General features: G+C 38.1%; 12 protein-coding genes and 1 pseudogene across 23 annotated transcripts in view; 4 read left to right on the top strand and 9 right to left on the bottom strand.

Annotated features, from left to right (window-relative positions):
* Positions 1-13,971: 13,971 nt before the first annotated feature.
* zetaCOP (COPI coat complex subunit zeta) lies at positions 13,972-15,543 on the bottom strand. The gene is made up of 5 exons (XM_011151494.2): positions 15,462-15,543; positions 14,665-14,910; positions 14,446-14,579; positions 14,290-14,380; positions 13,972-14,192 (listed from the first exon to the last, which is right to left on the bottom strand). Exons 1-5 carry the CDS (start codon positions 15,477-15,479, stop codon positions 14,145-14,147), a joined length of 537 nt encoding a protein of 178 aa, XP_011149796.1. The 5' UTR covers positions 15,480-15,543; the 3' UTR covers positions 13,972-14,144.
* A 500-nt stretch (positions 15,544-16,043) lies between these two features.
* Positions 16,044-18,880, bottom strand: Sqor (Sulfide quinone oxidoreductase). Of its 4 annotated transcripts, none has more exons than XM_011151493.3 (10): positions 18,783-18,880; positions 18,359-18,553; positions 18,038-18,172; positions 17,853-17,961; positions 17,561-17,785; positions 17,273-17,473; positions 16,994-17,200; positions 16,703-16,889; positions 16,340-16,586; positions 16,044-16,244 (listed from the first exon to the last, which is right to left on the bottom strand). In XM_011151493.3, the coding sequence occupies exons 3-10, from the start codon at positions 18,121-18,123 to the stop codon at positions 16,184-16,186; spliced, it is 1,323 nt and encodes a 440-aa protein (XP_011149795.1). In that variant the 5' UTR covers positions 18,124-18,172; positions 18,359-18,553; positions 18,783-18,880; the 3' UTR covers positions 16,044-16,183. The 4 variants fall into 4 exon arrangements, with proteins under 4 accessions (XP_011149795.1, XP_011149794.1, XP_025159549.1 ...); XM_011151492.3 differs by having other exon boundaries at positions 18,038-18,159; positions 18,783-18,879; XM_025303764.1 differs by having other exon boundaries at positions 18,038-18,079; positions 18,783-18,879.
* A 2,352-nt stretch (positions 18,881-21,232) lies between these two features.
* On the top strand, positions 21,233-23,258 carry LOC105189410 (40S ribosomal protein S18). The gene is made up of 4 exons (XM_011151491.3): positions 21,233-21,368; positions 22,234-22,419; positions 22,503-22,604; positions 23,075-23,258. Exons 1-4 carry the CDS (start codon positions 21,366-21,368, stop codon positions 23,240-23,242), a joined length of 459 nt encoding a protein of 152 aa, XP_011149793.1. The 5' UTR covers positions 21,233-21,365; the 3' UTR covers positions 23,243-23,258.
* Positions 23,259-27,713: 4,455 nt separating this feature from the next.
* Positions 27,714-28,877, bottom strand: LOC105189422 (heat stress transcription factor A-1a). Its single transcript, XM_025303775.1, has 3 exons — positions 28,463-28,877; positions 27,950-28,380; positions 27,714-27,863 (listed from the first exon to the last, which is right to left on the bottom strand). Exons 1-3 carry the CDS (start codon positions 28,518-28,520, stop codon positions 27,714-27,716), a joined length of 639 nt encoding a protein of 212 aa, XP_025159560.1. The 5' UTR covers positions 28,521-28,877.
* A 246-nt stretch (positions 28,878-29,123) lies between these two features.
* LOC105189409 (40S ribosomal protein S18) lies at positions 29,124-31,844 on the top strand. The gene is made up of 4 exons (XM_011151490.3): positions 29,124-29,245; positions 30,630-30,815; positions 30,899-31,000; positions 31,469-31,844. Exons 1-4 carry the CDS (start codon positions 29,243-29,245, stop codon positions 31,634-31,636), a joined length of 459 nt encoding a protein of 152 aa, XP_011149792.1. The 5' UTR covers positions 29,124-29,242; the 3' UTR covers positions 31,637-31,844.
* An 8,653-nt stretch (positions 31,845-40,497) lies between these two features.
* Positions 40,498-61,406, bottom strand: LOC105189408 (cyclin-T). Of its 4 annotated transcripts, none has more exons than XM_011151484.3 (9): positions 60,315-61,406; positions 58,237-58,447; positions 57,967-58,108; positions 57,833-57,878; positions 56,552-56,642; positions 54,232-54,426; positions 50,919-54,149; positions 44,995-45,083; positions 40,498-42,352 (listed from the first exon to the last, which is right to left on the bottom strand). In XM_011151484.3, exons 1-9 carry the CDS (start codon positions 60,458-60,460, stop codon positions 42,310-42,312), a joined length of 4,194 nt encoding a protein of 1,397 aa, XP_011149786.2. In that variant the 5' UTR covers positions 60,461-61,406; the 3' UTR covers positions 40,498-42,309. The 4 variants fall into 4 exon arrangements, with proteins under 4 accessions (XP_011149786.2, XP_011149787.2, XP_011149788.2 ...); XM_011151485.3 differs by having other exon boundaries at positions 57,967-58,090; XM_011151486.3 differs by having other exon boundaries at positions 57,967-58,069.
* Positions 61,407-69,454: 8,048 nt separating this feature from the next.
* dgt1 (KAT8 regulatory NSL complex subunit dim gamma-tubulin 1) lies at positions 69,455-93,470 on the top strand. Of its 5 annotated transcripts, none has more exons than XM_025303779.1 (10): positions 69,455-69,866; positions 69,979-70,116; positions 72,299-72,556; positions 74,978-75,159; positions 79,109-79,277; positions 79,643-79,821; positions 79,924-80,060; positions 80,150-80,272; positions 88,639-88,779; positions 92,069-93,470. In XM_025303779.1, the coding sequence occupies exons 3-10, from the start codon at positions 72,306-72,308 to the stop codon at positions 92,312-92,314; spliced, it is 1,428 nt and encodes a 475-aa protein (XP_025159564.1). In that variant the 5' UTR covers positions 69,455-69,866; positions 69,979-70,116; positions 72,299-72,305; the 3' UTR covers positions 92,315-93,470. The 5 variants fall into 5 exon arrangements, with proteins under 5 accessions (XP_025159564.1, XP_011149783.1, XP_011149782.1 ...); XM_011151481.3 differs by having other exon boundaries at positions 69,942-70,116; XM_011151480.3 differs by having other exon boundaries at positions 69,455-70,116.
* On the top strand, positions 85,394-88,632 carry LOC112589661 (uncharacterized; annotated as a pseudogene).
* A 94-nt stretch (positions 93,471-93,564) lies between the features above and the next one.
* Positions 93,565-124,670, bottom strand: LOC105189404 (zinc transporter foi). Of its 2 annotated transcripts, none has more exons than XM_011151473.3 (11): positions 124,537-124,670; positions 107,067-107,779; positions 106,610-106,674; positions 104,465-104,723; positions 103,336-103,505; positions 103,016-103,243; positions 102,807-102,936; positions 98,875-99,168; positions 97,985-98,161; positions 97,697-97,884; positions 93,565-97,603 (listed from the first exon to the last, which is right to left on the bottom strand). In XM_011151473.3, the coding sequence occupies exons 2-11, from the start codon at positions 107,764-107,766 to the stop codon at positions 97,457-97,459; spliced, it is 2,358 nt and encodes a 785-aa protein (XP_011149775.1). In that variant the 5' UTR covers positions 107,767-107,779; positions 124,537-124,670; the 3' UTR covers positions 93,565-97,456. The 2 variants fall into 2 exon arrangements, with proteins under 2 accessions (XP_011149775.1, XP_011149779.1); XM_011151477.3 differs by having other exon boundaries at positions 98,875-99,156.
* Positions 124,671-125,382: 712 nt separating this feature from the next.
* Positions 125,383-127,220, bottom strand: RpL23 (ribosomal protein L23). The gene is made up of 4 exons (XM_011151472.3): positions 127,138-127,220; positions 126,859-126,942; positions 125,727-125,855; positions 125,383-125,641 (listed from the first exon to the last, which is right to left on the bottom strand). Exons 1-4 carry the CDS (start codon positions 127,148-127,150, stop codon positions 125,445-125,447), a joined length of 423 nt encoding a protein of 140 aa, XP_011149774.1. The 5' UTR covers positions 127,151-127,220; the 3' UTR covers positions 125,383-125,444.
* A 3,621-nt stretch (positions 127,221-130,841) lies between these two features.
* On the bottom strand, positions 130,842-132,941 carry LOC105189420 (uncharacterized). Its single transcript, XM_019844310.2, has 3 exons — positions 132,632-132,941; positions 131,738-132,522; positions 130,842-131,531 (listed from the first exon to the last, which is right to left on the bottom strand). The coding sequence occupies exons 1-3, from the start codon at positions 132,633-132,635 to the stop codon at positions 130,944-130,946; spliced, it is 1,377 nt and encodes a 458-aa protein (XP_019699869.2). The 5' UTR covers positions 132,636-132,941; the 3' UTR covers positions 130,842-130,943.
* A 2,533-nt stretch (positions 132,942-135,474) lies between these two features.
* On the bottom strand, positions 135,475-139,086 carry LOC105189419 (uncharacterized). Its single transcript, XM_011151505.3, has 4 exons — positions 138,646-139,086; positions 136,520-138,531; positions 135,711-136,313; positions 135,475-135,480 (listed from the first exon to the last, which is right to left on the bottom strand). Exons 1-4 carry the CDS (start codon positions 138,647-138,649, stop codon positions 135,475-135,477), a joined length of 2,625 nt encoding a protein of 874 aa, XP_011149807.2. The 5' UTR covers positions 138,650-139,086.
* A 3,736-nt stretch (positions 139,087-142,822) lies between these two features.
* LOC105189418 (uncharacterized) overlaps positions 142,823-143,875 on the bottom strand; it is a 2,645-nt gene continuing 1,592 nt past the window's right edge. Inside the window, exons 3-4 of the mRNA XM_019844311.2 lie at positions 143,635-143,875; positions 142,823-143,427 (exon numbers count right to left, since the gene is read on the bottom strand). The exon at positions 143,635-143,875 is cut by the window's right edge and continues 163 nt beyond it. Coding sequence (XP_019699870.1) covers positions 142,936-143,427; positions 143,635-143,875 — 733 coding nt within the window. The 3' untranslated portion in view covers positions 142,823-142,935. The remainder of the gene's footprint in view (positions 143,428-143,634) is intronic.

The raw sequence follows: 143,875 nt of genomic DNA, 5'->3' as shown, positions 1-143,875 counted from the left end.
ATCGACGAGGCACAAGTCAGTCGAGTTTTCATCGTATGGGATGCTCGTTTCCTCATTCGTGGCGATTTCTTCGGAAATTCGGTGTTCCTCTTTGTTTCATTCGCGGTTTTGTCCTGGTAAGACAACATATAGGGTGTAAAAAATATTCGTACATTAGGAATATCAACTATACCTCTCGGAGGAAACCTTACAAAATATTAATTTACTTTTTATTATTTTAAAAGATTAAGGTGCACAAATATTTCTTGGACCTTAGAAATTCGTTTTTTTTCGTTATTTTATTGTTCCAGAATACAAAATGTTATGATTTATAAGTTTTTCATTGGCATTTGGTTAAGGGAGAAAATCATTTATATCATATGCAAAAATGATTATTTGTTTACTACTTATTATCATGCAGAAATAAACTACATTTTCTGAGAAAATATCTGACGCACGAATACTTTTTACACCTGTTTTTATTATACCTATATTATAGAAGACGTAACCTTACTCAATAACAATTTTTTCATTCATTCGTTTGATCCGTATCATTTAAAGTAAAGGATACAGTTAGTCGATATGTTGCTTCTTTTTTTGCTAATGTATTGTATATGGAACAAACATTAAATGTTTGTTTAAAAATATAGAAATTTTTAAAAGTGTAACGTTTCAAATATGTGAATCCAGATGACAAACTTAAACAGAATTCATTTGTTCTCTCTTTATGTGCGTTTCCTCGAAGATTTTTTTTATTTCTATTTTACATTAAAATTAGACAAAACATAAGAAACACTTTGAATATTTATATTTTTCAAATATGAGTATACAAAGAATCTAAAAATATTGAAAGTGTTTTAAATATTTTTTATTTTTATTCTTCTTCCTGTAATAAATTTAGTAGTTGTTATTAAAATAAAAGTCTTTGTATTGTACAATATTTAAAATTCATACAGGTCTTATTCGCTAAAAAAAATATGATTTTTCATATTCTATTTTCATTCTAGACAAAAGAAAACTATATTTGATATAAGAATAGAATTCCTGATTGGTATTATATTGAAATGAGCAAAATTGAGACAAATTTGAGCATTCTGATTCGAATCCACGTTATATTTGAAAAAGACTTGACAAATTTCTTTACAGTTGTATAGAATATATTATGTTGATATCCATCGCTGGTCGATTTTCTTGCGTTATCTCCAATTTGTTAATAAGTACGGTATAATAATATCTTTAAAATTCTATAAAAATAAACTATAAATATAAGCTGTAGAAAAATACAACCAAATCACGTTAAAAGCGATAGTTCTTATTCGATCATGATTAGGTCCAACCCATAGTGAGTGACTTCGGTTTTTTGCTCCAAGTCCCATAATTTCTGGCAAACAATGTTTTACACGCTGCCTTAACAGCTGGAACCTTGCCAACTTGTTTAAAGCTCGAGAATTACGAATTCAGATAGCAGAGGGAAACTGAAAATTACGTTAAAGAAACAAAGAAAAGAGGGAAAAACTTTAGACTTAAAGCATTGTAAATCAGGATTGACACTTTGCAGATCGCTGTCACATGTACACGATTTTATTGCGCTAGCATTTATCGCTGTAAAGAGATATTTTTTTTGCACGATAATAGTCTATAATTTCAACACTAATTGCTGTACGAAAGTAATTTTACAAATTTGTGCATAAAGAAGATATATGTTTCTTCAGATAGAGTCTAATGTCTAATGCCAATTTCTTCACCTGTATATAAGTTCTCAATAATTTTATCTAAAAGATACCTTCCAGACTCGCTTATCTTCACCTTTGTATCCGGCAGATAAACTTATTCTCTACCCGAAGTAGCGGATATCTGACAGATATTGATTTCAGGGCCCCGGCAGAACCTAAAAAGTTACAAGAGTACGTAACTGTTGCTATTTTTATAAAAATACCAACACAACAAATAGATTCGTTGCTCGTGGATATCAATATTTTTTAATCTGACGATGATATATAATGATGATGTATTTATGGAGCTTATACAATAAGAAATAAGCCGAAAAATTTTCAAGTGTGGGGGGTGACACCGAATTTTTCGAACGGTTTCTTTTAAAAAAAGGATTTATATCCTCTCTCTCTTTCTCTCTCTCTCTCTCTCTCTCTCTCTCTCTCTTTTTCTTTTTCTCTCTCTGAAAAAAAATAGAATATGGTAATTTATAGTAAAATTATAATACATTTGATGTCAAAAGTTAGTGCTGTAGTATGAAGTATAGTTATCTGCTAAATATATGGGATGTCTCGAATCGTTTGGTAACAAAAAATCGTAAGGATTAATCAGATCAGACTGAGAAGAAAAATCAAGTATTATTTTGTCAAAATCGCAGTAGTTATTAAGTTTATTAATAAGTTATTAATGATTGCAAATAATCGCATCTGAAGGCTTTTTTAATTTACAACTTGAAAATTTACTTATTTATTTGCAACATGATAAAGGACTTTTTTCTTCAGAATGACCTAACCTACAATTTTTCTGCATTAACCTAATATTTTTCTGCGATTTTTGGAAAATGATATATGACTTTTCTTCTCAGTCTGATCTGATTAATCTTCGCAATTTTTCGTTTCTAAAATGTTACGAACACCCTGTATATACGTAATCAGAGGTTTCAGTAAAGGAAACGAATTTTTAGTTATCTGATGAATATCTTTATTCGAGAGATAACTGTCGAGAGAGGTACGAAGAAATCACGCGTTATTGAAATCTCGCAACCTGCCGACGGCGGACTGCCGCAGCCGCAGCCAGGCGAAAATTCCTCCGCGGCAAGAGTGCGGTCACCAATGCATCAAGAAAGTTCCCAATTGGATTGCAGGTGGTTCCCAGGGGTAACCATAGAGAGCAGTAACGTGTTAAATAAATTTCCGCCGTTGTCTCGAAATTTTTTTAACCAAAGTAACAAAGCCGTAAGACAAATTAAATTACGTGAAAAAGTTTCGTGTTCCTAAATTATCGCGAGAAACCGAACGACTGTACGAGCGTTGATTCAAGCATTAGCACGCTCGGACCATGCCACTCGAAAAATCTGCTCGAATCCGACGATCCGCAATTTCAGAGAGATTCCAAGGGAAGAGTCCTCGTCTCTGGGACAACTCTCACCGGTCGAGGCTCATCACGGTCCCCGCAATGCGCGCCCCGCATGGTCGCCGGTATACTCCCGCGTCGATAACGGAAGATCGATTGCGCGGAAAAATTGTTTATTCCTGCGGCCAAATTTCCCCGGTCTGCGGCATGTCGCAGTGAGCAAAGCGACCTATTCGGGACGTGATAGGGGGAGGAGGAGAAGAAGGGGCGAAAAGCAAGCAGAGTTACCAGCAGCGATGCAGCGGCCGTATCCGTATCGACTTTAGCACCATAAAAGAGAGCGATGCGCCTCGTCGGCCAACGGCACGTGCTGACATATGGGTTTTCAGGGCTTTGCCGCGTCTAACGCTGGACTTTCACTGTGCGGGGGTGGTAAATGGGGTGTCATCGTGTTAAATGGCCCTGATGCCCAAAGGCGGTCCATTGAAAGCGCTCTCGGGGCTCTCTCGCGCGGGTGGAAGGCAATTCTTGCGGCTAATTCCCGCCGTTTATACGTTTAATTGCCCTTGCCAGCCACCTGGACCACCGCCGCTGCCGCTGCCGCTGGCCGGTCGGCCCATCAGGCGAGACGTGCTTTAGAAGCGACCCGATCCGAGCATTCCGCACGATCTCTCAGGCATGTGCCGCGTCGTTGTCGTCGTCGTCGTCGTCGTTGTCGTTGTCGTCGTCGTCGTCACGAGCATGATGAGCACAGCGCGAGTTATTGATTTACGACAGCGCGTCTTTTCCGTGCCGCGGCGCGCGCTAACGCTCCAGGACATGCTCGGGAGACCGTCGGTTTCCAGCGAGCGGCCGTCGGCGCCCAGCGAAGGTAATAATATTGGCTCGTCCTATAAGTGATGTAGCTACTTAAAATAAGTTCTTAGAATAACGCGAAAAAGAAACACATTCAACTTTAATCTAAAATTTATCCTTACCACTATCATTTACAACTTGTTTTCCCATGTTACTTTTAAATACCCGCAATACCCTGACGATGGAAGCTTCAGTCCGAAGAATCGGGCTCTTTTCGGACATGATATTCCGACTCCGCTGGAGCCATCTTTGACTTTGGCTCGCACTCATAATATCTGGAGTATAAATTTTGCATATTTTATTTATTACTGCTGTAGCGCAGTATTGGCGAAACTGTGAAAGCAAAAAAAGTCTTGAATACTCTTTCGATACTTCTGTGATAATGTTTATTTTTTCATTTTTAAATTCACGTCTTAAACATTTAATGCCGATGCGAATTTAACACTTTGCGGATTCTCAAGGCGAGTTCCCATTTTGACAGAAAAGAGAACAGCCAAAAAGCCAAAAAAATGACAGAGAAATAGAGAGAGAGAGAGAGAGAGAGAGGGAGAGAGACAGACTATCAGCGCGACTTCTGACTGGATGTTGCCTTTCTGCTTTTTACTTTTCTGCCAAGGTGTGAATCCGTCCTAATAATACATGGGACGATTACGCAATAACTATAAAATATTATATCGTTCATTTTAACTAATAAGAAAAAACCGCATTTTACTTATGGGATAACCTAATATAAAACGGAGTTACAATAAAAGTCGTAAGTGTTCGTAAGAAAATTGACCAATCGCAATTACTGCTGAGGAATAATCAATTGTATCAATTTTCTTAGGATTTTACGACTTGGGACTTTATGGCTTTTATTGGAAACCCCGTTTAAAAAACTTCTTGCATCTCATCTGCATCTTCATGTCATTGCTGTGATGCGACGGCATTGAACGTGCACTATCCAATCGCTGAATGTCAGTCGGGGTTTTATTAAATAAACAAATTCATTTAAATTCAGCATGTTTTTTCGCGTTGTGATTGGACGAAACAGTCCGTTTCGCTTGTTCCGCACACAAGTTCGACGCATTTTCATTCCAACGGTATCGAAACATGCAGAGACTCGATTCCGTCCCGCTTCTTACGAGGTGCACAAAGGCCATCGCACACAAAATGCATGGAACACAAACATAACATAACATAACATAAGGATAAGAAATATATACAATCTACACAAATGGGCATAGCATAAAGCTTGATCAATGAGAACTGAGGAACAATAAGTATTATTCAAGAATATACTTCTAACCTAGATATTAATGATATATGTCAAGTTTGAAATTTGTGGGTAACCAGAAGAAGTTTCCAAAAGATTTTGCTTAATCTCCTTAATAATAATGGACAATGGACGATTATATGTATATTGCAGTAATATTAGCAGTAATATTGCAGTAATATTAGCAGTAATATTACAGTAATATTAGCAGTAATACTGCAGTAATATTTGCTTAATCTCCTTAATAATAATGGATATGGACGATTATATGTACATTGCAGTAATATTAACATGTTATAAAATTTTAAAACGTAGACATAATAAACGAAATAAAAACCGGTTATGAGTACGACCGATATATATGGCTCGACCACAATTTGGTGATTTCGAACATCTCTTTCAAGAGTTAAAAGAAGATGCAATAATCGTACGCCGTCAGGAATCGAGCCCTTGGTACACCTATTCGCTTTCCGAACGCAACTTAAAATAGGATTGCTATTTTAGGTTGCGTTCGAAAAGTGAATCAGCGTTAATAGTGTTCTTCTCGAACTTTCGGCGAGGCATTACATATGGGCATTTGATTGGATGTGCACAGACTCGATGCATAGAAATTTCGTTCTTATGGAATTTTTTGTTTGCCATGCACATGTTATGCTTATATTTATGCTATGTTATGTAAATCAATATGGCTACTCTATGCTAGATGCTCATTGGTCGAGATGGCTTTATGCTACGTATATGAAGCTATGCTATGCATATGTATTTTGTGTGCGATGGCCTTAATAGACCGAGCACATAAATAGAATCTCGATCGGAAACGGATCGGTCAAATCTCGAAATCTTGTGATTCCCTTCGTGTTCCGAAAAGGTGCATAACTGATCCTGAAATCGAACGGTCGCCCGCATTAAACGGTTCGTGTTAAGCAAATATAAACGTAATTAAACAGCCGGCCAGGTAATCAACCTCGTTTTAATCTCGTGAAATGCTATTCATTCTCACAGATATTTTCGTTACCATAGAAAGAGAAAAAAGTGTCTAATATTTGTAACTGCGATCGCATAGCGAAAGGATTATTAGTCGGGAGAACCGTTTTCACAATAAGTACTACTACAGCTGTATCAGCGATAATAATATACGTGTATTATAATTGCTACTTTTTGCTAGAATAACCAGAAGATACAGTCGGTGAGGGGGGGGGGGGAGCGAAAAATAACTACAACTCCACTAATATCAACTATTTTGGCTCTCATTGCGGCGGTGAAGTCGTCGTAATAAAAATGGATTAAGTAGAACTAATTGGAAATGAAGTTAATACTAATTTTATTCTTAATTTATTTGTCTAGTCGTGTATTCCAAATCATGGCAATAAAATATACATAAAATAAGGTTATGTCCAAACATGCCATGCAAATGGCATCAATCAATTTTAATGTAGTATAAAAATGACAAGCAACTAAATTAATATACCTTTTGAAATTTTCTAAATGCCTTAAAATGAATGAAACTTGTTTCTAAAACTAAAAAAAAACTTTGCCTTTTTCAGCAAGCCGCTTTCCTGCATAAATAAATGCTCCCTTTCCTCTATTAACTTTATGGCGATAGGTGAACCTCGCATAATGTGCAGATGGCGCTAGGCCTTCGGATTCTATGAAATATAAAAATGGTGCAATTTAGGAGTCGATACGATATCGGCGAATTTCCCCCAAGTCTTCTCTCTATATCGTGGGATCCACTTGTCGCCAGAAAGATGGGAAAAGGTTCTCAGGTAGCTGCTCAAAGCTGCTCGAGCGAATTTCGAGCAAAGTTTGCTATCAATTTTTTTATGGCAGATAGCTGACAAATTTGATGCAGGATCTATGTTATCAAATTCTGTGTGCCAAACCGCCGCCGAATATGCGACAGAGCTTGCTATCGGGCAACTCGCAGCAAATTTGCGTGAATTTGCTTGCCGGGTTGTGGCAAGCGGAGGGAAATATTTTTATTGAAATAATTTAGATAATAAATAACAAACAATCCATTCATCGTCAACCCTCAAAAAATTAATTGAAACACCTAATACAATATTTTAAAAATAATACACAGCGCGTGCGAGAGAGAGAGAGAGAGAGAGAGAGAGAGAGAGAGAGAGAGAGAGAGAGGAGGACGAAGGAGCGAGGAAGAGGGAGGAGAGAAAGAGCGAATGCAGGAGCGTACGGAGCTCGCATGCGGAATTAATCCCATAGCTAGTAGGAGGAAACGAGGCGCGCTCCTCGTCAAAGTGTCGTCGTTATCAACGTCCTGCTCGTTCCTCGGTTGACGGGTCGTAAATCGCGTATCGACGGGTCACGCGAGCGCGAGCGCGAAAAAAGGCGATACGAACGAACCGGCAAAAAAAGGGAGAAATTGATGGAGCGGCGGAACAGGGGCTCGCGGTGGACTTGGAAAATGGGTGGATCGGCGGTTCGAGTTTGGGGAGAATCACGCGGAGGAAGCGAGGAGGACCCGCGACACGTTATATTCGCGAGGGGGGAGAGAAACGGCCGAGGACCGCCGGCAAGGAAATAGAATATAGATGTGAGAGGTGAAGAATAATGAGACATGGAAATAAAAGCAGAAGCGCGCGCGCGCGTGCGCGCTCACAGCGCCCCCTCTCGTCCCCGATGCGGTGTCGACGCAGGAATTTTGCGAATTTCCGAAAAGATCGCAGCCTCTCGGCGGCCTCCGATGCGAGGATCGATCGTGTCATCGAGGCGGGAGTTAAAAACAGAATAGCCGGAAAGAGGAAGAGCAGGAGAGAGACAGTAAAAAAGAGAGAGGGGGAGAGAGAGAGAGAGAGAGAGAGAGAGAGAGAGAGGGTGGACGTCGATGGGCTGCACGCCGGCCGCGATCTCTAGGAAAATGAACGCCATAAATAAAGCCGGCCCGGCCAATAATTCCGTCGCGATCGAGCGACGAGAGTTTTTCATCGGGCCGCGCGCGAGAAACGGTGGAGCTTGCGGGCGCTGAGGAGGGGCAAGCGGGGAGGGGGGAGGGGGCGAACGAAGAGGCAAGGAAGACGACGACACGAGAGAAAGCGGGAAACACAACGAAGAACGTGGACAATGTGGCACGGAAAAGGGAGGTGATGGGGGGCGAGCGACGCGCTCGGGCAGTTTGTAATCAAATTTAAAATTCCCAGCGCGGAGGAGGCCGATGAAAGAGTAACCAACGGACACGATCGAAATGGTCCACGGGTCGTCCACGGGCGCGTCACGTGACGCCGAATAAACGGACGGTATCCGTGCGGCGGATTCCTCCGGATTCCACCACCCCTTTTCGCGCGACTTCCTCCTGTGTACCTCCTCGCTCCCCCTCCTCCCTCCCTGCCGCCCGTCCGCCCTTACTAACCGCTCGGTCTCGGATTTCCCTGGGGGACGGTGGGACCCGATGGGGGCTGCCGGTAAAAAAGTCCGTGGAAGTGTTATCCTACGCGGCAAGGGGCTTAGCATGGTCGAAAGACCCCATTAGAGATACGCGCGGGGATTCAAGCCGGTGTAATATCGATAAGTCTAAGACTTCTCGACGCTGCACGCAATAAAGAAAGACCGAGGTCGAATCGAGCATCGGTGATGGCGGCAGGTGGAGGGGAGATAAGTGTGAAAACTTAAGCAGCGTAAGCAAATTGGCTAATTACGCCTGAGAACATAACGCCATGTTGCTGTCCAATGGGAGAATTCTTCCTTTGGGCAAGAATAACCCTTCGTGTAAGTATTATTTACCACTGTTTCCTCTTTCGTTTTTACGATGTTCTGTTTACGGTTTAATGAAAATAAGTATGACTTCAAATTTTTCTGGCATATTAATACTTACTTCACTTATTGCTTCCCATGATTTTTATATACGATTGTGTTTACTTTTATTTATTTAATTAAGTAAATGAAGTTGTAAAAAGAGCAGTTGAAATTTAATTTCTTGGAAAGTATTTAAGATTATTCATACAGCGTAAAAGTTGCAGCAACGTTGCTGCAACTTCTGTACTGTACGGATTGGAGACTGAAAATTTTACTGAATATTCTTCACATGTCAAAATATAATACATATTTTTTCCAGAATTTTTCGCACACTAGATTTGTTTACAAACCAATTATTTAGTGAATTTTATAAATTTGACATAAAATTCGTAATTAATGTTCTGAGAACCCTTTTTATATCGTACATATCTGATTTATATTTATTCAGAGTTACACTAATTTACCCTTATATAGCAGCCCTTATATTGGGTCTGCCATCTTGAGTTCTTGAAATCTGACTTCAGATTTGTAAACGGTGACTCAAAAAATATAGAAAGGCAAAATTTCAGAAACTCGTCAGATAAAAATGTGCCACATAAAGGATTGATGCATTCCGAAAAACACACAAAAATAGCGGACGATCCTTTCTTTAGCGGACGATATTTTATTCTACAATCTCTTCGATTATATATACTAGAATTCAAATACATATCTAATATATAATTTATAATATATTAGATAAATATAATATTTCATATTCATATTCATAAATAAATATTTCATAGTGTATGTATGTGTGTAGCTTTATATGTTAATGTCTAAAAAGAACTCGTATGATTCGTATAATGAAAAAAGAATATTATAGGAACTTTCTACTAATTGTTAACTGTCTGCGTAACAGAGCAACCTCTCCGTCAACTTATACGTAATGGCGGCCAGTTTGGCCGCTTGGTAAAAAAAATTAAGAGCCTCTGAAGAAATTAAGTTTCGACTGTTCAAGAATGTTGGGAAAGCAAATGTTCTCAGGATGAACAAAATACATCGAACCTTATAATTGCTATTCAAGGACAAGAGAACCCCTGGACAAGATTGTCTCGCTCACACAGCCTGGTCGTTCGAAAATAAAGGTGTTAACGTTTCGGCATAGTAGTTTACTGGATTCTCCAGATGTAGCCTTCATAATATTAGACACGACGATTGATAATAGGCATGTCTCATGTATTTAGTACCTGTAGTCATTCTGAAACACGGAATCATGAAAATGTCACATTCCGTCACTCTCTCTTCGGCTCGTGTCCTTTCATTTCGTGTACATTTTTAAGAGACCCTCGGGAACTTTGAAGCCATTTTTTGCTCAGGTTTTTTCAGGTATTTTTTGCCCTGACAAGTTGCCCTGCAAGACGCTTGCGTTTTTTTTTCTACAGACAAGAGCAAAGCCGGGCTGCTGAGAATCCCATTCATTTTCTCAAACTCCAACATTACTGCTCACTGCTTACTGTATTACCGTGGCACACAAAGGACAGGAACAGCAAGCCTTAAGCTGTGAGCAAATTAATCAATTACAGTCGATAATATCAACAAAACATCCTCAAGATTTTCAAAGATGCGCCAACTAGAAATTTATAGCCAATCAGATTGATCTCAATTTGCTATAGTCTATATAAAATAATGTCATCAGGTTCCAAGTCCCATAACGCAGCGCGATAATCAGGATCTCGTAAACCCTTTTAACTAGCTTTTTCGACTGAGCGGATTTTCATCGATCCAAGAGTGATTAATGAAGCCTGTCTCGCCTATATCACAGAGTTTATAACGTCATTAATCGATCACGGATCGCTCAATTCAAGACGCTATTAGATTGCGGGGGCCGCAAATATGCGTGAAACGAAAGCCGTCACCGTGAGCGGACGCCACCTAAACACATCTGACACTTAACGCCCACTATATGCGAAACGCATTTATCTCTAGATGTCCTCATTCGTTAACAGTGTGAAGCACGGAAGTGTAAGGCGTCGTAACGACTAACGTTAGCTGCACAGCCACATAACGATCGTCCTGCTTCCGAGCGGGCCGCGAGCTAAGGATTAAGAATTCATCATGGGAACTTACGGGAAAATGGCATGTGGGAACTATAATATAGCCTGCGTTCCGATATTCACTGCCAGTACTGAAAATCTATAATATGTGACATAAAAGTATATATTTTCCCGTATTAGCAGTGAATATCGGAACGCAGCCCTTATAGTCCGGAATCAAATATAAAACGAACCAACCAACCATTATGAGAACTTCGTCAAGACCCTACACAGAAGGCAAATTATTCAGAATTATTCAGAAATTACAGAAAAATGTGAAATGAAGAAAAATCCCGATTATCCCGTGGGAAACGAAAGAGAAAACCTTGTTTATTCCGTTTAATAATTTTAAAAAATCTGACATTTTGAAAAAAAAAACTCAACCGAAATATATAACTTAATAAAACTTATAAGAGAAATAACACGCCAAGTTACATCCCAATAAGCAACGGATTTAATTATTATACAGGGTGTGTCAAAAGATGAACTAATTAGGAGATGGAAGAGAAGCTTTGAATAGAATACACGGTCTAGGCGGAACAGAAAATCATGATAACATCAAAATGACGTCAAGATTATGGGGAAAACTCTTCTTTTTCGTCATGATTCGATCATTTTCTCACTATTTTGATGTCATCATAATCTTATGTTCTATTGGGTGAGTGCAAAAGTTCGTGCGGAGTTTGTGAGTAAAAGTCACACAGTGATTAGGCAAACAAAAATCTTTATTCAATCAATGATATATTCTCCATCGTTTTCTATAATCTTTTCCCAACGTTCTGGCAGCATACGGATGCCTCGATTATAAAAACTGCGCGGTTTAGATTCGAAGAACGAAGAGACGCCGTTTTTTAAGGCCTCCAAAGAGTCAAAATTTTTTCCATTTAAATAATTTTGCAATAACCGGAACAAGTGATAGTCAGATGGTGCGATATCAGGAGAATACGGTGGATGCGTTAAGACATCCCATTTCAGGCTCTTCAGTTTGCGCAGCGTCTTTTTCGAAACGTGTGGTCTGGCGTTGTCGTGATGAAAGACGACTCCCTTGCCATTTGACAAAATCGGACGTTTCTCTTTTATTTCTCGATTCAGATTGGTTAATTGGCGACAGTACTTGTCCGAATCAATCGTTTCGCCAGCGGGGAGAAGCTCGAAATAGATTATGCCCTTGCAATCCCACCAAACAGAGAGCATCACCTTCATCGGGTGCAAACTGGCCTTTGGCATTGCGTCACCATGCTCACCTGATTGTTTTCATGTCCGTTTGCACTGAACATTGTTGTAGAGGACCCATTTCTCATCGCCCGTCACTAGTCGATCCAAAAACGACTCGTTATTGAGCCGCCCGAGTAAAGAAACGGCTGCAGAAATTCGCTTGATTTTGTTCTTCTCGGTCAGCAAATAAGGCACCCATATATCGAGCTTCAAATCGAATCCCATCTTTTTTAAACGCCGAAAAGCGGTTGGTCGGTCAACGTTTAGTGCTGTAGCAACTTCTTCTGTTGAAATTCGCAGATTATTGAGCACTAAAGTACGCAAAACATCGTCATCAATGTCAGAAGGTCGACCAGAGCGTGGCTCGTCTTCAAGGTTAAATTCTCCGCGCCGAAATTTAGCAAACCATTTTTCCACAGTTCGTTTAGCTGGTGCTTCATCCTGATAAACATCCTGAATGTTTTTTACGGCTGCGGCAACGTTTATTCTCTTCCGAAACTCGTAAAGCATAACATGCCGTAAATGCACCTTATCGATACTCATTTTTAAAGTGATATTTCTCGAAGCAGTTTGTATGAAAACAAATGATTTTTTTTTTAATAACAGCTGAAGACGTCACCTTTCCAACGTTATATAATATGTAGATGGAAGTATTAATGACAACACTTTACGACGCTTATAACTCCATCTATTGAAACTCCGCACGAACTTTTGCACTCACCAATACTTGAGGATGTATATAAACTTTTTTTTATTTGTTATGGTTTTATAAATATAGTTTTATATGAATATATAGAAAGCGTTGAAATATTTCGAAAAATATGCATTTTCGAAAAAACGTTCTATGTAATAAGGTTATAGGATTTTAAGTGGCGCGCCATAGTAAAATTAATATGACTTTAAATAACGTTGTCAAAGTCATGTAAGAATTTAAAATTAAAAAATTTCAATATTTAGGTAACCTTGAAAAGATATATACATATTATTATATTTCTTTATAATATATATTATTATATCATATATATTTTTATTTATTGTATTATATTATCGTTAGAAAAGCGTCATAAAGACTTGCCTGCACGCAGTAGCCTTGCTTTCGAGCAATCCGCAGTCTAAGTTGATATGATTGTATATATTAGAAACTAAATTCATAATTGTATCGTAGTCTTTAAATTTCTACAGCGTCGATAAGCTGACCGGTAAAATCAAAGAAACTCCGATGTTATCCTTAATCTATGTACTTCTCGTTAACGGCTTGCCCACGTGGCGCCATCTCATGGGAGAAAATATCGCTAAGGTAACATCGCTAAACTAGAGATAGTCAATGTCGAAGAAAATAATTGACTTCTCTAAAAAACTAATTTAAAAAATACGTCTATTTTTCATAATCGGTAAAATTTCGAAATTATCGATAATAATCAATTAATTTGAACTGACTAATAATTTTCAGTTCTTCTGCTTCTATGAATATTTTGTTACATGGTATGACTTATTTTGTTCATAGCAATCGTATACTTCTATACGCAGCACATATTGTTTTAGACAGAGAGACAGTTCCAGATGTCACATTTATTAACGTTTTTTTGTTTCCGCGATATAAAATTCTTCCTTCGCGAATTACAATGTGTACCTCAAATATGCAAAAGAATTTATAAATCTGTCTAGCTAAAGCGACGTAATTTGTTATGAATCTTTTGTTATTCGGCGGCACTCCAACATCCTTTTAACCAAAAAGGAAAAGTATTAACGGAAGTCAATATATGACAATTAGCACAAGGATCATCAATTAATTGCATTTTTTATCAAGGCTGATTATAGGAAAATTTACATACATTTATAATATCCCTAATAAAACTTTATATTCTGTACAACGATAATTAATAATAGCTTCCCATGGTATGTATGTATGCTGCGAATGAACATAGAAAATTATGTGCAAACAAATATGTTGTTTATTTTAATAGTGACCATTTAAGTTGTTCCTTGGCCGATTGCAGTACCTGGAGAAGAAATATGGAAGGAAATATTCAAATGATACACACAAATCAAAGTTACAATTAGCAACTTGGAAATGGAAGAGACAAAATAAAGTATTACCTGTGCTACTGTTTGTTCCCCAAGTGGAATGTCATCTGTCCTTAATGCTACTCTTTGCACCACACTTGTTGCATCCGCATCCAGAATTATGCTAGAAATATATCCTGTTAAATCTTTGATAAACCACAGAAATTTAATAAACAATATTACAATTACCCTCCATCACAAATTTCATCCATTGCCAACATTACTATGTCTAAACTGTCCAAGACTGCTCTCTTTTCTACGTTCTTCCTAAGAATTTGACTGACAGAGTCATATAAGCAGTTCAGCACGCTCATTAATATCAACTATAAAAAATACATGATTATAAGATATATTGCATCTGTAACAGTTTTGAAATATTTAACATTTATTATATTTAGTGATACAAACCTCGTTTTCATGTGAGCTACCCATGACATAAAAAAACAAATCTACATTACTTCTGTAAACACACGTCAGACCATCCAGCATGATGATCTCAGCATTAGCTCTGTGCGTCTTGTTGAACAAGTTTTTCTCAAATGTTTTCTGTTCTTTTGATGTGGGAAAGACATTTCGGTCATAATATTTCGCCAGGATTCGATTGCCATCATTATCAAGAATTGCCATTCCTTTTACCGTATATAACGTAGGTTCCTACATTAATTTTTAATGTTAACACAGTATATCACAAATTAAAACCATCATTGCATATATGTATATATACTCAAACACATAGACCCATATTCAGAATATGCTTATAACTATGTTAGTGCGCTGTTAACTAATCAGAAGGCATATTGCATGGCTTTTCATTGGTTAACAGCGCGCTAACATAGATACAAGCGTGTTCTAAGCGTGAATATGGGCCATAATGAATACACATAAAATTATGCAAGATATAAGTTTATAACGTCAACAAGTAATTATGATTCTTTTATTAACGTTATCTAAATAATTGAAAATAATTGAAAAACGAAATAATTCAAGCAAACGAAATATGAAATCAATAATATTGTATAAACTCGCAGAGAGATATATTATGAATAGCTGTCACGCTAGAAATGGGTTATGTCGCAAAACACGTCTGAATATCCACGATGTGTGCGAAGAACGCAAATAAAAATACACCGATTTCAATATGAGTAATTCGAAGCAAGTTTTCCATAGAAATTGCAAAAGATTAATATTTATTTTCAAAGAATTACCAATAATTGCCCATCCATGTTTACGTCAACCTCAACTGATTTTGACGTGTCCAGCAGTGCTACCAGACTAATAAATTTCTCTTCACATGAAGCCACATTCACAATATATAGCCGTTTCCCGAAAAATATATACTGCCATTCTATTGGCTTCATATCATCTTAGGCGATACAATGGCGATAACATGTAGCCAATAAAATAGCTTTGTGTAATATAGTGTCTTAAACTGAACTTATGGTTATATTATAGTTCTTTTTTTAGCTAAATTAGAACTGCGTATTGAAATTCGTTTCTTTTCTTTTCAATGCAAATTTATGCTCATTTCACTTTGACAAAAAGTAAAAAGAGCAATCTAGCTCAAAGAACAGACCTTATGATGAAGTTTCTGAGGGTTTGCCAATGATGCCAAATTTTGGTCCGACTTGTCCAGATAAATTTTTAGAAATTTCTGCCGAACTATAATCATATATCTACAATAATTTTTAAACTTTCATCATTTCATCATATTACAAATATGAACTACTATATATGTATTTCCATTATATATTTAATTATATATAAATTAGAACGATAATTATCTATATATATATACACAAACAATAATTGTCTTCTGATTAAAGCTATTGCGATATCACTTTGTTAGATAAAAAAGCTAGATAAAAAGGCATCGAATATCTCTCTTCATTCCTTCTCTTTCCTTCCTTTTTTCTTTTTACTTGGTATATTAATTCCTTTTGAGTATACTTGTAAATTTGCGAAAGAATTCCGGTCCGTTCCAGTAACCTCTGCAAAGCATCGAATTATTGGCAATAGTTCGAAGTAAAATGTCGCATGTGCATGTATTTGCTTATATTGTTATCACTCGCTTCTATTAACTCACTTCAACATCAGATGCCAGTATATGAATGGGAAGAAATGTTTTTTCAATAGAAACGTGAAGTAATATTCTTTGCCTTGATTCACAGGGAAGGTTTCCAACGGCTGCATATTGTAATCAAACTCGGCTAAGATGCACTTGTTGTAGCCGGTAACTAGCGGGCATGACGCGTAACCGTCATAAATCATGCTTGTTGGTTTGCCAGCCAAATCATCCAGGATATTCTGATACAACACCTTTCCTTGAGCGGCTACACAATCAACGATACATTACATAAATTTCGTTGTTTATTTAATAGCACAAAATCTGTACCTTCAGAAACTTCAGAAAAAGATAGCATAGAAGATTAGAAGACGACGCTCTTACCTATCGCAGCCATAGTCTTTGAATTCGGAGTGTTTGTACAGTCACCTAATCCAAATATATTTGAATATTTGGTATGTCGCAGTGTTTTAGGATCGACGGAAAGAAATCCAGCTTCATTGGTTAACATTGGATGCTCCTTTAAAACTGTAGGAGGTCCCATTGGTGGTGTTACATGAAGCAATGAATACTAACGTGATGAAAATAATGTCAATTTGAAGTATTCTTCAAAACGATCGTTAATATTTGCAGATAAATTTTTTATCACCTCTGGTTTGGAAGGATGAAACGTACCTCCTGTACCAATGTTTCTCCCGAGTTCAGTTTCTCAAACGTGGCCTGCCGCTTATTCGGATCTATTTTCACCAAGTTTGTTTGGAGATTGACAGTGATGTCTCTTTCCTTACAAACAAGCCAAAGGGAATCGGCATATTTCTTAACACCGAAAATAACTGGCAATGCAGTATTGTATATAACATTGATATCACCTCGTAATTTGTGCTGAAACATCATTACTCAAATGAGTATTTTTTTTCTCTCTTGTAAATTGCTAAATAGCTGGTGAGTGCATACTTTACGAAAATAATCCTCAGTGATATATGTGATCTTCTGAGGCGCACCTGGACATTTGACCGGTGAATTTGGAAATGTGAATATTGCAGTGCCTGATTTTGTTTTCTTGATCTTGTTATATACTTCAGTGACCGTGTTAGGTCCATAAATAGAACATACTTGTGTGTTGGGATCGCGTAAGCTCTCTGTCAAACCTGGAATCTGTCAAAAGTATCTTAGTAAAAATACCACTATTCTTGCATAAATACAGTTATATAAACTAGATAAATACTATCTCCTATATCTTACTTTATCCCAGTATAGTTGTAAACCTAGTGCAACAATCATCCTGTCGTACTGTATGATATCTCCATTATGTGTTAAAACTTTGTTGACATTTGGTTGAAAACCAACAACAGAGTCCTTCAGCCATTTGGCATTTTTTGGCAGAACATCCTTCATGTATCTTCTGGATGTCTTAAAGGAACTAATACCACCACCAATTAAAGTAAACAAAGGTTGGTAATAGTGCACCTACAAAGTGGTTTATTAAACAAAAAACAAAAATACATGTACATTGCAGATATATTTATTAACTTACATCACTGGGTTCTACGACGATAACTTGATTTGGATCATTTAGCATCCTGGATAGTTTAGCAGCCATTGTGCAACCAGCTGTACCCCCTCCAACCACAAGAATCTTGCAGCTAAAGCAATAACAAAGCTTAAACATACATCTTGCCCAAATAATACAGCTTTTTCTATATAATATACTGTACTTACGAATGGTGAATTTGTCTGTATTCATTTTTGCTCAGTAGGTTTCTTGAAAGCAACGGAAGATTACGAGATAACAGTAGATAGGACATGATAAAAACTGAGTGTGGCAGCGAATGAATATGTATCTGCGGAAATAAGCTTGCAAAATCAGTAAAATTAATTAAAGCAATTTACAAATATAATTGCAATATTCACAATGTAGCCGCAGCAATCATTCGAATAATTGTTGGAACTTAACAATACCAATAAATACCAAGAATATATGATAAAAATTATCGCCAGTTATGCATTGATATGCTATCAGAGATTATTAAAAATCCGCACCTCACATGTAAGTTGCACTTGAAAATCTTCACTCTAGGGTTAATCCTTCTCTCTTGTTCTCACCCGTCGAATTTGTCACATTTTATCTCGCGATATCGCACACCGGTTTCGAAACTTGTGCGAACTGACAGGAACTTGACCTTGTCCAGCTGTGTTGCGTCGCACACACGTCGGAAATCTAACATCCGGCATATTCTATAATAGACCAAGAATCTCTTTTGTAAACATAAGAGAAAAACAACGTCCGCACAGGGACAAATTAATTATGTTAAATAAATTGGAGCTCCTTTAGTAAGGTGCCTTTTTACAATTAAACAGCCCGAAAACGCAAAGAAATTATATATGTCTTAACTTTTCCCCAATTACCCAAATTATAATAATATCAAATAAATATTATATTATATTATTTCTTTTTTGTTATTACTGTCAGAGATAATTGCTGGTATTTTCGAAATTACGAATAAATATGCGAATTGAGTGTTATTGTATTCAAATTTCAGCTCGGCGCAATTATACAGTCTTTTCCACTCTCTGCACTCGAATGAACATCAGAATTTTTGTCCTTTTTTAACCGACTTTAAGCTGCACTTTTTGCCATTAGAGCGAAACAAGCATATAAATTCGTGTTAAAGAGAAAAGGAACAAAGTTTCAGTGCAGCACTAAAGTTCAGCTAAAAGAAGTGGACTTCAGGTTTGTTCCTTTTAGCTCTTCTTTAATTCGGTGTCCGAATTATTAAAGTATCTAATATTTTGCAGATATATTGCAACGAATATTTTACCATGCTGAAAGATTAATGTGACATGTTTATGATAATGACACGTTTATGTATTCTGTTCCGTTTTATAGAAAATTTTTCTCATGCGAAACTCACTTATGAAACAGAATTATTCTGATTGGTTAACCCCCACCATTTGCCTTTTCCGTTCCTTCCTTATTCCGCTATTTCGAACACCACGTGGTCGTACCCTAAAGCGTGATCTACAATATGCTCCCGCTTCCTGTTTCCTATATTCTTTATCTTTTTTATCTTGAGACAAAACTTAAATCAAAACGAGATAACGAGAAAAAAACAGAAAGCAAAGAGCACATTGTAAATAAGACTTAAGTATCTGTCCTAACGACTAGAGACTCTAGAGAGCCTCATAACAGTGATGACAAATCGTGGGAATTTTTCCCATATGGGAGCCGTTGTGCGCATGCGTGAGCATGACATCAGAGCTCGACGCAAGCGTTTCCAGTGATGGATATAAAGGTGCCAATACATGGGAGCGTCGAGCGTTGAGTGTCAAAGCGTCCAACCAATCAAAGTTCCTTGTTTTATTCCTGAAATAAGAAATGAAAAACTGATTGGTTGGACGCTTTGACGTTCGACGCTCGATGTTCCCATGTATTGGCACCTTAAGCGCAGATAGTAGGCGCAAATAATGCGCGCGAAAGGTTCCGTGCATCTGTCCGTTACAGTTGTTTCGCGTTTTTCCCGCGAGTACTTAGGTTATATATTCATAATGTAAAATGTTATAATAAATAAGTGTAGCGATAAATGTAATGATAAGTGTAGTGATAAGATAAGAAAGCTGTGATAATAAGTACAATAGGAATAATAAATATAATATATTGGCTGCAGATGTAAAAAAATTACAAATTAATAAGTTTTATTATTATCTTTCATTATTCATATATAAACTATAGGTAATTATCCAGTTTAGGGGCTCCGCCTTAGAATTCGATAAAAATAGACTCAATCAACGCGTTTTTTAATAAGGAGCAACTTTTTCCTCTGCGAAAATTGTCGCTCTTCACTGCGAAACGAAATAAAAATAGTTAAAGTTAATTGGTATAATAGGTTAGGAAACCTGTCAAGATTCCGGATGGGTTCGCAACTTTCCACGCGCAACGAGGACGGGGTGGGTGCGGGAGGGGGGGCCGAAGGCCCCCTCTCGCACGCCCGTGTGTGTGTGTGTGTATGTGTGTGTGTGTGTGTGTGTGTGTGTGTGTGTGTGTGTGTGTGTGTGTGTGGTACATATGTTGAGGCATTTTTATTTATTAAACCAACGAATATTGTACACTCATTAATTTAGTAAAGCAGAAAATTTTAGTACAATTTTAATAAGATAAATTTAAAAAATTAAAAATAAATGTGGAATCGATAGTTATGATCTTTAATTGTTAATAATTTTTTTTATGACGAAACTGATAAGTTAATGACATTTGATGAAAGATATTCACCTTATTAAAATTGTACTAAAATTTTCTGCTTTACTAAATTAATGAGTGTACAATATTCGTTGGTTTAATAAATAAAAATGCCTCAACATATGTACCACACACACACACACACACACACACACACACACACACACACACACACACACACACACATACACACACACACACGCGGGCGTGCGAGAGGGGGCCTTCGGCCCCCCCTCCCGCACCCACCCCGTCCTCGTTGCGCGTGGAAAGTTGCGAACCCATCCGGAATCTTGACAGGTTTCCTAACCTATTATACCAATTAACTTTAACTATTTTTATTTCGTTTCGCAGTGAAGAGCGACAATTTTCGCAGAGGAAAAAGTTGCTCCTTATTAAAAAACGCGTTGATTGAGTCTATTTTTATCGAATTCTAAGGCGGAGCCCCTAAACTGGATAATTACCAAACTATATTATATTTATTGAATAGAAGCTTTTTTCCTTCCCTATAATTTCCTTCACATTTCTTTCATGGGGACCTAACGATACCTTCAAATATAGCCGTTTTCCAAAATTCACTGCCAGCGCTGAAAAGTTATAGTTTGCGTGACACAAACTATATAACATATACAATGTTATATACAAACTATATACAAACTATATATTTCAGTACTGGCAGTGAATTTTTGAACACACAGACTATATATGTCCGTGAAGCTACCACAGCGTTTGCTCAGTGCGCATGCGCGCTTCGACTTTCTTTTATGATTATCATCACTGGTGCGGAGTTGAGTAGTCCTCGATTAACGGAGCAAAATGGTAAATTTTATATAAAATTTATTAAAAGTAAGGGTTGCAATAAGACCGATTTTTGGCCCCCTGACCGATCACGTTTATATTATGTAAAATTATTCTTTTATATGTGTCTCATAATATCCTGAAATGATTTGCCCATTGGACTTCTCATTACAGAGAAAAGTGGGCCTTCATGATTGTGTTTCACATGGGATTTTCATCATCCCGTTACATATCCATATATTTAATTATGTTATAATTTTACCCCGTTCACTAAACTTTCCCGAAAATAGCCTGTATATGTGACGCGTAATATATATCAGAATGATGAACTTGACGCTTTGTCCACATCCTGAATTAAATTAAATTAAATTAGATATTATAATAAGAATATGGTATCTACTAGTAAAAGATGCGCTGTATGACGCAGTGAAGTAACAATTCTATCGGTGTAAAATTTATTATTGGAGAGGTATTTTAACGTTTCTTTTAGAAGAAACTGTATACATGATTTGGGGTTAGATTTTCAATCGTACATGTATTTGGATGTTTTAATCAACGACTTTTTATTAAACGACGATCCATTTAAATATTCCTAACATATTTGTTGCTTTTTTATAACTTTTGCTACAAATCTTACAAATTTGTCTGGCATATATCTGTTTATATCAACGTCAATTAAATCTTAACCTGTGTATAAGACAGATTTTAGACAGATAAACACAAGTTAAAGTTTAATTCATATTGAAATAGACTAGAAATAGACAATATTTGCATTAAATTAAAAAGTTTATCATATAATTCACAGAACGTTTCGAATTGCATCAGTATTAAGTCTACTTCAAATATGTACTATATAAACAATTAATAATATACTTGTATTTTTCAGTCTCTCGTCATTCCAGAGAAATTCCAACACATTCTTCGTGTCATGGGCACAAATATTGACGGTAATAGAAAAGTAATGTTCGCTATGACTGCAATTAAAGGTGTTGGTCGGCGTTATGCCAACATTGTTTTGAAGAAAGCTGATATTGATTTAGATAAAAGAGCTGGAGAATGCTCAGAAGAAGAGGTAATTTTAATTTAGCATATTTTATATATAACTTGTATGTTTGCATCGTTTGAATCGTATTTAACGTATTGGAAATATTTCAGGTTGAGAAGATTGTCACAATAATGGCTAATCCCAGACAGTATAAAATTCCTGACTGGTTCTTGAACAGACAGAAGGACATTGTCGATGGAAAATATTCGCAGGTATGAGTATGAGCTATTTATTTTGTGAACAAGAAGAATCAACTCTTAAAAATTGTATATACTTTATCATTGAAAAATATAACATATACATCTAATGAAATGTTTTCAACACTTGTGATAAGAGCTGTATAACAATATTCATTACTTATATATTGGAATTCAGACTGGCATGAAAATACTCTGTAGTATTTATGCTATACATATCTCTTAAATAATAAACCTTGTTTCGCTGTGCCTTGTAAGTCTTATCGCACAATTCACGACTGATCGTGCAAATACCCATTGTATGCTCAGCTGGTAGCTTGTGCAATAGCAATAGCATCGCTGTACATTGAAATTGCTTTGTGTAACGTTTTTATTACGCTAAGTGGCAGGTACGCGTGCAACAAGGGTGTGCACCGTATTATACAAATAATATAGTTTGTAAGACATCACAAGATATCTCTTTGACCTATGTGATTTGTTCGCAGCTCACGAGTGCCAATCTGGACTCCAAACTGCGTGAAGATCTGGAGAGGATGAAAAAGATCCGTGCTCACAGAGGCTTGCGTCACTACTGGGGTCTCCGCGTACGGGGGCAACACACAAAGACCACTGGTCGTCGCGGACGCACGGTCGGTGTGTCGAAGAAAAAATAATTTTGTATATTGTATATAAATAACATTATATATTAATTTATATGTTATAAACATCAGTATAATATTACCTTTAGCTGTATTATACTGATTAATTAATAAAATCTCAAAAACTTTAAGCTTCGTTATGTTTTCTCGATTATATCAAAGGAGAAAATTATCGTGATCGTGAAACAAAGTTATATGCATGTATATACATTACGACGACATTGAAATAGAAGAAAATCGAGAACGTTCATTGCGAGCGAGATCATTGTGAGTATATATAGGAAAGTAATTTATTGAAGTGGAAGTAACAGTTTGGCTGAAAAGTTCGTAGGCTAACATAGTAAGACAAATTTTTTTGGTAAAATTCGATTTTATTATTCAATATAGTTGCCTTCGAGGGCGATACAACGATTATAACGGTCATACAATTTTTCGATACCATTTTTATAGTACGATTTCTCTTTAGCCTCGAAATAGGCCTCAGTTTCGGCGATAACCTCTTCATCAGTGCTAAATTTCTTTCCAGCAAGCATTCTTTTGAGGTCTGCAAACAGAAAAAAGTCACTGGGGGCCAGATCTGGAGAATACGGTGGATGGGGAAGCAATTCGTAGCCTAATTCATGCAATTTTGCCATCGTTTTCATTGATTTGTGACACGGTGCATTGTCTTGATGAAACAGCACTTTTTTTTTCTTCAAATGGGGCCGTTTTTTCGTGATTTCATCCTTTAAACGCTCCAACAAAGTTATGTAATATTCGCTGTTGATGGTCTGGCCCTTTTCGAGGTAATCAATGAATATAATACCACGCACATCCCAGAATACTGATGCCATAACCTTGCCAGCCGACTGTTGCTTCTTTCCACGCTTTGGCTTCGGTTCATCGCGTTCAGTCGGCTGACTGTCGATTAGACTCTGGAGTGTAATGATGGAGCCATGTTTCATCCATTCTAATATATCGACGGAAAAATTCGTCTTTATTACGGTTGAATATCGCTAAACATTGCTCCGAATCATCAAAACGTTGTTGCTTTTGATCGATTGTGAGCACGCGCGGCACCCACTTTGCACACAGCTTTCGCATGTTCAAATATTCACGCACAATATGTCCAACACGTTCCTTTGATATATTTAGAGTCTCAGCTATGTCGATCAACTTCACTCTACGATCATTCAAAATTATTTTGTGGACTTTTTTTGATGTTTTCGTCGGTAACAGCCTCTTTCGGTCGTCCACTGCGTGCATCGTCTTCGATGTTCATTTCACCTCGTTTAAATTTAGCAAACCACTTCTCAACGGTTGATTTTCCTGGTGCAGAGTCCGAATAATGTTTATCAAGCCAAGCCTTGGCTTCAACAGTATTTTTTTTCGCCAAAAAGCAATGCTTCATCAACACACGAAATTCTTTTTTATCCATTTTTTCACAATAACAAAAGTTGCTTCACTCACAATGTTATATCTCACGAACCAATTGTCCGACACCTGTGAAATTTATACACGTTTCTTTAGAAGGTTGGTACTAACTAAACATCTTATGGATTTATTCTAGTAGCGCCATCTATATGTTAGCCTACGAACTTTTCAGCCCAACTGTTAGAAAATGGCTTTTGGTCCTGAAGTGAGCTGAAGTAAGCATTTCTCAAGCGTAAATGCAAGACCGCCGTTGCTTCGACTGATCGAGGAGAGAGAGAGAGAGAGAGAGAGAGAGAGAGAGAGAGAGAGAGAGAGAGAGAGAGAGAGAGGGAGAGGGAGAGGGAGAGGGAGAGGGAGAGGGAGAGGGAGAGGGAGAGGGAGAGGGAGAGGGAGAGGGAGAGGGAGAGGGAGAGGGAGAGGGAGAGGGAGAGGGAGAGAGAGGGAGAGGGAGAGGGAGAGGGAGAGGGAGAGGGAGAGGGAGAGGGAGAGGGAGAGGGAGAGGGAGAGGGAGAGAGAGAGAGAGAGAGAGAGAGAGAGAGAGAGAGAGAGAGAGAGAGAGCAGAAGTAGCGCTAAGTTCGCTCTAAAAATGCAATTGACAGTAGATAACAACAATTCTTCTAAACGTTTCAACGACGTATAATAAGCGTCTCCAAATACGCCTTGGGCACCTTTCCTCGTTGGTTGCCTCTAACGCTCATGAAGTAATCTTCGTCATCGGGAATTTCGTAAATACCGATTATCTAAAAAAAGACATCGCGCGTGAGATATGTTCAGCTTACGTTCGCAGCACGTTGCACGTTCTAATCATAATATACTTTGTATTAATGTCACACATACATCCAAGGCACATATAATAATACACTCGATACCGATCAAGATACACATATGAAGTCAAACGTACAGATAGAGAAAAAGAAACGGCATAGTACACACAGTGGCTGCGCAACGGAACGGTGTGAATAAATAAGAATGCAATTTAACAAAGTAAAACGGCAGATGTTTATTGATAATACATGCACAACTCGAATATACATATACAGTAATTCGCCTCGTGCACAAGTATGCCTGTGACTCGACCCTTCGCGAGTGTGTACATGTTTCGCATAAAATCTAAAGGGAGAGACATCGCCTTTTCTTTCTTCGTGTCACTTTACAAATCGATAAATCTAGAAGTGTACGCAATACCAAGATACGACGTATCAACGACTATGACGTCGAAAGAAGGTTGTTGCAAATAAATTCCTTCGATGTACAACTTGATAATCGACACTATCTCTATCATGCACAATAATACATGGTGTAGATAAACGGGACGAATATAATCGCTAATTTCGCGGAAATCAATCGATCTTTCTTCAGTGGGATTAATCTTATTTCCCGAGCAAATTTCATCGGACACATTTTTTCTCGTGACAAAGGAATGCGTTCCTTCGAAAGATCGCATGTAATATCCGTGAACCTTACTAATATTGCTGTTATTGTTATTACTGTCTCTCTTTCTATTACAGCGTGTCTCTTCAGAAAATATTTCTTCGCTCCTGATTGAAAGCGATTAGTCCGTCTTATCTCTTCGTATAATATAACTAATTGCATTGCACGACTATCACAATCTGCACAATATTTCTCTCGGTGTGTATTCCGCCCCCTCACGATCTATGACTCGCGGGGAGAGGGGTGTAACAAGGCGAATGCAATTTCTTCCTCGAAATAAATATATATTTTCGTCTAGAATACGTATAGTATCTCGAGAGTTAATAATATATTAGCTGCTTGTAGGTATATGCACCAGTACAATATCGTTAGTATCAAGAGAGCAAAAGGTGTGATTAGAGAAGGGGTGGGGGAAGGTATCCTCGAAGACTTACAGATACGAGAACGGTTCAAGATAAGTTTTTAAAGGATACGTCTAACGTATGTCGAGAACTTCAACAAATGACAGTGTATTGTAATTCTCTTTCAACAGGTGGACGAGAGAAATTCGGGCCCTGCATCTTTATAGAGAAAGCGACGAGAACGCAGTCTCGAACGGTGATTTCAAAGCTTCAAACGGGCCTTTATAGGCAGCGAGCTGACGAATACAAGAGAAATGAAAAGTTTTTTCGAGCATACGCTGGCTGCCAAAACGGCTCGAACACTTTCCCTCGGAACAACTCGAATCACTGCTCAACAACTTTATAGGAATAGAATCGAATTTGTTCACTCTTTGTACAAATTTGGTCAAAAGGTCGTCATGTTTGATGGTTTCTTAACATCTAATGAATGAAAGCTGGATGACATTAATATGGAAATTGATACCAGTTCCAAAAAACATACTTTTCAAGGTTAAATCTGATGGGGTAGAGGAAATGATATTTTAAAATATAAACCTCTATAAAGGAATTTGCGAGACGCTTTGGCCAAAATCGCTAAACTGTCGGAGGACAGCACGATGGCTGCTGATGAGGACGCGTGGTTAGTTCATTAAATCGTTAGTGGAGAATCGTCATTCGCTGGACGAATTTCCTTGGTCTCCTTGATTCAAGTCGAAGTCGTTTCGTTGCAAGCGTTCACCAGGAGACGTGGCCTTACATTTGAGATCGTTGGACGTACACATAATCAAAAAAGCGACTGAAGAACTGAAGAAGAGGAAGAACGAGATAGAGAGGGAAAATGAAACTCTGATGAAGACCATCGCGGAAAAATAGATCGAAGATACGCGCGGCGAACAATGTGGCGAAAATTTTGGGTCATGTGCCCGTTGCTTGACAACGGTTGAAGAAAACGAATGAACAATTGGCGACTTGCTTGAGAGCAATTGATAGTGAATGACTTCGGGCACAGGTTCGACGACATAATGTATACATGTGGTAAAACGCATATTTTTATTGAAATCGAAAACTTTTGTCGAGTAGAATTACACGGAAAAGATGTCTGCTTGTTTGTATATTTCGTTATGTATCGCTATGTAGAATTACATGAAGTTAAGTTACGTTGGGTTCTAAATAAAGTTTAATTACAAATACAAATTAAAATATAAATTCTTTAATTTAAATATAAATTCTTTTTTAAATACAAATTAAATACAAATTCTTACTATGTTGTATCATTCGTGATTGTGTTGCTCCTTTCGTCTATCTTCGAGTGTTCCAGAAGAGCATTTATTCGTTTTCGTGTATCTTCCGAGATGAACGCGGTGTTCTCAAACTTTTTCGTCAGTTCTTGTAGCAAAGTTGCGTTCTTTTCCTAAATAAGAAAGACATTGGTTTATACGCAAATGGTATCTCGTCATTGACTCGTTACGAATATAGTGATGTAAACGTTGGAATTACTTCTTGTTCTGTGATCATAGCTTTCACCTGGGCGAGTTTTCTGTCGTTATCGTCAGCGTTTTTTCTCAATTGTATCAATTCCTGCATCAACGTGTTTCTCTGCGTCGTCACGTCGTTGATTATCGCCTGGATCCTCTCGTCGAGATTTTCGTAACCGCCTGTCTTCTCCACGCACGTCTCATGACTCAAATGTATTTTCTCCAAACGCCCCCGCAGAATCTGCTCTTCCATTCGCGTGTTATTCAACTCGAACAACGCTTTGTACCGATGCTGCTGCACGTCGCAAATCTCCATCTTCACATTTTCGTATTTGTCGCGACAGTTTTTCAATTTTGACTTGTAACAGTTAATGTTTCGCTCTATCTGATTAAGTTCGTTGGCGAGATCGATGCTCCCAAAGTCCATCATACCGCTCGTGCTGGGTACTGCTGCTGTGTAAATCATTTCATTCGATTATTTTATTCCACAAGGAAATTGAAAAAAACAGTAATAAAGAATCATGACATCGATTACATTCCGCTCGTCGTTCAACAAACTCGCTGAGAATCTCATTGAATTCTTTACGATCCATGTTTTGAAAGCGACCGTTCCAATTCAAAGTGTATCCAACAATATGGCAGCCGTTGCAGCAGAACGTTTCCTGCGTAAACCATCCGCGTAAGCTAACCTTGCGATTGGCTGAGCTGTGCTAATAGGTTTGTTTTTTATTGCTGAACTGGCTGCACTAACTTGCACTTATTCTCTTCTCTCCCTTTCACTCAACTTCTAGATGTATTGTATATCTATTTCTTTCTATGTTCCCTGAGTGTACACTAGTTCAGTGATAAAAAACAGACCTATTTGGTCTGTTATTTTTAGCTGCACTGCTGAACTAGTGCAATAAGTTAAGCTAGCGGCACACGGTGCTTGTTTTCGTACTGGATTGCTTGTTAGATGAAAATACTGCATTCTGATTGGTATATTTCCGAAAATGAATGGAAATGCATCAATCAGGATGTAGTATTTTCACCCAGCAAGCAATCCAGCACGAAAACAAGGACCGTGTGCCGCTGGCTTTAGAATGAGACAACTATATTTTTTTTCACTTTAACTTATTGCACCAGTTCAGTAGTGCAGCTAAAAAGAACAGACCATTAGACACGTCGCGGGGCTCGCTCATGTTTTGCCACGACGACCGCAAGATAGCGGCAGCGTTTGATCAACGCAGCGGCGCGGTGATTTTCTGATTGCAACGTAGGTGATAGGTAGTGTTTTTTTCTTTTTGCTTGAGTAGCCGTTAGTTAATGTAGAACAATGGTAAGTTTCATATAAAATCCATTAAAATCTACGTTTCCTTAGCGCAATCGTGCACGATATATTTGTAATTTACATGCTTTAGTGAAGTAACAATTCTATCGGTGTAGCATTTATTAGAGAAATATTTTAACGTTTCTCTTAGAGGAAACTATAACAATGGTTTGTAGTTATGCTTTCAATCGTACACATTTATGGATTTTTGGCTTGATATCAACGAATTTTTTCATTAACAACGTCGATTCACTTGATCATTCCTAACGTATTTGTTGATTTTCTATATTTCTTGCTACAAACGTTATGAATTTATCCGGCATATACTTATTTATACCAACGTCAGTAATTACACAGTTTAAGAGCTTCACTTGTAATATTGATAAATTTGCATTCAGTCGATGCGTTTTTTGCATGAAACAAAAGAAGAACTTGGCAGGAAAAATCATCTTGTCCTGCAAAGCGAAATATTGATTATTAAAATTGACAATTATTTAGGTTAAGAAGCATTATCGACGGTGCGCAGCGGCGTGAATCTTCTCTGGCCACACGTGCGTGCGAAAAGAGCGCGAAATTGAAACGCATGCGAAGATCTATAAAATATTCATCTTGTATAAGTCTGAGGACCGGTAGTTCCAACTTCTGGTAAATTAACTGATAGTTAAATCATATGTTTATTTTTGTTTTTTCTTCAGTTTAGATAAAAACAGACATAATTTAATTATCAGTTACCTTACCAAGAGGTAAACAACCATGAGCCCTGAGACTATTAGAATTCAACTGAGTGTAATATATACATTTATTAACTAAACCTAGCCAAATCTATAATCTTTACATTGCATAGGATCTATGCCAAACTTTTCAGGATTTATTTTAGTATATTTTCTGAGTAACATTCAAGAGGTTTTAGTCGTTGCTCATTGTTTATTAAAAAATGACTATCAAAGAAAGATTTATAGATAGACCTCATTTTCCTAACACAATGTACATTAGAAAGAATGTTAAATAGTATAAGCGAAGGAAGGGTTTCGTCCTAACTTAAATAATCGTCAACTTTAATAATTAATATCTCGATTCGCGGGGCAGAGCGACTTTTTTCCTGCCAGATTCTTTCATCTCATGCAAAAACACATCGATTGAATATAAATTTAATAATATTGGAGATGAGGCCCTTAAATAATATAATTACTCCATCAATTAAACCTTAATCTGTGTTTAACTACTCAAATAGATAAACACAAATTAAGGTTCGAGTTATGTTGCTAGGAGCAGGCAATATTTGCATTAAATTAAAGAATTTATGGTATAACAGAACGACCCGAATTGCATCAGGATTAAGTTTACTTACAATATATACTGTATAAACGATTAATAATACACTTGTATTTTTCAGTCTCTCGTCATTCCTGAGAAGTTCCAGCACATTCTTCGTGTCATGGGCACGAACATTGACGGTAATAGAAAAGTCATGTTTGCTATGACCGCAATTAAGGGTGTTGGTCGACGTTACGCCAACATTGTCTTGAAGAAAGCAGATATTGATCTGGATAAACGAGCTGGAGAATGCTCGGAAGAAGAGGTAATTTTAATTTAGCATACTTTATATATAACTCGTATGTTTGCATCGTTTGAATCATGTTTAACATATTGGAAATATTTCAGGTTGAGAAGATTGTGACAATAATGGCTAATCCCAGGCAGTATAAAATTCCCGACTGGTTCTTGAACAGACAGAAAGACATTGTCGATGGAAAATATTCGCAGGTATGAGTATAAGCTATTTATTTTGTGAACAAGAAGAATCAACTCTTAAGAATTGTATATACTTTATCATTGAAAAATATAACATATACATCTAATAAAATGTTTTCAACACTTGTGATAAGAGCTGTATAACAATATTCATTACTTGTATATTGAAATTCAGACTGGCATGAAAATACTATGTAGTATTTGCTATATATATCTTTTAAATGATAAACTTCGTTTCGCCGTACCTTGCGAGTCTTATCGTACAATTCATGACTGATCGTGCAAATACCCATTGTATGCTCAGCTGGTAGCTTGTGCAATAGCAATAGCATCGCTGTACATTGAAATTGCTTTGTGTAACGTTTTTATTACGCTAAATGGCAGGTACGCGTGCAACAAGGGTGTGCATCGTATTATACAAATAATATAGTTCGTAAGACATCACAAAATATCTCTTTGACTTGTGTGATTTGTTCGCAGCTCACGAGTGCCAATCTGGACTCCAAACTGCGTGAAGATCTGGAGAGGATGAAGAAGATCCGTGCTCACAGAGGCTTGCGTCACTACTGGGGTCTCCGCGTACGTGGGCAACACACAAAGACCACTGGTCGTCGCGGACGCACGGTCGGTGTGTCGAAGAAAAAATAATTTTGTATATTGTATAAGTAACATTATACATTAATTTATACATATCTATATTAGATGTGTGAATTAATTCGGTCCATCTGGCGGTCAATTGCTGTATGTAATTATCGTGATCGCGAAATAACGTTATATGCATGTATATACATTACGATGACATTGAAATAGAAGAAAATCGAGAACGTTCATTGCGAGCGAGATCATTGTGAGTATATATTGTAGTAATTTATTGAAGTGGAAGTAGAGAATGGCTTCTTTTCGTCCTGAAGTGAGCTGCAGTAAGCTCACTACTGGTGTCTCCGTGTACACTTAGAGGCAGGTATGGTGTCCCTCGGCGATGTTGTATACGCCTGTAAAACAATCGAAACCGATGACAGGCATATACGCATACGCATATGGGCGTACTGTACAGCGCGAGAAAAGCGAAGAGGGAGAAGTGGTGGGAGACGTTCCGATGTTGCATCCTTATCGCACGTCGCACGAACGAGAGAGAAAGCATTACCAGACGTGATACGGTTAATGGTGTCCCCAATAGCTGTCTCACTCTCTCTACGCTTGAATGCAGGCAATATGAGTGAGACAGCTATAGAGACACCGCGCTGTCTCTATAGGTGTCTCGCTTGCTCTAATAGCCATATATCGCGCTTTCCTCTTTCCTCCTTAGCAGAAATGCCGATCAAGGAGGCAATCCTGTCTATAGGCCAGAAAAATAAGCTATTTTCGCGAATTTTTTTTTTTCGGAAACTAAGCAGACGATTGATTTCAAACTTGATAAAAATAATAATATATATTTTATTGATGAGAATGAATTTTTATGGCGTTATAAAATAGAAAAGCGCGATACATTTTTTATGCCGTAAGATATGTCAAATTGCGAGCATAAATGCCATTGGCTATTACAGCGAATGAGACACCTATAGAGATAGCGCGGTGCATATAAAAAATTAATATTTTTTTTTTCGCTAGTTCACACGATAGACATGTTTCGAATATGTAATTAGATGCTGAAGTCGATTGATCGACTTTTTTATATAAAAAAAGTTTTTTCTCTGATTTCAGGAGATGCTATATAGCGTCTCGTTATTATTATTGTAATTTTTATTATTATTAAATGTCTCCTAATTTTTTTTTTATATTTTTAAGAGCGGAGCCTATATTTTAAGTAGCATTTTAAGGAAGATGTTGCATTTATTCTCCCTCCTCGTAGTCTTTTCAAAAGTAAAGATATGTTGCGTCTAAAAAGAATTGCGCAATTTGACATATCTTACGGCATAAAATAAGTTTTTTCGAAAATTTCATGAAATATCGTTTTCTTGCAAATAAAATATTCTTAACGTAAAATCATCGATATTTATGACGATTTTTCAAATATAATTTTTAAATGCCTTAAAATATTAAAAAAGTAGTTCGTTTTTTATTTCCTTAATTCAAACGAGTTAGCGGCAAGTTCATAGATTAATTATTTTACTTGCCTTTTTGTCCCAGTCTACCGTATTTTGAGATTTTATAGGAACCGTGAAACGGCGCGCGCCTAAACACGTCACGTTATTTTTTGTATATTTGCTACATTATTATTCATATAACGCTATAAAAATTCATTCTCATCAATAAAACATATATTATTATTTTTATCAAGTTTGAAATCAATCGTCTGCTTAGTTTCCGAAAAAAAAAAATTCGCGAAAATAGCTTATTTTTCTGGCCTATAGACAGGATTGCCTCCTTGATCGGCATTTCTGCTAAGGAGGAAAGAGGAAAGCGCGATATATGGCTATTAGAGCGAGCGAGACACCTATAGAGACAGCGCGGTGTCTCTATAGCTGTCTCACTCATATTGCCTGCATTCAAGCGTAGAGAGAGTGAGACAGCTATTGGGGACACCATTAACCGTACCACGTCTGGTAATGCTTTCTCTCTCGTTCGTGCGACGTGCGATAAGGATGCAACATCGGAACGTCTCCCACCACTTCTCCCTCTTCGCTTCTCTCGCGCTGTACAGTACGCTGTACAGTACCCATATGCATATGCGTATATGCCTGTCATGGCTTTCGATTGTTTTACAGGCGTATACGACATCGCCGAGGGACACCATACCTGCCTCTGAATGTACGTGGTCAACACACAAAGACCATCCTGACTGATCCTTGCGCACGGTCGGTGTGTCGAAGAAGTAATTTTATATATTGATAAGTAATTGTAATATATTAAATATCAGTTTAATATGATCTTCAGATATATTATTCTGGTTAATCAATAAAATCCTAAAAACTTTAAGCTGTTGCGTTTCTTGGATTATAACAAAAGAGAAAGTTATTGTGATCGCGAAATGTTATATATATATATATGACGACGACATTAAAATAGAAGAAAATCGAATATGTATATAGGAGAGTAATTTATTGAAATAGTGATCTGTTTTGGTCCTGAAATGATGAATATCGCGGTTTCCAGTTTTGTTTTATTGTACATTTTAATGACTATGTCAGGTCCATAAATAAAATAAACTTACATGTTAAACATAAGAAAAAAAATAAACATCCGCACGGAAACGAGTCAAAACGAAAATGCAAAGAAAGAAATTATACATGTCTCAACTTTTCTATTACCCAAATTATAATAATATTATATTTATTATTAATATTATATAAATTATAATATTATATTAATATTATATTAATATTATATAAATTATAATATTATATTATATTATTTTTTTGTTATTACTGTCAGAGACAATTGCTGATATTTTACGAAATTACAAATAGATATGAGAATTGAGTATTATTGTATTCAAATTTCAGGTCGGCGCAATTGTACATTCTTTCCCATTCTGTGCACTCGAATGAACATTTGAATTTCTGTCCTTTTTTAGTTGACCTATAGACTGCACTTTTCGCCATCAGAGCGAAACAAGCATACAAATTTATGTTCAAGAGAAAAGTTATAGTGCAGCACTAAAAGCTAAAAGGAGTGGATTTTAGGTTTACCTTTCAGTTTGTCTCCTTTAATCCGTCCGTGTCCGAATTAAAGAAAGCGATAATCAAAGATAAAAGACAACGTTCTTGAATAAAAAAAATGTTTACGCATCCAATCATACACACACACACACACGTATATATGTACATGTGGAGTATATATTCCTGAAAAGATGAGATACAGATTACAGATTAGAGAGAACATGAAAATTTCTCACTCGTTCCAACAACAAACTGTTTTTATTTTCCAACTTTCGGCAAATAGCTCTACCGGCTAAATTAGTCGTCCATCGGCTTAATCGGAACTGGGAGTCATCTTCAGAGTGGCTCTCACTTTGAATTGCGCCTGTGAATTCGCATTTACGAATTACTCAGCATCACTCAGCCGTACTGCGCATGCTCGAATGGTCGCAACGGATGACGTTCGCTGTTCAATAGATGCACGAGAAAACGGGAATGGAGGAACTTCACTGACAATTCGTTTTAATGATCGTTTGCTTCTCTTTTTATTGAGGATAATTTTTGAACGCCGCCTTAAACTAGGCAAACTCGATTCGGCTCAGCCGGGATCTCAGTCGCGCCGAACTTTAAGTTGCACTGCGCACGTGCCATGCGCACGACGTCCGAAATTTCAAAACCGTGAATGCACGAAGCGGCGAGTCCATCGCGAGTATCAGACTAATCACAACGAAAGCGCCGGTGCTCGTCGTGTAGTAACACGATTTTATTCCCTCTGTACTTTTCTTTTCCCTATGAGGAGCCTAAAGGAGGACGAACGAAACGTCACGTCGAGCGCGACCGAGATCGGCTGGCGAATCGTAAAGTACGGAATGCACGGCTCACGAGCGGTAAATAATGAGTAACATTCCTTCTGTTCCGTGCACAGTAAGTTGTTCTGCTTTTTTTTTTCTTTTTCCGTTTTCTCAATATTCTTACAGTTAGAGTTATTATTTACAGTATTGTGGACACGATTCCATATCAACTTTCACTTGTCGCGCTCGTAACCTCTCCTCTACAAGCGCGATTACATACACCTGCATTCGCTTCATTCGCGCCTTGCACTAACGACTACATGGCCGATCCCCGACGTTTCTTCGAACGTTACTTCGTGGTTGCAGATACAAGCCATTGGGTAAAACAGAATCTTCAAGTTTATATTAATAATATAATTGTATGTGCATGTGTGTGTGCGTGTGGATGTGAGTATGTGTGTATACATATATACAGGGTGAGTCTCATTAGCGTACCGCCCAAGTTGATAAACATTAACATTTCACGGAAAAGCATTTCTTTGACGAAAATCAGACGATCTTGAAAGACTGGATTTCTGTCGCCTCATTTTCCTCCCGTATAGAAACGCGCCAGGTCGCGCAGAAAAGTCAACTTTACACTCTTAGATGGATTATCCTGTTTTAATCAGCTGCGATATTAGTTGCAATTAATTTGTTTAATTCAATCAGTTGCAATTAAACTGTTGTAACTGTATGGTAATAAAGGAACAAGCCCAACGGTATCATATTTGATCCTCAGATGACCTTGAAACGTCAAAGACGAGAAGAGGGGACAGAGATGAAAGTTGAACAAAGCAGCGATATTGCAGACAAAATACACATTTCAATGTGTAGATAATCTTAAAACTCTTAAACTCTTTGAAAAATGTTGTTGGATATTGAACGTTTAAATAATATGCTCCAACAGTTATTCACCTTATTCAATATTCACCTCTCGACATTTTGGAGTACATTATTTAAAATGTGTACAACGCAGCATAGGCACCCGTACGGTACAAAAGTTGCAGCAATGTTTCCGCAACTTTTGTACTGTATAGGCGGATGCAGTGTATCCTTTGGAACCATCGTGTACAGGATATTTGTAGCGCTTAATTGTATCGCATTGTACTTAAAAGTGTACAGCATAGGTCGACCAGTATGCACAGAAACGTGTCTCCTGAACTTATTAATTTAGAAACTGACGAGAAAATGACCAGCTTGATAATCCGGTAAGACTCGTTAGGGCTGTCACGCTATTAATTGACACGGCCAAACTTGTCATTTAATTTGATAGATAATTATTGAGGAAATTGATTAGGAAGTAAAGCGTACGATGTCAGCGTTGCAAGTGACTCGTGCATCTTTTAAATAGTATGCTCAGAAAAGAGTCCAGAGGTTCGAGCATATTATTTAAATAAAAAGCTGTATTATCTTTTGTTCGCAATATCATCGCTTTATTCATGTTTTCATCACCGTCCCCGCTTCGTCTCTCATGTATCGCTCCACGATTTGTTTATTTCATGATCATCCCTAGGAGAAGTCAAGCGATGCGGATCGTAGGCTCCTTGCCTCTTTCTTGTTTACATCGTCGATACAATTGCGATTAATTAAAACTGAGATATTGTAGTTTAGAAAAACATGAAGTTGACCTCCACGCGCTCTATGTCCTTGGCGCTTTTACATAGGAACAAAATGAGGTGACAAAAATACAATTCGTTAAAAAATCACACATGCGCGCGTACGCGCGCGCACATACACACATAAATTTAACTTTTATCTAAAATATTCTCTGTAAAATCGATCATTTTGTATCAAATTTTTTTTCTTTGTTTTTTTAGGCGGTAAGTTCACGTGTGATTACCCTGTACACAATTATAATACACACATATATCTACGCGCGGCCGCACACACACATACACATACACACACAATATACACATATGTACACGTATTAACTAACTAATAATTATTACTTATGTATAGCAACAGACTAAATATTAGTCACATTTCCATAGTTTTAAGACGAAATAAAAATAATTTCTGGAGATGTTCCGTGTAAAGTACAAGTTGTAAAGCTCTGGTAAAGAGACTGTTCTTCTTTACGAAAATCCAGCCGCATAACGCGCAGGGAGAACTTAAAATTTTATACTTAAATTTTATAACTTGTCAAAGTAATCATGAACGCATCTCACTGTTAAAACGTGATAAAAAATACATTACACATAAAATTGATCTTTTCCTATCACGATCTACGCTACTGTTCCACCCAACAGCTTCTCAATCAATCATCCAAGATTGTAATAATTACATAATGTGTAATAATTACATGTATCTATGGAAGGAATAAGCGACGAACGCCGCCACGTAGCCAAGAAATTAACGAATAATGCTCAACGAAAAATTTCCTATCAAAAATCGTCTAATTTTGCCGCTCTCTTTTTTTCCTCCTTTTTATATCTCTCTATAAATATTTTTTTTCCCTTCCTCCTTTTTTCTTTAGCTTTGAAACAAATCGTAATTAAAATTGAGGTGAGCATACCGGTACGATAAAATACAGTCGTTTTGACTTTCACTCGCGCGCTCATTCATTCATTCTCTCTTTTCTCTCTCTTTCTCTGTTGCAGTAAGAATTGAAAATATTCCTAGGACATCGCGAAATTCAAGTTTTATCGTACCGAATGTTCAACACATCACCTTCTCTTCCAATTTATTTTGTCGATTAATTCCTGATCACAAATAGACAACATCGTGCGCGTGCCAAGGCGCAGAGACGAAAAAGAATCACAGGATAAAAGCAAGAAAAAAATCACAAGAAAAAAGCAAGAAAAAGAGAGGAAGGAAGCGGTAAGACGGGCGGCTAAGCTCGCGAATCCTTGTTTTCGCGACGGAGAGGCGCAGGTATTCGTCTCTACTTAATCGAACGTTCGCATCTTTGCAGTAAATGCCGCTATGAAAATCGCTAGCGCGCGCTGGTCCAACGTATCTTCTTTTATTTTCCTTTTCTCTCTCTCTCTCTCTCTCTTCACGCACACGCACACACACACACACACACACACTCTCTCTCTCTCTCTCTCTCTCTCTTTTTCCCGTCGTTGGCTACAATACGCACGCAAACTATACACACGCATCTTGCTTTTAACTTAAGTCGATCTCGTCAACGATTAGTATTAAAAAATACGATTGGACGATCGTCAACCGAGTCGCGGACACACGCTGAGGCCACGTCTCGCGGTGTCGCTGAACGAAGTTTAATTATTATAATCGGCGCGTACAATTATATACATCGCCGACACAGAACGTCGCGTACTTCTTTCTTACGTAAGACTTCGCAAGGTGGCGCGATTATTATACATTATTTCGGGGAGCATTTCACGCGTGTGCATTGTATCTTCTGTGTGTCCGTGCGTGTGTAAGAATCATATGTGTATGTGTGTGTGTCCGTGCGTGTGTAAGAATCATGTGCATGTGTGTGTGTGTGTGTGTGTGTGTGTGTATAGGTGGGTGGCTGGCTAGGTGGGTGGGTGTACGCGCTTTTTGCGTTCCCTCTATACGCGTGCGACACCGTGCGTCGGAGCTTACTCTCATTTGGTTTCTTTTGGCATACAAAATAATTTTATTTACAGTCTGTTAATAATATCAGTTACTCTTACATAGTCTTTTATGCATACACACACGTATGTATATACACATATATAATATATACATTACACACACATATATATATATATGTGTATATATATACACGAATATATGCACATGTATATGTATAATATGTATACGCGCTATAAAGTACGACGATACAATCGTGTAGCTATATTATGCAAGTAGAGAAGTATTTACACGGTGAAACGGCAAATATAAATATTATCGGGGGATATATTAACAGCGGGGGAGCAGTGGGGAGATGCATCGTGTCTTCACGTGTCTTCCCTCATTAGCTCTTTCTCTCTCTTTCTTTCTCTCACGATCAATCGCAATCTACAATTCGTTGTAGAGACATTCGGTCGTAAGGAAATCTTCGCGGAATGGAACGGGCGTCCCTCCGGAGGAAGCCGGGGCCCGGAGAGCGAGTTTGTAAGAGGGCGAGTCTCGGGATTGAAAGCTCACGAAGAGACGGCCGCGCCCGCGGCGGGATGAAAGAACTCGTCGCGAGCGGCACAGCCGGAGTCAGGACGTCGTTAAATGCGCCCGCGGTCCCCGAGATCGACCGGAGAATCGCGGCAATTTTGACTACTCGTCTCGGCTGGGGTCTACTAAAATTACATTACTTGACGGATATGTCGAACACACGCCAACGTCAGCGCCGCATATCCAATCGTAACCAGCCGCGCTCTCCGCCAGCCGAGACCGCCGGACCAAGCCGAGTCCGCGCGAAATTTGCACCACGTCGCGCTCTGCTTAAAAAGGAAAACAACAATAAGACAATGTAAAAAGAGCGCGAGACTCTCGTCGCTCAGTCGGCGAGAGCGGCGGAAAAACGCGCGCGCGATCAACCGCCGAATCTTCTCTCTGCAACGAACCAGTCGACGCGCGGCGTGTCAATCGATGGGCCAAGAATTCGGCGATTGCATATTCTATGTTCCTCCAGAAACGCGGAAGAACGGTGGGATCTATTTATACAGGCTGGCCCAAGAGTCCCGAAACACTTCCGGAATCTCAAGAACAAAACATTTTAGAGAGAAATGTTTCATAGAAAAACTGTGGAATTTCAAGCGTTACGTAGTGATTTTGATGTGACGGCTTGAATAGCGATATTAGGATCATGTAAGGGTCATTTTGAAACCTTTTAACGGAAACCCCCATTTTTTATTTGTGCCGTCTTTTACTTGAACAACTCTGTCTGAAACCTTTTTTTCATTCGCCCAATATTTTTTGAGATATTTAAAGAAAACTTCTTTTTAAGGAAATTTATATTATTATATTATTATATTTATATTATATATTATATTACATTATATATATTATGTATTTTCCAGGAAATTTAATTTTTTAATTTAATTTAATTTATGAATACTTAAGGAACAATCTTTGGTAATTTTCTCAACATTTAGCTTGCGATATGTCGATGAACTGTTTGCCGGAAGAAAAAGCAGTACGAGCGGTACTTTTCTGCTCTGTTTGATCTCAAGAATATTACAATAGTGCCTTAACTTTTTCTGTTGACTCGATCTTTAGAAATGTCGAAATTAGCAAATTAACAAAAGTTAGGACAAGTTACAAGCAGCAGTATTCTTGAAACCAATTGGAGTAAAAGAGTCTAGCGTTATTTTTCTTCCCGACAAATAGTTACCGAGATATCGTAACAATACAAAATTATAAATATTTAAATATATATTTACCGCTAAATACTAAATATTGAAAAAATTACCAACTTCTCCTTAAATATCTCAAAAAATATTAAGTGGACAAAAATGTTTCGCAGACAAAAGTTGTTCAAGTTGTTGAAGTTAATCAGCAGAGGAAGATGACACGATAATAAAAGATGAAAGTTTCCATCTAAAATTTTCAAAGTGATCCTTATATAACCTTGACAACACTATTCAGGATCATATCAATATCATTATGTAAACGTTATGTAACGCGTCACTTGAAACTACACAACTTTTGTACGAAACATTTTACTCCAAAATCCTTCATTTCCGAGATTCGAGGGACTTTTGGGACACTGTATATATATATACATCGAAATATCACTAAGGCAACGAGAAACGGTGCGAAGGGAGAATCCAAGAACCAGCTCCCCAATCTCTTCCATCTTTCCTCCCATTTTCCCCCCTCTTTCGTCGTGCCTTTTTTGTCAAAATCCTATCTCTGCGTAGCTTCGTAGGATCTACTTGACGCGCGAGGAAACCAACACCAACCGTAGATGATCACGATCATCACGCTGCGACGTATCCGTATTCTTCTTCAACTCGGCACTCCGCCATCGTCGCGTGCACACGCATTGCGCAATTTCGAATTGTCCAGCGAGGACATATTTCCGCTACTTTGCCCGGTCCGGCGGCGATAATCTCGACTCTGCGGCGGGTCCTTGAATGTCCGCAAGCTTCCAGATGTTAATCCGCGACGAGTGAAGCGACAGCCCGAACGAGATGAGTCGACCCTAGCGACAAATTTCCCATGTGAGGTATAGGAATTTTTCCAGAAATTTCCTCCCTGGTCACAATAGAAATTTTTCAGCAAAGGACGCACCAGACGTTTCCAAGCGAGCGAGCGAACGGGGCGACGGGCGGAGTACCTTGACCGTACAACAATAATCGCAATCGAGTCGACATGTTGCACGTGAGCCACTCGCGATCAGGTGATGAGCGACGCGAGAGCTGGATGTGGCTCGAGTTTTGCCAGACAAGGATCATTCCTGCTGCATTTCGCAAAGACCGCAACCTGCTGGCGTCACAGGAGCGAAGCGTGAACGCGAGGAGGCAAGGACGCGTCTGATGAGTGAATTAACGTACATTCAATCTGAGCGAGATCACGCTTGCCTCTTCCGCTCGGAGCTTCCGCCGACTGATCGCGGAGGGAGACGGTGCTCGTCATCCTTCATTCATGCGTCTCGTATCCTCGCCGGCGGAAGCTAACACAAGTCAGGGAGAAAGGATATGAAGAAAGAAGAGTAGACGCGCGCACGGCGAGAGAAGAAAAACATGAAAAAAGAGAAGAAAAAGAGGAAGAAAGCAGCGGGAAGAAATGCAAGAGAGGAATGATCCTTGCGAAATGGAGACGGATGACGCTGTCGGCGAGCGGAGCGGCACGCGCTCGACGACTACTTCGAAGCTATTTTTCGGGGCGCAGTCGTGTCGCTCCGGTGAACTTCGCGCGCTACTCAGCACGTTGTCCTCGGCACGGCGGTTAAATAACCTCGGAAACCGCCGTGGAACGTCCTGATCGTTCTGTCCAACAGCATACTACGTCGCGTGGGACTGGTGGGACTGCGTCACCTTGTTAGAGCTTTTGTGATGGCTGGACGTGTGTCTGTCCTGAAAACAAGCAGAGTCGTGTGATGTCTGGTCCGTGAAACAATGCACATGTGATTGAAAGTTTTGTCATCAAAAGCGGCATCATGCACTCTCATCGCGGGTCTTCGACAATCGAGGCCGTTGATTCCGAGGATCGCGAGTTTCAAAAGGACTCGACGGTCCTGATGAAATCCTCGAAACGAGCGACTCGGTGTTCGAATCTGCATGCAAATCGTTCGCGATTGAAAACTATATAAGATTTTCTCATGTAACTCGTGATGATCTCATTTATGTGGAGAGATGAAGATAATATGCGAAAGACCGCTCATATACAGCACAAAGTTGCAGCAACATAGCTGCAACGTTGTATGCCACAACAATATCGTTCCGTGAGCAAAATCTCGAAATCGAATCTCTCAAACAGAGCTTAATCGAAATCTACCTAGAGTATTTCGTGGCAGCTATTTAACAAAATAATGAGACGTCAACTTTTTACAAAACTGGCAGAAATGAAAATAAGTTTGAGAAAGAAACTTCTCTTGGCAATAAAAAGAAAAAAAAGACGATAAGGTTACAAAATCAAGTTTCAGATCAAAGTCTCTTGCGCAAATTCATCTCCTCAAAATGAGATCTCAAGAATCAACTCCTCAAATATTCGACGGTACTTCAGCAACACCCTATAAACACAGGGTGTCCCATTTTAAATGTCTCCACATAAATGTTAAAGGCAGATATTTCGAAAAATATGGAAAAATATTTCAGACAAAAGTTATATGGTTTCAAGGGGGGACATAAAATAACTGTATCAGTTTGTTTACAGATTGTTTACAGACGGCGCCACTTTCGAAATATTCATTGATCATTATTTTCCTCAAATGGAATTTGAGCATCTTCTTTTTCTACTAATTAATTTTAACAACTTTTGTCTGAAACACTTTTATTGTATAACATATTTGTCTAATACTTTTTAAGATATTTAGGAAAAACTCAGTAACTTTTTCAATATTTAACTTACGATATTTCACTCACTATTTATCGGAAGAAAAAAAATAATATTAGACTTTCTTACTCTATTTGGTCTCAAAAATATATTGTTACAATATATTGTTATAGTGCCTTAACTTTTGTTAACTCATTGACCTTCAGAAATTTCAAAATCATCAAATTAACAAAAATTAGAGCGCTATTGTAACAATATATTCTTGAGACCAAATAGAATAAAAAAAGTCTAATACCACTTTTTCTTTCGAAAAATAGTTAGCGAGATATCGCAAGCTAAATGTCGAGAAAGTTACCAAGTTTTTCTGAAATAAAATCCTCACAAAATATCAGGCAAATGGAAAAATGTTTCAGACAAAAGTTGTTCAATTAATCGGTAGAAAAAGACGTAATAAAAAATGGGGGTTCCCATTGAAGAAAAGCGATGATCAATGAATATCTCGAAAGTGACGCCATCTGCAAATAAACCGATACAGTTATTTTATATCCCCCTCGAAACCATACAACTTTTGTCCGAAACATTTCACCGTATCTTCCATATTTTCCGACATATTTGCCCGGAACATTTAAAATGGGACACCCTGTATATGCGCGACGAGCAACATCGTGTCGGAGAGCCTTGACGACTCTTACAAGTCGGTGCCGCGGCGCGTGTATGTAAAATAACGCGAGTGAAGGAAGACGACGGCGTTTAACGGCGGCGGCGGACGTTCAAATCAGCCGTCGCCGACTCGCCTTCCGGCGGTAATCTCGACATTTCAACGGCAACTCTTCACGCTCTCGTGACGGATATTGACAAACTAATCGCGAAGCCTCTCTCTCTCTCTGAAGAGAGCAAGCGGCGTATCGCAGAAAAGACACGAGAGAGAACGATAAAATCAACGAGTAAATTTCCGTCGCCGCGCGCGCACGCACGCGTCACTTCCTTCTTTCACAATTTTGCGCGTCGATCTCCGAATCTCCGCGTCTGTCTCCTCCGATTTCGCTCCCGGCTGTGATCGAAAGCGCGACCGAAAAAGCAGGAGGCCGGCGCAGGAGGGAGAAACGTTTTCACCTACGAGATTTACGCGCATGCATACGCATATCGGACGTGTACACACACACACACACACACACAACACACACACACAGACACACATACACACGCATGCCAGCCAGTGTATCACGTCAAGCACACTCCACGTGCCCGTGCGCGCGCGCGCTACACACACACACACACATACGCACGCACGCACGCACACGTCGGCGAATACAGCAACAATAATACGATTACAACAGTAAGAGCGACGATAAACCGATACTCGTGGCGACAATAGCGGCAACACAGTCGTGACGTGCCCTTCACCAAGCGGACAAGATGACGCACCGAGCGACATAATTAATTAATTAATCCGCCTTGTTTTAATAAACATACCCTGCGCGCATACCCGACTCGTAGAGAGACTCGCGCGAGCGATATGGCGATGTCGCGGATACAAAATAGCGAGTCGTGAGGTTAGTACATAAAACAGATGCGACACGATTACGGCGTATGTGACATATTTTTAGGTGTAAATGTCTGTTCGCATGTATGCGTGCGTGTGTGTGTGTGTGTATGTGTGTGCATGCGGTACTGTGTGTTGAGAAGAAGACGAAATAATTAAAATAAATAATAACTGAGATACCTTGTTTTTCGGTTGCACAGAACGTTTATTTGCTTTGCTTTATACTTTTTTTTGTCTCTTGGTCGATCACGTGACGCGTACGGTCCCTGCTGTATAACAGAATAATAATCTCATGTTTATTGATTCGGCGAAAGCAACCTTTCGGCAAAAGACATCCTTTCGCCTCCATGCATGAGCTACGTTCGACGCCCTTTCGTCTCCATGCGTGAGCTACTTTCGCGACACCCGCCGTGGTGATGTCGGACAGAAGAGTTCAGCGGGAAGCTTCCCGAGCACGTGACAACGCGCGCGCGATAACTCCGCGAGTGGAACTGCTCACTATAAAACAGGTAGCGTACGCGACAGGTGGCGAGCTATACATCGTGTACAGTTTTACGCAATGCTCTCGCGTTATACATATGTGTGTATATATATATATATATGTGTGTATATATATATATATGTATATATATGTATATATATATATTTCTTTTTCCTGTCTTGGCGAAAATCGGCCCTTCTCTCGTAACTTAATATTTATGTCTCCGAAATCATTTGTCTCGGCGGTTCGCACACGTACAAGCTCAAATATACGATATACATATATACATACATACATACGTACATACACATATATATATATATACATGTATATACATGTATATGTTATGTTCTTTTCACTCTCGCATATCTCATCCTTCCTTTTGCTCCCGGCTCTCTTTTCTCTTTTGCAAAATAAATATATCTTTACATAGGCAATCTCACACCTTTGTGTGTCTTGGTCAGATTCTACGACAAATTTCGAGGTAATTTTCTGAAAAAAAAAAAAAAAAAAAAAAGAAAAAAATTTCTCGCCATTAGTCGTGAGATTGACGGTATTAAGTACCCCGGGGTGCATCGTTAAGTAAATTTTTTATCAAACAGAATTAAAAATTTCCATGTACACATGTATATGTGTGCGTATACACAAATAAACATAATAAACACGATTCGAATCGAATCAGACCGAATGGTGTCACCCGACTTGACACGAACAACAGCAACGCGCACGAACAATAATTTGCATTTGTAACATTAAGGCCACCGTAATACTTTTTCCAGGGAAATGTCAGCTCCAAATTGGTCCCAGAATCCATCAGGTAATCGAGAAAGAGGTGAGGGAGACGCCATATGCAGATATACGTGAAGAAAGTAAAGCGAGAGAGATTTGCATACTCCCCGCTTCTCCGGGAGCGACCATTCGCGACAACGTTTCCCTCATCGCGCAATATTCTCCCAAAGAATTGACTCGAGTACTCAAACACTTTACTTCACCGCTCCACGCGACAGGCTATCCCATACAGCACAAAAGTTGCAGCAATATTGCCGCAACATTGCTGCAATATTGCAGCAACGTTGCGGCAATGTTTCTGCAACTTTTGTGTTGTATGGATATATAGCTCTCCCTCTTGCTCTCTCCCTCTTGCTCTCTCCCTCTCAAGGCCACAGCGTGTATAAAAATTATTTATCTTGGCAATTATTTTGTCTTTCAGCTAACGTCGCGATCGCACGAGCGATCGAGAGCTCTTAACAAAACATATATATATTTATTCGTTCAATTCGCTGTCTCGTCAGCGCGTACAATTTTGTTCGCAAATGTCCATCACGTTGGCAACAAATCGATCGAATTGGCAACGGATCAGGTCAGAGTGGGCGAAGAAAGTGGCCACTCACGATTTTTAGTAAATCACAGAAGGTACGCGCGATTTTCTCCGTCATATGTCGCTCGAAAATACGAAAATGGCTTTACTCCTGCGACATGTATATATATATATATATATACACACATATATACATACACACACACACATATATATATATATATATATATATATACACACATAAAAAAATATATATGTGTATAATGTCCGAAAAAAATTCAACGCGTCTCCAGCTGCAAACGTCAAAGATACCTGCGCCTATCTAAGCAACGACTCTCCGCGGCCAGTGTCTAAGCTCCGATCCGAAAGTTATCAAAAGCTAAACGTGTATAATATCAGAAAAATAATCAACAATATCATATATATTTATTATATACATTTCTTTGTCCATTTTAATCGAGCCCGTTACGTCACCACACAGCACAAAAAGTTGCAGCAACATTGCTGCAACTTTTGTGCTGTATGGGGTCGCACCCCTTCTTCTAAGGCGTACTTGAATTCACGCGGGAGGAAAGTGCGACCGATCTCGTTTCATCCTCTCGGATTAAAATGGCGACGATAATCGTGACAATAATAATAATTAACAATGATGCGACAGCCGCGACTCTTCTACTCCGCGACACAACACCGCGGCCCGCGTGTCATACGCCACATAATAAATGTACAATTCTCAACACTTTGATCGCGCGAGCGCATTGCTCAACAATGTCGGCGCGAAAGAATTTACAATATTCCATTCCGCGGTCAAAGTGTTACACAATATATATATTTATATCTATACGCGCGCGCGCGCACGCGCACTGTGATCACATTACCACTCAGTTCAAACAATGCGCCTACCTGAGTTGATATCTGCTCTACAAAAGATTCTCTCTCTCTCTCTCTCTCTCTCTCTCTCTCTCTCTCTCTCTCTCTCTCTCTCTCTCTCTCTCTCTCTCGTTATAGTTTCTCATCGAGAGAACATCTACGTGTTACATCTGTTGTAATAATAGTTATTTCGCGTAGAGGTACAGCGATAATTACTACATATGCTGAACGTACTTGCATGTATATGTAGTAATTACCGTGTTAACATATAATCACTCTACCGCTTTAATCACTCTAATAGAAAATTACACAATCAAAATGCATACAAGAATGTGTGTGTCCATATACATACACATACATGTATATAATATATATATATGCACACTCTATATATTCACATATATAATAAACCCAGATATATATACACGTGTATGTGCGTATACAGCGCAAGAGTTGCCGCAACATTGCTGCGACGTTGCCGCAACATTGTCGCAACGTTGCAGCAATGTTGCTACGATTTTCTGTGCTGAGTATATCTCGGCATATTAAATATGCGGATCTACGCAGCACAGAAGCTGCAACGACATTGCAGTAATGTTGCCGCAACATTATCGCAACGTTGCAGCAATGTTCTGTGCTGCATGGGGATACATCAATCTATCAAAGCTCTACGTTTGCTCCTAGTTAAAAAAAACAAAAAAAAAAAGAAAATTGGCCCCTCTGTACTTCGATGTCACGGACACGCATAAACGCGATATATTCACGTTTACCGGTGAAAGTTATCACGATGTCGATCACGATTTCACGCGTCCGCTCGCACGCGCTGTCGCTTTGCGCAACATATTACTCTCTATTGTACATTCTAATTAAACTTCCGATTAAATGGTTAACGTTCACGTATTTGCGTGATAATATACTCTGTCGATATAACCGTTCGTTCGGGCGACACAAAGAGACGGTACTCATCTGATTCGCCATTAAACTATGCTATCTACATTTGCGGTCTCGTAATAACGACGTTTACGTTCATGGAAAATTATAACCGCCTACGCGAATCTTCTCGCTGAAACTAAATTGAGCTCTCGCGATACGCACACCACTACGGGGTAAAGCAAAAAAGAAAATCACAATGGCTTCTCGTTTATCGCTTGGCAGTGTCATTTCTCCCCCCCTTCCTCCCTCCCCCCTCCTCTCTCTCTCTCTCTCTCGCGCGCGTGCGCTCGCGTTTTCGCGGCGACGCAACTTCGAACGTTCATCAAGTTCATGACGCGACCGCTGCCACGAAGCTTTGCCATTTTCCGCGTGAAAATTGCCTCCAAATCGCCTAAGTGCTCGTTATCCTTCCGCTACTCGTACATTTTATGGAAGGAAACGCTCATAGGAATTCAAATTTCAAAATAATATAATATTTATATACATTAAATACATATACAAATCTGTACGTGTGCGTGTATGTGTGTGTGTGTGTGTGCGTGTATGTGTGTGTGTGCGTGTATGTGTGTGTGTGTGTGGTGCGTATGTGTGTGTGTGTGTGTGTGTGTGCGCGTGTGAGGTATATGTGTGCGTGTGTGTCGTGTGATATTTATATGTACAAAACAAGAAATTAACAAATAAATAAATAATATAGCAAAATATCTCGTATATATAAACAGTTCATCCAAAGAAAAAGGGAATAAAAAAAGAAATCGTTCCAGAGCCGTTGCACTTTCGTTTTGCAAGACGAGGCGATCTGTCTCTCTTTCTCTCTCTCTCTCTCTCTCTCTTTCTCTCTCTCTCTCTCTCTGACTCCTACGTGTGCCATTTATATTACTTCAACAAATCCCGTTGTCGTTTCTATGAGCCATAATTAAGTATAAATATTAGTCAGAATAGAGTTTAAATTGCACGAAATATCTTAGCTCGAACGTCAGGTAATCTTATAGGTAATATCATCGATTGAGCAGCTTCCACGCATGCATGTGTTCGCGCACGTTGCAGTTCTCGAAGGGCAACCTCCGAAATCGTGAAAACTCAAACCCCCAAGCCCGCCGTAACCGAGGATTGGTAACCTCGAACTCACGCGTCGCCATCGGAGTGTTGCCGAAGAATCAAAGAATGCCGTGTCCAACTAAAGAGGGTACGCTACGGTGATGAGAAGTATCAAACGCTACCATACACGTACACAGGGAAGAGATAGAGACTGAAGAAGCAGTCATAGAAAGGGAAGGGAAGGAAGAGAGGGGAGAGAAGGGAGAGGGAGAGAAAGAGAAAGAGAGAGAGAGCAAAGTAAGCGACATGGTAAGACAACGTCATGCTGCAGCCAACTCTACCATTCGCAGAAGACTCGACAGAAGGACGACGAGGAGAGTGGGGCGGGCGGAAAGGGGAGAGGAAGAAAGAAGAAAAGTACAAGGATAATAAAAGAGACAGCACCGTCGCTGACGGAGAGCGGGAGGCCCAGCATGAGCTTGGCAGGGCTCGGCGTCTCGTTGAAGAAGAGACGAGGCTCCGCGAGCGGAGACTTCTCCCGGCCGAAGAAGCGAAAGAGGAGGAAGAGGAGGAAGATGAGGAAGATGAGGAAGAGAGAAAGGACAAGAGCGGCACTATACATTGACTCATCGCGCGGGAGGGGTGAGGGAGACCACGCTTTTGCCTGGGAGATCATCTGCGGGAACCGGAGCAGCCAGAGTACTGGATCTACCGCGGGTTTGTACGACAACCACGGACGACGTGGCAGCGTCCTCTTCCAGGGACGCCTAGCTACGGCGAAGGCGGCGGGGGAGGGGGGGGCGTGGCACGAGGTGGCGGACCGAACGGTAACGGCGGAGGAGGCGGCGGCGGCGGCGGCGGGGGTGGCAACGACGACGACGACGAAGACGCCGCGTCCTGCTGGACGGACAACGACGCAGGCTGCTGCCGCAGGATGTTCTGGCCCCGGCTGCGAAGACTCGAGTGCAGCATCGACGGCGGCGGCACCGACGTGTCGATCGCGCCGTCCGACGTCATGATGACACCTCCCGCCGGGTACATCGACGGAAAAGCCGCCTGCTGTTGCTGCTGCTGCTGTTGTTGCTGCTGCTGCTGCTGCGCTTGATACTGTTGTTGTTGGTACGATTGCTGGTAGAAGGCAGGCTCGAACATGTACCCGGCGGGATTGTACATCGCCGCGTGCGGCGGATAGTTCGCGAAGAAGTACTGGTCCGCGCGCGCTTGGCCGCCGGCGGCGTGACCGCCCCTCGCGTAGCCTAGGTCGCCGCGGACGGCGGCTGGGAGTGTCGGGAGGGACTGATGCGGGTAGGGAGCTTGACCACCGCGGCCACGGTTGCTAAGGCCGTAGTTATTATCTCGCTGATAGTAACCATCGCCGCTGCGCTGGCCAGTTGCTGCGTAAGGACCAGTGGCTAGTGGTGGGGGGGCGCGGCCGCTGTAATGACGGGCGCCTCTACCACCTCCACGTACCTTATTACTGTTCCCGGAGTTATAATGCCTCCCGTTCTGCCGCTCCCCAGGTCGGTGGGCCTGGCTGTAGCCCGCCGCGGCTAACTGCGACTTCTTCGTGCTTGGCAGCTGGCTGCTGCTGGCCGCCCCGCTGTCCGTCTGCTCGGGCCGCTCGCGCTTCCGACTCGCACTTTCGTTCGCCGACTCGGAGGTTGCATGCGAGCCGCTCGAGCCGCCCGCTGTCGCCGGCGGCTGCTGGACCGGTAACGGGGCCTGCGGTGACACCGACGTCGGCCCTGTGGAACTCCTGGAAATAGTGTCGGTCCGGATCTTGATCTTCAGGGGCACCATTCCGTGCACCACCGGCTGCGCGGCTGAACTGGCCATGCTGTCGGCTGCCCCCTTTAGCCGCTCCTTCGGGATCTTGATCTTCAGGCCCGTGCTCTGCGGCGACTTGTTCTTGTCCGGTAGCGATGCCGCACCACTTCCAGCGCCCGCGATGTTCACGCTCGTCGGCGCCTCTGTGCTGCTCAAGTTCAGTTTATCCTTGGGGATAGTGATCTTGATGGGCGCCGCCGTTGCCGGAGACTCCTCGATCCGCTCCTTGTCCTTCTCCCGGTGCTTCTCCTTGTCTTTGTCCTTGTGCTTGTGCTTGTGCTTCTCTCGGGTCTTGTCCTTGTCTTTGTGTTTGTGTTTCTTCTCTTTCTTCTTCTTCTCACTCTTGTGGTGGTCCGATGGTCGTTTCTCCTCGAGTGCAGCCACCGTCGTTGTCGTCGTTGTTGCCGCCGCCGCCGCCGCCGCCGACGACGACGTTGTTGTCGCCGTTGTCGTCGTTGTTGTCGTCGCCGTCGCCGCGGCTGGTGGAGGTGGCGGAGGTGGTGCAGGAGGAACGACCGAGAGTGAGACGGACGTAGATTCGGTGACGCTCGGTGGTTGGTGGTGTGTGAGCGGCGGTATAACCACAAAAGCATTCATCATGTCGACCATCGACATCATCGATGACGTGCTTTCGCTCGCGGTCGACACGGACAAATTGCCGGAGTTGCTGATCGGGAGTTGCTGTTGGTTCGCCAGCAGATGAAGAGCGGCCTGCTGTTGTTGTTGCAGAAGGTCCGTGTGCATCTGTTGGTTGTGATGCGTCTGGCTGTGCTGCTGCATCGCCGCCTGCAGCAGTGATGGCATCGGGGCCAAGGGCTCTTGCAACAACGCGCTGATGCTCTGCGCGGACTTCATCGGCGAGTACTCCAGCTTCGGCTGCTGGGAGTGAGGATGCGGCTGGTGCTCGAGCTTCACGGTAACCGCCTGCTGGATGATCCTGTGCGGTTGCTCCTTCTTTACGTGATACTCGGCGGATGGCTCCTGCTTCACCAGCACGCTCGGCTCCAGACCGTTCGTCAATTCCTGCACGCTCATCGACGACATCTTGTGCTGCGCCATCGTCGCGTTCAGGCGGGGCACCATCGCGTCCAGGTCGTACTTAACGAACTGCTCTGGCTTGATGTCGGCGCCGAGGACCGCCGAGGAGCCAGCTCGACCGCCGCTCGTCAACAGCGGAGTGTCGCGGATCGGCTGGATCAGCTCAGGTACGCGACCGAGCATCCTCATAGCCTCCAGGCTGGCCGGATCTTCGGTCTTTATTTTCGCCAGGTGTTCGTTGGCGTTCTCACCGGTGCTGCTGGTGCGTGGCCTCTTGTGTGTCGGTGGTGCCACGCTGTCACTGGCCGGCCGCTTCATCAGCAAAGAGTCCAGCTGCTGCGAACTCGTCGCTGATGGGCTCGCGAACGGCGACGCGCGCTCCTGCTTCAGCGCCCTCGCCGCAGAAGGTGGTGTCTTCTGCTTCGACTTGGGCCTCTGCGCGTGTGGCTCCCTTGTGGTCGGTGTATCCGGACTAAACAGCGATCTGTGCCGGCTGCTGGGTGGCGTCTGCTGCTGCTGCTGCTGCTGCACGTCGACGGTGATGGACTTGTCCGAGTCGTCGTGCATCCTCGCTCGTTTATCCGGCTTCGAGTCGTCCACGTTGTTCAGTGTGGACAGGCACGCCTGGGAGCTGCCGTTCTTCATGGTATCCTTGAGGATCTGGGACACCCCGTAAGCCGAGTGCTGGTTGTGTTGCTGCTGTTGTACACCCCTGGCCGGTGTGGTCTTCTGCGAGGCCTGGGATGCGACCTGGGAGGCCGCCGACACCGCTGGCGCGCTGGGTGATTTGTCCTGCTGCTGCTGCGACAACGCAGCCTGACCCAACGCCGCCGTCGAGTGCTTCGTGTCGGCTGCTGCGTGCGACGCGCTCAGCGACTTGTCGTACTTGCTGTGATGCGGCTGTTTCGGTGCGTTCAGCATGTACGACACCTCCGTCGGTTTTGGTGGAGGCGGCAGCGGCTTCTCGATAAGTTTCCGCACCTCCTCGCATCTCTGCTCCAACGTGTCCGACTTGCGTTGTTGTCGGTCCACCCTGGTCGCGAGGTCCGGGTATTTGCCGCCGCCGTACGCGCCGCTCTTCGGCTCGCCCTGCTCCTTCTTGTGTTCGGCGGGCTTGCCGTGCCTCGGGTCGTGCATCCTCTTGTCGTAGGGCTGTTGCTTGCCGTCGAGCGTGTTCAACCTATGCAGGTTGTAGTTGTTATTGCTCGACGGCTTCTCCTGCAGACCGCCGTGGCTCGCGTCTTGCGCGGCTCCCATGTCCCGGTGAGATGCGCCGTCAAGAGTCGTGTCCAGGCCATCTCGGGACGAATGTGCGACCGCGCTATTCGTCGCGCTGCTGCCGACGTTGTAGTCCCGCGGCAACCTCTGTCGGTTGGGGTCGCGGCCGCCATCTCTGGCTTGCGTGCCGGTCGAGTGTCTTTGCGAGACCGGTTGACTCATCTTCATGTCGGGCCTATGATGGTGGTTGTGGTGGAGGCCCGACTTCTGCACCGACGGCAGCTGGTGTTTGTTCGGCACGCTCGCATTCGCCACAGGTTTGTGGTGATGCGAGTGGTGCTTGCTCGGGTCGGTCATGTGACCCTGCGTGCTCGTCGATGGCGTAGCTTTCTCCCTCTCGAGACGCTCACGTTCTTTCTTCTCCCGGTATTCGCGATAGTCAATCGGCCTCGATGATGAAGACGTCGACGACGATGACGTCGAGGCCACGGCCGCTTTCTTGTCCTCGGACTTGTCCTGCTTCTCCTGCGAGTGATGCGGCCGACTCGAGTGAGAAATGCCAGAACAGCTGGCCTCCGAGGTCGTCGCCGGAGACTGTACCTTGTGCGGCTCGGCATCCTATGAAAGGATAAAAAAACATGCACATTCCCACTTCAACTCGTAAGAGACGCTGCTCAGCGGACATCGCCAAGTCACTTACAAATGGGGAATTCGACATGCTCGAGTGCATGCTCGGGCTTTGGCTCGCAGATATACTCATGATCTTCTTCTTCAGTCTTGACGGACACTTGTCGAATATATGAAGGAATTCCGCCGTCAGCTGTTGCAGAAGTTCCGATGTTACGCTCTTATCTACGTACCAAAACCAGTGTTTGCCCTCGTTGCTCTGCGGTATCTGCGGGTGTGACAACAAAAGCAAGCGATCGTTAGAAGCATGTTGATGTATGTTAACGCGATGATTCTGCGTGAGTCTGCAACGGCGCGACGGATACAGCTATTTCCCACCGATTGTTTCCGTATTTTTTATCACGACTTTCACTCTAACATTTTTATCGGTTCGACGCGCGCGGAAAAATACAACAATGCGCGGTATTCACGGTAACGAACCACGTAAAAAAGCTCTTATGTATAAAGACTCTCATATCAGGCGGAACTTGGTCTCTGTGAAGACACATATGAGCCATTTTGATGACATGTTCCAATTTCCGTGGCTGCTCCTTTACCTTTGCTACTAAAAAGAGCGAAGCCACAGCAATGGAGTTTCGGTGGAAACGTGTCAACGAGTGGAACACATAAGACCTGTGTAGACTAAAATGTAGACGATGGCTGTGTTGATGCACAATTGAGATCTGATATATTTATCGTATTGAAGAAAAGTTTCGATTGGCGAACGCACGCGCGCGCAGAAAAATACAATGCACGGTATCATGGTAACGATCTACGTAAGAAGGATCCACTCTTATGTACAAAAGTCGAGACGATCTCTTTCTCTCTCTCTCTTTCTGGCTCCGACGCCATTTATATTACTTCAACAAATCCCGTTCAGGTAATCTTAAAAGTATTATCATTAATTGAGCAGCTTCCACACATGCACACGTTCGCGCACGTTGCAGTTCTCGCGGGGCAACCTCCGAAATTCTCATGTACAAACATATCGAGCGAGCGACAAACTTGCCGTAGTTGCGGCAAAAGCTTGAATAGCAAGAATAAAAAGATTGCAGAGAAGGAAAACCCAGCTGTCGATAGCACACTTTGCTTGGATCAAAAGATCAAGATGTGAAAGATTCTATGTAAGATTGTACCATCCTCTTGCTATACATTATAAGAGACGATAATTCTGTTGTGTAAGCTACAACTAGAAACATAGTAAAATGGAAATATTCATTGCTGCTTAATCTCAGAACAATAATTATTCACGATAGATTTAAAAAATATTTGTGAGAGTTAAATGACAAAAATCAATGCCGATGGATATTAGAAAGCGATAATGTGAAATACATTTAAAAAGAAAGCGTTCACGGTTTATGTTTATATTTCTAATTGGAGCTTGGGAGGCACATAGAACTTTTTTGGATAGAACTTAACTTGGGTATATTACTAGGTATATTAAGTATATATCACTGCCAATTTAGATAATATTAAATATACTTAGTAGTTAAAAATAGATAAAGAGAGTAGTTTTCCTATTAAACGAATATCCCAATATTCGTTAAGTTCATCTTATAATATATCTTGCAATAAAAATATGGTGTGATTAAAAATATCCTGTTACAGAGATTCAAAATATATAAGCTTGATCTTTTGATAAAAATAATTTTCAGCAATTTGTCACTCGCTCGAGATAACAGATAGTTTTGTATATATATCTTGTTATTTATCCACACAAATTATACAAAACAAGAAAACTTGTTTCCTATAATTTGTTACATGTCAAAATTACAAAATATTCTGCTTCGAGTCTTTAGAATTTTATACATACATAAACTATGCGAGGAAAAATCAACAAATTACAAACAAGCTCGAAATATATGTATCAATAGAAATATGTCTTGGTATTAAAAAACTGATTAAGCAAGAAGGAAAACTGGAGGGACTGATTAATTTAAGTTAACAGGATTTTCTGCTGCAACAGAAAATCATGTTAAAAAATAATTTTCTTCTCTTTGATTACAAATTTATCATGTTTCTAATCAATGCAATTATATAATTTTAACAAATTTCCTTTCTCAGTCTTCCTGATACAATATATTTCTTGTGTTACTCATTTTATGTTACTTTTTTAGCTCTTAAAAACTCTCTTAACACATGCGATGGCAATTCACACCATCTGAAGACAAAAAATTTTAAGGTTAGGGTCGAACCACTCCTCACAGTGGTCTCCAACAAACTCGTTGGCAAAGAAACACATTTTCCAAGTCGATACTCGTTCTACTTTTCATACTTGAAACTTGTAAATTTTATAGATGTTACTGATTTTTTCTCGCAAATATATAAGTTGTGAATATGAAAATTTTTATTACCTCCCAGTTTGACCACTTGCATGCCAGGTGAATGCAAAAGCAGGCGACAACTGTGGGTTTATATTGCAAACACATTGTCGTCAAATGCAAACTGAAAAAATATCAATACGATATTGAGTATGAAGATCTGTGTATAACCTGTAAATAAATACTCGATTATTTAATATTTGTAAAATTGTCCATGACCCTTTTATAAAATACAAGATGGAACAAGACATGTATCGATTAGATGTATGTAAATAGATAAATCTACGAAATTAAAATGACTGCTGAATTATAATTTACAAAATTATAATTATAAGAGAAAGTTGTTTTATAAAGTATTATAAAGTATTATAAAGTTTTATAAAGTAAAGTAAGTATAAGAGTAGTTTTATAAAGTAAAGTAAGTATAAGAGTAGTTTTATAAAGTTTGAAACTTATAACATGTATATGATATGTAAAATATACTGAATTTATACTTTCCATCCATCATATTGTGTGCTTCTATTGTATCCTCATATATATATTTGATGATTAATTTTGAAATTCATTCCTATTGGTATCTACACATAGTCTTAACACAATACAGAGAGGTAACCGTTTGTTTTGAAAGTGATGCAAATCCAATTTTAAGAAAAATAACTTGGTGTCGGTCTGCTTATAAATAAATATAAACCTATCTTTTAAGATAAATTGGTAATCAATCAGAAAAAAATAACTGTTACAAATAGATTTAATTACAAAAAGAAATAAAAAAAAATATTCGCAAAACAAGATAAAATATATAGTAATTTAAATAATGGAATATTTTTTAATGCCTCAAAGAGCAATATAAATAAATATACAATTCTATAATATATTTTTAACACATTTGAACATCAAGATTAGTTTAGAAATTTTCTTTATACAACATAAATATGGATATTGAATCATTAATATATAAAAAGTATATAATAAAAGTCATATACATATTAAAAATTTGAAATAAATGATATTGTTATATATTATTATTATATTGTCATTATAAAAATATTTTTGTTTGAACAAAATCAAAATCTGAAATTAACTTTTATGACATGGGTTCCCATATGCATCTTGAACTATATGGATCTTGAAAATGATGTATCCAACTATTTATAATTTTGTAAACACAAGGTTATACTCTCTATTACCTACTCACTATATACACTACCATCAGTAATAATATATAACCATCTGAAAGAAATGATTGTTGGGAGAAAAAGCAGATTTACACCACTTTCAAAATAGACGACTCATATAACAAATAGCATATTATACCTGTTAGAAGCCATGAAATATGAAGTCTGGGCCAAATCTTTGCTCGCTGGAAGAATAACAATGTTTATTGTAATCGAATATAAAATATTGTATAAATAGAGACGTGTAACGATTTACTTTGGTATTAACTATACCTTTTACTAGTTGACAACATCTAACGACGTGTGTGTGAGGGTGATCAATGGCAACATCGAAGCCTAACGTTTGCAGCAGGACATTTTCGTTGAATACCAAATCCTGCGCTTGTTCAAGAAATTGCTGTAATATAAAACATGGCTACCCAAATAACAGTGGTTTGTTAGCTACAAATAATTAACTACCTGTATGGGTATGGTATATATTTTATTTAGCATATCTTATAAGCATATATCTTAATAATAACTCAATTCTGTACTCACACTTACCTCAGACCTACAGTCAGGTGGAACTTGGTCTCTGTGAAGACACATATGAGCCATTTTGATGACATGTTCCAATTTCCGTGGCTGCTCCTCTACCTTTGCTGCTAAAAAGAGCGAAGCCACAGCAATGGAGTTTCGATGGAAATGTGTCAATGAATGGAACACATAAAACCTGTGCATGTAGACAATGGCTGTGTTGATGCATAATTGAGATCTGATATATTTATTGTGTTAAGGAAAATTCTTGAGACATATATCTCCTAAAATAACATATGTATAATTCTTGTCATAAGATACAAATAACAGCTTGTAAAGAATCTCTGTAAGAGTGGATTCAGTATAAGAAAAGGGTCTTTTGTTATCGAGTTATCTATGCCTCAATAGCTGCATTATTTTAATCAAATTAGGAATATGGTAACATCTGCACTAATCTCCAAAATAACCAAAATACTCTGATGAGAATGTACAAGTATCCTGCATCAGCAGATATCATAAACGGCCATGAAATCCTTTTGCGAATCCTCTATTCATGATACTATTTTTGATAAAATTCACACATACAGAGAGGCACAATGAAGAAGTCTCTCTCCTGTTTACAATGTCTCCAACTCACATAACAATAAAAGGAAACAAAGGAAAAAAAAAAGAAAAGAATTTCGCTCTTACAATCCTCACCTTCAAGGGACAGGTAAAGAGAGCAACGATAAAAACAGATATGTGCAAAGAGCATCACTGTTATTGGAACTTTAAACAATTAGAGATTAAATGGTAAGATTAGAAAATAGAAGGTACAATAGTTTATATATAAAATAATTTATTTTATTTTCAGATTTTACATCAATATGAGAAAGTTGATGTGACGAATTATATACCGTCAATTCTTCTTTCTCCATCCCCACCAATAATCTAATTTTAATATTATAAGAACGACATTTGTGTAACAAACATGTAACTACTGATAACAAAGTTTTCTTCTTTAGTTCTAAAGCTTGATGAAGCTTATTAATATAAGTGGTAAAAGATACAAAGTAACAGAAACAACATTAATAAATCATAACAATTTTTTCACCGATTTCAATAAAAACAATTAGACAATAGATTCCACTATGAGAGCTACCATGCGAGCAAGCATGAGAGCTGTCTGCAAGTTTCAAAGATCCTTCAACACAGTACAAACAAGCATGACCAGCATTACATTCTGAATATTCCAAAGTCCTACTATGCAATAAATTGCAAAATACAGTCTCTCCTAGAAACTTAACGATGCTTTCAGAAGCTAGAAGAGAAACCTAGGAACCTGCGAACCTATCAGAGCACCTAGAAAACACCTAGGGAACTGAAACTTAGATTCTGTCTCCCATCCCATCACAGCGATACATGAAACAGAAACAAACAATGCTTAAGTAAGGAGAATACCAAAAGAATGTACGAAAAATCTGTAATTGCCACAGATCCCTGCGTGATCAGGAACTTGGCTCGATGAACAATGCATAACTATTCTCTCTCTTTCTTTCCCTCCCTCCCTCCTCCCCTTTCACACACTCTCACTCTCTCTCTCTCTCTCTCTCTCTTCTCACAAGTATGACCCTATTCTCTGATCTCCACTGAGAACGACACACGCACACGCCCAAGAGCACGCCATTAGCGCGAAAAAAAGCAGCGTTCCCTGGCGCGCGGCGTATATCGACGAGAACGACCATTTATGATACCTGCAAATGCACGGGACCTCTCAATATGCTGCGTGTCCTGCGTTCCCGCGATATTGGCCACGTTTACGCCATGCGGGATAAAGGGACAGTCGCGCGGATCCCCTCGGGCAGGCACGTGGAAAAGCGCGGACAGCGGAATACGCGTTCCCTATGTCGCACTATCGCGACGCAGCCGATCAGATCGCACCTGAGAGAGCGACGAAGGTGGTCTGAGAGGATCCGCGAAACGGCCGAAGGACCGCGGGAGCGCGCGGCCGCTCGCGCGCAAAACAGGGGGAGGGCATAGAAGAGACATCCGTAGCGCAGAGAGCGTTCTACGATGCGAGAGGACATGAGACACTCGCGAGCGTGTGTGTTTACGAGAAAGGATACACCATGAGGCGCTGTCCCATGTCCTGAATGAAATTGGCCGCCTGCTGGCGGTAGCTCAGCTCCTTGTCTGCATCGATGCCGCATCTCCGACTCGGCGTGTTTGCGAGCTGTTCCTTCGTGAAGTACCATTTTTCGTCGGTCGCCATTTATATGTACACAGCTCTCGCTCGCTCACTAAATGCACACTTCACGGCACTAGGACCGTGGAGACTAGGTAAGCGGGCTGCGGAGGCGGAGGGTAACACTCGATATAGGCACCACCACAGCGAGCGCGGCGTCGCTCGCTGTCTACTTCACGCCGTTCGGCCCGAGCGATCGAAAATGGCGTGTCCTACACCGAGAGTGTACACCGTGCTGCACCTCGGCTCTCTCGCTTACGTGTAGAATGGCGAGCCGGCGCGGCGTCGCGATTAAGGGTGAGAATCTTGCTCACCGCCTGGGCGAGAGACACGCGTTTCGATTGTGAGGCCGGCTAATCCTCCTCCGGAGATCTGATCAATTCCTCTTTCTTTCTCTTTCTTTCTTTCTTTCTTTCTCTCTCTCTCTCTCTTTCGAGGACAGCACACGCGCGCTCGAGAGGTAGTCACTTTGAATAACGGAACCTCGAAAAGTGCCTTCCTCCACTCGCTGCCAACTTCTCGCGTATCCTCCGGATAACCAACACCGTTAGCAGGATGACTCCTCCAAGGGACCGCGGTCCGATATCATAAGGAAACGTGTGCGTCGGCCACGTTTGCGTGATTTTCAGGGTTGCGTGCGACAGTCTCATGAACGTCGTTGCGTCTCGCAGACGCGGTGTATCGTCATCGGCCCGAAGCTGCACCTACACCTCGATGTAACGTAATGCTAATAGACATTACTCGTTGCGTAACTCATGGTAATAGGCGGCCCGTCGTCGTCGTGGTCCCTCGTCGACGAGCCTCGTGTCCGCGCGCAAGGCCTCCCGTTCTTCTCACGCTCGTCGGGATGTTGGCCCCGAGGGATCCTCCGCCGACGTTTCACGCTCGCCTCTCTACAGCGCGGCCGCGTCGTGAGAACGCTCGCACGACGTGCGCGCAGACTGTCCGCCGGCGCAATAGTCACACGCTGCGTCGAGAGTATAGGCAGCGCCACCTACACAACAAATAAGTCAGTCTCAGACGCGCGAAAATTGCCCGGTAAATTGGAACCACAATAGAGCGACACTCTCTGTTGGCACTTTTCACATTAATGTTTCCAAAAATGAATTGCACTTGCGCAACTTTGTTACCTAACCGCAGTTGTTACTCTAACCGACTTCCAATGACACATCGACTCTACTCTGTCTCGCGAACTGATTCTCAGCGCGCACCTTTTCGCGAACGATGCTCGAGCAAGACTAACGCAAAAAGCGTGCGATCGTCTTCGCTTCACGTTGGCGAATGGAAGAGCAACCGAAAACTGTGTAATTTCCAGCGACGTGAGCGTCCGCGTTGCAGTATTCTAAATGCTTTGTACTTTCGAACTGATTCTCAGCACAACTTCATGTGAACGATGCTCGAGCAAGACTAACGCAAAAGGCGTGTGATCCTCTTCACTTCACATCGGCGAATGGAAGAGCAACCAAAAACTGTGTAATTTCCAGCGACGTGAGCGTCCGCGTTGCAGTATTCTAAATGCCTTGTACTTACGAACTGATTCTCAGCACAACTTCATGTGAATGATGCTCGAGCAAGACTAACGCAAAAGGCGTGTGGTCCTCTTCACTTCACGTCGGCGAATGGAAGAACAACCGGAAGCCGCGTTTTTTAACTGACTTCCAACGACACGTCGACTTTACTCCGTCTCGCGAACTGATTCTCAGCGTGCAACTTTACGCGAACGATGTTCGAGGAAGACTAACGCAAAAAGCGTGCAATCGTCTTCACTTCACGTTGGCGAATGGAACAGCAACCGAAAACTGTGTAATTTCCAGCGATGTGGGCGTCCGCGTTGCAGTATTCTAAATGCTTTGTGCTTACGAACTGATTCTCAGCACAACTTCATGTGAACGATGCTCGAGCAAGACTAACGCAAAAGGCATGTGGTCCTCTTCACTTCACGTCGGCGAATGGAAGAACAACCGGAGGCCGCGTTTTTTAACTGACTTCCAACGACACATCGACTCTACTCTGTCTCGCGAACTGATTCTCAGCGCGCAACTTTACGTGAACGATGTTCGAGGAAGACTAACGCAAAAAGTGTGCGATCGTCTTCGCTTCACGTTGGCGAATGGAACAGCAACCGAAAACTGTGTAATTTCCAGCGATGTGAGCGTCCGTGTTGCAGTATTCTAAATGCTTTGTACTTTCGAACTGATTCTCAGCACAACTTCATGTGAACGATGCTCGAGCAAGACTAACGCAAAAGGCATGTGGTCGTTTTCACTTCACGTCGACGAATGGAAGAACAACCGGAGGCCGCGTTTCTTAACTGACTTCCAACGACACGTCGACTTTACTCCGTCTCGCGAACTGATTCTCAGCGCGCAACTTTACGCGAACGATGTTCGAGGAAGACTAACGCAAAAAGCGTGCGATCGTCTTCGCTTCACGTTGGCGAACGGAATAGCAACCGAAAACTGTGTAATTTCTAGCGATGTGAGCGTCCGCGTTGCAGTATTCTAAATGCTTTGTACTTACGAACTGATTCTCAGCACAACTTCATGTGAACGATGCTCGAGTAAGACTAACGCAAAAGGCGTGTGATCCTCTTCACTTCACATCGGCGAATGGAAGAACAACCGGAGGCCGCGTTTTTTAACCGACTTCCAACGACACGTCGACTCTACTCTGTCTCGCGAACTGATTCTCAGCGCGCAACTTTACGCGAACGATGGTCGAGCAAGACTAACGCAAAAAGCGTGCGATCGTCTTCGCTTCACGTTGGCGAATGGAAGAGCAACCGAAAACTGTGTAATTTCTAGCGATGTGAGCGTCCGTGTTGCAGTATTCTAAATGCCTTGTATTTACGAACTGATTCTCAGCACAACTTCATGTGAACGATGTTCGAGCAAGACTAACGCAAAAGGCGTGTGATCCTCTTCGCTTCACGTCGACGAATGGAAGAGCAACTGGAGGCCGCGTTCTCGAACCGACTTCCAACGACACGTCGACTCTACACTGTCTCGCGAACTGATTCTCAGCAGAAGACGACTTTACACGAACGATGTTCGAGGAAGAGTAAAGCCAAGTCGGCTCTGCCTCATATATCCCAAATTAGTATTAAATGTCGCTGAACGCTAGTCGGAAGAGGAGAAGCACTGGCCAACCAATCCAAATGAAATGCAAAAGGAAACTAAGAACTTCAGTAACAACTTTCCTTTTCCTTCTAAACAACTTCTTTACTTTGTTCACTTTTAACGTCTAGTCAGGCTTTGAAACATTTTAGCGAATTTACTGTATGGCGAGTCTTATAGGCACATAGAATACGCTTGCGCAGAATCAGAATGCTGATTGGCTCCAACCTAGCCTGACTAGGGGTACGTTCCGTTTCACGCATATGCGCGCATTTTTTATAGTATACGTGAAATAAACTAGATAAATGCGCGCATATGCGTGAAACGGAATGCACCCTGGGTTCCTAGTAGACGTCATGCATGCCTCTTCATCTTCATGAGTCAACATTAGACGTTTCATTTCGAATTACTACTAAATAAATTTATGTATGTGTTGAAGAGAAAAGAAACGGAGTTGAAGCTTATCTAAAAAAGGGAACAGATCCCTGGCTTGGCTGTTTTTTATACAACTGCAAATAACAAGGATGAAGTAAACGGAGTTATACTGCGAATCTTGTGGATCATTAGATGTGCATCGTATTTTGTTTTTAGCGGTAGCAAATTATAAATTTCTCTATGCGTTGTGTTCGGGAACGTCACTCGGGTACCCTCCCTCTTTAATCGCCCTTATTTCTTTCTTTCTCGCTCAGATACAGCAGATACATCCTAGAATTAACGTTTTTAAATATTATGGTCGCAGCGTAGGTATGGTGAATTTCACACGCATGCGTGACGAATTTGAAGGGAATCCAGGCTCCAACATGTATTACCACTAGAAATTTGAAAATTTATGATATGACAAAAACTATGTATTTTTAGTATCAACAGCGAATATCGGAAGCTCCAGAAAATATACATGTGAGTGGCAATTTTGCCGAGATACGACCGACAGATAAACAACGGGGAAATAGATATTAAGTGTATTAAAATATTATGTACAGGACGATCCGGAACAATTTCTTCTCCTCAATACATCATATCCTTGAACAAATTATAAAACCATTTTCCTTGAAATTACTTGAAATTACATTTTTCTATCGCGAAATCTACCAAATCAGATTGTTTTCGCTATTTAATATTTCGTCACACGTGGCCAGTAAGCATCGTTTCCCCGCAATTACATTTATTCTATTATGGAAGTTGACAAAAGTTTTCGACTGTCACTGTAGATAAATTTCTATTTCCTTAAGTTTCGATACCTTTCGTAGAGAGGGAATCCTTCAATTGGAAATATTCGTAACCAAGTAAGAAGCAACATTAACACGTTGACTGCCACGGAATTTTTCACGGCTCTAAAGAGCCAATTTGATTTAATCATGTTATATTATTAAAAACTTTAATAATAGTACATAGTAATAATCATAAAGCTTAAAAAATGTTTTTCTTTAAAAAAACATTTTTTTTTCTCTTTCCTGAGGCCATCTATTCATATTTACACTGTTACGAGTTTCCTCGTAGCTGTACAAATATGGCAAGTAATGAAGGGACGAGATAACTCGCAGTTAGGCGTCCTGGGCAAGTAAACAACCTACGAGATATCTCGTAGTTGGCAGTCAACGTGTTAATCATCTATGACTCATGATGAAACCGTTTTGTGAAATCGTAAGCATACAGCTCGGGCATTTCTAGAAATTTAAAACGTTATTGACGTTATTTCGTTATATGGAAGATTGATTTCGCAACGAGAAAAATGCACTTTCGCGTTGCACCGACGTTATTCTACTAATTTCTAATTTCTTATAAAATCTGACATGTGTGTCATTAATATGTGTGATAAGGATGATCCGGAATCTCTCGTCCTTAATACACCATATTCTTCTCTAAGCAAATGAGCAATAAGCAAATTCTAAGACTATTTTTCCTCTTACAAAATGTTATCTGATGCTTAGTTACTGAGTAATTAAGATAAATAGTTCATTTATTACGGGCCGAAAGGACAGAAGGCGAGCAGGAGAGGATTATCAATTAGTAATTATAATATAATTAGGACACGATATTACAATGTAACGTTTGAGAGTAAAATATTTGATATTACACGAGTTTTTTCTAACTATAAAATAAACTATAAAAACGAAGTGTTAATTATGATTGGAAAGCATAAAATATTCTTACTTTTAAGCGAATCGACGAATTTGTATTCTTTCGTAAAGATTGCTTATCTTGAGATTAATACTCAGGCAGAACAGAAAATCATGACATTAAAATGACATCAGAATAATGAGAAAAACTCTTTTCTCATTATGACCATTTTCTCGTCATTTTGATGTCGTTATGATTTTCTTCCTGGACAGTTTTTATCACTTAACCGGTCACGAGAAGAAAGGAATGTTCGTAACTCATGATCAAATCGTAAAATTAAAAATAAAATTCATTAATCTTATCGGGTTAATCTTAATGAAGGTGCGTTAATAAGCGAAACTATTTATCTCAATAATTTTGTAAACATCGAATAATATTTTGCAAGAGGAAAAATAGTCTTAGAACTTGTTCAAGAATATATGGTATATTAAGGATAAGAAATTGTTCCAATATATTATATATATTAGTATATTATATACCCTTTAGTACATTATATACTCTGTATATTATATATATTATATTAGTACATTACTATATGTATCAGTAGAAATATGAAACTGTTACAGCTGCGAGAATGTGGAACTTACGAGTATTACGTAGATCGGCAAAAAGAGAACTGTTGAGACAAAGAAAAAAGAAAGTTATAAAATTCCAGACATCATAGCTAGAGGAAGATATATTTATAGGATAGTTATGACTTCCTAAAGATATTAATGCAACATGTTAGTTACAATAAATAGGTTCCTAAAGATATTAATGCAACATGTTAGTTACAATAGATAGCTTCCTAAAGATATTAATGCAACATGTTAGTTACAATAGATAGCTTTCTAAAGATATTAATACAACATATTAGTTACAATAGATAGCTTCCTAAAGATATTAATGCAACATGTTAGTTACAATAGATAGCTTTCTAAAGATATTAATGCAATGTGTTAGTTACAATAGATATTCTACTTTTAAAACTGAATTTTAATATTATATAGCGGAAGTATTGATTTCTTAAGTTATTTATTTTATTTATTTCTTAATCTGAATATATATCTCGAACTACCTGAATAATCTCTCGTGGAGATATAGAGCGGGTCAAAGCGAACCCAAAAGTCCCCCGTACCATTTTGCGAAATTTGCAATAGTTATCAAGGTTATCGCTGGGGAGAGAATGAAGTGTCAATCCCTCTAACTCTCACACTCCGGCCCAACTGGTAAGCACTCCGGAGGGAGTTTTAGTCGGTACGAGTCCAACACACGGTTGCCACCTCTATGCCAGGCTTTGCCCGGAGGTCTAAAAAAACGGGGGGGAGGGGAAGGCACGAACAAATAAAAATACGTATCAAATATTAAATCTTCGAATACATTAACATATTAAGTTCAAATTAAACATCGTGCGATACTAATAATCATTATAAAATTAAACATTATTTATATTTTTACGAACATACGCACATTGCATTATTATCACATCGTTATAAAAAAATGTTATGAAAAAATACGCACTACTCAATATTTTAATATGTATATTGAATATATATATATAATATGTATATATTAACATAATATTATGTTTAAATTAAACATATAATTTTATATGTTAGTAAAAATAAATACATAACTATTATTTGATTAAAATTTGATAAAAATTTATAAAAATTCTTAAAGTGTTAAGACTTAAAACTATTACTTTTTCTCTCTTTCTCTCTCTCTCTCTCTCTCTCTCTCTTTCTTTCTCTTTGTCCGATTATAAAAAATAGGGAAAATATAATCTCTCTTCTTCTCATGTCATATGGCCCGGAGATTTTTTCTCCTGAGGCAGAGAGCCGGAGATTTTGTGTTTCGCCCGGAGACTCCGGGGAAAAACCGGAGGGGGGAGAGGCGCCCCGTCTGCACAGACGTAGCAGAACGTGGCAAGCACGTCACTATGACGTCAGTTGTAGTGACGTGCTGGCCATGTATGGTGCAGTCAGGGCGACAACCGTGGTCCGACATAATCCCCGCCCCTCTCCAAGGGGAAGGGGTATCTACGTTTTCACGAGAAAGTCAGATGGTCTGAGACATCTGACATGTAATAATTGCTTGATCCCCTTTTTATTGTAACAAATGTGTAATATTTTTGTTGTATGGATACTGATAAGGTTTTTGGCAGTTTTCCTAACCTATACAACAAATATTCGTATCTTATGAGATTTCTGTCTAATAAAATATCTGTTTTAGCCACAATTTTATTTATTTGCAAGGTTATATATATTTTATTTATCTCCCTTTCCTTTATTCTTATATCGTACATGCTATCTCAAAAAAATCTGTTGATGTTGAGATGATAACGATAAATCCGATTGTCAGTAATTGGTCAAAACATTATTTTTCTAAATATCTATTTCGCCTTATAGAGATATACAAGCATTACATCTTTTTAAAAATATTTTTAAATAATGTTATAAAGTTTATATAATGTTAAATTTCCAATGCTGGCAGTGAATATCGGAACTATAGACATGATTATACCTAGGCTGTGCGTTCTTGCAAACTTCAAGAGTGATAGTATAGCTCACGTAGAAAAGAATGCACTCTATTTTTACTGTGCGTTCTCTCTCGCGTACCGCGGACGGAAGGGGAATAAAAAGAGATAGTTGCTAACTTGTACGACAGTACAGCGGCTATACCTGTATAAATCTCGGGGTGAATTGAAGGCACGGTGATCTAACAATAAGTTGATCACTATATCGGAAAAAATAAAAAAACAGCGATTGTATCGTCGTATAGGTTAGTAATTGCCTCCCCTATTCCCCTTCCATCAAGAGTGTGCAATAGAGAATACACACAATAAAAACAGAGTGCATCCTTTTCTACGTGAGCTATACCCCCACTCCTCGAACATGCAATCTAGGTATATTAAAAATGTCGCATACGATGTTTCATGAATGTCACTAGATATCATAATTCTCAGTCAATCAAATCGCCCATTAATGAAATATCGCATACGATATTTTTCACACATTTTCGAGAATCAGGCCTCAGCACTGAAAATCTGTAATATACGTGACACAAACTATGTATTTTTGATACCGACAGTAAAGGCCATTGCACGTACAAAAGTTTTAGTCATAACCGTAAGTCCGTAAGCAAATTGACCAATCACAATTCGTATATTTCGAAATGCTGGGTTGTGATTGGTCAATTTGCTTACGGTCTTACGGTTACGACTAAAATTTTTTTACGTGTAATGGCCTTTAGAGTGCGTTCCGTTTCACGCATATGTGCGCATTTATCTATAGTTTATGTCACGTATACTATAAAAAATGCGCGCATATGCGTGAAACGGAACGCACCCTAAATGTCGGCTCTAATTGCATTACCGGCGTCCTACAACTCATTCATTTTTATCCGCAGGGTGGAATTTCCAAATACAAATACTTATTGTGAACTCGAAGTTTCTTTGGCTCATATTCTGAACTTTCTTTTATTATTAAAAGTTACTAAAAAAGTGGCTTGTAAACCTTCTGATTGGCTGTAAACCACTTTTCAAGCTTTTGTCTATTCGCGTTTTTTTGAGCACAACTTCAGCACTTAGGGCAGGTTGTTCCAACTCCTCGATAAGTTAACTGATAGTTAAATCATTTGTCTGTCTTTATCTAAACTGAAGAAAAAGCAGAGATCAACATATGATTTAACTATCAGTTGACTTACCGAGAAGTTGAAACAACTGGCCCTTAATGGAGGAGAGCGAGTGCAGAAAGTGCAGAGCAAAAGAACAGATTCTCTGATTGGAGCGTTTGTCCCTCGAAGGGTGCCGTCCATCAATCGCTACAAATGCTTCGAAGCGTTTTTACTTCTCTCTCTTTCTTCGTTTGCATCCGAGAAATAGAACGAGAAAAAGAAACGCTTCAAAACATTTGTAGCGGTTGCCGAACCGCACTCCGAGACGATGCGTAGCCGTTAGTCTGCAGCGTTGTGTGTGTGTGTGTGCATGTGCGCATGTGTGCGTTGTGTGAACTTTGTTCTTTCTTTCTTTAACGCGAATTTACGTTCGCTCTAATGACAAAAAGTACAACCTGATATAAGTGAGAACGCGATTTCTTACATTGTGCAACTGTGCGATACTTCCTATCATCCTTGTTTCGTACCAGTGGAATATTCTTCTGTCTCTCTCAGGATGAGTCACGTGATCTGAAATGTGGAAATGGCCACGTACATTGTCGGTGAGGTTTATTGGATAACGTGACTATCGTTCTTCATCCATTGTAGTATTTATCGGGAGATTATTTTATCATTAGCTTTCCGATATTCCTGATCTCCTTTGAATATTCTAAGGACGTAGTTTTGTCGAGCGTTGTCACAACTATGATAACATTAACGTGATTTACAACTGCTCGCCACACCCGCAGCGTGCTTAACGATTTCTCCGAGTTCCCTACCGCGGACGAAGCATTCCTGCGCATCGTAGCTCAGGTAAGTGTTATTTGTGTCCACATTGTTATACTCGTAATCAAACGAATGCGATGACTAATCCTTATCTCGGTATCCTATCTTTGGAACGATAAGGAAAACTCTAAAGAGAAAACAAACGTTTACTCGAGTTTCTATAATAAATTCTTATGTATATATACATACGATATATTTACATTGTAAATAGCCTTCGTCTAAAAATATGGCGGGTATTACGTGTCGTTCTTTTGTAAATGTTACTCTCAAGTCTGTCCCTTTTGGTCAAACTAGATTGTACTTTTTACCTTTAAAAGGTGAACCAAGTATACAGGATATCTGAATTTGTATTGGAACGCTCATGTACAGGTACAACTTGTTAAACTCAGTAAAAAGGTCCTATCATTTTGCAGACTATATTAATAATTATTGGGATATTAGAAGAGAGACTAACATGAATGAGTACGTGATGTTGGAAATTCTATAAGCAGGCTGGAGAAATTTCAGACTTGTATTTTGCTCTTTTAGTGGAAAAACACACAAAGGAAACTACCTTGCTACCTGCTGTCTCACTACTTGCTGTTGCCAACAGATTTTCAATAGACGCAGGTATCTTGGGTGAGATTTTGCCTAAAGAATTTCTTCAGTCTCACTGTTGCACATTTATTCACCAGTTTTCTTTAATAATAAATGTAGGAAAATACTATACTAATATGATAAAATTATATTAGTGTCCACCTATATTTGTTTTAATAAAAACATTTAGCAAATAAATCTACAAAAATAATGTTTTTGTCAAAGAAACAATAATTTGAATACAAATTAAAAGAGAAAATTGAGAAAGCAACATTTGGATAAAGTAAGATCTACAATATAAATCGTAAAGTCATAAGGTCATAAGAAAATTTATCAGTTACATTGATTATTCTTCGATCACAAGTAAAAACACAGAAAACTAAATGCGTTTTCTTCGCTTGAATTGTATCGAATGACTTCAACTTTAATTAACAACATATGTCAAATTTGTTGAAATTGGAGGGTACAAATTCTCGTCTTATCTTCGTCAGTTTAATGAGTTGTGTCTGTACGAGTGTTCCGATAATTAAGTCTAAACACCTTGTATAATTGAGCATTAAAGGCAAAAGGAACAAAGTTTCAGTGCAATATTAATACAACCGGAAGGAGAACGAGTCTCTTATCAAATATATGTTTAGATTATCTACACAGACGATTATTCATAGCCTGTGAATTTACGGCTTATCATCGGCAGAGAGAGAAAGATTAATAATCGTTCGGTGCAATCGTTAAGTTGTCAGATGACATTACAATCGATCGGTCGTAAACTTGCCAAAAGCGATATTCGGTTTGATAAGTTAATTCGTATTAAATAGGAATTTAACATCGCGAAGTTAAGTGAACTTATTAAATCATCATTAGGTCGTCTTATTAGGCAATTGCAGCTCCTTAAGAGCAGAAACGTGAAGAGTGAAAAGTTTTGTACAAATGGTCTCCTCGGTCGTTATTCGTTTTAATGGGCACAGCTACGATGATTTTGATCCTGACGCATGTTAATGCCTCGAAATTTTCTTCCTTTTTTTATATAATAAAACAGTGCGGTATGATCTGTCGAAAATGCAGCGTGAAATTCCAAGATTTTCTTTCGCCGCAATTTCTCCGAAAGAATAACTTTTTCTACTTTAGAGGATCACTATTTTGAAGGCCTTTGATTGTTGATGTTTAAATTTTTTGCTTTACTACATTGATAAATCTGTCGTGTACTAAAGTGATAAATCTTTAAAAGATTAGCAGGGGCAAGGTCTGAGTTTAGATGTGTAATAAAAAATATGTAAAAAGCAGTTCTCAGTGATGAGTCATTTAAACGCCATTTAAAGATTTGAGCCCTGAATATATTTATGAATATATTTATGAATATATTTATGAATATATTTATGAATAGATATTTCCCTAAATATTTGTCCAAAAAACTACATTTGTATCGTGTTTAAATTTATTGAATGTTGTTACTTTCGCATCTGAATTCTTGTTAACTTTAATGAATAAAGGCCGACGATTGAAACCTCCTGCAGATTGCTCAGGGGAGAATGTTCTCAACAACATATCTCAGGATGATGGTCGTTGGAGCTGCGTCCGTTGAGACGAATAATTACTCGAATTTTTACTCAAGCTGAACATTAAACTTGTGTGCTAGGCAAGGTATGTTCCGGATACCTAAATCTACAATGCCTTGCACCACTGCTACGACAATGGCAAAACGGTCTAAACAAGCTCAAGGTTGTCAGTACACGTCCTACGAGTGCACGCAGCCGTGCCTGGAAGATTATTCTTATTGTGTCAAGCACATCCTCGAGGATCCTAGCGCGCCTTACAAACAGTGCGCTTTTATCTATAATAATAATGGAAGAAAATGTCAAAATCCGGCTCCGAAACTGGACAGGAGAGACATCTCGTATGTATTTGTGTACTTTATAAGGGCAAACAGATATTCCTAAATATCTCAGCCGAAATTCTTAAAATAATGGATAGAAAGCGGTAGAAACACGCTTCTTTCCGAATCACGCGTGAGTTTCCACGCGTTTCAATAGACCAATAATGCGAAATTAATGACTCCTTCATAGTCACGTTTCGTATTACTTTCTAATGTATTTCTATAATTGAATTTCTATAACAGTCATGTTCATAATAGAATAATCTACTATGCAGTCCTGCACGATACTTTTCTCTCTACACTTTTGAATTGAATTATAATACTCTATAATCATTCTACAATGTTCTATAATTATTCTACAATTAAATTATAGTATTCTGTAATACTCTCTCGTGTCTGTTCCATAATGATCTATTCTTTTATTCTTTTATTTTATGACATTTCATAATATTCCGTATTGTCCTATTTTATGGCATGTACTACAAGAAATACAACTACATGAGTCACACCACGTGACTAAAGAGGACAAGAATTTAAGTGGAATTAATTGACGCTGTACGGGTTGTCTCCTATACAAACGATTGAAGAAATGATATTAATAATGACGCAGCGAAAAAGATTATTTTTGTTCTGTTCATTGCGCTTCAATACGTTACATTTTGTAAAAAATTATATTTTAGACAGTAACGTAAAATATATATTTTTTTATCTTTAGCGCGTGTAAAAATTCTTACTTTGTAATTTAGTGTAACAAACTTCCTGCGTAAAAGATTCAAAACGTTTTACTACATTTCATAAAATATACAAAAGTACATATTTTTAAAACTGTTCGTATCGTGAATTTCTGTTATTTTCATCGCTGTCATTAAAGTAGAAAGTATCTTTTGTATTGAGGCAAACTAATTTTTATAAATTATAAAAAGATTTTTATTATTGATTTTGATTTGATATAGCGCCTGTGTAAAAAATTTCTGCGATAGAACGAAATATATATTCTCGCAGTTTTTCTCAGGGTTAGGTAGGTTAATTTTGAAATTAATGACTCGTAAATTAACTGAGTTTACCTCAAAAGTTGCTTAAACAACTGACTCGATTAAGAGTTAAGGATAAAAAGTTGAAATTAAAAAATTAGATTAATTTATTAAAGTTAAAAATTAATTATGCTACGCTATATATTTTTTTACATGATTAACCTTTCAGTTGTATGTTAAATTTAGGTGAAATAAGAAAAAGGTAGTATTTTATAAAGGAGATAATTTATTTTTCTTTTTTTTAATGATATACGTTGTTTGAAAAAGACAATAGTCGTAACAGTTGCACGCTATCTGTTTGCGGAGATCACCGCACGTACTCACTAATGTACTGTTTAATTAAATCCTTAATAGTGTTGTGGGCTATTTTCACACGACTTTGATATTGATCAATTATTTTAATTCGTGACTCGAAAAAAGCTAATAAGTTAGCGTCAATGCGTTTAAAAATAATCGGTTTGAATTAAAGGTTAACGCGCTTGAAATTAATCGAATTAAGTTAAAAATTGTTAATCTTTCAATTTAATTTTCAACTGGCTAACTAGTCACTATCCAATCCTGGTTTTTAGACAAAATTACACGTTCCGTTCGAATGCGTTCTTATCGATTCTGATAAACCACGAAAGAGTATATCAAAATCTGTGACTGTAGTAAGCGTTTATTTTTGTTATTTTTATTTTTGTTATTCTCGTGCTTTTCCATGACAGAAATAAATACTTCTTGAATATTCTTGGATAAATTATGATAAGGACTCGTGGAATACTTTTCAAGACACTATTGTGACATCGCGATTAGAAAGCGTAGCCGATTTCATCCAACAGAAATGTTTCACCGTTCATCAATTTGGACGGTTTCCGTCAGAAAATGTTACAAACATCTTAACAATTCTCATTGTGTGAAACAACATAGTACTCGTCTTAATAATGAGATATCGTATACGTTGCAGTTTACTTCAATTTATACGAGCTCACGTATTCATTTCAATAGAAATATTGAAGTGTAAATAGAAATTTTGAAGTATTGAATGACGAGTTCTGGTGAACTGCAGTAAACGTTGGACGTTAAGAACTATTATTCAATATTATTCGGTAGAATTGCATGCGCATTTCTCTTCGCGATGAATAAATCATAAATCAGTAATCACGAGAAGATAATAAGATGTACGAAACATTCTCCAACGGCTTCATGCGACACGTGCCTCGTGTGAATTTCCACGCACGATTGCAATAAGTGGCGAAGTTGCGACAAAATATTAGCACGTGTTGCGAGAAGCCTGTGCGTTAAAATATCTCCAGCACGAAAGTAGACCGTATCGATTTACATCGATTTACATTGAAGTTCAGGCTGAACCTAGTGTAGTCTTATCATTTTCTATCTATCACCTTAAGCAGGTACATTTGCATACTTGTAGGTACTGCAGCGAACATTCTAGGAAGGCTCAGATCTCACGCGTTAAGTCGACGTCACGACGTTCTCTGCCGCAAACGCCAGAAATGCTGCTGCTCAATCTGAGTCACTACGTGAAGCCTGCGGACTCGAGCGCCGAGGACACAGAAGAGGAGACCGGCAAAGTGAAAGCTCTGGATCCTTTCAGTACGTACCGTGTCTTTTTTGCTTAACGACTCACGTCGTTTCCCTAATTACATCAGACCGTGCGCTTGAACGACGAACCCAGCTTCGACCCTAGCAGGTAGCTGCTTCGGAGGGTGCCGCTCAGGAACTCATTCAGGAGCCGCTCTTTTATAAATTTTGTCTTACGAGTAAGACCTACGAAACCTTTCCCGGCACGTAATAAGAAAATACAAGGTTAATAAGCGTAACGAGGGCGATAAATACGAATGTCTCTCTTCGAAGCGATTAGAAAAACGGGGATTTCCCATCGAAAGGTATGCCTTTATCCGATCAGAGGAAAAGATACAAAGAAGGATACTGTATTGTTAGTAAGGGATACTGTTCGACGGCAAAAACTGCACGGGCGGTCTAATCGTTCCGCCTGAATTTGCTAGTGGACAGTCACGGACGGTTGTCTTCGAAAAAATATCAACAGACTTTTTGTACAGACTTCATAGAAACTCCGAAACGAAATTTGAAAAGGCTAGTCTGTATCTCAGCGCGACCGCTCCCATCTAAATAAAATTATATTTGATAATTCAGGTATACAGAGATAATTCTGGCACTCGAATTTATCTCTCTCCTTATTTAGATAATATAAATATATATTATCTAATCTCTTAGACTATCTATTATTTCTTTGCCGCAATCTGAATGGTAATGTTAAAAGCGAGAAAACTATGCTAGAAATTCCTGTGAATTGTACCGAAACACAAATATCTATAAAACGATACTTGCAACCGATTGAGCAGATTTCTAAAGTGCCCCTAAAACTTCTCTTTTACCGAAGCAATCAATAAATGGGCGAAAAACCGATGTGACAAAATCACGAGAAAAAATCTAAGAGGAAAATTGCATTATATCATATTAATTTTACGGTTATGTTAAGATATATCGTTTTATTCTGACATGTAATTCGTAGGAATTTTTAGTACGAATTTTCTCACTTCTGACGTCATCAAGTAAGAGTTCCGCGGCTAACAAGTAACTTTTGTCAAATGTTGCACACGATTTTTTCATCTTTTGAAATCTGATATAGGAGCTCAAAAGGAGATAAAATGTGAAAAAAAAATTTGCTCAAAACATTTATATAAAAAACGCAAATTGAAAAGGAAAGTATAATACAATATATCTCGCAAACAAAGATATTGTATTTTTTAGGAGAAATTTTTAGGAGAAACTTTAGAAACAAAAATTGCTTGGTTTCAAAAGACGATGGCCTTCGATTTTGAGAACCTCACACAGTCAGCATAAAAATGTTTTGACAAAGTTTTGTGAGATTTTATAATAATAACTGAATTATGCCATAATTCTGTATGAAAAAAAATAAACACACACACATACATCTTGAAATATAGACGGATAATAAAACGAATAATAGATGATAATTTTTATTTGATTTTCAGAGTCTCTCAAAAAGTCACCATAAAAATTCTTCAACAAAATTGTAAAATTTTATAATAATAACTGATTTATGTCATAATTCTGTATGAAAAAATAAGTAAACATACATATACACGCATCTTGAAATAAAAGTGGATAATAGAATACTCAATAGCAATTTTTTTATTAACTCGCGCTCTTTGTACAGATGTTCTAAACAATATTGAGCAAATTTTTTTTTTACATTTTACATTTCTCCTTCTGAGCTCCTATATCAAAATTCAAAAGATAAAAACAATCGGCGTGTAACATTTGGTAAAAAGTTACTTGTAAGCAATCAAGCTGTAAATTGACAAAAGCGTTGTCTTTACAAAATTATCGAAGATGTCACAAATGACTTATAAATGTGAAAAATATTGAGATATTTGTTTGTGCGTCATGTACATGTTTGCGTTAGTACTGAACGTATCGGGCGGCATCAGGTCTAGTTTACAATAAGTCGGAAGACATTATCGTACGTCGCACATATGTCATACATACCAGTCACAACCTCACAACTGACAGCCGACACATAAAAATCAAGATTGCGCGCATATGTACGACACACACCAACGTCTCTCGACTGATTGTGTGCGCACCTTAAGACTGAGATTGCATTGGAATTCATCTGTAATCAGAACAAAGTGCTAAGAGGAATTTACATATACTTAAAAATTTTAATAATTGCAACTATAATAATAAACATAGTATTATAAATTAGTATGATGTGCAATATCATAACGTTTGTGAGAGTAAAATATTCGATCTTACGCGAGCTTTTCTTAACTATAAGACTAACTATAAAAATACGAACAAGAAGAAGGGGAACACGAAGAAGAAGGGAGTGTTAATTATGTTTAGAAAGTACAAGATATTCTTACTTTTAGGTGCAAATCTAAGAATTTATATTCTTTTGTAAAGACTACTTATTTCGAAGTTAACAATTTTTATCACTTATTAGCGCACCCGTATTTTGCGTTCCCGTAAAATTGGCGAGTTTTATTTTCAATTTTATGTCCGATTTCATCGCGAGTTATGAACATTCCTTTCTTCTCGTGACAGATAAAATCCTTTTATCCTCATGCACAGGAGAGGTCCCTCTACAATACCTATATTTCACAGGCATCCAAATCCGTTATTAACAGGTCTTAGCCTCCTCTTGTTAATAAGATCTCTTCAAGTTGTAACACTGATGTTGCATTACGAAAAGAGAGCAGCGTGATCGGTATTCGTATAGAAAACTGTATTCTCTTGTCCTTGAGTCCGTTCGTGTAGCGTAAGATTTGAAATCTCAAGGGTAAATTCCTCTTAGAAAGTACATGTCTCTCTTTTGTAATTGTCCTTGCGCATTGACATTAAGGGCCAATTTTTCAATCGTAGTTTAAACTAAAGATTATCCGATTCTTCCTTGATCCATAAACCTGGTTTTAAATCTTGCATATATTTCAAGCATACGCCGAAGATTGTTTAGATAAATCTTTGTTATTCTTAAATTGGCAACAAAAAGTCGTCGCTGTGTGGGCCACTTTTAGACACGTGGAGATTTAATTCTAATGAGTGCAGTTTAGGGCACCCACATAACATGGGTATCTTGCAATGTTGTAAAACTTTTCATGAAGTCTTTGAATATCTTCTTCTGTATTCGGAAATTTTATATATGCAGGTCTACGTTGAGCAATTGCCCTTGAAATTTTATTAATTACTTGCTGTACTTTTATGAACGCCAACAAAATCACCTACGCTTATCAAAAAAGATGCACTAGCATAAAATCTTAATGTTAGCAATATCGTTTCATACTTACTGAAAGAGCCTGGTTTCTGAGAAAAATAAAAAAATACAATATAAATAAATTTTACACTATTCGTATAATATTCATTATCAGTAAACACCGCATTTTGTAACTAGTTAATTAGTTAAGACCAATATAATTGAAAAATATTCTATATATGTCATTTAATTTACATGACATGTATTAATACCGTTTAGTTGGTGATTGAACAGTATCGTGAATTTTTTCTATCAACATATTAACTGTAATTTTGGATAAGCGAAATCTTTGAAGAAATTCTTTTCCATCCCAAATTTCAAAATGATTTGGTCTTTGCCTTACAACACGATTTTTTCTCATGTTGATATGTTTTATATATCCTAAAATATCTTCATTTTTACTACTCTCTTCATAATATTCTTCAAATATCATAATAAATATTTTATACTTTTACAAATATTTAACAATATGATTTTAAATAAAATAATATAATAATAGAGACATTATTATGTTTATTAATCCACTAAACGACATTTAAACGGTCATTATTCACAGTTTAGTTAAATATACCTATATCTCAAACTACGTTTTTATTCTGATCTATCCATTGAAAAACATTCTAATGTTTTTGAACAGTGTTGAAACTTCGATCTAAGTTTAAACCATTATTGAAAAACCGGCCCTAATTGTCAACAAGCTCAAACAGACATACGAGATCGTCAACAAGTTATTGTTTTCAGCGGAAGTTGATGCTTACAGAGTAAATGCAAGTGGATGCGACATCTTAGATTATGCCAGTTCCTCAGAGAGCGACGTTGAACCCACAGTCGTTAGCGACACACACAGGGGGGTTTATCTCGATGACAGCGATAACGAGAGCTTGCACAGTCCGCAGGAAGATCCCTTAAAGTAAGCGTTCTCTTGAATATCGATACATTTCTTTTGAATGCATGTTGAATACACCACGTTGCGTTAGAACATCTGCTAGCATGCTTCGGCTTGTGCTGCTCCTCCCTTGTGTGATGATAATTCTTGTTTACCGTTGTTACTCATCTCGCATCACAGCTTGTAAATTCATGCGCCTGAGTTTTCTTTTCTTTCCCCGCTTCTTTGATGTTTGGACCGCTGATTTGTATTACAAATTTGATACGTACCTTTGCTATTTTCCGTTACTTCGCGACTGAGAAGTACGCATGTTTGTTTATTTCATCTAGTTACGTTATAGTAGTTGCTTTGCGCAGAGATAGAACGGTGCTTACTCCCTAAATGATTAGTATAAATTTTTTAAGGCACGCTGGGATATTTACTGCAGAGGAGGTAGTTTATATCGCGAGGGAGAAACTAATTAAGCTTCAGTCCCTTTACATTGATCAGTTTAGAAGATTGCAATATATATTGAAGGAAAAGAGACGAAAGTACCTGGTCGCTCTCAAGAAGGAAAAGGAGACATTGTGTAAGCATGTTCATTCACCGTGTAATTAAAATAATTTAGGCAGAGTGTCTGTCAGTAAACTTGCCTGTGATATAAATAAATTATACATTATACACATTACAGGTAGCATACATGATCAGACCAAAGAAACTGCGAAGGAGAAAAAGATTTATGAAAAGCTGAAAGCTTTAAATCGTTATCACAGACGAAGTGGCGTCGAGGCTATACTTTATAGGAAATCGTTGGAACGTCGTGCGCAAGTAAGAGTAAAATTGTAAATGTGCGAATGTTAATGCACCGTTGATATCTTAACGATCTGCAGAACTGAAGGAATTACATTTTTTCTCAGGTAACGGAAGGACCCGCTCAGAAGCCACCAAATGTGTCCAAGTGCATATTCACCGAAGGTGGTGTGAAGTGCGGCGAGAGGACTCTTCCATCGGCTAAATATTGCCGCAAACATATTCTAAAGGTACGTAAAACGTTAAGAAATAATTTCAGGATTTTAAGCGCAAAATGTCTGACTGAACGCGCGAGTTAACTTACTGACTTTTGGAAATTTCAAAATCATCAAATTAACAAAAATCAGGGCACTATTGTAACAATATATTCTTGAGACTATACAGGGTGTTTGATAGCTGATCATGCAGACGAAAGTTGGAGATAGATTGGGTGTAGCCGAGAAGAAAAGTCATGTACCACAATGTCAAATTGCCAATAGTTATCGAGTTATTAATTAAAACATGTGAGCCAATGAGCGCGTAGAGAGCGGAGGGCGACCGCAGTAAGCACATAGACATTTGATACAGGCGGAGCCAGCGAGTGGCGGTAGGCGAGCGTGCGCGGCGAGAGGCAACGTAAACAACAAGAGGCGAACACGCGCGACGAGGAACGAGCGAGCGCGAACGACGAGGGGCGAGCGAGCGCAAGCGACAAGAGGCGAGCGAGCGAGCGTGAACGACGAGGAGCGAGCGAGCTATAAGAAAAAAGCTATAAAAAAAAAGCTCGCTCGCTCCTCGTCGCGCGCGATCGCCTCTTGTCGCTTACGTTGCCCCTCGCCACGCGCGCTTGTCTACCGCCACTCACTGACTCCGCCTGTATCAAATGTCTACGTGCTTACTGCGACCGCCCTCCGCTCTCTACGCGCTCGTTGGCTCACATGTTTTAATTAATAACTCGGTAACTATTGCCAATTTGACATTATGGTATATGACTTTTCTTCTCGGCTACACCCAATCTATCTCCAACTTTCATCTGCATGATCAGCTATCAAACACCCTGTATAAAGCAAGGAAGTCTAGTGCCACTTTTTCTTTCGACAAATAGTTAGCGAGATATCGTAAGTTAAATATTGAAAAAGTTATCAAGTTTTACTCAAATATCTAAACAAATATTAGGCAAATAAAAAAATGTTTTAGATAAAAGTTGTTCAAATTAATTGGTAGAAGAAACAGTATAATAAACAATAAGGTTCCCATTTAAAAAATGCAAGTTGACCTCCAAATAACCTTGAAGTTCATGACCAAAGTCAAATTCAAGGTCACCATCAAGTCCGTTATTCGATTTTCTACAACTTTTGTATTTAAAGTTTTTCATGAAAACTTGATCCTGCAAAGTTATTCGGGGGTTCCGGTATTTTTAAGACACCCTGTATAACACTTGGTAAAAGTTATTTGTGAGCTGAGAAAGCAAATGCTCTCTTACAGGAAAGTCAAAATTGATCATACTTTAGAAAGAGCTAGAGATGCGAATCAAGAATTTTTATGTCGAATCGAATCGAATCGAATTTCATATTTTAAATTCGAATCCAATCGAATCTATGAAATTTCACTTGAATTCGAATTGAATCGAATGAAATCGAATCGAATCATTAAAAAATTTAACATGACTATTAAACATGCAAATAATGATGGAAGATTTTAATATGAAAGGGAATATTGACATTGTAATATCATCTTAAAGTAAAATATATATTTAAATATTTAAAGTAATTTATAATTAAGTTATTAATTATAAGTTAAGTTAATTATAAGTTAAGGGTTCAAACATACAGGCCCAGATGGTCCGTTTTGTAGCTGATGCACGCAAACGATAATGTAGTTGATTCCTATTCGAATCATTTGGATTTAAATTTAATCGAATTACATTAGATTCGGTTCGATTCGATCCGAATTTGAATAGTTTGCATATCTCTAGAAAGAGCCTCATCTAAATGTACAGCCTTTCAATAATTTTTTTTGTGCGCGCCGGAGGCCGCTCCTTACCAGATGTAATTTTGTTCATTTTGCGAATCGGGCTAAATCTTTTTGCAGACATATATTCCATACCAAATACTTGCAAAATATGCAAAAAAACATAGATTTTTCCGACCCGTTAAGCTAAAATATCCCCTGAAGACTTTTCGCTCTTTGGACGAAGAAAAAATACATAAATACTGACTCTTTATATTTGAATTAAATCATTTATCATTTAAGTCAATTTTCATTTAATTCAATTTTATCATTTAATTCAACTTAATTTATAATTTAATCATAATATCATTTAATTATTTTTCGAGGAAACAGATACCGGCCGCTACAAAGTTTTCGAGGAAAACGCCTTTAAAGTCCTAAATAAAAACTCAGGTTGAACAGGTAGAATCGCAAGAATCGAGGATAGGAGACGAAACGGAGATAAAAGAGAAAAGCCGTCATTTGTTCCGCCTGGCAAAACTAGTAGAGAAAAAAGATAGTTTTGAATAACTGAAGGCAGATTTCAGCTAACTAACGACTATTCCTTTTCCTTTTCCCGATCTTGCCTCTTGTAACATCCTTTTTTTCATTAAAATCAAATTTGTTCTTTGAAAAGGCAGTAGCGCGCTGAATTCTAGTGGAAGAACCCAAACCTTTGCAAGCACATAGATCTTTCCGACAGACCTTCGTATTTATTTAGGACGTCAAATGCGTTTTTCTCAAGAACTTTGTAGCGGACGGTATCTATTTCCTCTCGAAGAAGAATTAAATAATTATATTTCATTTAAATATAGAGAGTCAGAGAATAGCATTTTTCTTCGTCGAATGTTTAACGGATGCGTTTCCGAATAGGAAAAGAAGATCAGAAATGCCTAACAATCAGGCAGGCATTGTTTGAAAGCTCATTGTCATGGCGCCGGACTCGGTCCTTGTTCTTCCATAACTTGGGCCATTCATGTCACGTTTCCTCCCGCTGTGCCAAGAAGGCGCGCTGAGCGCTCTTTAATCCTGGCCAGGCGAAACGAACCTCTCATGCACAAATTTTTGGTTGCCAAGATAGCATTGACCTGCGATTCGACATATTTCGGCCGCGAACGGCCATTCATGGACAAAAGTTGCTATTTCATTTCGTGCTACCATACCTGTGGAAAATTTTCACGATTCTAATATTCGTCGCCAGTTGAGTCACCACCTTGAATAAAATATGAGTTGATCCATCCATCAGCAGATGTTCGCATGTCTCGTACGATATTTCGATGCGTTTCATTGGCAACCATCTGTCTGGAAGATTCAACGTATTTTTGCCATTTCTTTGTCGAGTCACGCGTGACAAAAAAAGGTCGACCGAAATCTACCTCCGACAGATATGGAACATTCTGAGATGCCTTACAAGAACCATTCATTCTCGCACGGCTTGCAGCCTGCTCGCATTCGGTGATTTCTTTGAACCCCAGACAAAATCCTCAAAAAACCACAACATAATAGTTCCAATAAAAGTAAATGATTTCACTATGTGTGTCCGCCATGTTCCACCTGTCATCTTGAATTTTTAAAATCTGACATCAAATTCATAATCAGCAACTCAAAGAACCCATAGATACCGAATTTTGCAAAAATTCGTGCGATAAAGTGTTATTAGTGTCATACTTTCTTAGTAGGTAGTGACCACTTTGACCCTCTACATCTTTGAAATCAATCGTATGCTCAACGTAAAACTTTTCTGTAATTAATGTCTCATCGTGAACTATCTTTTGGTATAAAATTCGATTCCAAAATCGAAAAACGACCGAAAAACGGGCAAAAAAATTGACCCTTTTTGCGGAGGTTCTTTGATAGAAAAATGTAACTTGACAAATTTGGTTCTTAAACGATATATCCTGGAGCACTTAGCAGCGCATACTCATATTACATGGTGCAAGAGTTTTGGTGAATTTCTCAACGATGGGATTAAGTTGGTTTTACGGCAGTATATACGGATATGCAAATGTATAAAATACTGTTAAATAATGGAAAACAATGACGATTGCTTGGTAGAACCAGTAAATCGTTTTCATCGAAACTACTTGAAATTATCATTTTTCCATAGCGAAATCTAGCAAAACAGATCTTCTTCATTATTTAATATTTTGCCGCATGTGGCCAATGAGCATCATTTCTCCGCCTTTACATTTGTTATATTATGACAGTCGACGCAAGACTTTTTCGACTGCACATCAATTTCTACTTCCTTATGTTTCGGTACTTTTAGTAGAGAAGAAATCCTTCATTGGAAATATTCGTGACCAAGAAGCAACATTAATCATCTATGTCTCATAATGAAACTATTTTGTGAAATTGTGAGCATATAGCTCGAGCATTTCTAAAAATTTAAAAACTTGACGTTTTTCCGTTATGTAGAAGGTTGACCTCGCAACGAAAAAAATGTGCAGCACTTTCGTGTTGCACCAACCATATTCTACCAATTTCTAATTTCTCATAAAATCTGATGTGTGTCATAAATATATACAAAGTGGTCCGGAATCTTCTCTTGTCCTTACGCTGAGAAAAAATTGCATTAAAATTAAACAAATATTTGTTCGAATACGACTGTGAATACATTTATTCAAATTAATCGACTAATTTCTAAAATGAAATATAGAGGTTCTCTGAATGTAAACTTTTTTCTTCAATTTTAGAAAATAATTACTTAATTTAAATAAATTCACAGTATTCATAGTCGTATTCGAACAAATATTTGTTTGATTTTAATACAATTTTTTCTCAGTGTAATATTCTCAGTGTAACTCGCCTATTATGGGCAGAATACAGAATGCAAGCAGGGGCGGAATAATTAACTGTTCGCGTGTGCACGCCGCATTGGCCCTGACATAGGGCGTTTGGTATGATGATCGACACATGTGATAACATTCATACATATTATTTTTAAAACTCAAAAATTTTAATGATCGCAGGTGTAATAACAAATATAGTATTATAAATTAGTAGAATATACAATATCATAACGTAATGTTTCGAAGTAAAATATTCGATATTACGTGAGCGTTTCTTAACTGTTAAGATGTTAATTATATTTAGAAAACATAAGATATATTCTTATTTTTAAGCAAATCTACACTGAGAAGAAATTGTATTAAAATTAAACAAATATTTGTTCGAATACGATTGTGAATACATTTATTTATTTAAATTAAATAATTATTTTTTAAAATTCAAGAAAAAAGTTTGCATTCAGAACCTCTGTATTTCATTTTAGAAATTAGTCGCTTAATTTGAATAAATATAGTGTTCACAGTTGTATTTGGACAAATATTTGTTTAATTTTAATATAATTTTTTCTCAGTGTACGAATTTATATTCTTTTGTAAAGATTGCTTATCTTGAGATTAACAGTTTTTATCAGTGCACTTATTAGCATTTATTAGCGCACCTTCATTCCCTTCGTAAGATTGACGAGTTTTATTTTCAATTTTACGTCCGATTTGATCGCGAGTTATGAACATTCCTTTCTTCTCGTGGCAGGTAAAGTTAAAAATAAAACTCGTTAATCTTACGGGAACGAAGGTGCGCTAATGAGTGATAAAAACTGTTAATATCAAGATAAGCAATCTTTACAAAAGAATATAGATTCACAAATTCATTTAAACGAAAAAATCGAGTGACCCGTGTAGTCTGAAACACCCGGTATATTGAATACCGAGATGAAAAATACAGTTTAAGCTTGTATTATTTCTTAGAAAATGAATGCTATCAGATAGTCAACCCGGTTGGAAAGCCCTTTAATGTGAAAACCACAACGAGAAAAAATAAGAACCTTAGACATGATTAGAAGCTGAATATTAATTGCTATTTAAAGGATAACATCAGTGTAGAATTTTGAAAAAATCGATTTTTTTCTTTTTGCTTAAACGATAGTTTTGACCTTCAAAAATAATATCCCCAAGGCTTTTGGCCGAAAAATTTTTTTTTACCGACATATAGCGACCAAACCTAAAAAAAACCCGCCCGTTGCGCGCTCAGCATGCGCTCGACGCTTCAAAGCGTTTACTGGTCTTAGGTATATATCTGTCTCAGACTATTCATTTTTAAGCTTTGCTAGTATATACGTAAATGGCATTAGAAGTATTTTTGACTACGTATATGTTAACCTAGCAACAGTACGACCGTTAGAAGGACGCTACCTGTAGAGTTGAAAAGACGTTACGGTTAGAAATTCCTCTCTTCTAAGTGAATATTTGCCGAAATTTCAACCATGAGTGACAAAAATGTTGTGTATTCTGGAAGAAAAGGTACCAGAGAGCCTAGTTGGCATTCTCATCGAAGAGGTATGGGAAAACATCGACCGAAAAATCGTTATGAAGCGGAGAGAGACGTTGAAGGAGTGAGCACGTCTGCCAAGAAATTGAAGACTGCAAGTGAAAGTGACATTAATGTTAATCAATCATTTGGCTACTGCTTCGTTAATTTTATTGCCGTTTTTACTGCTATCTCGAATGTTGTAGTGTGCCATAAGTGCCATTCTAGAGTGACTTTTAGTTATACTTCAATGCGCGGCTTGGGCTTAAAAATAAATGTTACATGCGAAATGTGTGACAATATTAATAGTGTTCCGAACAGTCCATTTATTAGAAATGCGTACGAACTGAATAGACGAATAGTACTAGCAATGCGTTTATTAGGAATCGGTATGAATGGATTGATCAAGTTCTGTGCCTTCATGGATCTGCCTCGGCCGATATTTCAAACCGTTTATACAGCTGCTGTGGATATAATTTCGGTCGCCGCTCGCTCGGTGTGTCAGATTAGTATGGAGAGAGCAGTGAAAGAAGAGAAGGAAATGACTTCTGCAGAAGGACGAGATGATAATGAACTGACTGTATCTGGCGATGGATCTTGGAGGAAACGAGGATTCACGTCGCTTTTCGGCTTAGTTTCTTTAATTGGCTGGCATACCGGAAAAGTTGTCGACATCATCGTCAAATCTAAGTACTGCAAAATTTGTAAAACTTGGGAAAAGAAAAAAGATACCGAAGAGTATGCGGAATGGCTTGAAACGCATAAGACAGTTTGCCAGTCAAACCATGAAGGCTCTGCAGGAAAAATGGAAATAGATTCAGTAATCGAGATGTTTAAACGTTGAAATACATTTCTTACATCGGCGACGGTGACAGTAAAACTTTTAAAGGACTTATAGATGCTCAGCCTTATGAAAATACTGTTGTGCAGAAAAAAGAATGCATCGATCACGTGCAAAAACGCATGGGAACTCGATTGCGTAACGTTAAAAAATCAAAAAAAGGCCTAAGTGGAAAGGGTAAATTGACTGGTAAACTTATTGACGATTTAAGTAAATATTATGGTTTGGCAATTCGACGCAATCCTAACTCAATAGAAGGTATGAAAAATGATATTTGGGCAACTTTATTTCATAAATTGTCAACAGACGAGAAGCCTCAACATGAAAAATGCCCGCCGGGAGAAGATTCGTGGTGTGCGTGGCAAGTAGCTTATGCTGAAGGAACCTTAGATGATTATAAACATCCACCGCCAATGAACCTCGAAGTTTTTGAAGCGATTCAACCTATCTACAAAGATTTAAGTAGAGATGATTTGCTTGAGCGTTGCACAGGAGGATACACTCAAAATAGCAATGAAAGTTTCAATTCAATAGTTTGGTCTATCGCTCCGAAAATAAGATCAAGCGGCAAAAAAATATTGGACTTGAGTGCAGATATTGCTGTTAGTATTTTTAACGATGGACTGCAGGCAGTTTTAAGAATAATGGACACCATGGAAATAACAATTGGCAATAATTGCTACAACTTCTGCCTCGAAGCCGATGCGAAGCGAATTCAATACTCCGAGCGCTCGCTCACTGATAAAGCGAAAGAGGCGCGCCAATCTTTAACGGCGGCCAGAAAACAAGGAGAAGAAGAAAATAGCAACATAGAGGGTCAACTTTATGGTTCTGGAATAACTGACTAATGGTAAGATCATACACAAACTCAATTTTTTTGAATTTATATGAGAACTATAACGTTCTAAAACTTTAAAGCGTTTTTTCTCGAAACTACATTTTTCAATCTTGCGCGACAAATAACTTTTACAATTTTTGGTAGAATAATTTCAGATTTTAACAGCATCTTTAAAAATAGATTATCTAAAGAAAAGCGTAGGGATTTTTCGAAATATTGATTATTTCTTTTTTTATAAACAATTTTCGGCCAAATTTTTTCGTGAAAATTACTACATAATTTTCAAATGCGTGCCATTTCTACAAAAATTAATTTTTCAAAAAACCCCTACGTTTTTCTTTAGCTTTTGAGCTAAATTTTGAAAAAAACTTTCGTTTTTTATTCTAGGTTATGATTTACGTCTTCTATTTGTCGCGCAGTGGAGCGCGGCGAAAAAAACCCACCTGGCTTTAATCTGTAGTACGACCGCCATTTTTTAATAAAAACGTTCCGCAAAATTCAGGGATATACCTTAAGATGTCTACAATAAGCCTATGTAATCTGTTTTTACCTTAATATTCCCTGTTCTCCAAAAAAATTCCCAAAAATGACCCTTGAAAACAGGTCTCTACACTGATGTTACCCCTTAATTACAGGATCAACATCAGGTTCTGTTCAAAGCATGCGGAGCAGTACGAGCGGATATCGAATGCCACGAGCCGGTACCTGTAATCTTCGATTCTAACTGTGTGTTTCACATGAATTTGCCACCGCCGTGCAAATTGGAACCTATGAAGGTGCGTAGACGTAGAAGGTTCTTTCCGAAACTATTCGTAATAAACAAAATATTTGAAACGTTTATTGTTACGCTCTATCGAGAAATTCTTTTGCAATGTCAGTCAGTTATGCTTCTCGAGAAATATTCACCACACAGGGTGCGTTTGTGGAAAACTTTTATTAAATGTTCATAGTACGGTGAATGTTTGTGTCATTGAATTTTTTCTTAAAGATTTTCATCCACAACATTGCAACGCTGACAAATTTATACATATTTTTATAAATCTCGATAAATAATTTTATAGATTTTTGCAAATAATTACTTATGAAAGATATGTCCTTGATTTGTCAGATTCATGAAATTAATGAGATCCGTGAAAAATATGTTCTGCTGAAGTCATTGCGAATTATTAGGTGCGCAACTAAGTTCTCGCTGTTTTTTTGATGAAAATGCAACTTTATTGTGAAAAAATGGTTACAAATGAATCATTCAAAATATTGCCCATCGCTAGCGACAACTTTTTCCCATCTTTCTGGCAGAGCTCGAATACCGTCACGGTAGAAGTATTCGTCTTTTGAGGCTATCCACGAATCAAGCCATTTTGAGATGTCTTCATATGAGCGGAACTGCTGATTAGCCAGACCATGTGCCATCGAACGGAACAAGTAATAATCAGACGGCGCAATATCTGGGAAATATGGCGGGTGGGGTAGGACTTCCCTTTGAGCGTTTCTAAGTAGGTTTTAACGGGTTTGGCAACGTGAGGCCGAGCGTTGTCATGCTGTAGAATCACTTTGTCGTGCCTCTGCTCGTATTGTGGCCTCTTTTCGCGCAGTGCTCGGCTCAATCGCATCAATTGAGTTCGATACCGTTCCCCAGTGATGGTTTCGTTCGGTTTCAACAGTTCATAATAAATAACACCGCCCTGGTCCCACCAAATACACAGCAAAACCTTCGCAGCGTGAATATTCGGCTGAGCCGACGACGTAGAAGCATGACCGGGCAGTTCCCATGATTTTGTTCTCTTTGGGTTGCTGTAATGAATCCATTTTTCATCACCCGTAACGATGCGATGAAGAAAACCCTTCCTTTTTTGCCGCTGGAACAGTTGTTCACAGGCGAAAAAACGACGCTCAACGTCTCTTGGCTTCAAATCATAAGGAACCCAAGTTCCTTGTTTTTGAATCATTCCCAACGCATGCAATCGCTTGGAAATGGCTTGACGGGTAACTCCTAATGCTGAAGCAAACTCTTTTTGCGTTTGGCACGGATCCTCATCGAGCAATGCCTCCAATTCAGCGTCTTCGAAGGTTTTTGGCCTTCCTTCACGCGAACGGTCGTCAACACCGAAATCACCGTCTTTGAAGCGACGGAACCAATCACGGCACGTTGTTTCACTTAGAGCAGCATCTCCGTAAACTTTTTGGAGTTCTCGATGCGCTTCAGCCGCCGTTTTCTTCGAATGAAAGAAGAAAAGCAACACTTCCCGCAAATGACGATTATTTGGCACAAAATCGGACATTTTCACACAACCAAAAGTATATGACGCAAAAACAAAATCACTAATGTGTCAAAGCGGTTTATTTACCATATGTCTAAGCTTGGTTCATGACGTTTTGGTTATGTCACAATCGACCAGCACTTACTACTGGAGCCATCTCTTGAAAAACAGCGGGAACTTAGTTGCGCACCTAATATATTTCTATATTTGAAATTTAAATACTCTGAAAATTTTGAATATAGGAAACTTGATATCGCAAGTTGCAACATTTCTCTTTATAAATTAATTTTATTATAAATCACTTAAATAGACCATTAACTTTAAGTTTAATCTAGTTAAGGGTTTAGGCCACCTTGTAAGTTTTTGATCATTTTTTTTTTGTTTTACATTCGCTTGATCGATAGTTTTTAGTCTTAAGAATGATATATAAGAATGAGCTGGTTCGAATGTCGAATCAGTTCTTTTTCTTAAATTTTGGATTCATTTAGTGGAGCGCACCAGAATGCATCGGACCTGCCCTAAAAAAGGGTTTAGGACATGATTATATAGATAGCTATAATTCGTTCATAATTACCTGTAAATGATGCATTTCAACACACAGCTGCTGAAACTAACCGGCAAGTTGATCGATAAGTCAACAATTTATTACGATCTTGCCACACGCCAAAATCACGACTGTGTGGAAAAGATGAAAGAAGATATCTGGGCGACGCCGTTTCATAAAATGTCAATGATTGCAAATATAGCACCGATAAATCAAACTGTTTTCGACGCTATCAAGCCTACGCATGAAGACTTGAGTGGGAATGATCTATTAAGTCGTTGCTTAGGAGGCTACACTCAAAAGAATAATGAATCCTTCAATTCAGTCACGTGGTCGATAGCGTCAAAAGCATCTTTTGGCCACGACATGCCAGTGAATGTTGCAGCTGATATCGCTGCATGCATATTCAACGATGGCCTCAGCAATCCCATGCACATTATGCAGCTTCCGTATCTATAAATTGGCCTATTGTGTTATAATTTTTGTATGGAAGTAGGCATGTGAGCAAAGACTACGCGAGCTCTGAAGCTAAAGAAGCTCGAAAGAAGCTTACGCGTACTAAAATCACCCTCCTGAGTCCACTAGAAGCTTACGCGAAGACTATGACGAAGCTGATCACAATTTTGGACGGGCAGCTGCACGGCATAGGAATCTCTGAGTAAAAGTAAACTTGTCTTCTTTCTTCGTTTTATTTATGAAATATAATAGTACACAAAACTTTAAGCACAATTTTCTCAAAACGGCTTTCTTGAAATCGGTGTTGAGCACAGCACCTACAATTTTTAACAAATTCACTTGAAACTTTCAGGAAATTTTGTTTTATAAATAACGTAGAGAATATGGATTTTGGAATATATTAAAGATCCTTTTTGCATTTTACATTCTTGCAAGAAGCTTTTAGACGAGAAGACGAGAAAAACGTTCCTCCGTTTCTGAATTCTGGATAAAATAAACATTTTTTATTTTTTATTTCAGGTCCAATGCTGTAATCGTGAAACTAAACACCGTGTCGATCAAGAAGAGCTTCCAGTACCTCGACTATAGCGCCACCATTTTATTTAGAAAATCAAAATTTTTTTTTCTCAAAGAGTTGTTTGATAAGTTCCTTACGTTTAATTTTGTACTTTTACGTTCTTTAAAAAGTCTTTAAAAAGAAATCCTAAAGATTGATTTTAACCCGTTCAAGGTGGCCTGATCTATCAAAAAAAAAAAGTATTAATTTATCCAACTTGTGATCATTATGTCATAACTCTCTCATTACAGTTCGAAGAGCAAAAACCCATGGCACAAGAGACGTCACTGACTGACAGCCAGTCCATGGAGATTGACGTGGTGGGTGAGGCCCACGAGATTGACCCCGACGATGATATGGCGGGTCTCATGAGAGAGATGAATGACTCCGCTCATAAACCAACGTTCAACGAGAGCTTGAACAGTGAAACTAGTACGGACACGGCATTCAGTTTGTCGGCGCAAATGAGCGATCGAGACGAGTTTGTCACCGTATGACAAAATGTCCTGATGTGATTTTCGGAGTAGTTTTTTTTTTGTTATTATGTGATTACACTTAGTTGATCGAGGCATCAAGCGAAAGGAAATGAAAGGACCATTTGCTCTTGACGTTAATATCAAATGAAGGTGCAGTAGCCCGTCGTATCCGCAGTTAATTCGTGGCAAATCCTGTACAAAAGTCGCTTCTCATTTGCATACTTGATAAAAGAAAAATTATTATTCATATAAAATCATATAATTATAAATTATATATCACCGCGTGTGATCCGTGCATGAATTTTGCTCCTATATGGTAATTTGTAATAATGTATATAAAATTATGTCTAAGAAAGAAAGAAAGAAAATAGAGACGTGATATAATTTAAATAATGAATGAATGAGAATGAAAGAAAGAAAAGGAAAATTTTTTCATTCGATTCTGCGTCTGCTTCATCGGCTGTTATAAATATAAGAGGTTGATTGTACTTATACGGCAGTATTTCTCTCAGTATAGACATGTATAATTATTTATACGTGACTATCTGGAAACAAAATTCACGTATATTTATATATAATTATTTTCTCTCAAGTACATGATAAATTGTTAAATTGCGCGCAATAAGACATTAGATGATAAAATAAAATAACTGCAGGTACGATGATTCTACTGTAATTACACATACACACACACACTTTACGTGCGTAAGCGGTAAAGTTAATTATCATGTAACATTGCACATAATGTGAAATTGTTTAGTCAGAACTTCTGGTCACAGGATCCTTGGTTGACGACATCAGAAGCGAGAAAATCTGTAGTAAAAATTCCTAAACGGATTACATCGAAGTAAAAGGATGTATCATCCACATAAACTGACGCTTGCGATCGATTGAATGCATCTTTCAAATGCCTCGAATTTCTCGCTTCTGCGGTCCTCATTCGAGATGACTGCTGTGAGGAAGCAGGGGCCTTAACGTTGACGCAACTTTCAACATTCGAATATAATCTGGAGAACAGGTTGCACGTAACTTCTCGACGTTTCTTTTACGCGCAGAGACACATAGGCCATGAGGTACGAGGAAAATAAGGTCCTTAGTGATTTAATTTAAAAGAATGAAAGGATTTATAATTTTATCATTATTTATTTAAATAAAAGAGCCATAGGTCTTCCATGTATCGACGAGTTCTTCATTATTCTCACCAAGCGAGAAAGAGAGAGAGAGAGAGAGAGAGAGAGAGAGAGAGAGAGAGAGAGAGAGAGTGCGCTATCTTCACGATAAAAATAATCCGTTTATTTTTAACATTAAAAAATCACCCAAGCCTTTCGATCCAACAGAAAGTGACTTATTCTATTAACAATAATAGCGCAGCGCAGGATTAGCTACGGTTATGTTATGTCCGAACAGAACTGATCGTTTCACAAGAATGTAACGCTTCTTTACATCCTTACACATTCTGTAGAAAATAATATGCTATTATTGGCTGTATTAATACTAAAACACGCAGGAGCGGAACATAAAGCGACGTAAGGAACTTGTAATTTATCGTATAAGTAGAGATACGTTAAAGTTGGCAAAATAAAGCTATTTTTTCAAAAATCAATGTATTATAGATATACTTCAAATGTGTTAGGTCAAAAATTCTGTACTACAGCGTGATATACATCATTAAAAAAAAAAAGACAAATAAATGACAGAGACATTTTTCGTAGAAATTAAAATATTCTTTACAAAATTTGAACCCGAGTGTACAGAATCGCTAAAAGCGGATAAATATGAGAATCACGCCACAGTTTCGGCTGCTTCAGATGTACGCATCCGGATCCAATATACGTACGTTATATTCATAATAGTAAAATATGAATAATGATACGAGAGAAAAATTTAATTTCCTAATAGTTCAATACAAAATAATGTATAAAATCGTAAAATTATATTATCACTATCGTGATCATCATTATTATCATCGTTATCACTAGTATTATCGTTATTATTAATATTTGGCGAAAAAATAAGCACTCATGTTGTGTGAAAATTACATAAATATATCAAATATTGTCATGTACGATACTTCCGTCTAAGCAATACTGAGAAAAAAATTTTCAGACACTTTTCAGATGCAAACGATTGACTACATGCACGCACTTTTTTTTTTAATAAAAAATACATGTATTTTATTAAAAAAAATATATATATGATGCGAAGATACGGCGACAATCAGAAAATGATCGCATGAACGTTAAGAATTTCTCAGCGATCGAAGCGTGTTTATAGCGGGCATCTATTCCGTTATCCTGTGTAAAGAATTGTCGTTTTTTCTAAATATATCCATCTTCCGAAATAATTCAGTTTTAGTAATAAATCTAAATCTGCGAGAAAGTTATTGACAATGCTAAAGTCATTACGTGGATGTATGTGTGTGTGTGTGTGTGTGTGTGTATGTGTGTGTGTGTGTGTGTGTGTATGTGTGTGTGTGTGTCTATGATAATACATACATTAATATATAAATAAACATTGTCTCGCAGAAAATGAATCACAAGAGATTGCTGCAAACAAATAATATTTAAAACGTATTCGTGTCTCATTATTCATACTGGACAAGTGATAAGCGAGAACTATCGGATTAGATACCGTTAAATCCGCGTGACTCAAGTTGATCGGTTCAATATAAGACCAGTGAAAAATGTTATGTATCTCACGATAATTTAGGATAACCGAAATTAGATCACCAACATAACACGAAGAAGGAAATATTTCGGAATTATCCAGCCTTTCTAAGTTTCTCTAGTAGGCACCGGATAATTCTAAGATCTTTCTTAACGATAGGCGCCATCTTCTCATCGTGGCTTACGGTATCCGCGTCGATTTCGAAAAGCACGTGAAGTATTTTCAATACGAATTATTAATACAAATGGGCAACAGATGTAGTTTTATTTCAACTCGACAAACTAAACCGACATTTCTAAGCGATCAGGGGGCTCCTGGCTGTTCGCCATGGCCATTTAGATTTTCGGACTCTAAAGGAGAGAAAACGTATACTCCAAATTTCTGCAAAATATGTTCTGAAATTAAGAAAAAAAAAAGAATGTTCACGAAATGACGCATAATCGTGAAAAACAACAAGAGTAGGTTGTAGGTAATTAATCGGACTTGCATATCACCTTAACATCACGATAATTTATTGACTATTGGAGCGAAAGGAAAGCGTTCGAACTGTTTTACAGAACTAGTCAGATCGACAGTGTCGTCTCATGAAGATGTCTTTTTATCTCATCCATATTTTGTAGAAATTTCAAGTAGTACTTTACTTTGAACGTCATCGATGAAGGAGAATTCTGCAGCGAGGGACCAGGAGCCTTGGAGAAAGACATTGCAAAGAAATTGTATAAAGAACAAGACGGTCGACTCGATTACAGGTATTACGTCCGATTGGCAAAAATCGAGGTGTCTCCATTGGAACCTAATACCCATAATACCTTCGTAGTAATACTTGAAGTATTCTCATCTCGACGATTCTACACCGGATATTGTCGCAGCGTTTAAATCACCACTCGATCAGCTTGTGACCTCACCGCGCTCTTTCTGGCGGATACGTGAAACGGTAATCACCTCAGGGGAACGACTTGCTTCGGCTACTAATCTTAAGTATACAAAACAGCGGCTAGGCACTGAAATCAGATAGAAGATGCAGTGATCCTCCTCTTCCCCCCCCCTCTCTCTCTCTCTCTCTCTCTCTCTCTCTCTCACTCGAGCACATAACACAAAGAGATATATTCTGATATTGGGTTGTTCGGAAAGTAATTTCGGTCTTTTGCATGAAAATGAAGGATGATATTTTTAGAAAGAGAAGTTTTGTTCTATTAAGTATTGACCATTTTGTTCTAACACCTTTTGCCATCTCTGAGGTAATAATGTGATTCCACGCTTGTAGAACTTCTGGTCCTTGTTGACAAAAAACTGAATCAAGTGGTTTTTGACACTTTCATTTCAAACGAAATTTTTATTCCCCCAAATTTTGTAGCGACCGAAACAAGTGACAATCGGATGGTGCCAAATCAGGTGAATATGGTAGATGCAGTAGCAAATCCCATCCAAGCGCTAACAGCTTCTAGCGAGTCATTAAACTTGCGTGAGGTCTGGCGTTGTCATGATGAAACATGCCACCTTTTCTGTTCGCTAATTCTGATCTTTTCTGCTTGATGGAATCATTCAATTTGTTCAATTGATTACACATTCGAATCAATCGTTTGGTTATGTGATAGTAGCTCAAAAGAAACCATTCCTTTCGAATCCCACCAAACAGAGAGCGTCACCTTCTTTCGATGGATATCAGTTTTCGATGTGCTTTGAGCTGGTTCATCACATCTACTCCATGATCTTCTACGTTTAATATTGTTATACACAAGACATTTTTCATCTTCAGTTAGGAGTCGCTTCAGAAATGGATCGTTTTCCTCACGTTTCAACAGCAAATCACAGATGCTAATGCGACGAACCAAATCTCTCTTCCTTCGAGAACGTAAATATCGAAACACTCAATGGAACTCAAATATCGAGCTTTGAAACGAAACCAAGTTATTTCAAATGCTCATGCACGGTCGAATTCGATAAATTCAATCTCTCAGCAATTTCTCGTGTTGTTAAATGACGATTTGCGTCCATCAATGTCTTTATTTGGTCTTCATCAGCCTCAACTGGCCTTCCAGAACGTGGTGCATCTTTGAGATCGAAATTCCCAGAACGAAATTTCGAAAACTAATTCTGACACTGGCGTTCAGTCAACACATCCTCTCCATACAGGGCACACAATTTGTGCTTACACAATTCTTGCTTACGCTGTATTTTTGCCTTTACAGTAATAAAAAAGCAAAAAGTGACGAAAATGCTCACGTTGATTTTCCATTTTTGATGCGACGCCAAACAAAAACAACTTGACAGATTCCAAGACAACTTTTTTTTCAAATGAAGCTTCAAATATGCGTTGTAAATATGTATAATGATTTTCTGGAATGAGGTTCGTAGAATAAGGTTAACTGCTTAAGAAGGCAACTATCACATCTATCTATTTGAAAGAACCGAAATTACTTTCCGAACAACCCAATATATTATTCTGCAGTAACGGCACCACAACAGCACGATTACACGGTGTTTACTTACAAAATACTAGTCACTGAAAATGTGCTTAAGGTCGTGCTCATAGAGTGCGATAAGTAACATAATTCCAAGGCCTGTTATCAGTCCTAAACCTTGCAGGATACTTTGCCACCGCGAGCCGTGTTCCGCGGAATGGCTCGATGATAATTCCGGTATCTGGAAAGACACATCCATTAGTACATTTTCTCTCTTCTCCCTGCTCGAAGAAGCTTCTCGAGCTTCTGTCGCCATGAAACACCAGGAACTAACCATATCTACCAACGCTATGTATATAAATATTCCAGCAGCAGCTGCAAATACCCAGCTGGTCGCAGCAGGAGTACTCCCCAGCAGGACTCCGGCTACCATGCCAAAAAAACAGAGCACCGAAGATAATAAGTTATAAAAAACTGCCTGTTTGGCACTCATTCCCGCTTTTAGCAGCACCGCAAAATCGCCTGCGCAACGTCATTCACGTTAAATCTCTCCATCGCTCGTGTTTGTACTACCTTTCTTTTCTTTGCAATAAAAATACCCTGACGGTTCACAGGACATTACCAAGCTCGTGAGGCAATTCGTGACAAAAGACTGCAATAGCGGTTGAGAAACCACCCGCAATGTTGGCCGAGAAAGCAGCACCGATCGCCATGCCGTCCGTGAAGTTGTGCAAACCGTCGCCCATCACCACCATCCAGGCCACGCTAGACATGGACTCGGGCGCGGAATGTACATGCCCTGAAATGGCAAAGGTTACACTTCCAGTTCGCCGTTTCATTTATCTAACAAAGACGACTCTAATCGAGTCGTTGGGACCAGGATTGAGCAAATTACTTCCTCGAGGCAACTCGTCCCACCGACATGCGTTACACGTTTGAAAAGGTGACAGGTTGTTATACCATCACAGGTCCTCTCTTTGAAAGCTAACTCACTATTGTCACTGTGGAAGTGACGAGTTGCGAGACTTGGTTCATTGCTCTTCCCGCCAAGTCTTCAGACGGGCAGTCGTCCATCTTTTGCGTTCTGCATGCTCGAAGTAACGATTACATCGTCAGGAGCGAGGAAGAAACCGATGACTGAAAGGACTGAAGATCAAAAATCTCTACGGATCTCACGTCGAAGTAAGAAGACACATCCGTAAAATATAACACCAGCACTCTAAAGAGCGAAAAGCTCCAGTAGAAATTTTCGCGTGGATTTCTTCGCTCCTGACGTCACCACCTAAGATGCCGACGAGATGAGGAGCCTTGATCGACGAATGTAATCGTGTTATCGTTGTCATTACTACCGAGACGAGAAATAACGTCGTTGTCCAGAGAAGAAAGAGTAACTTGCCGCAGCGGCGGCAAGTTACACGCAGCGCTGTCTACTCCTCAACCCTGCCGTGCTATCTAACGAGGATAAATCTAAATGACGACTTGTCGGAGGAGAGAAACGTCTGCGAGACGAACCATGCGAGTGACTGTGTCCGTGATGCTTGGTTTCGTGCTCGCGTATGATGACCGTGTAGCTTTCCGACTCGTTTAGCGACACGTCGGCACCGTCCGCGTTCTTCTTGGAGTTGTTCACAATCGAGTCGTCCAGTCTCCAATCCTCCTTCGGCTTCTTCTCCATCTCGTCACGATCGCTCGTCACGATCTTAGTCACGGAATTACAGTTGGACGTCAACGGCTTCTCCTCCTCGATAACGGGAGGCCTCTCATGGTGATTGATTTGGCGATTGTGATGATTATCTAAACACATTCCTGTGATTTTGCTTGAATGTTTACCGCACGCCATCCGTAAGAGAAGAAGGAACGCTCTAACGGGGGATTGAATTTTCATTGTGACAATCTGTAGGTGTTAATCTACGGCGATGTTAATGAGAGTTGATGAACGATCCTTTGTATAAATTAAAATTATCCTCTGGAATGACATAGTTTTGCTCGCTCACACCGGCCGTTCAATACACAATCATCTTCATTTCGACAATATAAACAATGGCGTACTAACCTGGTGCGGTAAGCATCAACGAAGTGAAGATGATTTAGAACAAAATACGCGTGCCGACTAGTTGATAATTTTCTACCAAATTATCGTCCTCATTATTAATTTAACGGACTGTCGTTTGAAGTTAAATGAGGGTAATTTGGTATAAAAGTACTGGTTGGTACGCGTATTAAACAGTCAGTGTGGACAGGTACAATCGGCCATTTAAGCGGTTCGCAGTTTTCTTTTTTTTCCTAGATTCCGCCTTCGTAGAAAAGTATTACCAACTCAACCAACTGTAATAAATTGGCCAGCGAGAAATTATTGTTGTTTAGTAATTCTGTTGCTCACACGAATACCAAATTTACTAAGCAGCAATAATTTATCACTGACCAATTTGTTACAGCCAGTAATGCTTTTTTACAAGAGTAAGTTGTGTCACAATTGAGAGACATTCAGTCTGTTCTTTTTCGAAGAACCTTCTCAAACTGGTGCACATTAAGACAAGATAGAAGAGCTTGTCTCACTTCAACTTGTAATTATCAATTAAAAGTTCAGTTCGAGAAGGAACAAACCTGCTGTCTATTGCTGACGTGTTTGCGCGGTAATCGATTGTGACATGAGTCGAAGTAGCAATATACAGGATGTCCGGGATCTTTTGGAAACGAACAATTACGAAGATCAATCAGATCAAACTGACATGAAAGGTCATTTTGCAAAAATCGAAGTAGTTATTAAGTTATTAGTGGTCGAAAATGACCACATCTAGAGGCCCTTTTAATTGATAACTTGAAAATTTGCGTACTTGCAAAGTGGTAAGAGATTTTTTTGGTTCAAAATGACCTAGTCTACAATTATATGACGGCTATTGTGACTAGTGATAAATGTGGCTATTGAATTTTGAACCCTGAACTTTGAACCTGTTGCTAGGCACAATAGCCATCATATAATTGTAGATTGTAGATTGTAGGTCATTTTGAACAAAAAGTCCTTTACCATTTTGCAAGTACGTAAATTTATAATTGTAGATTAGATCATTCTGAACAAGAAAGTCCTTTACGATTTTGCAAATTTTTTCAAGTTATCGATTAAAAGAGCCTCTAGATCATTTTCTAATAATCTAATAACTATTGCGATTTTTCCAAAATGGTACTTGACTTTTTTTCTCAGATCGATCTTCACAATTCTTCATTTCCAAAAGATCCCGAACACGCTGTATATTACATTCTTATCCATCAAATGAAAGCGTAATAAAGGCCTAGTCATAACTGATTACCACCCAAGCGTGTCAACAATGTCTTTCAACTGTGACAACCTGGAGCGCTGCGACTTCATTGGAAAGAAACTGTTCTGTAGCCGAGTGTGTATTTCCCAGGGTTGGGAAAGTTACTTTGTAAAAGTGTCTACTTGCAGTTACAGTTTTTTCCACTAAAAAGGTAACTAGTTACAGTTACAAATCGTCGATTCTGAAGAATAACCCATTACAGTTGTGATTGCACAAAAAGTAATGAGTCGTTGCTTTTCAGTTTCTTGCTCGCAACGATTGTGCACCACTCTATTTTGAATGTAAGAAGAAGAAGGAAGAATCTTATATTTCACGTTTTACTAATTTGTTATATACATGCTCAATTATCTGCTACATTATTTGATACTCAATGAATGACAATCTCTCCTTCCCCTAAAAAAAGAATTACATCATATGCTCCCTCTAAATCAAGCGTGTTCCTCAAACACAGCTGTATAAAGTGATTGTTAAAGTAACTGTGTGTGTCAAATTAGCTATTAATTACCAAAAAGAAAAGAAATGTAACCAAATTAAGTTACAGGTGCAAAAAAGAAAGTAAACAACTGATTTCGTCAAAAGTAACGAGTTACTTTCCAACCCTGGTGTATATATTGTACTGGTCTGCACCGGCCGTTTCACGTAGCAAGTCTCTACAAAAGTATTAGGTAAATCGGAAAGTTTCGTTCATTTAGCGGCAAGTAGCTATAGCTAGAACTGTCGTTAACCTTTAATGTCTAAACGAAGCTTAATGGTTTGTTTTGACATTCTGTCAATAACATTCAGTACATAAAAATATACGTTTGCACCAATAACATTGTTTTTTACTGCATCGAAAATGTCGAAATTTTAGCCAAATAAGCGTCACTTGCGCGAAGTGTTAATCTTTTATTTCAATTGGAAGAAAACTGCAAAGCTGCTGAAGCTCATCGAATGCTTGTAGAAGTTTATGGTGATAACACTCCTTCCGATAAAATATGCAGAGAATGGTTTCGACGCTTTAAAAGTGGTGATTTTGATGTAGAAGGCAAAGAGCGTTCTGGACGGCTAAGACTATTCGAAGACGAAGAATTGCAGGCATTGGTGGACGAAGACCCAAACGCAAAAGTAACTTGCAGAAGCATTAAATTGTGCTCAATCTGTCATTTCCGATCGTTTGAAAGCCTTAGGAAAGGTTTACAAAGAAGGAAAATGGGTCCCATATGAACTGAAGCCAAGAGACATTGAAAGGTGAAAAACCACCTGCGAAATTTTACTTACTAGGCAACAAAGAAAGGGGTTTTTACATCGTATCATCACTGGGGATGAAAAATGAATTTATTTTGACAATCCCAAACGTCGAGAAACTATTTGCGATCCCGGCCAACCCTTAACATCAACGCCAAAGCGGAATATCCACGGAAAGAGGGCAATGTTCTGTATTTGGTGAGATCAGAAGGGTGTGCTGTACCATGAACTGTTGAAAAGTGGTCAAACAGTCACAGGGGATATCTACAGAGAACAAATGATATCCGTTTGAGCCGAGCATTGCACGAAAAACAACTAGAATATGAAACGAGACAGCATAAAGTGATTTTGCTTCATGACAACGCTCGGCCTCACGTCACAAAATCTGTCAAGGAAGCACGTTAGAAGCACTTCGCTGGGAAATTTTACCCCATGCGGCTTAGTCACAGACTAAGCCCCTTCCGACCACTACTTGTTTCGGCCGATGGTACACGCACTTGCTTCGACGAATGCTTCAATTCTTATGAAGACGTCGAAAAATGGATCTCTGACTGGATAGCCTCCAAAGATGAGTCATTCTTTCGCCGTGAAATTCGTTTGCTGACCGAAAGATGGAAAAAAGTAATCGCTAACGATGGACAATATTTTGATTGATGTACTTTTTCATTTTGTTTCTTAAATAAAGCTATACGTTTTGCAAAAAACGGACGGAACTTTCCGATTGACCTAATACATTAATTTCTTTCAGATGGATACAAATGGCGGCGCAACAGACTGTTGTGCCGCCCACATGGCGTGACAGTTCAATGCACCATCGTTTACGCATTATTTAAGTAGAAAAATTAAGCATGTAATTAGCCGATCAATCGGCAAGGCCGTTGACTGACGGTTAACTGGTGGTGTTACCTTGAGTGTCATTGGCGATCTCACCGTAGCAGTACGGATACGACGAATATTTGTGTTTGCACAGCTTCTCGCCAACGACATTGCTGTTCGGGCCATCGCTCTCCCTCATCACTCGCACGCGTGTAGGCAGCTGCAGCGTGTGTTTTTATTTTTTTCTTGTCAATCAAAAGGCATCATCACGCCGCGTATTACCTCGCCTCTTTGCTCACCTTGTTACGACGCTGCCGGTGTTTCCGCCATTCCGCGATCATGGTCAGCGCCTTCTCGGTGAAGAAGAATAACACGAAGCCCATCATCGCTACCAGCCCTTTCCACATGTTCAGGTTGTGCAGCGCCTCGTGATCGAATGACAACGCGCCGCTACCGTGATGATGCTCGTGCTCATCCTCGTGCTCGTGATGCTCGTCGTGCTCGTGATGATGAGGCGACATCATCGCCTGGGCGAGAAGAAAAATGATCGCACCGTTAAAATGTCACTCCGCTTCGTGAAGACGCGAGGCTTCAAGTAAGAAAAGAAAAAACAACTTGCATGTGGCAATAGGTGGATGAAGGCATCGCCGGTTAATGTACCTACGGCCAGGGCGACTAGAAACTGCAGCACATGATTGTAATAGGTCTTTCCCATAATCGGAATTACCGCTACGCCGAGTAGTCCGCTAAGGCTAATTATAACAATACTAATTGTCGAATAGAGCCAGACTGAAATCAGTGAGAAAAGACGATTGGTGAAGATCCTCCTCCTTCTTTTAAAATAAGAATATCGTTATGCTCGAGACGAGCCTACTAATTCCAGTCAGAGCGAAAGATCGTTTCGACAGGACGTTGTCGTTGCAAGGACATTCAGCAACGCTTTCTAACGTGCAGTATGTTGCATGAGTGCTGTTGGATGAGTGCGGCAGCTTTGACGGATCTCGTGATGGAAAGGTGCTGGTCACTTGACCGGAAGCGAGTTGTTCATTCTACCACTCAATCGAAAAAAAAATATTTAAAAAATATTTTTAAGAATATTAAAGAAACATTAAAAAAATATTTTTAAAACGTTGACATTAATTTTAAACGAATTATTAATGTAAAATAAGTATTAAATAAACGTTAAATAAATATTTTTTCTTAATCATTATTTTAAATGAAGAATTAATATAAAATAAATGAACGTTAAATAAATATTTTTTTTTAAACATTTTAAATAAAAAATTAATGTAAAATATAACGTCAAATAAATATTCCTTGTACAATGAATGGAAAAAATGTAAAAAGAAATGTAAAATAAATATTTGAAAAACGTTAAAAAATGTCCGCTGTTTGGGCAAATGATCGCCGTTGTCTCCCGCCAGCCAACGGATTATACACTTACGAATTCGCAAGTGCCGCCGCGAGAGGTCAGTCGCATCTTCGAGGAGGCCGTCAAAACTTTCGCACTCGACCTGATACATCATCACGAATGACTTCAGCATTCGAGCGCTTGGAAAATTTCCAAAAATGTCGCTGCAATGTTTGCAGTACTCGAAGAGATCGTATCATCCGGTGATATTTTCGAAGCTCAAAATAATCAGCCCGGGAACGTTCCTTCGACATCGAAAGGGCAAGTCTCAGCATTTCGAAGTGACGATCCAACGTTCTTTGCTCGTTACTGGGATCACGTCGCATCACGCGTGTACCTTGCATGGTGTTGCGCGCCAAGTCCTCTGCGGTGTAAAACTTATCGGCCGCCCCTCGATCGTGATCCTCGAATTTGTAATTCTCGGGCACTCGTATGCAGCCGTTCCTCTCCGAGCTGGACTCGGCCGTCAATTGATACACGAGAGCCGGGCACACACGCTCGAAAAGCCAGCCGGGCAATGTCGTGCTGTTATCACCGGCGGCGGAGTAGTGTGTGTTTTGAGCAACAGTACGCAACAATTCCTGGCTATTTAAACACTAAAATTGCAAACACGTCATTATCGTCAAGTATCGACTCCTTGTGATCATCTATCATCACTTCCATTATAAAGAGTATTTTATAAAGGATTCTCTCTAAATTTCTCCGAGTAAAATTTCGCTTGCCAGCACGGTCGAGTAAGAACTTGATGTCCCGAGAATTACGTGAAAACTTGCCCTTCCTCCTGAATGGGTGATGTCTTCAAGATTTCAAGTGAGTAAATTTTGTACTGTGGAAATGACGAGACATTCTCATTGGTCTGTTTTGGATTTTTTGGAATAAAAACATATTCATATCCCATGCATCCATTCGCAAGGAACTTTTCTTAAATGGGAACCCCAATCTCTTCCTACCAATTAATTTGAACAACTTTTGTCTGAAACATTTTTTTATTTGACTAATATTTTTTTAGATATTTACGGAAAATTTGGTAACCTTTTCGATATTTAACACGTTCATTGCCAAACTGAAAATTTGAATTTCGTGTGGTGGCCAAAGTTATTTTTTCTTTTTTTTTTCAACAGACGATGGCTAGAGGCCATCCCCCCTCCATGAGAGTTCGATCCCTTCCCTAGTGGCCTATGTAAACATCACGCGCAGTTTCGCTGTGGCTGCTATCCCACATAGAAACTCGTTAGCGACTTGTTAATGATAACGCGATATCGCGTGAACGGCAATGATCGTGCTAACTTACGATATCTCGCTAACCATTTATCGGAAGAAAAAATGTACTAGACTCTTTTGCTCTATTTGGTCTCAAGAATATATTGTTACAATAGTGCCCTAACTTCTGTTAACTTATCGACCTTTGGAAATTTAAAAATCATCAAATTAAGAAAAGTCAAAGCGCTATTATACAACAATATATTTTTGAGACCAAATAGAGCAAAAGTGTTTAGTACCATTTTTTCTTCCGACAAATAACGAAATATCAAAAAAGTTGCCAAGTTTTCCTTATATTAGGCAATAAATATTAGACAATTAATAAACTGTTCCAGACAAAAATTGTTAAAATTAACTGGTAGAAAAAGATGATGTAATAAACAAAATGATGAAATGTGGATACCCATTGCCAATTTTTAGAGTAGATAGCTATCAGGTTTTTATCAAGAACCCATATTCGAGATCATCGCGTTTCCACTCTACAAGCTGGAGAAATTCCCGCTCGCGCGCCGCGTGGCAGGCAATCCTTTGCACACTTGGGCCTGCTGGATCGTTTTCCTCCAAAATCCTTTGTGCTTCCGAAATGTTTTTACCGAGACCCGACACACTAAACTTCACAATTCGCTTCCCAACGATTGTTTCATTAATGTCGTCGCTTCCAATCTGAGTCGCGAAGTGAATATCCTCATTACGAGCGATCAATCTTATTCAAAATCGAAGAGAGTACGTCTGACATACACAGACCAGCATTATTTGAGCAGACATCAGCGTCATCACGGATGTTACTTGGACAGAGAACTTTCTAACACAAAATGTGAAATCACATATAAAAAAACATATCACACCGCCATTTGTTTGAATAATGAACACGAATGATGCATGAATATGTGGACGCAGCACGTGCCGCCGAAATATTCAGACAACCCTGGGCCCAGTAATGTTCAGGCTGTTGCATCAAGGCGGTCTATGCGTTCTACCGTTACTGACATGAATTCACTGTAATCGACTGAAACATTCAGTTGTGCGAATCAGGAATCCACTCCACAAGTCCGAGTCGCAAACGTTCACCTTTGTGGTCCCGAGCGGCGGTATGTTCACCGTTGCCTCTCAGATCAATGTTCGCTCATCCTCAGCGAGATTTCACTCCGGGAGATTTAGAGAGAATACACGCGGAGACAAAAATCCTGTCCCGATGAGCCCGTCTCGGGACTTCTTCTCTTACCTTTTCCTTCCCGCTCGTGCCGTCTGCATTCTGTAGGCCTTTACTCGCAAAATTCTTATTACTACCTGCAACGTGTAAAAATGAGTTATGCGTAGTCGATTAAGCAAGTACTTTTCCACTAGGCTATTGCATATTTCATACTTCTTTCCATCGAGGAAGCACAGAGATAACGAAGTAAAAGACAAATTAACACGCTCGCCACTGCGCATCACACACGTGCGACGCGCCGATCCTCGTGAAGGATCGACGTCGTGTGTGTGACAGCGACCATTTCTCATGCCACGTCTAGGTAAATACATCAACAAGTTCTCCGTTACATAAAGAAATGGAAATGGCAGAAGAAGACGGGCACGTCGTAGTGGCGATCGTGTCGAGCCGACGGACTCGTTGTCGATTCTCTCTCGAGATCGCCGACAAGCGCAGGAATCTCCTCTTCCGCACGATCGTCGTTCATTACCTAATTGGTCCTTACGCGTACTTCTATCGACACTACCACCATCCTCCGACGTGGACACATCGTTCAACAACCTTAGTAGACCTAGCTTGCGGACGAGCTTCTCGAAGCCACTCATAGTTATGCTCGTCCCGTCTCCGTAGGCCTCGAAGATCTTCCTCATGAAGTAGCCCTCGTCCACGGCTACGTCCCTCTTCAGTCTAAAACTATGAACGCCACGTGAGTCTTCACTGATCCCCGCGGGCTCGCGACTCATCCGCGCGAGTCGCTCCGAGAGCTCCCTCGAGTCACCGGCGGACGCGCTCTCGCCCGTCAATGTTCTCACGTCCTGTGCACTCCCGCCGCCCTTCAAGTCCTTCGTAATCTTCTTCTTCACGTAGGTCTCGCCGCTCGCGACGATGTCGTCGTTTCCCTCAACAACACGCCGCTTCTCGTTGTACTGCACGGCGTCACGCTTGCTACTGCTGCTGCTGCTGAAGCTAGCCGAGGACGTCGCCTCCTCCTGCTGCTGCTCTTTGTACCTCCTCTCCAGCGTCCGCAGCATGTTGTAACCTTGCGCATCCAGGCTCACCGGCTTCCCAGGGTTCGTCGAGTTGCCCGGCACCCTGGGCACCGGCGCCGACAGATCCGTGTGCGCCGAGCAGGGGACGTGTGCGGCGCACAACACGCACACCACGCAGACAGTGACGATGTGGTGCGACATGATGAAGAGTCTCCTGAAAGTGGAACACAGGCTTCTAAGAATGCGCGGCGTGAGCATTTTCTACTCGCGCGACCAGCCCGGCTCCAGCTCGCGTTTTGAAATCGCGATCGCGAGTGTGTCTCTCTCTCTCTCTCTCTCTCGCTCTCTCTCTTTTTTGCTCTCTCCCCCTTCCTGGAGTTGATGCGTTGCAGTTTGGCGACCGCACTTGCGACTCAACTGATTGACTGACTGACTGGCTTCGCGCTGTTTGCTGCTCAACTGTGAGCGCGCAGCAGGAAACATTTATCTGTGTGTAACGAGTCCCATGATAATACCGGGTATAGATAGATAATATGGCTTGAATGATCAAATAATAATTGCGATAAGGGCATTTTAATATTCCCTCGACTTCCTCGCGATGAGACCGTGCCGTCCCACGTCCGCCTCTCTTTCTCGACGTACTCGGCGAGTTACTCTTTTATTCTTCTTCCTCCGCTCGTGTTACTTGAAATTTCACGGGCGATAGCGATAAAACCACGTACACATACATACATACACGCACGCCTGATCCGCATAACTGTAATCGTCAGTGAAGGTATCTACCGATATTTGAAGCTATCGCGAACATTTTGTATTATTTTAATTTCGAGCGGTAAAAATATCGAACGGAAAAAATATAGATAGAAAATCAAATAAATATTTTTTAACTGGAGAATACTTCACATAAAAATGTAAATCTCAGAATAAAAGCGCTAATATATTTTTATTATTGCCGCATTCCGATATGTACTAGAAATCGTGTCTGTGAAGGCACGACATTCTTTAAATTTAAAAAAACAATGATAGTTCTAGCACTTTTCATAGTTCTAGAGTTTCCTAGAAAATGAAAAGAGTTCCGTATTTTTAATATATATAAATATTAAAAGATAGCAAATGGAAAATTGTCGTGTTAACTTCGCGAATCTAGCACGACACTTCCTCTTCTAATCTATAAGAAATCGATAAATATCACTACTTTTAGCAAGAGTTCCCGTTAGTTCTAATCGAGTTCCATCTCTGTATGTAATTAAAATAAAAAATTTTAGAGATTACGTTATTTACATAAACAACGTGTATTGTACCTAGCATGACACTCGGAGAAAAAGTGTCATGCTGATCATTTCTAGCGCATTTTTCGATACATATCGACAGTTCTACATGAGTTCTAACAACTATGATTATTTTTATGTCAAATTCTTTCGAGACTGATTTGATAGAATGATTTTTTCTTGTATTGATGGAGCAAGAAGATATATTGTAGAAAATCATTAACTTTGATATCTACTTTGATTCACTATGATGAAAATTTTCAAAATTGTATCCTTATATCTGCCTCTGTTTTGGTTAATTATGATGTATATAGTGTCGCGCGTGCTAAGTCCGAAAATTAAAAAATTATTTAAAAATAACCAGCTACTAAAATTCTGCCTAAAAATTATCGTAGTTGTTAGAACTCATGTAGAACTGTCGATATATATCGAAAAATGCGCTAGAAATGATCAGCACAACATTTTTTCTCCGAGTGTCGTGCTAGGTGCAATATAATACGTTGTTTATGTAAATAACGTAATTATTGAAATTTGTTTTATTTTAATTGCATACAAAGATAAAACTCGATTAGAACTAACGGGAACTCTTGCTAAAAGCAGTGATATTTATTGATTTCTTATAGATTAGAGGAGGAAATGTCATGCTAGATTCACGAAGTTGACATGACAATTTTCCATTTGCTATCTATTGGTATTAAAAATGCGGAACTCTTTTCATTTTCTATCAGAAACTATGAAAAGTGCTACTAGAACTATCATTGTTTTTTTTAAATTTAAAGAATGTCGTGCTAACTTCACAGACACCTACAAATCTATAGTATACAGGGTGGGGTGTTATAAGTTTACAACCCGAAATGTGAAGGTAGATTAGGTTAAGATAAACATAAAAGTCCCATACCGTTTTGCGAGATTTGCAATAATTATCGAGTTATTAATGACAGAAATCTGAGGAATGGGAACGCGCCGACATAGATGATTGGAGAAGCGTTGCAGCTACTCAGGCCACAGCGCGGCCTACTCGACATAGCAACTGTTGGCGGCGTGCGGCGAGACGTAGGTCCGGCGAGATAAAACAACGAATAGCAGCGCATTGTCTTTCCCCTCGCCGCACACCGGCAACAGTTGCTGGATCAACTGGGCCGCGCTACGGCTTAAGCAGCTGCCAACGCTTCTCCAATCATCTATGCCGGCGCACTCCCACTCCTCAGATTTCTGTCATTAATAACTCCATAATTATTGCGAATCTCGCAAAACGATATGGGACTTTTATGTTTGTCTTAACCCAATCTATCTTCACACTTCGGATTGCAAACTTATAACCCCCCACCCTGTATATAACATTAACTGTATTAAATTTTCATTATGCAACGAAATATAACTCTTTGTTAATTTTTAATTTATTTCTTGGTCTAAATTTTTAATGTGTGCGTATGTATGTTTAGTGCGATATATGTATAACATTAATAAATCGATATTACCACCCCTTAAATTTCAAAATTTTAGTACAATATTAAAATATTCTTCAAGGTGCTAAATCAAAAGTGCTGTAATGAAGATTTTAAAGATCTTATTAAAAATAAAAGTTATGCGATATTTTATTCAATATACAGGGTGTTCTTTTGGAAATGAAAATTGTGAAGATTAATTAGATCAAACTGAGAAGAAAAGTCATATATCATTTTGCAGAAATTGCGATAGTTATTAAAAGATAGTAATTAATAATTAAAAATGATCACATCTTGATTACAATAATTAAAAATGACCACATATGCAAAATGATAAAGGATTTTTTTGTTCAGAATGATCTAACATATAATTATATGACGGTTATTGTGCCTAGCAACAGGTTCGAGGTTCAGAATTCAAAGTTCAATATACTCTATTGCTACACACAATAGCCGTCATATAATTGTAGCTTAGGTCATTCTGGAAAAAAAAGTCCTTTATCATTTTGCAAATAAGTACGCAAATTTTCGAGTTATCAATTAAAAGAGAGGTTCATTTCCATTCATTAAGAATTAAACATCAATCATAACTAATTATTGCAATTTTTGCAAAATGGTGTATGATTTTTCAATAACAAAAAGTCGTTTATCATTTTGCAAATAACGCAAATTTTCGAGTTATCAATTAAAAGAGCCTCTAGATGTGGTCATTTTCAATTAATAACTTAATTTTAAATTTTAAAATTAATAACTTAATGACTATTGCGAAATTTTTGCAAAATGACATTGGACATTTCTTTTCAGTTTGATCTGATTAATCTTCACAATTTTTCGTTCGCAAAAGATCCCGGACATCCTGTATATTGAGTCTCTATCAATTCAAAGTTGATAAGAGTAGTTAAAAAATTTACGAGTATATTCGGGCGTGATATTTTTTCGCGGAAGAATCGCGAGGTACTGAAGTCGAGGTCGATTGAAAAACTACTCACATGATGATCGTATTCCCGAGTCGCGAGAGCCTCATTACGATTAATTAAAGTCGCGCTTGGCGCCCACGCTGGTCCCACGCGAACGTCAAGATACGTTTAAGCGCGCCTCGATAAGGCGCGCGTACCTTTATAAATCGACGACGAATCGGGCCATAAGGCGAATATTTAGAAAATTGCCCGACCTCCCTTCTGCTTCCGTTCCGCCTCCGTGCATTCGTGTCGCGCGCGCGCGAATACTGACCCATATGATAAAAATAAATTATTACAAGGTCGGCGAGGAAAAAAGAATCACATACCGGATAAGGAGCGAGTAGAAAAAGCACTAATAATAACAAGAGTAATAATAACAGCGACGGGGCGTCGCATAACAAGCGCAAGTTTTTTCCTCGCAAATCGGCCGCGAGTAAGTAAAGCGTGTCCTTCCTCCTCGCGGAGACCAGCGTTCAATTTTCAGGTTTGTCAAACTAGTCAGGATAACGAGCAAGTGTTTACGCATCAATTGCGGCGACTGGACGATATTTTAAAGAGTAGGTGAACTGATGAGGCGCGAGCTCCTCCTTTCTCTCCCTTCGACTTTCGCAATTCCGGATTTGTAAAACTTCCGAGATGGCATGTGCGATAAACATTGATGATACGTTAATGATAATCTGCGTCTAAAACATCGGCTGTACCCGAGGATGCACGCGGATTATATTCATCCTCGATCACGTAACCGCCGAGATTAGAGACTTTCTTGTGTGATCAATAAAAATTAACCACGGTCAATGTGTCGATTATAATGATTGAATAATGCTCGAATCGATACAAGCGAGACCCTACGCACTCTCGATGGACTCCCGATATCTCGAAGTGTTTCCGTGGATTTCGAGACTTGTGCAAACAAACATCGACAGGGCGGGTCATCTTTCACGTTTCTTCTTCAAGATATACGCGGATATATTTATCTGACATATTTATTGATAAGCAATCTACCGGAGAACTTGGATACGTACACTGCCATATTGGTATCTCGCGTAAAGCGCGTCTGGTTAATCTTCAGGGTATCCCCAGAGTGCTCTCTGATATTTTAGGCGTTGATTTCTGAGGTCATTTTGTGAAAAAAAAGTCTATACAAACATGCAATCTCACTTCAAAGATGCATGTTATTAAAACATTGTTCGCTCTTAACAACTCCTACATGAAAGGGGATTTCTTGTTCAAACCCGGGCTAATAAACCGGGTGTTACCTTTGTTACTTATCTACAATCGCCGTTTTGTGAAAAGCCACTAGCGTAGGATCAAAATTTTTGTGGTACTGGCTGTCGAATTCCGATGGACGAAATCGAGTTACCTTACACGAGATTCTTCCTACTTGATTAATTACCTTTGGAAAAGTACTCTCGGTAAATTTCGATAAAGCCGTTAATTCAGCAAGTATTGAGGGTGCGATTTATGGTAGTTTTGAGCTTTTCTTCTCAAAAACTGATTTACTTCAACAAGATATATAATGAGCGACTACCTTGATGAAAATATTTTCCTTCGTTTTTCTACAACTTTTTTCCATCTTCCTGGCAAGATATGGATTCCGCGACGATAAGAAGATTCTTCTTTGGAGTTGATCCAATTTTCAACAAATTTTCGCACTTGTTCGAAGTTACGAAAGTATGTATCCTCTAGAACATGTTGCATCGGCCGGAACAAGTAATGATCGGACGGAGCAATGTCTGAAGAATACGCAGAGTGCGATAAGATTTGCCATTCCAGCACTAATAGCGTTTTTCTCCACTGATAATGCAACGTGAGATCGAGATTGTCGTGAAGAAGGATCACTTTGCGTCATTTACTCGCTATTGGTGATCGTGTTTTTCGTCCAATGCTCGCTTTAATTTGTATAATTGTCGTCGATAACGATCAGCGGTGACAGTTCCATTCGGATTTAACCTTTGAACCTTTGAATATTGCATCTCGAAGTGGATGTTGCTGCTTGGCCTGGATCAACCCATGATTTTTTTCGTTTGGGATTATCGAAATATTAGTCTATGCATAATTCCGTAGCGAAAATCGAATAAATTTCAAACGCAAAATATTTAGTAAAAAAAACGATTTTAATCAACTAAAATGTTCCATTCTGTTCAATGACTTTCCGCCATCTCTCCATGAGCTTCATTATCTCTCTTTCATAGAAGTCCTGAGATCTTTGGGCAAAGAAGTCATCCAAGTGGTTTTTGAGGACGTCCAGGAAACTGAAGGTCTTATTATTCAAATTGTTCTGTAACGCCCGGAACAAGTGATAGTCTGAAGGTGCAAGGTCCGGACTATACGGTGGATGCACCAAAACATCCCACCCAAGCCGCAATAACTTTTGCCGGGTCATCAAAGAAACGTATGGTCTAGCGTTGTCCTGGTGGAACACAACGTCCTTTCTGTTTGGCAATTCGGGCCGCTTCTGATCGATTGCTCGCTTTAATTTGACCAGTTGTGAGCAGTACTTGGTCGAATCAATCGTTTTGTTGGATGACAGCATCTCATAATAAACGATTCCTTTCCAATCCCACCAGATACAGACCATGACCTTCTTCGGGTGTAATCCAGCCTTTGCGACCGTCTGTGCAGACTCCCCGCGCTTCGACCATGATCTTTTTCGACTGACATTGTTGTAGACAATCCACTTTTTATCGCCAGTGATCATCCGCTTTAAAAATGGTTCGTTTTAATGGCGTTTGAGCAGCAAATTGCGAGCTGAAATTCGGTCCATTAAATTCTTTCTGCTCAGTTCGTGCGGCACCCAAACATCAAGCTTTGTTTACCATCCTAAGTTTCCGTAAATGTCTCGAAACAGTTGATTGATGAATGTTGAAGTTATGTCCGATCTCTATAGTCGTCAAATGTCGGTCGGAGTCGATTAAAGCCTTGATTTAATCGACATTAGTAGTGACTGGCCAGAGCGAGGAGTATTTTGGAGATCAAAATCTTCGCAACGAAATTTCGCAAATCACTTCTGACACACACTTTCGCTTACAGTATTGTCTCCATACGTGGCGCATATCTTTTTGTGAGTTTGCGACGCGTTTTTGCCTTTTCGGAAATAAAAAAGCGAAATGCACCGAAAATATACATTTTTTCTTTCCACGTTCAAAATATAATTAAACTTCACGTATACGTCACGGATCTCGATGAATATTTTCTTAAAATGTCGGCACAAATTTCAGCTTTCACTTAATGTACGACACTTCATATGTTTGACACATGTGCGAGCGGAAAAACAACTGCGAACGACAACTGTCGGAATTTCGCCACGGAATTATGCATAGACCCAATAAATCAATGTTTCATCCGCAGTAACAATTCGATGCAAAAAACTCTTCATCTTTCGTCTGGCGATCGACGAAACACAAATGTTCAACCGGTTCGCGATGGCATTTTCCGGTGGTACCTATTTTTCTTCTTTGTGAATCTTTCCCATATCATGCAAACGTTTAATAATTGTTGTACGATCAACATTTAATGCTCCGGCAAGTTCCGAAGTGGATTGTGCGCTGGATTGTCGTCCAACAATGCTTGCAAATCTGCATTTTCAAGCTTTTTTGCTTGTTCCGAGCGATCGTTTTCGTTAACATTGAAATCACCACTTTTGAATCGTTTAAACCAATACTCACTTATCTTAATTGATGAAGCGACATCACCATAAGTTTCTATCGGAATTCTATGACCTTCAGCCGCCGATTTCTTCTGATTAAAAAACAAAAGCAACGCGTGTCGAAGATGCTCTTTAGGAAGCTCCATTTTTAGGATCAGTATTTGTCTATTGTCTATTGTTAATAAATGACTAAATATCGTGGATTAATATTAACCCATTAATGCCGGCTGGGACAGAAATTTCGCGTTGATTTCAATGTTGTATGAATTTTTATGAAAATGCTCGAAAATTTTAATCCAAAGTATATTATTAGGGGTTTTCGAGGTCGCTCTTCCCGAATCCGCTGCGAGAATCATAAAAAAGTGAATGTTTGTATTGATTTACGGTTTTTTTCCAAAAAATGCGATTTTTTCTTGTCAATTTTTTTTTAAATCATGGATTTCATCTTGATAAAAATGTTGAATATTACTGAAAAGTACTCCCAATTATGTCCTCAAGACTTGTACTTAAAATATATATGGTTCTGAAATTTTTTGCAATTTAATAATTTCAATATGGCGACCATATGCATGTATCACCATAGATATCGCCGGATCCTTGGGAACTCAGTCGAATAACTCATTATGAGTGCATTTTTATGAAAAATTATTCAAAATAAAAGTTGTCCTGTTGATCGAGTTCTTTCACGTGGTAAGCGCAAAATTTGGGTCCGATACACTTTTTGGGCTTAATGGGACTCAACGTTGATTTTTTGGTGCAAAACTTATATTTTTTATTACAGATTTGAAAAGTACAGAAAATTTTACGTCCAGATATGTATTTTTGAAATTACAAGTCTCGAGGACACGATTGGAATACTTTTCAGTAATATTCAACATTTTTATCAAAATGAAATCCATAATTAAAAAAAAATTGACGAGAAAAAATCGCATTTTTTGGAAAAAAACCGTAAATCAATACAAACACTCACTTTTTTATGATTCTTGTAGCGGATTCAGAAAGAGCGGCCTCGAAAACCCCTAATAATGTACTTTGGATTAAAATTTTCGAGCATTTCCATAAAAATTCATAACAGTGAAATCAACGCGAAATTTCTGTCCCAACCGTCATTAATGGGTTAAAGCATTGAGAAACAATAGCCATGATCGGAATGTCTTCGACAAAGCTGATATTTCTTGCGGAACCCTCAGAACTAAATCACACTCCTGATATTTGCAGATATTTTGAGATATTGGAAATATCTCAAACTCCGTTTCCACTACTGCCTTTTTACGAAACGGCGACTGTAATGAAGGTAAAAAAAAAGATGAAGGTAATACACCCCCACCCCGCTGATTAGCCTCGATTTGCGAAAGAAACCTGTTTTTGCCTAGGAGTTGCCGAGAAGGAAAAACGACAATCTCGCGGAATCGTCAACAACCTGAAGCGAGCCCTTTCAGGGCGCGCACGCGTGTGAACTTTTCCTCATAAAATCAGCTCCCGAAAGGTCAGCTCCTGAAATATTGCGCAGCACTTAAGAAACGCCGTATATACACAAACGCATTTCTCTCGCGCGCATCATAATAAGACCTATAGCTGGACCGGCTAAATATAAAGTAACGATCAACGTTACCACCCCATGAGATGACGATCCAACTACGTCCGAACTACGTCGCATAGCGAGCGACAGTCGCAGGCAGGACGAAGCGGTTGGCCGGCTCGGGAAGTGCCGTCGAAGAGAGCCTTCTTCAAGTTTCTCCCTCAAGAAAGAGAAATGGTAACTCGTTACACAGCAGGGAACGTTATCGTCACTCGAGAAGCAACGACCGAAGCTGCACCGAGTTTTCAAGTCCTTTCCTTCGCGATTTATTGCCGGCCGTTCCGCGTGCGAGTGTTCAACGTGCGCAAAATGAAGATAACGATGTGACCGTTCCTAATGAGAAGAATAACGCCATCATCAGGTCGTCGCTCGAAAAGACGAAGCGTTGCTTCCCCCTGAAGAGTCAAGGGAGATTTCTACTTCTACTTATATTGACAAACAAATTAATTAATCGTTTCGTACCCAAAAAAAGAATAAGTAATCTCAGAAAAAGCGGAATCATCTAAACTTCAGAGGATTTTATTCTTATATGTGGCTTCAAGAGGATTTCCTCTAAAACAGGATTTCCCAATCTTTTTTCGTATTTCGCACCCCTGAAAATTTATTAATGAACCTTAGCACACACTACAAAAAAAATATTATTCATATGTTTTATGGTAAAAATTAGTTGATTTATAACTATTTATTATTACATAGTATTGTTTTATAGAAATTAACTATCATTTTAATTATATTTTTAATTAATTATAAAATTATTATTCATAGTACCAAGTACTTCGCATAATGATTCGCGTAATGAATATATACGTACAGATAATGTACTTACAGATATGTAAAAAATATATAATTTTAATAATATCTTTTTTAATTTGATAGTAAAAATGCCAGATTATTCCAGAATTCATCTTAATCATTATTAATTACAATCACTTTTCCTTGCACCCCCAAGAATATTTTTCCGCACCCCCGGTTGGGAACCCCTGCTCTAAGATTAAGAGGAAAATATTATAAACACATTATTCTTAAAGTTAAACGGATTATCTGTTACATGTATAATGCGAATCTTATTGATTTTAATAATAATTTTAATAAACTTCCTCTTATACATAGATTATTTTATCCTTTTTTAAGAATATTTAATAAATTTGAGATGAATGATTCACTTGAATCGCTTTATCGAAAGAGGAATCCTTTTTCTATAAAAGGCTTCACTCAGGATATGAGACTATGGAAAAAATCATTTTACAAATAGAACATTTTCTTTTGAGTATATAAAAAGTACAAGTTCGTAAATTTGAGGACAAAAACGGCAAGGATTACCCAGAAAATCGAGAAATTGGCCAGTCCCCATTATGTCGTGTCTTGATGGAGGAACGAAAGGACATCGATTGAAATTTTTCTCCCGCTGATTAGTAGCGAAAATGGTTAGCAACGCGCTACGTACGCGACGGGAGAATTGTTTCTCGGTAATTCGCAGACGATCAATTTTGCCACCAGACACCGCGGCTGCGTTTTCAAGCTCATCGAGGCGAAGGTATCGCAATCTTTCCGCCGCTAACGATACCCGCGCGTCGCATTCATTTCGCGCCTCCCGTCTCGCCTCTTTAAAAGGTAACGCGCGCGCGCACGCGTCTCATTTACGCGGAAATCCGCGAACGGTTCTTCGCGATCGTTATGCGTCGTTAGACGATGTGACGGGCAAACAATGCTGAGGACTCTTTTTGTCACACATAAACTCTCCTTCTCTCGACTGATATCCTCTCTTTCTTCAACATCACAATGCGACGTAATCACAATGAGATGAAACTGCCTAATGTCTGGACACGTTCCTGACTCTGTCGACTAATTTTTATCATTTTTATCTTCGAGCTTTTGCGTGGCAGTGAAAAAAACATATAATTGCCATTTATTTTTCTTCTCTTTCATTTTTACGATTTTTATTGTTTACAGTTTAATGAAAATAAGTATAATGATAAATGTGAGAAATAAGTATGAGAATAAAAATAAATATGATCTCACAGTTTACTGATATATCAACACTTATTACTTTATACGTTTCCCACGGCTGTTACATCCGACTGTTCATTTTTAATTATTTATAAACAGATAAAGTTGAAAAAAAAGATTCTTAAAAAGAAATTTAATCCCTTGGAAAATATTTGAGATTAGAGGCTGAAAATTTTACTGAATATTCTTCACGCGTCAAAATATAACATATATCTTTTCCAGAATTTTTCGTACACATTTTTTTCATAAACAAATTATTTGAGTGAATTTTACTAATTTTATAAATCTGACAAGAAATCTGTAATTAACAACCTTCATTTATTCAGACTTGCACTAATTTATGTTCTGTATATAGATCTATCATTTTAAACTTTTGAAATTTAATTTCAGAGTTGTAGTCAGCAAGTGAAGAAACATAGAAATGCAAGATTTCACAAAAATCCGTCGGGTAGAAAAATGTGCCAAAGAATTAAATAAGAACAATCAAAATTCCGGTATGAGATAAATAAAAATATTCTCTTGTATCCTAAAATTTTAGTTACAATACACGAATAATTATCCCCATGAACTTAAACATTTTATAAAATAATTAATTACTTCGTTTGTCAATATAATGAAAAGTAAAGATCTCTTAACTTTACTAATGCTCACAAGATAACATAATGAGTCATTCATAAAATTAATTTCTCTCTTTCCAATTGTAAGAATAAATCAGGCATTTCTTTTTTGTTAAAATAGAGCACAAAGTATACAAGTTTATTTTTCTAACTGTTTTGTGCACTCTATTAAAAATTCTTGCTCCCAAAAATATGCGATTTCTTCAACTTACACGTTGATAACGCAGAAATATCTTCTTTACAATTAAGATTCTTATTAATATTCTCTCATTTAGAGCATTGTACGAGTTACAGCAGCTATTTGATCATATTCAGTCCCTGAAACTAATATTATGTCAGACACTATTCCGAGTTAGCAACTTGACGGTCTGTAGATAATTTCTGGGACATCCTGAATATATCTGAGACGATTCTGGGACGTCTTGTGTCACCTGAGACAGCATCTAAAAAGACGTGAAACAATTTTCATATCCGTAAGTCGACGCAATCGAATTTTCAAAATGTGACTTTTAAGGTGTTGCAAGTCGTTATTGTAAGATACGTCAGGGGAGGGAAGAAGTTTTTTACTCCTCGTTAAGCATGATAAAATCAGACGACGAAGTTGCCCCAGCGTTCAAGTGATGTAAAATCGCGAAACAAGATCTACTTTCTGTCCCTCCAAAATTAACAACATATTTGACAACTGTCACACACTTTGGCAACTGTCACCAAAATTCGGCGGTTCATGCAACGTTGTTAAGAGAGAATAATTGCGCCGTTACCAAATTATATAAAGTGGCAGCTAACACGGATGTCGCAAAATTAAATTCCCACCGAATTTCCATCTGCCTTCGCATTGTCTAGCCGCATTCCATCGGCGCGAAGCGAAGACGGTTCCCCAGTTATTCTTCTGTCGGTTTACTCGATCCGCTCAATGTAGTCGTTAATAAGTCAATTGATTTGTACCGTGATCTCATCAATGTCTCCTCTCGCTCAATTAAAACGATCCGTCGCTGTTACCAAACGTTACGCTCGCGTCGGCCAGCGAATAACATTAAAAGGGCCGGTTTTTCAATCGTGGTTTAAACTAAAGATTATATCTGATCCTTCTTTGATCCGTAAACTTGCTTTTACATCTCATGTGTTTTTCAAGCATACGCTGAAGACAGTTTAGATAAACCTTTGTTGTTCTTAAGTTGGTAACGAAAAGTCTTCGCTGTGCGGGTCACTTTTGGATACGTGAAAATTTAATTCTAATATGAGTGCAGTTTAAGGCACCTACACAACCTGCGAAAAATTGTATTAAAATTAAACAAATCTTTGTTCAAATACGACTGTGAATACATTTATTCAAGTTAAGCGACTAATTTTTAAAATAAAATACAGAGGTTCTCTCTCTGAATGTAAACTTTTTGCTTGAATTTTAGGAAATAATTGTTTAATTTAAATAAATGTATTCACAGTCATATTCGAACAAAGATTTGTTTAATTTTAGTATAATTTTTTCTCAGTGTGGGAATCTTGCAATATTGTAAAACTTTTCATGAAGTCTTTGAACATCTTCTGTATTCGATATTTCTGTATTTTACATATGCAGGTCTAAGTTGAGCAATTGCCCTTGAAACTTTATTAATTACTTTACTCGCTGTACTTTTATGAACACCAACAAAAACATTTACACTTATCAAAAAAGATCCACTAGCACCAAATATTAATGTTAGCAATATCGTTTCGTACATACTGAAAGAGCTTGTGATTTTTGAAGAAATACAGTATAAATAAATTTTATACTATTCGTATAATATTCATTATTAGTAAACACCATATTTTGCAACTAGTTAATTAGTTAAAAATAATATAATTGAAAAATATTCTATATATGTCATTTAATTTACATGATATATATTAATACCTTTCAGTTGGTGATTAAACAGCATCTTGAATTTTTTTTATTAACATATAAACTGCAACTTTGGATAAGCGAAATCTCTGAAGAAATTCTTTTTCATCCCAAGTTTCAGAATGATTTGGTCTTCACCTTACAACATGATATTTTCTCATGTTGATATATACCCTGAATATTTTATATACCCTGAAACATCCTCATCTTCACTCTCTTCATAGTATTCTTCATCAAACATCGTAACAAATATTTTATACTTTTACAAATATTTAACAATATTATTTTAAATATAATAATAGAGATACTTTATTATGTGTGTGTGTGTGTATGCAACGACGTTTATTAATCCATTAAACGAAGTTTAAGCGGTCATCATTCACAATTTAGTTAAACTATACTTTAAACTACGTTTTATTCTGATCTATCCATTGAAAAACAGTCTAATACTTTTGAACAGAGTTTAAACTTCAATCTAAGTTCAAATCATTATTGAAAAACCGGCCCTAAGCGTTATTCCCGATTAACGTTGTATGCGTAAAAGCAACTGCGTTCTGGGTACGGAAGAAATGAAGAAATTGGAAGAAAAGATCGTCAGAGAAACAGAGAGAAAAAACGTCAGAAACATTGCAAGGAAGAAAGAGACGGAAATACGCAGAAGTAGTACGCGTTCTCAGACGGACGTTACATTCAAGATAATGATAACGACAATCTTATTTATTTATTTATCTTATTTATTTAAGTATGAAAACTGCGGTATCAGGACCTAGGCGTCCGGAGCAAATTGTGTTTTCAAAATCGCCTGGAGTGCGTCACTTTATCCGGCAAAATCAGCGGTGAGAAACTTCCGAAAACGTCTCCGTGCTCCGAACTGGCTCAAACTTTATAAATGCAGGCTCTTTTTGGATAAAAAAAAAGAAGAAAGGATATTTGGCGACTTGAATGTTGAAGTTTTTTAGGCAATTATAATATTAAGGAACACAAATCTCGCCGATGAATTTGACCTTGACATACAGCGTGAAGAGAATAAGCGTCACAAGTTTTTATCTTCGAGAATATTGTTTCTAAAGAAAACTGTTTCAAACAAAAATTGCAGTTCCTGAAGGGAGGTATACAAGTTGACGCTATAGAAATGTTTTTAGGTAACGGTTTCCAAGATCACTTCAAAATCAACTTGGCTTATTTCGAACGGAAGTGGATGCTTCTTTTAAACGGGTATTTTTTAGACCGAGAACTGAAAGATCGTTTAATTGGGCTCGTCGATCCTAACTTAACTTAACCTAACCTAACCTATCTGCTTTATCTAAATTCAAAATTATCTTACATGTGAATGCGTATATTCCTATTTCAGTTGAATCTACAGGATCTTTTTCTAAGTCGCGAAAAATCTTCTGGTACAGTTCTTTGTTATTGAAAATGAACCTACATACAGAATGTCTCATTTTAAACGAGGCAGACAAAAATCTCGAAAAATATGAAAGATATTAAGAAACGTTTCAGACAAAAGTTGTATGGTTTCAAAGGAAACATAAAATAACTGTATCATTTTGTTTACAAATGGCGCCACTTTTGAAATATTCACTGCTGATCATTACTTTTTTTTAGATGAAAACCTCAATTTTTTATTATATTTTTCTACCAATTAATTTTAACAACTTTTGTCTGAAATATATTTTCATTTGTCTAATATTTTTTGAGATATTTAAGGAAAACTTGATAACTTTTTCAACTTATAATACTTATTCAACTTATAATATCTCGCTAACCATTTGTCGGAAGAAAAAGTCATATTCAACTTTTTTATTCGATTTGGTCTCAAAAATATGTTATAATAGCGCTCTGGCTTTTGTTAATTTGATGATTTTGAAATTTCCAAAGGTCAAGTTAACAAAAGTTAGGGCACTATTGTGACATATAATATATTCTTGAGACTAAATAGAGTAAAAAAATCTAATATTATTTTTTCTTTTGACAAATAGACATCGTAAGTTAAATGTTGAAAAAGTTACCAAATTTTCCTAAAAAAATATTAAGCAAATAAAAAAATTTTCAGACAAAAGTTGTTCAAATTAATCGGTAGGAAAAAGTGACACAATAAAAAATTGGGATTTTCGTTCAAGAAAAGTAATGATCATTGAATATCTCAAAAGTGACGCCATCACAAAACAAAATAATACAATCGTTTTATATCCACCATAAAACCGTACAACTTTTATCTGAAATGTTTCCTAGTATCTTTCATATTTCTCGAGATTTTCGCCTGGCTCATTTAAAATAAGACCCTGTACATTCACAAAGTCTGAGCCGTAAATCGGAGCACACACAATCGTCTTCGAGGCAATAGCCAAATTATGAACAACAGTTAAAAAAAATTGCCCAACTTCCGAGCCGCCAGAAAAATACCTCTTCTACACTTCTTTATTTCCCAAAATGGATCTACAAAGTTTGCGAGCCAAGTCGGAGCATGAACGTTTTCGGGAAGAAACAGCCAAAGCGGCTTCTTACGACATCCCGAGGAGAGACGAATCAAAGACCATCTCAGACGCGAGATCGAAATTCTGCGAAGCCCCCGCACCTCATCGCGCGATTGCGCAAAGAAAGGTCGCCGTTCGGCGATAAAACAAGTCTCTGCGCTGAAGAGGACTAACCGCCGTCTGTCGCGGTTTCGCGATACGGCGCGATAATACGAAAATAAATACGCGACACACGATCTCATCACGGCGCGCGCGTTCGTCCATTCATATCCGAGCGAGCGGCTGCCTCTCGATCGTTATCCGAGAGAGACAATCTCGCCGCGGACTGCGACGTAAATCATCGTGTTTACCACACGAATTTCCACGTTCGATCGACGCGGCAACGGCGGAGAATAGCGCGGGTGGGAGGGAGGGAGGAAGGAGGAGGAAGCAACGAGCGACGGCCGTTCCTCTCAGCTGCACCTTCTGCACCTCCTCGCGGCTTCCCCGGCCGCCTCATCCTGAGCACGTGCGCGCGCTCAATGACTCGCGTCGCGGAGGACGGGACGCGCGACCATTTCGAGCTCCTCGGCGGGAGCGAAGGATCTCGCCGAAGGCCCCGGGGACCTTCGCGAGGCGGAAACAAGCACAGCCGGCGCCGGCGTCGGCGCCGAAATAGTCGCTCCGTGAAAAACCGTATTTTTAGCTTGTCCAAAAACTCACGCGCGCGCATGCCTTCGTAAGAGAGAGATAGCCGTCGCGTCCCCCCTCCCGCCACAGCGTTCCGCTTCCGCGCGCTGACGATGACAGAAATGAGAAGTTAGGTTAGAAAAGCGACGCCGCCGACCTCGTCGCGAGGGCGGCCTCCGTTGAACCGGGCGTCGCACCGCGGTCGCCGCCGCCGTCGACGACGACTGAGTATGGCGACCGCGGCGCAACGCGCGTCCCAGCACTCACCAGGAGGCGGCGGCATATGCCGATCGCGTACGCGGGACGCGCTCTCACCGGCTCACGAGAGAAAGCAACGAGGAGAACCACGACGACACCGGTGCGTGCGTGCGTGCATACATGTGTACGTGCGTGCGTGCGTGCGTCCCTTTCTCTCCGCTCTTCCTTACCTATCGTCGCGATCGGCCACTTCTCTCTTCCCACCTTGCTTCCTTCCCTCGTCCGTCCGTCCGTCCGTCCGTTCGTCCGTCCAGCGGCGGTGGCGGCGGCGGCGGCGGTGGCGGCCGTGAAGCGAAGCGCAGCACGCGCGAGCAACAAGTACACACACTTGGAGCACAGCCGACGGAGTGAAGAGGCTCACGCGCGATCACCGACGACCGCTGGTGATGGACCCAGGTGAACTACTGCGTGGCTCCGCTGACTGGCCGACTAGCCAACCGCGATCGCGCCTGGCGATGCTCTCCTCTGGCGCACGCACGCATGTACGCATGTATGCCCTCGTACGCGCGTGTGCGCGTGTGAACGGCCGACGGCGAGGGGGGAGAGGGCGTTGAGGAGTCCGCGGCGACGGTGACGAGGCAGGGCCTAAGAATACGTGTGCGTCCTCCTCGTGAGTCCCGTCGGGCTCGCGATCCGCGCCAACCTCGCTTTTATGGAACGCTGTACAGTTTCTCTCTCTCTCTCTCTCCCTTTCTCTCTCGCTCTTACTCGTGTGCGCGCGCGTACGTAACTGTAATTTTTGCGTGTACGCAGAGTACATCTGCTGACATCGCGACGTTAACGGTGAATAGCGGTCCCCTTGATGAGCGCGAGGACGACACTTGGCGCTGTCATCTGCTTGATCCTTGCGAGAAGGATCAAGTAGAATCGCCGGTGGAAAATTCGGTTGCTGGCCATTCTTCCAGGTCGCAGCGTTGAAGACTTCTTTGAGAGAATCATTGACTCTACAAATATTGCGGAATATTTTTCGATCAGGCTCTACAGGAATATCCTCAAAGATGTGCTGAACGTAAGAGTGTGTTCTGAATAAGAAGTCAGATTTATTTCTTAAGGGACAAAAGGAATAATACAGAATGGATTATGCTATGCTGCTTGCGTTTGACGCAATCCTCGGCCACAAGTCTGCACATTCCTTCGCAACAGGTCCCGTAATAGCTGATCCCTTCATCTCGCCCTTGTTGTTGACTATAACACCGGCGTTGTCTTCAAAATATATAAATACCCCATCCTTCCTACGAAAGGGTTTCCGCTGTCGTATCACCACCGCAGGCATCACTGTAATATCAATTGTGTCTGAGATTCTTCTAACAAATGGAAGAAAGCAGGATCTTCATCGAAAGGTTAAGGACGACATACTTACCTTTTTTCCTGAGCTCAGGCTTTCCCTTCTTCACAGTTGCTACGATCATGTCGCCAGAACCAGCTGCTGGCAGGCGGTTCAGCCTGCCCTTGATACCTTGTACTGCAATGACATACAGGTTTTTGGCACCTGGAAGAACAATCACAGTTAGAGGGATGCAAAATCTGCTGTGAAAATTAGACAATAATTGCATTCATTAGATGCAAAATATTTGTAATTCTTGAATCTACAGATATGCGTATGTGTGTGTATTAAAATTTGCCATTATTGCATGTAACAGTGAACTTCAATAATGCTCTCAATGATAACTCGTACTTAATATCAGCTGATATTTAATCCTTCCTTTATTTCCTGTTAGGATACCTTTATATCAGACTATTGGTTTCAAGAAGAATCTTGCAGAAATTTTTGTTTGAACCAACAGTTTGATACAAAGGTACATTATAGATACAATGTAGCTAAATTAAAATACAATGACAGAAAGCATTGATAAAATTTTCTACCCAGATATAATTATAATATACTAGAAAGCAAAATGGTTTCAATAGTATTTTTTCTAGTAACAAAGATAATCTGCGTAGTTGTGAATTCAAGAATCATGCGCGCGAGAGAGAGAAACCATGAATTTTTAGTTTGCGTAATTTGGTTGAGCAGTGACTCTCAAATTAACGACTATACAGATTACTTATGTCACTAGAAAAAACTGTTGAAACTATTTTACTTTCCTGTACATGGTGCACAATTTATAAAAAAAACAATGGTTGCATAAGCCATATGCTTCATATCCAAGGTATTTTATGTCGCAAGTTTTTTTAGTATAACCGAAACAGATAAGAATGTTATAAATTATTGATAAATAACAAAGATATAAATGTGTATATATTATGTAAAGAAATTTTTTTTTATATTATAAACGATAATTATAGTCTTTACTTGTTGACTCGATTAGAGATAATTTTCCACAAGTATGCTCCAATTTACAGTTTAACTGAAATGATCGGTAAGTCGAATGACAAGTGGGGATACACGAAACGATAGCGAAATATCACGTCCACGACGATTCGCCATGTGCTTTGTTTGCGCGGTCATTCCTATTGAGGTTAAATAATTTTTATTTTCTTTTCAGGCTTACCGGTATTGTCTGCGCAATTAATCACCGCACCTACCGGTAGACCGAGGGATATCCTGAATTTGGCTCCAGCCGAGCCACCACGTCCTGGAAAAAACAATGTGTTAGAACAATGACATTGACATAACCATCCTTCTATGATAATTGTTTTTAATATAATAAAGATGATTTCGTGACGCAAGTTAAATGGATTTCTTTCCTTTTCATCGTTTCGTTCAAAGCTAATGTATGATCTCAGCGCCGATCTCTTTGGATTTTTCTTAGATGTAAACGTAAGCTCACCTCTCTTCGACATCTTGACTTTTTTGAAAGAACTATTTGTGACCACGATGCATTCGCATCACTGAGGAGTACCAACGAAATGTTTAAACTATCTCTCTGGATATTTCGTTGAGAGATAGCCAATCTTCTGTGAAAATATAACCAACGGCATTAGGCTAATATTACATGCGTCGCATGACGAGCTTGTCGGATGTTCCGATCGGCTATCAGATAGAGAATTTCTAGGGTGTCTAGAAAAAAAATAAAGCTTAGGCTGCGTTCCGACATTTACTGCGAGTACTGAAAATACATAGTTTGTGTCACGTATATTATATATTTTCAGTGTTGGATCCGAGAGAGCAGAGCATATCCCCATCTATACTAATATATTCTATGGCTGCTTTTGCTCTGGGTATCGATCACGTAACTTTTTCCCTAGAGCGAAAAGTGAAAAGTGAAAAATTAGTGGTGGTCCACAAATATTCATATTCATTCATATTTTATAAATTTTTATATATTTTTTAATACTATTTACAATAACGTGTGTAATGTTTTATTTAAATTTATTATTTACTGCAGTTTACTTATCGATATAAAAGAATAAATTGACTCTCCAATATTTCAAAAGGATTAGACATATTGCATAAAATTCTCGTTTGTATCCTTAAATTTCTTCTTCCTTCTTCTTCGTTTGCAACTCGAAATAGCCACCATGCTGCAGTCATAATAAATACTAATAAGAATACTAATATAATGCAATTCGTGCGAAGACAGGAAAACTAATGCGCTCGCGATCGACTAATTTTCAACGCAGTAGTAATAATATTATATTCCGTATTCGTCGTGTCACTAGATTTTTACTTTTCCGCTAACAAGTTAATGACGAAAAGTTGACATGAAAAGTTGGTGAAAAGTTTATGTTTCCATGTTTTCCCTAGTTGTATGATCACGGCTAAACAACATAAAATTACAAAAAGATGTTTTAAGAACATCTAAATGACGTTCTATCTCTTTTTAAATGTCTTTTAGACACACACATGATATTTTGGAGTATTTTGTATTGTCTGGGCGACTTCATGAGAAATTTTTCACTTTTCACTCTAGGGGAAAAGTTACGTGATCATTGACCTGCTCTGTCCTGTCCATAGACATAGTATATCTGATTTGTTCTTTTTCGAAGCACGTAAACTGCACTAGAACTGTACTGAACTGAACTAGGATAGACTGGGGCAGACAAATACAACACTGGTTCACATCAGAACCATTTTTTATATTTCTCTTGAAATTTTCCATTTTTCATTGATCAAAAAAGCCCGGAAACTTGGTTGCGCACCTAATATATATATATACAGGGAGGCCCAAAAGTAACGGACCATATTAATAACTCTTCAATACTGAGGTTTCAAGGAAAATGACCTCAATAAAAGTTGTAGGGATTTAAGTGTGCTATTTTACGATGATTTTGACTTTGACCTTGACTTCTATTTTTAAGGTTATTTGAAGGTCAACTTGCGTTTCTCAATCGGGAACCTCCATTTTTTAATACACTGCTTTTTTCTGCTAATTAATTTGAACAACTTTTGTCTAAAAATTTTTTTTGTCTAATATTTTTTGAGATATTTGAGGAAAACTTGATAACTTATTCAATATTTAACTTACAATATCCCGCTAATTATTTGTCAGAAGAAAAAGTGGTACTAAACTTTTTTGCTTTATTTAGTCTCAAGAATATATTGTAAGATTTAAAAAAAAGAGAGATCGTCTATTTCTCTATTCTATTATCTTTCTGTCTCTCTTCTTCTTGATCCTCTTCCTTAGTTTGTAAAAGAGGGATGTTCAGGATGTTAAGGTTCCGAGCGATTAATGTGAACTCTTCTTATTATGAACAAGAATATAAGTATGTATATTTTAAATGAACAATAATACAATAGTATCCGACACCGCAACTTATATCAAATATATCTCTTTACAAAGCTTAACGCTCTACGACTCTTTCTTCGACTTGACTCTAATTTCTATTATTCGTCTCGACGTTAATTGGCAAAAAGCTAAAGGCGAAAAGCCAAAGGCAAAAAGCTCCGTCTTTCTCCGTGCGTCTCCTTTTATCCTTTTCTCCATCCGTCGAATCTGATCTCTTAGGACCGGTCTTTCTCCCGTGGCTCCCCCCCGGAATAGACTAGTGCTGTCCTCCCTCGTCTGTATCTTACAATATTGTTACAATTGCGCCTTGATTTTTGTTAATTTGATTATTTTGAAATTTCCAAAAATCAGTAAGTTAACAAAAGTCAAGGCGACTTTTTCTTCCGACAAATAGTTAGTGAGATATCGTAAGTTAAATATTGAAAAAGTTATCAAGTTTTCGTCAAATATCTAAAAAAATATTAGGCAAATGAAAAAATGTTTTAAACAAAAGTTGTTCAAATTAATTGGTAGAAAAAAACAGTTTAATAAAAAATAAGGGTTCCCATTTAAAAAACGCAAGTTGACCTCCAAATGACCTTGAAGATTATAGCCAAGATCAAATTCAAGGTCACTATCAAGTCCGTTACTCGATTTTCTACAACTTTTGTATTTAAAGATTTTCATGAAAACTTGATCCTACAAAGTTATCCGGGGGTTCCGGTATTTTTATGACACTCTGTATAATGGTGTGGGGCGCTACTGTAGCGTTCACTGTGCGTTTAAGAGTACCACAAAGGACCTACAAGAGGTAAATGCTGGCGTCATATCTTGCACTATTATTGTCGCTTTTTATTGTGTTGTACGATTACATTTTATCTTATCTCTACATACATATAATTCTAAAAACTAAATCAAATGATCTAGTAAAAACTATCCTTTTATTATTATATGTATAATTACATGTTTAATATTATTACATGTATAATATGTGTTCATATACATATATTCCAGTCGTTAGAAACTTCATAAATGATAATTTCCATTAATTTAAGAATTTTTAATGATACAAAGTAGAAATATGATTATATATAAAAAGGGGTATATTAGAGAATAGTAATAAAAAAATTTCATTCTATATAATATATAATCCTTATCTTGTAATTATCTGGTAATTATGGGCTCACTTACACTTATGAGTATTAAGACCTGTTGTTCTTGTAGAAATACTTATAATGGCTAGAACTGAAGCAAACATGGAACCTAACACAAATATATTAATAAATGAAAATAAAAAAACTACCAAATTATTAACTTTTTAGTTAAAATCTATAATATAAAAATATAGTGAATAAGTAAATAAAAGATAAAATAAATAAAAATGAATACATAAAGGTAGACACAAAAAAAATGTCTTAAACAAGGTTAAATGTAAAGAAAAGCAATAATTTTGTAAACATGTAATTTCAAATAGTACAGTTACCAATTAAAAATTGATACAGAAAGTAATTTCTTACGAAGTAAGAATTTATGTCTAATAAAAGATAAAATACAACTTGTAAAATACTTCTAATGATGAAAGAACTAATGGAATAATTGATACATGAAATAGTTTCTTCCTAGCAAACACAATGTTACATGTAACGTGCATGTTAGTTGTAATTTCCTACTCAACAATATAACTGTTATATTGTTGAGTAGGAAATTACAACTAACATGCACGTTACATGTAACATTGTGTTTGCTGGGTTATAATAAATTACATCTAATAAAAAATAAGGATTAATTGAATAACTGAAAGTAAGATCAAGATATATAGTGTTTGATGTTGTCTTGAATTAATATAGAATATACAAATATATTCAACAAAACATAAAAAAATAAGATATAAATAACAATAATACCCTTAAATTGTGTTGGAATTTGCATTATTTTTTCCAACATTTTCCTGGAACATGACCTCTTTTGTAGCATTTCACACATACAGTATTTAATGCAGGACATGTAGATCTAGATGTGATATGTGTTAAACCACAATAATTGCAGTTTAAAATTTTTACAATTCGACATTTCCAATAAAAGTGATTTGGTCTATGACATTTGCTACATTCATTCATATAAGCAGGACATTGTCGATGGAAGTGACTTTCTCCACAATATAGGCAATTATTTTTAAAGTTAAATGGACATCTGTTCCGATGGTGGTTCATGTTACCACAATTATTACATTGTTTACCAGAAGCGGGACATTTACTTATTATATGTGTTAAACTGCATTTGCCACAATTCTTTACCAAATTACCATCAATCTTTTCAGTTTTCACAAAATTTATATTCTCAGATCTCATCCAAATATATGTAATTTCTTGTACAGTTAAAGATTTTATGTATGATGAAAATATGAAATTTGGAATCAAGCTCTTGGCATTATTCGTAAATTTAACAATATCTATGTCTTCCAGAATTTTTTTCTTCACTATCTCATCTACATTGCTTGTATATTGCAATGCCATTACCTAGAAAACAAAATATTGCACCATATGTGATTTTACTCATGAAGAAATAGAGAAGATATTAATGTTCTGTTGCCATAATATTTTATGATGTAAAAGATAGTATAATTTGCAATAAACATTACTAATTGATAAAAAAAATTAATCATCTGCAATTCAAAAGAAAGTCTTTAATTGACCTATAAACAAAATATACTTATTAAATATACCTTTAAGTTATTCACATATATGTCTATATCTTCATCAGTACTTTTTTTCCTGTTTTCAAATGCACAATAGTGATCAAATTTGTTCAACAATATATTTATGTCTTCTTTTGAATAATCATTGTCAAAAGTAAAAGTTCTGTATATTTCTTGTCCAATTGGACCCACACGATTCAAAAGCATCATACCCCACTTTTCTTTATTGTTTTCTGCTTGATCAGCAGATTTCATGTATGTGAGAAATTCATTCTTCCATGAAAACCACATTAATGCAAAATTATCCTTTGTGAGTACTTTTAATGGTGAGTGGTGCATACTTATAGATTTCTTACTTTCAGTGCGAACTGTTTTGTTTTCAAAATTGTTTTCTCCCGTATGAAGGAGAATATTCTTTGCATTAGACTGAACATCAACTGTATCTTTGCGATTAGTTTGAGATGATTTGTTATACAGTTTACAGTGTACACTCAATTTACCCAAGTCTGAATTTATGTGGCTACTTTGACAATCCTTACATATTATTGAATGTGAATGTTTATTTAAACTAGCACTACTTGGCTTGATAGTTGATTTGGAAAAATCATTATATGGTAAATGATTAGAAGAATTCTTAGATACATATTGTTTACTGACATGCTTGTGTAAATAATTATGTGGATCTTGGACCATTGCAGTATTACTGTTATACTTTGGAAAATTATATTCAAAGTTTGCATCTGTCTTTGATATTTTTTTAAATGGATTCCTATCAGGACAATTATTCTTTTCTTGCTTGCTACTATTAGAACCTGTAATATTATTATAATTTTAATTCAACTCTAATTGCTTGATAGTATTTCTATTTTTTTACAATATTAAATAAATGTTTTCTTATAATATTATATAAGTAGTTCATACCCATTTTTGTAGAAATCACGCGCTCTTATCTATATGAGCAATTTTGTATCAACTTTCGTATGTTCCTCAAAGCAAGAAATGATAAATGATACAAAATATAAAAACTTCACAAACTATTCCAAGTTTTTCGTTGCTATCTTCTCCACGTACACAATATAATGACGCATGAAACTTTCTGCTTATTTCTGATAAGTACCGACACAAGTGTCATATGATACCGAACGATGCGATACGGTAAACCAGTGAATCCCCGAACTCTACAGGCCTGTTCGTTTTGTATGCACTGCTGAAGTAGTGCATTAAGTTAAAGTGAGACAAACATAGGTTTTCTCACTTCAACTTGTTGCACCAGTTCAGCAGTGCAGATAAAACGAACAGGCCTTATGATCTGTTTTTTTAGCTGCACTGTTGAATTAATAGGCCTGTGGTGCGATTCTGTAACTCTTTATTGGAGTTAACGACATTTTCGTTATCGTTGCGCAGCTTTTGTATACCGTAGAAAAGCTGCGCAACAATAACGAAACTGTCGTTAACTCCAATAACGAGTTACAGAATCGCACCACTGCTAGACTCAATCTCAATCTGTCTGATAATATATATCTGATTATATATTTTTCCAGACACAAAGAGAAATAATCTATTCGATCCATTTTTATGTGCACACAGCTTAAATATTTAACGTCAAAAAAGACTTTCTTTTTGGAGTGAAGATAAGCATTGGGTAGGAAATTAAATATTTGGCTGAACGTTAAGCCAACGGCAGACGGTGCTTGTTTGTGTGCTGGATTGCTTGCTGGATGAAAATACTGCGTTCTGTTTGGTGCATTTCCACCCATCTTCGGAAATGTATCATATGTAATCTTTGTTTTCAATAAAAACAATTATATTGTATTATATTATATTATATTATATTTATATTAAATTTATATTAAATTTAAATTATTATATTAAATTATATTATAAAAACAATTATTATGAAAACTTATTATTTTCCAAACGTTAAAAACATTACAGACGTGTTTCCCAAATAATTTTACGTTAATTCAAAATTAAAAAAAAATTTTTTCTTTTATTATGTCTGCTAACTTAACGCTTAATTAATTTTTATTAATTACTAATAAACTATTATTTCCCAAACTATGAGACTATGTTCCTAAACTTCCCTAAATGATTCTCAAATGATACAAAAAAAAATTAGAAGATCTTCAATTTGTCTGCTAACTTCACGATGGTCTAGACATTTCGGAAGCACTTTGGGTGTTTGCAGCCTATTCTGGACTGGCCTTAAGAACGACGAGTAAAGCCAGCGGCACACGGTGCTTGTTTTCGTGCTGGATTGCTTGCTGGATGAAAATACTGTGTTCTGATTGGTGCATTTCTATCCATCTTCGGAAATCAAAACCAATCAGAACGCAGTATTTTCATCCAGCAAGCAATCCAGCACGAAAACAAGCACCGTGTGCCACTGGCTTAAACGCGACTAGCGTCATATGGTCTGTTCTTTTTAGCTGCACTGCAGAATTAGTGCAATAAGTTAGAATGGGACAACTATATTTTTTCTCATTTAGTCTGTCCTTTTTACTAAATTTGTGCTAATTGCTAAATTAGTGCAGAAAGTTAGAATGAGACAACTATATTTTTTCTCACTTCAACTTATTGCACCAATTCAGCAGTGCAGCTAAAAAGAATAGACCCACTTAAACTTATTGCACCAGTTCAGTAGTGCAGCTAAAAAGAACAGACCAATATTGTCCTCTTCTACGCTGCGCGCCGGAAACAGTTGTTGGATCGACTGCGTCGCGCGATGATTGGAGTGGTTGCTCGCTCCGGCAATTATCCATTTCAGCGCACGCACCTCATCAGATTTCTAGAATTAATAACTCGATAATTATTGCCAATATCGCAAAACGGTATGGGACTTTTATGTTTATTTTAATCTGCTCTATGTTTTCATGAATTCCTCATAGCGAGTAGGATATCCTGTATATGAGAGAGAGAGAGAGAGAGAGAGAGAGAGAGAGAGAGAGGGAGAGAGAGAGAGAGAGAGAGAGAGAGAGAGTGAGTGAGCGAGAGAGCGAATGAACGAGAAGAGAAGCTATATATTGTCATTTTTTATTGTGTTGTATGATTACATTTTATCTTATCTCTATATACATATAATTCTAAAAATTAAATTGAATAATCTAGTAAAAACTGTTCTTTTGTTACATATATATGTTCTATATTTGTTACATACATATGTTACATACTTGTGTTCACATACATATATTCCAATCGTTAGAAACTTTATAAATAATAATTTCCATTAATTCAAGAATTTTTAATGACACAAAGTAGAAATATTTATTTGATTTGACATTTTATGATTATATGTAAAAGGGCATATTAGAGAAACAATAGTAATAAAAAAACCTCATTCTATATAATATACAATCTCATATTTTGTAATTATTTTATAATTATGTACACATTTTTGCTTATGATTATAAATATTAAGACCTGTTGCTCTTGTAGCAATACTTGTAATAGCTAGAATTGAAAGAAAGGAGGAACGAAAGGAGGAAAGGGAGCCTTCAGCCCCTACAGCCTTTCCGTCCTAGTTGCGCGTGGAAAGTTACAAACCCATGCAGAATCTTGCTTATCTGTCACCTTCGTGACAGATTTCCTAACCTAAATTGTCATCAACTTTAACAATTTATATGTCGCTCTACAAGGCAGAGCGACGATTTTTTCAAATAGAAAAGTTGTTTCTCTTGTAAAAATGCGTCGATTAAGTATTTTTTCGTCGATATTGGAGATGAGGAGGGTCTTCTGTATAATTACCATACTTTTTTTATAAAGAATTATGTCTAATAAAAGATAAGGGATAATCGAATAACAGCAAGGAAAGATAAGGTATATAGTTTTTAATGTTGTTTTGGATTAGAATACAAGATATAGATATATTCAACGAAACATAAAAGATAAGAAAAAATAAAAATAATATCCTTAAATTGCATTAGAATTTATATGTAGAATATTAGATATTTTTATTATTTTTTTTATTTTTTTATTTTTTTTCATTTTTATTATAGAATACTTTATTATAGAATATATTTTCCCCACATTTTGATGAAAAATGACCTCTTTTACCACATTCCACACATACATTATTTATTGCAGGACATGCAGATGTAGATGCAATATGTAATGTATCACAATGCCTGCACTTTAAAACTTTTTTTACAAATCCACATTTCCAATAAAAGTGATTTGGTCTATGACATCTGCTACATTCATTCATATAAGCAAGACATTCTCGATAGAAATGACTTTCTCCGCAATATGGGCAATTATTTTTAAAGTTAGATGGGCATCTCTTCCAGTGGTGGTCCATGTCACCACATTCACTACAATATTTACCACAAGCATGACATTTATTTATTTTATGTGTAAAACTGCACTTGCTACAGTTCTTTACTAAGTTACCATCAATTTTTTCAGTTTTCACAAAATTTATATTCTCAGATCTCATCCAAATACATGTAATTTCTTGTACAGTTAAAGATTTTATATATACTGAAAATGTGAAATTTGGAATCAAGTTCCTGGCATTGTTCGTAAATTTATCAATATCTATTCCTTCCAGAATTTTTTTCTTCACTATCTCATCTACATTGCTTGTATATTGCAATGCCATTACCTAGAAAACAAAATATTGCACCATATGTGATTTTATTCATGAAGAAATAGAGAAGATATTAATGTTCTGTTGCCATAATATTTTATGATATAAAAGATAGTATAATTTGCAATAAACATTACTAATTGATAAAAAAAATTTATCATCTGCGATTCAAAAGAAAGTCTTTAATTGACCTATAAACAAAATATACTTATTAAATATACCTTTAAGTTATTCATATATATGTCTATATCTTCATCAGTACTTTTTTTCCTGTTTTCAAACGCACAATAGTGATCAAATTTGTTCAACAATATATTTATGTCTTCTTTTTCATGATCATTATCAAAAGTAAAAGTTCTGTATATTTCTTGTCCAATTGGACCCACACGATTCAAAAGCATCATACCCCACTTCTCTTTATCGTTTTCTGCTTGATCAGCAGATTTCATGTATGTGAGAAATTCATTCTTCCATGAAAACCACATTAATGCAAAATTATCCTTTGTGAGCACTTTTAAGGGTGACTGATACGTACTTATAGACTTCTCACTTTCAGTGAAAACTCTTTTAAAAGTGTTGTTTTCAAAATTGTTTTCTCCCTCATAAAAGAGAATATCTTTAGTATTGGATTGAACATCAATTGTACCTCTGCGATTAGTTTGAGATGATTCATTATATAGTTTACAGTGTGCACTCAGTTTACCCAAGTTTGAATTTATGTGGCTACTATTACAATCCTTACATATTATTGAATGTGAATATTTGTTTAAACTAGTATTACTTGGCTTGCAAACTGTTTTGTCTTCAAAATCGTTTGCTTCTTTATAAAAGTAACTGTCCTTTGCATTGGATTGGACCTCTGGTGACTGATGCGTACTTATTAACTTCTCACTTTGACTGGAAACTGTTTCCAAAGTTTTGTTTTCCTTTGTGAGCACTTTTAAGGGTGACTGATACGTACTTATAGACTTCTCACTTTCAGTGAAAACTCTTTTCAAAGTGTTGTTTTCAAAATTGTTTTCTCCCTCATAAAAGAGAATATCTTTAGCATTGGATTGAACATCAATTGTACCTCTGCGATTAGTTTGAGATGATTCATTATATAGTTTACAGTGTGCACTCAGTTTACCCAAGTTTGAATTTATGTGGCTACTATTACAATCCTTACATATTATTGAATGTGAATGTTTGTTTAAATTAGTATTACTTGGCTTGCAAACTGTTTTGTCTTCAAAATCGTTTGCTTCTTTATAAAAGTAACTGTCCTTTGCATTGGATTGGACCTCTGGTGACTGATGCGTACTTATTAACTTCTCACTTTGACTGGAAACTGTTTCCAAAGTTTTGTTTTCCTTTGTGAGCACTTTTAAGGGTGATTGATGTATACTTATAGACTTCTCACTTTCGGTGGAAATTGTTTTCAAAGTGTTGTTTTCAAAATTGTTTTCTCCCTCATAAAAGAGAATATCTTTAGCATTGGATTGAACATCAATTGTACCTCTGCGATTAGTTTGAGATGATTCATTATATAGTTTACAGTGTGCACTCAGTTTACCCAAGTTTGAATTTATGTGGCTACTATTACAATCCTTACATATTATTGAATGTGAATATTTGTTTAAACTAGTATTACTTGGCTTGCAAACTGTTTTGTCTTCAAAATCGTTTGCTTCTTTATAAAAGTAACTGTCCTTTGCATTGGATTGGACCTCTGGTGACTGATGCGTACTTATTAACTTCTCACTTTGACTGGAAACTGTTTCCAAAGTTTTGTTTTCCTTTGTGAGCACTTTTAAGGGTGACTGATACGTACTTATAGACTTCTCACTTTCAGTGGAAATTGTTTTCAAAGTGTTGTTTTCAAAATCATTTCCTCCTTTATAAAAGAGGATATCTTTTGCATTGGATTGAACAATTCTACCTTTGCGATTAGTTTGAGATGATTCATTATATAGTTTACAGTGTGCACTCAGTTTACCCAAGTTTGAATTTATGTGGCTACTATTACAATCCTTACATATTATTGAATGTGAATGTTTGTTTAAACTAGTACTACTTGGTTTGACAGTTGATTTGGAAAAATCATTATATGATAAATGATTATAAGAATCCTTAAATTCATATTGTTGACTGACATGGTTGTATAAATGGTTGTATGCATCTGGCTTTGATATTTTTTTAAATGAACCCCCATCAGGATAATTATTCTTTCCTTGCTTGCTGCTACTAGAACCTGTAATACTATTCTAATTTTAATTATTAATTTCTAATTGCTTGATGGTATTTGTTTTTTTACGATATTAAATAAACGTTTCCTTTCTTATAATATTATACAAGTAGTCCATACCCATTTTTGTAGAAATCACGCGCTCTTATCTACAAGAATAATTCTGTATGTTCCTCAAAGCTAAAAATGACAGATGATACAAAATATAAAAACTCCACAAACTACTTCAAGTTCTTCGTTGCTATCTTCTTTACGTACACAACATAATGACGCGTGAACTTCTCTCCGCTTATTTATAAGTACCGACTCGAGGATGTCATATACCGATACCGATTAGATACCTGTCAGATATCCTTGAATAACCAGTGAATTGCGGAACTGTATAATCTATTTTTTTTTTAGCTGCACTGATGAGAACTAGTGCGGTAAGTTAGAATGAGACCACTATATTTTTCCTCACTCTAATGTATAAATACTGAAAAACCTCTTAGAATTTGTGCCATTTCTGATAAAACAATAAAGTTAATTGTCTGAATGGCTTTCGCGTTTTAACTGTTCTTTCTCCGCTTAAAATAAATGTCTTTTAAAATGTTTATAATAAGGTGGTGAATAAAAAAAGTTTTCACCAAAGCTCAAACACGTATATTTAACACTTACAGAACAAAGTACACGCTCATATTTGCGATAAACAATTAAACGAAGAAAGATCCGACGCTTAATACGTTCAACAAAATTATCCGACAATCTTACATAGTGTTTTAACGCTAACGACTCGCATTTGACTGCTGCAGGAAGATTTTCTCTCGCCTCGCCCGACTTTACCTCTCGCTCGCCTCATTTCTTTCTCTCTCGATTTCTCCGAATCTATTCTATTCTTTCTTATCTCGCCTCGACAAAAATCTTCTCGACTAGCTTTATTTAACTCGACACGGCTATTCTAGCTCTCTTTATATTCGTCTGTTCGCCTTTTTCTCATGTCGATTCTTTGTGTTATCCGTTTTTATATAAATTTCCCGCTTTCGCTTGCTGCTCCTGGTACCTCGATTACGCCGGAGTGTCGTGAGCGCAGGCGGTGCTGCTATATGGTCTGTTCTTTGTAGCTGCACTGTTGAACTGGTGCAATAAGTTAAAGTGAGACAAATATAGGTTTTCTCACTCTAGCTTATTGCACCAGTTCAGCAGTGCAGCTACAAAGAACAGACCAATAGACATAGGAATATAGTTCAGTTCAGTTCAGTTCAATATATGGCTCCGGACTGCATTCAGCAACGTCTGTACGCCATTTCTTAGCAGTACGAAGTAGAAAGAAAAACAGGGACGATGCGTACGCAGTCCCCACGATCAAAAAATATGCGTAGTTACAAGAACAACATCCAGCCGCCATGGAGGCGAACACTTTCCTTAGATAGGAATATAGGGACAGAGCATATAGTTACGGGGGGATAACCATTGTGGGACGGTGCGACAAGGTAAACTGCCTAAATCTAATTGGTGGTTGTGCCGTGTGTAAGTATTTGATACATACATAGATGTGTATGAAGTTTTGTGTGAGTGAAATTATGAAAAAAAAGACACATGCATAACCTCTGCAAAATACTGTCAGTGCAAATAGTTCTTATCATTTTGTTACATTTACTATTTGCCAGTGATAGCCAAGTCGTTGCATCACATGCTCTGAATATGCGCACTATTGTAGCCAATGAAACTTAGGCACAGTCGCCCCCGCATTTCAGCACAACTCCCCTCGCCTATCTTACGGGCTTATGCTCTGTCTCTATATTCCCATGTCTATGGGTGCTGCCCGCTGCTGCAGGCTAATCTAAAGCCAGCGGCACACGATGCTTGTTTTCGTGCTGGATTGCTTGCTGGATGAAAATACTGCGTTCTGATTGGTTCTGATTTCCGAAGATGGATGGAAATGCACCAATCAGAACGCAGTATTTTCATCCAGCAAGCAATCCAGCACGAAAACAAGCACCGTGTGCCGCTGGCTTAAAGATCTCTAGCTAGAGAAGGAAGCGCGAAGAAAGTGCGCAGTAGGTGGGGACCGCTGGAGGAGAGGTATTTCCCCTAACGCAGCACGATACGGTGCTCCCAGTGTATATTTCAGCGCACGCATCTCATCAGATTTCTATAATAACTCGATAATTATTGCCAATATCACAAAACAATATGGCACTTTTAGGTTAAATTTAATCTGCTTTATGTCTCCATTAATTCCTCGTAACGAATAGGATATCGTATATGAAAGAGGAAGAGAGAACGAGAGAGTGTGTGAGTAAATGCGAAGAGAAGCTATTATTGTCACTTTTTATTATGTTGTATGATTACATTTTATCTTATCTCTACATATATAGGGTGCTAAGTTTCAAACGTAACAGGTAAAAAATCTCGAAAACTATAAAAGATATTAAAAAGAGCTAAAACACGTGTTCCATGGTTTTCGAAGGGGGAAAAGAATGGCATTATCAGTTTTTTAATTGAAGGGCATTTTCTAAGGTCAACTTAATTTTTTAAAATAGAAAGCCCATTTTTTTTATTATATCTTCTTTTTCTGCCAATTAATTTTAACAACTTTTGTCTGAAACATTTTTTTATTTACCTAATATTTTTTGAAATATTTAAGGAAAACTCGGTAACTTTTTCAACTTACGATATCTCGCTAACTGTTCGAAAGAAAAAATAGACCTTTATCGACTTTGGAAATTTCAAAATTATTAAATTAATAAAAGTTAGGGCACTATTATAGTAATATATTCTTGAAAGTAAATAAAGTAAAAAGTTTAATACTATTTTTTCTTTCGACGAATAGTTAGCGAGATATCGTCAGTTAAATGTTGAAAAAGTTACCAAGATTTCCTTAAATATTTCAAAAAATATTAGGCAAATAGAAAAATGTTTCCAATAAAAGTTGTTCAAATTAATTGGTAGCAAAAGAAGATATAATAAAAAATTGGGCTTTCTATTTAAAAAAAATTAAGTTGACCTTCAACTGACCTTGAAAATGCCCTCCAAATAAAAAACTGATAATGCCATTCTTTTTCCCCTTCGAAATCATGGAACACGTGTTTTAGCTTTTTTTAATATCTTTCATAGTTTTCGAGATTTTTTACCTGTTACGTTTGAAATTTAGCACCTTGTATATAATTCAAAAAATTAAATCAAATTATTTAGCAAAAACTTTGTCCTTTTGTTACATGTGTGGTGATATATGTGTGTATATGTACACATATTCCAGTTGTTAGAAACTTCGTAAATGATAATTTCCACTGATTTTTAATGATGACATAAAGTAAAAATATGGTTATATGTAAAAGGTCATATTAGAGAAAAAATAGTAGTAAAAAATATATGTAAAATATAATCATATATCTTGTGATTATGAACGCACGTACGCTCTTGTTACGCTTACGTCTATAAATATTAAGACCTGTTGCTTTTGTAGAAATAATGGCTAGAATCAGAGTGCGTTTCTTCCGGATGGATACCGCGACGTAATTCAGCTTTGTGCCGACGTTTCGCAAACATTGCAGCTCAGATCTCTTAGCCCTGATGATGCAAGCTGCAATTTTGTGAAACATCATCACAAAGCTGAATTATGACGCGGTATTCATCCGGAAGAAACGCACTCTGATTGTATCAATAGCCGCGAAAGTCTAAAAACTAGTAATAATGGCTAGAATTGAAGAAAACGGGGAATTTAACGCAAAAACGTTAATAAAAAAATAAAAGAATACTGTAATTTGTAGTTAAACTATTATACTATATTAAGTATATAACTTAATATAGTATAACTATATTAAGTGTTTAACTTAAAATACTATATCTAGTTAAAATCTATAATATAAAAATATAATGAATAAGTAGATAAGAGATAAAATTAATAAAAATGAATACATAAAGATAGACATAAAAAGAATAAGCCTCAAATAAAGATTAAATATAAAAAAAAGCAATAATTTGGTAAATATGTAATTTCAAATAGTATATTTACGAATTAAAAATTGATACAAAAAATAATTTCTTACAAAGTAAGAATATATGTTTAATAAAAGATAAAATAATTTATAGACTAATGGAATAATTGATATATAACATATTTTAACATAACAAGTTTCTTATAACGAATTACTCCCAACAAAAAATAAAGATTAATCGAATAACTGGAAGGAAAAATAAGATAAATAGTGTTTAATGTTGTCTTGGATTAAAATAGAATATACAGATATATTCAACAAAACATAAAAAGATAAAAATAAAAATAATGTCTTTAAATTGCGTTGGAATTTGTATTATTTTTTCTAACATTTCCTGGAACATGACCTCTTTTGTAGCATCTTATACATATTATATTTATTGCAAAACGTGCAGGTTTAAACGCGATATGTAGTAAACCACAATAATTGCAGTTTACATTTTTAAAAATTTACACTTCCAGTAAAAGTGATTTGTTTTATGGCAGTTGCTACATTCATTCATATAAGCAGGACATTGTCGATAGAAATGACTTTCTCCACAACATTGGCAATTCATTTTAAACTGAGATGGGCATTTGCTCCAATGGTGGTCCATATTACCGCAATTAGTACATTTTTTACCAAAACCGTGACATTTATTTATTTCATGTGTAAAACTGCACATATCACAATTTTTAACTGTATTACCATCAATCTTTTGAGTTTTTATGAAATTTATGTTTTCAGATCTCATCCAAATAAATATATTCAATAATAAATGTATATCAATAATTTCTTGTACAGTTAAAGATTTTGTGTTTAATGAAAACGTGAAATTTGGAATCAAGCTCTTAGCATTATTCGTAAATTTATCAATATCTATTCCTTCCAGAATTTTTTTCTTCACTACCTCATCTATATTGGTTGTATATTTTGATGCCATTACCTAGAAAACAAAATATTGCATCATATGTGATTTTACTTATGAAGAAATGAAGAAAACATTAATGTTCTCTTTTAATAATATTTTATGATGTAAGAAATAGTATAATTTGCAATAAATATTACTAGTTGATAAGAAAATTAATTATCTAGAATTTAAATGAGAAACCTTTAATTGATTTATAAACAAAAAAGTACTTATTGAATATACCTTCAAGTTATTCACATACATATCTATATCTTCATCATTACGTTTCTTCCTGTTTTCAAATTCGCAATAGGAGTCAAATTTGTTAAACAATATATTTATATCTTCTTTTTCATGATCATTGTCAAAAGTAAAAGTTTTGCATATTTCTTGTTCAATTGGACCCACGCGATTCAAAAGCATAATACTCCATTTCTTTTTATTATTTTCTGTTGGATCAATGGATTTCATGTATGTGAGAAAT

This window comes from Harpegnathos saltator, unplaced genomic scaffold, assembly GCF_003227715.2.
Source record: "Harpegnathos saltator strain DR-91 unplaced genomic scaffold, Hsal_v8.6 scaffold573, whole genome shotgun sequence".
In the NCBI taxonomy this organism is placed as follows: domain Eukaryota; kingdom Metazoa; phylum Arthropoda; class Insecta; order Hymenoptera; family Formicidae; genus Harpegnathos; species Harpegnathos saltator.
Note: the sequence above shows the minus strand (reverse complement) of the source record. Positions and strands in the feature narration are given on the sequence as shown.

Excerpts from the sequence above, each read along its gene's own strand:
- zetaCOP (XM_011151494.2), bottom strand. Across the intron at positions 14,580-14,664 it reads GTAGCTCACATGAAAACGAG|TTGATATTAATGAGCGTGCT; the intron begins GTTTGTATCACT and ends TATTTTTTATAG. Across the intron at positions 14,381-14,445 it reads GATGAAATTTGTGATGGAGG|CATAATTCTGGATGCGGATG; the intron begins GTAATTGTAATA and ends ATATATTTCTAG.
- Sqor (XM_011151493.3), bottom strand. The coding sequence starts at position 18,123 with ATGTCCTATCTACTGTTATCTCGTAATCTTCCGTTGCTTTCAAGAAAC. Across the intron at positions 17,201-17,272 it reads CTGAGGATTATTTTCGTAAA|CACAAATTACGAGGTGATAT; the intron begins GTATGCACTCAC and ends ATGATGTTTCAG. Across the intron at positions 16,245-16,339 it reads TACTGGCATCTGATGTTGAA|AGGTTACTGGAACGGACCGG; the intron begins GTGAGTTAATAG and ends GATGCTTTGCAG.
- LOC105189410 (XM_011151491.3), top strand. Across the intron at positions 22,420-22,502 it reads GAGAATGCTCAGAAGAAGAG|GTTGAGAAGATTGTCACAAT; the intron begins GTAATTTTAATT and ends GAAATATTTCAG. Across the intron at positions 22,605-23,074 it reads TCGATGGAAAATATTCGCAG|CTCACGAGTGCCAATCTGGA; the intron begins GTATGAGTATGA and ends ATTTGTTCGCAG.
- LOC105189422 (XM_025303775.1), bottom strand. The coding sequence starts at position 28,520 with ATGGATCGTAAAGAATTCAATGAGATTCTCAGCGAGTTTGTTGAACGA. Across the intron at positions 28,381-28,462 it reads TGTTGAACGACGAGCGGAAT|CAGCAGTACCCAGCACGAGC; the intron begins GTAATCGATGTC and ends TGATTTACACAG. Across the intron at positions 27,864-27,949 it reads CTATGATCACAGAACAAGAA|GAAAAGAACGCAACTTTGCT; the intron begins GTAATTCCAACG and ends TTTCTTATTTAG.
- LOC105189409 (XM_011151490.3), top strand. Across the intron at positions 30,816-30,898 it reads GAGAATGCTCGGAAGAAGAG|GTTGAGAAGATTGTGACAAT; the intron begins GTAATTTTAATT and ends GAAATATTTCAG. Across the intron at positions 31,001-31,468 it reads TCGATGGAAAATATTCGCAG|CTCACGAGTGCCAATCTGGA; the intron begins GTATGAGTATAA and ends ATTTGTTCGCAG.
- LOC105189408 (XM_011151484.3), bottom strand. The coding sequence starts at position 60,460 with ATGGCGACCGACGAAAAATGGTACTTCACGAAGGAACAGCTCGCAAAC. Across the intron at positions 58,109-58,236 it reads CACCTGACTGTAGGTCTGAG|CCATGTTTTATATTACAGCA; the intron begins GTAAGTGTGAGT and ends TTATTTGGGTAG. Across the intron at positions 56,643-57,832 it reads TATTTCATGGCTTCTAACAG|TTTGCATTTGACGACAATGT; the intron begins GTATAATATGCT and ends ATATTTTTTCAG.
- dgt1 (XM_025303779.1), top strand. The coding sequence starts at position 72,306 with ATGTTCCGGATACCTAAATCTACAATGCCTTGCACCACTGCTACGACA. Across the intron at positions 80,061-80,149 it reads CGTTGGAACGTCGTGCGCAA|GTAACGGAAGGACCCGCTCA; the intron begins GTAAGAGTAAAA and ends ATTTTTTCTCAG. Across the intron at positions 88,780-92,068 it reads GCAAATTGGAACCTATGAAG|TTCGAAGAGCAAAAACCCAT; the intron begins GTGCGTAGACGT and ends CTCTCATTACAG.
- LOC105189404 (XM_011151473.3), bottom strand. The coding sequence starts at position 107,766 with ATGTCGCACCACATCGTCACTGTCTGCGTGGTGTGCGTGTTGTGCGCC. Across the intron at positions 106,675-107,066 it reads TACGCGTAAGGACCAATTAG|GTAGTAATAAGAATTTTGCG; the intron begins GTAATGAACGAC and ends TACACGTTGCAG. Across the intron at positions 102,937-103,015 it reads ACCGGCAGCGTCGTAACAAG|CTGCCTACACGCGTGCGAGT; the intron begins GTGAGCAAAGAG and ends CACACGCTGCAG.
- RpL23 (XM_011151472.3), bottom strand. Across the intron at positions 125,856-126,858 it reads TAATTGCGCAGACAATACCG|GTGCCAAAAACCTGTATGTC; the intron begins GTAAGCCTGAAA and ends TTGTTCTTCCAG. Across the intron at positions 125,642-125,726 it reads GCCTGAGCTCAGGAAAAAAG|TGATGCCTGCGGTGGTGATA; the intron begins GTAAGTATGTCG and ends TTGATATTACAG.
- LOC105189420 (XM_019844310.2), bottom strand. Across the intron at positions 131,532-131,737 it reads TATATGTGAATAACTTAAAG|GTAATGGCATTGCAATATAC; the intron begins GTATATTTAATA and ends TTTGTTTTCTAG.
- LOC105189419 (XM_011151505.3), bottom strand. Across the intron at positions 136,314-136,519 it reads TATATATGAATAACTTAAAG|GTAATGGCATTGCAATATAC; the intron begins GTATATTTAATA and ends TTTGTTTTCTAG.